Source organism: Nelusetta ayraudi, unplaced genomic scaffold (assembly GCF_046127955.1).
Source record: "Nelusetta ayraudi isolate G7.1 ecotype Tasmania unplaced genomic scaffold, CSIRO-AGI_Nayr_v1 ptg000024l, whole genome shotgun sequence".
Lineage (NCBI taxonomy): Eukaryota > Metazoa > Chordata > Actinopteri > Tetraodontiformes > Monacanthidae > Nelusetta > Nelusetta ayraudi.
The window spans coordinates 278,415-420,969 of record NW_027466074.1 but is presented as its reverse complement, the minus strand read 5'-3'; the positions used below and the strand labels follow the sequence as shown (position 1 = coordinate 420,969).

The 142,555-nt window shown below is 44.6% G+C and overlaps 5 protein-coding genes and 1 long non-coding RNA gene across 19 annotated transcripts; 3 read left to right on the top strand and 3 right to left on the bottom strand.

Annotated features, from left to right (window-relative positions):
* Nucleotides 1-17,246: 17,246 nt before the first annotated feature.
* aar2 (AAR2 splicing factor) lies at nt 17,247-20,033 on the bottom strand. The gene is made up of 3 exons (XM_076028526.1): nt 18,839-20,033; nt 18,508-18,737; nt 17,247-18,079 (listed from the first exon to the last, which is right to left on the bottom strand). The coding sequence occupies exons 1-3, from the start codon at nt 19,602-19,604 to the stop codon at nt 17,912-17,914; spliced, it is 1,164 nt and encodes a 387-aa protein (XP_075884641.1). The 5' UTR covers nt 19,605-20,033; the 3' UTR covers nt 17,247-17,911.
* A 1,064-nt stretch (nt 20,034-21,097) lies between these two features.
* Nucleotides 21,098-21,842, bottom strand: LOC142889851 (uncharacterized). Its single transcript, XR_012927010.1, has 3 exons — nt 21,685-21,842; nt 21,350-21,481; nt 21,098-21,229 (listed from the first exon to the last, which is right to left on the bottom strand). It is a non-coding gene; the product is annotated as an uncharacterized LOC142889851 (long non-coding RNA).
* Nucleotides 21,843-22,756: 914 nt separating this feature from the next.
* Nucleotides 22,757-35,541, bottom strand: prpf6 (PRP6 pre-mRNA processing factor 6 homolog (S. cerevisiae)). The gene is made up of 21 exons (XM_076028525.1): nt 35,311-35,541; nt 34,524-34,686; nt 34,237-34,355; nt 34,069-34,147; nt 33,666-33,842; nt 32,988-33,116; nt 32,789-32,883; nt 32,536-32,692; nt 31,943-32,105; nt 30,671-30,789; nt 30,367-30,585; nt 29,564-29,686; nt 29,085-29,206; nt 28,837-28,975; nt 28,613-28,732; nt 27,387-27,563; nt 27,164-27,297; nt 26,281-26,372; nt 26,048-26,162; nt 25,837-25,963; nt 22,757-23,493 (listed from the first exon to the last, which is right to left on the bottom strand). Exons 1-21 carry the CDS (start codon nt 35,496-35,498, stop codon nt 23,341-23,343), a joined length of 2,910 nt encoding a protein of 969 aa, XP_075884640.1. The 5' UTR covers nt 35,499-35,541; the 3' UTR covers nt 22,757-23,340.
* A 10,650-nt stretch (nt 35,542-46,191) lies between these two features.
* On the top strand, nt 46,192-88,796 carry LOC142889848 (sterile alpha motif domain-containing protein 10-like). 2 transcript variants are annotated; one of them, XR_012927009.1, is made up of 6 exons: nt 46,192-46,589; nt 67,048-67,232; nt 75,507-75,675; nt 81,151-81,291; nt 87,145-87,417; nt 88,282-88,796. XR_012927009.1 is itself a non-coding variant. In XM_076028524.1 (5 exons), the coding sequence occupies exons 1-5, from the start codon at nt 46,577-46,579 to the stop codon at nt 87,165-87,167; spliced, it is 531 nt and encodes a 176-aa protein (XP_075884639.1). In that variant the 5' UTR covers nt 46,192-46,576; the 3' UTR covers nt 87,168-88,796. The 2 variants fall into 2 exon arrangements, 1 of the variants encoding a protein (XP_075884639.1); XM_076028524.1 differs by having other exon boundaries at nt 87,145-88,796.
* A 2,817-nt stretch (nt 88,797-91,613) lies between these two features.
* On the top strand, nt 91,614-119,143 carry znf512b (zinc finger protein 512B). Of its 6 annotated transcripts, XM_076028511.1 has the most exons (18): nt 91,614-93,097; nt 94,829-94,962; nt 105,567-105,646; nt 105,825-105,953; nt 106,261-106,436; nt 106,554-106,792; nt 107,792-107,863; nt 109,053-109,193; nt 109,319-109,446; nt 110,179-110,271; nt 112,572-112,670; nt 113,204-113,464; nt 113,628-113,966; nt 114,245-114,346; nt 114,511-114,573; nt 115,151-115,249; nt 116,037-116,117; nt 117,162-119,143. In XM_076028511.1, the coding sequence occupies exons 2-18, from the start codon at nt 94,830-94,832 to the stop codon at nt 117,162-117,164; spliced, it is 2,238 nt and encodes a 745-aa protein (XP_075884626.1). In that variant the 5' UTR covers nt 91,614-93,097; nt 94,829; the 3' UTR covers nt 117,165-119,143. The 6 variants fall into 6 exon arrangements, with proteins under 6 accessions (XP_075884626.1, XP_075884623.1, XP_075884622.1 ...); XM_076028508.1 differs by having other exon boundaries at nt 91,614-92,912; nt 116,037-119,143; XM_076028507.1 differs by having other exon boundaries at nt 91,615-93,097; nt 116,037-119,143.
* A 2,399-nt stretch (nt 119,144-121,542) lies between these two features.
* Nucleotides 121,543-141,888, top strand: uckl1b (uridine-cytidine kinase 1-like 1b). 8 transcript variants are annotated; one of them, XM_076028522.1, is made up of 15 exons: nt 121,543-121,679; nt 127,521-127,714; nt 128,811-128,917; nt 130,232-130,402; nt 131,253-131,324; nt 133,118-133,307; nt 133,459-133,520; nt 135,810-135,829; nt 136,520-136,618; nt 137,207-137,300; nt 138,583-138,645; nt 138,816-138,938; nt 139,843-139,950; nt 140,036-140,192; nt 140,289-141,888. In XM_076028522.1, the coding sequence occupies exons 1-15, from the start codon at nt 121,606-121,608 to the stop codon at nt 140,366-140,368; spliced, it is 1,614 nt and encodes a 537-aa protein (XP_075884637.1). In that variant the 5' UTR covers nt 121,543-121,605; the 3' UTR covers nt 140,369-141,888. The 8 variants fall into 8 exon arrangements, with proteins under 8 accessions (XP_075884637.1, XP_075884633.1, XP_075884638.1 ...); XM_076028518.1 differs by having other exon boundaries at nt 136,490-136,618; XM_076028523.1 differs by lacking the exon at nt 135,810-135,829 and adding an exon at nt 134,534-134,550.
* Nucleotides 141,889-142,555: the final 667 nt, after the last annotated feature.

Here is a 142,555-nt window from a genome sequence, read left to right as displayed (position 1 = left end):
ACAAAAAAACAAAGAAAGGTTGGAAACTTAGAGACGGAGATAGAAAACATTTGAAGCGAATCAAGCGCATTCCGTTCCGGCACAGTTTTCGCCTGCAGAGGTGGACTGAGGGATGTTTCAGTTTGTTGGATGGTGCACAAGAGGTTTAGGTACAAACAAACCAAATTCTAACCAGAGGCTTTATTTTCACATACAGTTTATCGTGCATCAACTTGGCTCCGTTATTAAAACTGGAATCAACGTCACAACTATAAACACTGTGAGAGCTGCAGCCAATCAGCACTTGAAGCCGTAAACAGACCGAATTTCCACTCAAGGTGATTGCAAGTGCACGCGAAATGTGATCACCTCTACGGCAGTTGTGTCCAGGCCGCAATTGAAGAAAGACAAAAAGAAAGTTATGCCAAGGGAAGGCAACGGTGGTGTTTGGCAGCGAACCTCAAATTGTGCAGAACTGTATGACAGCAGCAAAGTGAAATGCGGTGCAGTTTATCTTGAAAATATGTCCAAAGGAGGATCCAGTGGGCTTTGGGGGGATGATCGACGGATGTTGGAGGAATACCTAAATGGTGTCCTGCAAACGCAGAGCCCATGGCAGTCTGCTTCATGTGTTAAATAGGTGGAATATTGCTGTTCCTGTTGGCTATGGACAAAGTAGCACAGCCCACAGTTTGAGGTCAAGCAGGGCTGCACAATTAATCGAATTTTAATCACGATCACGATATTGGCTGCCACGATTAAATTAAGCTGATCGTCGGCGATATTAACATTTGAAAAGCCGGCTACCGTACATGTCTAATCAAGCACTTTCAGTCATCCAACCACCAGGGGGCGAACACAAGGTTAAGACTTCATTAAGCTGCCGAAATAGCAAGCGAGCAAATTCTGCAGCAGCGGCAGGAAGTGCCGCAGCATAAGCGGCAGCCTCAAATGATTCAAGAGAGAGAGAGAGTGAGACGCGATGTCGGGAGCAGACAGTACACAGTACAGTAGCATCTGGAGGTGAGGACCGAGTGCAGACATGGGCAAACCACGGCCCGCGGGCCACATCCGGCCCGCTGCGTGCCTCTGTCCGGCCCGCGTGAACCCCCCACCCCCACCGCCCCCCAACGAAACTTTGTCGGCACGTGACTTTGCCGAGGTAGCATAGCGCGATAGCGAGCTGCCCCCCCCCGTCAACGAAAAAAATGCCGGGACGTTAGAGCAATTTCCACCCTGCATTAATCGTGATTTTAATATTGACTAAAATAATCGTGATTATCATTTTGGCCATAATCGTGAAGCCCTAAGGTCAGGGTGAGGGCAATGCCTCTGAGTTGTGGGTATAATAAACAACAGTTTACTTCACAGGTGTTAAGTGCGGTCGGATGGGACCATGGTCTTTTGTGTTTTCCCAGTGTGCGCTGATGGATGTCAGCAGTGCAAGCAAAAGGAAACAAAAGCCTCAAGTGCCACTGGTGCAGCCTCTTTCAAAGACTGCACCAGTGGGCAAATGCAAAAGACCAAATATCAACTTGACACACCTAAAAACAAAAGATGCTAATTTACTAATATATTCATGTATATTTTTAACTTTGTCCAGTTCAGTTTTCCCTGAAAGAAAATGATCCTCCTGTGTTTTCATTAGAGATTTGGCTTGTTTCAAACTATGAACATTCTTTGGTGCTCAGTTCATGATGAATCACTGAGGAAATGCCTGTGACTGACGCTTCTATCATGATGTTTGCCGGCTGTTTTGAAAGCTAAATCTTGGGAAGGGAGCACAGTGCCATCATATGCAGATCTAATTAGTTACATCTTGTAGAAATACAGAGTTTTTATTCTAGAAAGATCCTGTTGTTATTTTGTTGTTAACTTCAAGAGTGACTAAGACCAACCTCAGCCAATGCCTGACATAAACGTGAGAGTCACATGACTCATGCTCAGATTAGAGTAAAATCTGCTGCCCTCTGACCTAAAATCTACCAAAAAAGACCCACTGCTCACATGTGACTTTTGACATTAATGACTCACGACTTCCCTTGGACTTAAGCCCCTTGACCTGAAATAACCCGATTTCCCGCAAAAGCCAGAAGATTCACATTTCTGTTCAGAGAAAATGTGAGCAGACAAATCAACCTACTGGCCTCCTAACAGTCACATTGTCAGTTTGAGTACAGCGCTGGTGTGCAGTCGTTTGCACACGCAGAAGGGAGGGATGCCCGTGAGAGATGGCTCTTTAAAAATGCAGGAAAAAAACAACTGAAAACTTTAGAGCTACTTGTTTGTACTTGAAAACAGTTCAGGGGAGGATTTTGAGCAAATTCAAGACTTATTATCATGATGCATTGTTTAAAGTGCGACGTGAAAGAGCTGAAGAAATTGCAAACGCGAAGATGTAAATATAAAAAAACAAATGGGAAAATGCGATGAAGATTTGTCAGACTTGTCCTTTTGTGTTCCTAGAAGATCATTCCTTGTTGCTGCCTTGTTGCTGAGCCTGCATGCCATCGTTATCTTTGTTACCTACGGCCGTCAAACAGCCAGTGAGCTGAGAGGACAGAGATGCCTTTCATTAAAACATCAAAGCGTGCGTATCGCTCGCCAGCCTCAGCTCTGCGCTGTGCCACTTGGTGCATCGCATGCCTTATTAGATTGGTTCAAGCTAATCCAACTGTAACCAATTGTGCGTTATTGTTCACGCTAATTACTCCTTCAGAGAAGGTCGGCCTCTGCTGAGCTCGCCCCAGGTCCACGTCAGGAAGTCAGAGGTCACAGTCAAGTAGGGTTGCAACTTCTGGTGTAAATACCGACCTTCGCCTCGCCCCCTCGTTTTCTACTCACTCAGCAGCTCAGCTCAGACTCCATGCACCTTTTACAGAGAGATTAATGTGCAATAATGCGAAAAGTAGGGTTTTGCGGTTGGAGATTTGAGGTAATATGCATATCCGCTCCCCCGCTGCGGACCTGTGACCTGCGCACGTCCCCTTGTCAGTTTAGAGCGCAGGTATGCGGGGAATGCAATTGCCGCAGAGTCGGACAGATGTTGCACGGGGGGCGCGAGCGAGAGGAATCGCAGGTTAAGAGGTGAGGCGCGCTTCACGCCCAGATTAATGTTTGTTCAACCTGGGATCGTTTATGAAAGCGGAGCCACACTGGAGGAGATGGTTTATGCCTCCATGATCTCTATCTCTGGCCGGATAAGTCCCCCCTCCGGAGATTTTTTTTTTCTTTTTTTTTTAATGAAGAAGAATGCAGTGCAGTATGCGGTGTGCCCTAACCCCCTCCTCACCCACCGGCAAGCTATCTCTCATCACCATCTATCGTCGACCTCGCCTTGATTTGCCCAGCCTGCATCATGAGAGGGAGTCAGAGGTCTGCTCATTTCACACATAATAATCTCATTTCACAGCCTCTGGCACAGGGTCAGAACTGAGGACAGGCACGGAGCGCTCTGAAGTCTGGAGGCCCAATCACATGGTGGTGGGTGCACGCGTGTGTGTGCGTGCGTGAGGAGCCTTTCCTTTGCTGAAAACATTTCCGTTTCAATTCATTTCCAGCTGGCCAAGGTTCATCGTCGGAGCAGCAACGACCTTTATTTGTGGCAACAGTAGTGTGGAGGTGTTCAGTAGGCCAATAATGTCCCACCTGGAAACCAAAGTCAATTCAGTGGTAAGCAATACCATCTTGAGATTGATGGTGAGTCATTGTGCCTGTGAGCGCCAGTGCTGGAGGAATACGACTGTCACTCAGCTGGCAGGTTTGGATAGACAATGAAAACAAGTGTTGAGACACCACTTCCTGCAGTCGCAATGGAAGGAAAGGGTTCGCAAGCAACAGGAGCTGCTCTGGACTGAGGCTGGAGTCAGCGAGCAGGAAATGGGCTAAAAGTGTTGCATTTCGAGTGTCAAGCCCCTCCTGGACCGACTACAAGGTCAGAGACATCTTGGAAAAAGAAGGGGACTGCTGCTCAATCCCACGGTCTCCAGGACAAGTGCCGAGGCACAGGGGCCAAGAGGCGCTGAGTCCAGCACCACGTTTTCACGCCCAGTTATGATTTGGACTTCCATGCCATCTGTTGGTGGGTTTCACTGTCTTTTATCAGGCCCAAAGCTGGCGAAGCCTTATGGCAGTTGATTTTAGAACAAGCAAATAAATGTTTGGAAAGATGTTGGGCCAACTGTTGCCAACTGTTTGGTGCTTGTTTGGGGTCCATTGGACAGTGCAGATTAGCCTGTTGTGAGAATCCTCAGGGTACCGTCAAAAAGAAAATGAGAAATACCAGCCTCAACCTTAGCTTTAAGATTAAGAGGAAAGTTTGACTTTTTTTAAATGAATGGGGACGAGACCCACAGTCAAATGAATTGTCAAGATTCAATGATCCAACTGCATTCAAAAAGTACTTTGAAGGTGTGTTTGGTTTATTGCAGTTCTATAATGAGTCACACCACCCTTACAGTGTATAACTAGAAACTCAGGTGACAGATTTAGAAATCATAGTTATTTAATCATTATTATCTATCTAGATGGATAGATAAGATATATAGACAGATAGATAGAAGGCCAGTGTAGTAAGATGGAAGTTTGACAGAAGTCTGCTTTATTTATTCCCCTACATATGGAATAATACAAATGACCTTAACAGTGTTCTATACCTTCATGTCTGCTGCGGCGCTGTCATCCCCCGCAGAATGTCTCAGTGATACAAGAAAGGGGTTACACAAGTCGCAGTAAATCCTGGGCCAAGTATCAAACTACAGCCGCCGTCAGTGATTCTGCACTGCACATGCACTTTGACATACAACTAAAAAAAAACAAAAACATTCAGAGCATGCAAACGCGCACATACGTTACTTCTGAGGAGCTTCTGACAAAGTGCAAAGGGACTGTTTTCATACTTCAGTTTGGAATGTAATCACGCCTGATAGGTGTATCTGGGACAATAAATCAATAACGAAGAATTATGAGGGTCCAAGTTCGGGCGCTGGAGTTTGCTGGTTTAAATGATCGCTACAGCAGGCCCACAGAGGTTTTAAACAGACTTTTTGTTGTCTGGCAGGGTAATCCTTCACATGACACGGTGCTATCCAAACAAATCTCACGTTTTCAATAAAGACAGGAATTCCATCTGCGGAACGTGACAGTACCAAACGCAGATTGAGAGTGATGCTGGAGGGAACTGTGGAGCTCTGCAATATGAACGACTAATTTGTAGAATTTATGTCAATTGTGATACTCAACTACCGCCTTCCTGTTGTCATGATGCCTGATACTTTTAGGAAGAAAGATAATTAGAGGGATAAATACCTCACATACTGCAAAGTTAAAGAAGAATCTAATCCTAAAGGCAGGGCCATTTGTCCGATCTTCATTTCCAGCCCAGTCTTCAGTCGAGCAGACTGCCAGCATTTGTTAGTCATTCAACGCTATAGAACTCTAGAGCAGCCAGTTTTAGTTTCCTCCTAAATCTGTAAAGTGATTTAGTAAGTGTACAATTATATTTTTGTACTGAAATGACATATTACCAAATCACAATGGTCACAATCAGTGGACCCAGCTCTGTGAAATACCCAGATTGACTGCTGGTATTTCTAGTAAAGGACTGAAGTCATATCCATTAATATTTAGTGTATAAGAGGGTATCTGCAGTTTACCCGCTAGCCTTTGGCCTCATCAACATGGCTTGCTGTAAGACCTTGTCCTTCACCCAAAGAGAGGTCCCATGACCTTAAGCCTACCTCCTCCATCCATCATGCCATTTAATCACAGCAATACTTTCATGTCTATTAGGTGTCTATCCAGTTGGGCTCATGCTTTTCACATGACACCAGTCTTGTGTGTAGTGTATTGGAATGTGTCTGTCAGGTGTATCGTGGGACGAAGCTCTGTTCAGCTTCTGGCCAAGGGACGTGTGCTGTGATGCGACAGCGACAGAGTGTTTTACTTGTACCGGTGAGTCTTGGTGGCTTTGTGGCTCATTAGTTTGCCTTCCCATGAGATGACTTTGTTTTAAGAAGGGGAGAAAAAAAAAAAAACAGCAGCCTTGGCCTTGGCTTTTGCAGTATGGATTTAACCCCTTCTCTTGGAAGTTTCAAAGTCCAACAAATCTCCGCTCTTTGCTGGACAGGATATGAAGAATCGCCACAGACATGTGCCAGTCAAACACGTGTGTGTGTGTGTGTTTGCTGAGAGCATTGCATACATGCACATGAAAGTAAATTTGTGTATTTTGGATTAGGAAACTCTGGAGTGCTGCTCTACAGGCTGGCCTGTGTTTTCTCAGGCTATTGGTTATTAAGGTAAGAATCTGTGCATGGCTGACCCCAGATATCTAACTTAAGGCCAACTGTATCCACTTAGCACTGCAGCACTACTGCTGAAACTGAGGCACGGCTAAGGTCGGAGCTATTCCCTGCTGGATCAGTCAGGAATCCTGTTAGATTAGCCCCACTAAAGCAAGCAGGCGTCAGCGGCCTGTCCCGACGGGAGAGGAGGCTATATTACTTTCTATGGTATGTGTATATGTTGGATATAAGGCCTCACATTTCTTATGGCAGAGGAACCACTCAATCCCTGGACTCATGAGAAATTTGGAGATTTTTTTTCTGTCCTCATAATGTTTAAAGCCCAAACAAACACATTATAATGCGCTCCCATGTCCTTCCAGGAAGACCGGGGGTCTCTTGTGGCCGTGTGAAATAACTGTTGTGAAAAGCAGGACCCCCAAATCGATTGAGTGCAACGGTCTCCGGTTTGCCAATCACTCCACTGCTTTTGCGTTCGCGACAGTGCTGCCAAAGCTCCAACAACAGTAAACAGGACGTAACTTGTTTGTTGGGACACAAAGCTAATTCAGTGTGACTGTGCCCTGTTTTTTATGTGCTTTAATTAACCAAAGATGTTGAAATCTATGTGTTAAACATGAAAATTAACCTCAAGAAGAAATAAATCAACATTCATTCATTCTAAATCAGTTTTTTGGTGGACAACAATTCGGTTTGTTTGCTGCAAATTCTTTATTAAAGTCTTATAAAGTCTTTATTCTACTATAAATTGAGTGCTTTTATAGTGTAAAAAAAAAAGTGTTGCCATTCTTAGAGAAATTACACATGTTGTGTTTGAGCTGTAACTGAAAATAAGCGTAATATTTTTCAGGACTGTGCTATAAGAATGTTGAAAGCCAGGTTAGGTTAGTCTGCACATATTGTGAAGTGACAGCTATTACTAATCTTCTATGTAAAAGGAGCCCTTTTCCCCACACTGACCATTAAACACGACGGGATCGCCGCATGTGCTTCCTCCTCTGTGCGGGTCTCTGTTTTTCTACCATGAATCCAAGAAGCACGTTTAGCATTTGGGCTGCAGGAAGGCGTGCAGACCGGATGCCGTGAGAGCAGAATGCTATTAGCCACTGAGCAGATCTTCCCTGTGCATCTCCATTTATACTCAACATATGGTTGTGGCCATTTCTTTTTTCTTTTTTTTTCTTTTTTTTATGGAGCCAGCTGTATTCGCCTGATCCGGCTCCCAGATCTGATGTTTACTTTGGACAGGAACGAAGAAAAAAAAAAAAAATCTTGAAGAGCAAGAACACAGTGATGCTGAGCAGAAAAGGTGGAGGAGCCTGTCAGCTTCTGACAACCCACCTGGCAAAATAGAGGAAATGGTATTAGCGTGCGACCCGAGCACATGCGCGCACATTTGTAAAGGCAATAAAACATCAACTCCGGGGCCTGGTTTCCTAAATCTGGCCTTACTCCGTGCAGTGTGAGGCATCGGTGAATACTAATGCAAGACTAATATTTTACTTTAATACTCACACCGTCTGTGTCAATACGGTACGGTCAAAAGCAGATTTACTAATACAGCCTAACTGCTATTAATCCTGTCCTGATGTCCTGCACCCGCCTGGCCTGATGCAGATGTTTATGCTGTGATCTCTAAGATAGTTGGAATGTTCAAAGCAGTAGCCAGGACACTCCAAGCCGTCAGAGCCTGACACTCATTAGCCCGCTGTGGTCCGGTGCTAATGCAAAAACAGCGGAGGCCCTGAGCAAGAAGCGTGGAGCGGCTCCAGCACCCGGTACTGGGGATAATGTCTGTTTACTGGCGAGACACCACTGGTCAGAGTCGTAAACATCAGCCGCAGCTCCCGGCAAAAGCCACGGAACAAAGCCGGGCGAAACCTCTCAATGAAACTGAACCTCTGTTTATGGAAGGAGACAAAGATGTTTGTGTAGTGCTCCTAGCGTAGCGTGCATCGTGGCAGATAAGAGGCTCCTGCAAGTGGTTAGCAACTGGGATTCGACCCTGTAATTATCGTCGAGCTGACATGCCACAGTCGAACCACGCCGAGCACGTCCAAACCAGCAGCTTCTTCATTTGGGCCGAATGGATTTCAGCCATCCGCTGCGTCTGCGCTTGGTTTGGCAAGCAATGTGCTGCGTCACCGCGTCCTCGGAGCTCAAAGACCCAGCCCACTCTTCGGAGACCTGCCACATTCTCGAGCGCTTATCTGCGCTCAGGCCGCGTATCTGAGATGCAAGGCCATTATCTCTTCCTGAAGTCCCATTAACATCTTGGAACAGACTCAACGCATTTCGTATGTTGCCAGATTTTTAGCTGATATCTTGTGCCTTGCATCTGCTGCCAAGTCTTTAAGCATGAAAAACAAAGGGCGCCGCGTGCAACACACATACACACACACACTCATGCACGCACGGCTATGTTTAGGCCTGCTGTTTAACACGCAGAGAAAAGTGGCCTCCCGTGGACAAAACACGTGGCTCCAGGGAGCCTGGCTGCGGCGTATGTGCCGACACACATGCACTCAGAGACACTGACAGAAGCCCGTCCTATTAGACAGACCTAATGGCAGTGGTGACAGCAGCGGGACCGGCCCCGTAGACAGCCAGACCTGAGAGTAAGAGGACAGTTCCAGCCAAGCCTCCCCAGTGGGAGGAGACTTGGCTGGGAAAAAAAAATGGCTAAGAGTTACTAAGCCAACTTCCCCAATAAACACATTCTGATGAGAATTTATCCTTCTCTTCTGTGAACGATTAAGAGGGAATTCTGTAGAACTGAGAGGTGGGCGATGAGCCAGGGATGGAGAGGGACTCATTTTTCAGTCTCGGACCGGCCCACATCAGATCAGGAAGTATTGTAATATGTTAAAAAAAAAAAAAAAAAAAGTGTCGCTGCAACCCGAGTGTGTAAGTCTGCTATCGTTGTAATTAGGTGCATTCTCTGAAAATATTGCCATTGACAGTTCATGATGTTACATCCTATACCGTGACACCTTGTGATTACACCAGTGTTTCTCAAAGTGGGGGGCACAGAGTCACGTCTGGGGGGGGGGCGCGAAACACCGGGCAGGAGGGAGACGGGGCGCCTGGGGGAACTCATGTTTTCACGTCTGAACTTTTTCCACGGCCAGTGTTCTTTGTTGTTGGGCACTTTTGGCTGTAGAATCGTTCCGCGAGTAGCTGCGAAACGATGGTGTCGTTCACGCCAGACTTGAAGCGGGGTGCACCTCCACAGCTGGCTCTCGCCGCGCAGCGATCGTTTCGGCATCTGGCATGAAAGATTTTCTTCCTCCAAGGTGGGGCGTGACAGAGAAAGTTTGAGAACCACTGCCCTAATGCCATGCAAGTCTATGGGCTCAAAAGACAACTTTGTCCTAGAGACATGGGGCCACTTGCAGGTTCATCGGGATCCCTCAAGACACAGCCACGTCAAATTTGGGGCTTCTAGCCCATGAGGAACCCCAAAACACTAACCCTAATTCCAGCAGTAACCCTAACCCTAACCCTAATTCCAGCCTTATCGCTAACCCTAATGCCATGCAAGTCTATGGGGTCAAAAGTCAACTTTGTCCAAGAGACATGGGACCACTTGCGTAACAGAACTACAGCACCGCATCAACCAGGCTGCACTCAGTGAGTGGGGATCTGTGTAACGGCATCCATGAAAGATTTCAAGTCAGTGCCATGACCAGACTGGACCACCAGGAATTTCCACTGTGCTTCCGATCAGCCAACCCAAGCCCTGTGAAGGGGCCAGAGGGAGAGGAGGGTCAAACTAGAAAATGCTTCCACCAGATTAAACTGGACTCTTATGCGCTGCACTTCAGGATGACCGTGCCATAACTCAACCAAACAGGGAAGCAGGGAGTCGCAGAGGGATGAGGGAGATAGAGTACAGCAGGAAAAGACAGGGGATGGAGGGAGGGCCTACGCTGAGAGTAACAGGATGATTTAGTGTTGTATTAAAGAGATATGGGAATGAAAGAAGGGAAGCAGGGGATTTTTTCCCTCCGCTTTTTAAAAGCTCCCCGTGTCACAGGACAAATCCTGCGCCTTGCAGACTGAGCTATAGTACAGTTCCGTCCGCCAGGGAGGACGACAGACGCACTCGGGCCCAGTCGCTTTTTCCAGCAAAATGCCAAGACAAATAGGAAATTTAAAACAAACAAACAAACAAGTGGACGGTGACTCAAATGTTGTGCGTGAATGGACACAAACATGTTGATCAAACTGCCTGTTTACACCAGGAGTGCATTGCACACATAGCTCAGTCCACTCTGAGGGACCTTCCAGAGCTTTCACCTAATCTCAGAGTCTTTCTTGGCGGCTGAGTCTCTGAAATACTCAGCGAGCTGGGATCCAATAACCCCAACAGCAACAATCCAAAGCAGGTTGAATAAATACCATCTGTTGACTAAGGTGGTTCAACAAAAAGTTATTAATTTTTGACCCAAAGTCAAGAATAATAACCACCACAATAATCCTCTTGTATTCAGGTCTTCTCCGTTTCAACGGGAAAAGTCATTTATCCACCATTTAAAGGAAAACGTGTTGTTTTTCACCTCTTCCCCTCATAAGATAAATTGGTTTTTCCAATCCAAAATCTTGTTAATAAAGCGGCCTTTATGCTTTCCAGCCCCACAAGAAAAACACTGAAATATCCAAAACAAGCCACCAGAAGTACACGTCTAATAAACTGTCCAGCAGAAACTGAATATTTATGAAAGCAAAGTAAACTCAGCTTTATGGCTTTTCCCTCAAAGTTGATTCATATTTCCCTTCCATTTCTTCCGTCATCTTTATGCGCCATTTTTCATCATCCATGCCAAAGCTCTGACTTCATTTCCACACGCAATGAAGTTTTAAAACACAGACACTTGACACTTTTCGCAGATGCGTTGGAGTCCATTTGCTGCCGCTCTTGTTTCCTCTTATAAACATTGCTATTTTTTTTTTTTTTTTCCAAAACAGTCAAAATTGTCCAATGGATACATGCTGACTGACTGGCAAGCACTGACTTGTGCAGTTCCTGTTTGTCTTTAACATTGCTCTTTAACTATTGGTCTTCAAAAACACTCGTGATGGAGTCAAGACCACCTTAACTGAAACCAAGACACTACCAAAACCAGGAATGAGACGGAACCACACCATGTCAAGACCAAAATAGACAAAGACATACCATGTCAAGACCAAGGCCAAGACCAAGACAGACCATGTCCAGACCAAGATAGGCCCTGTTGAGAGCAAGGCCAAGACATACCATGTCAAGACCAAGGCCAAGACCAAGACAGACCATGTCAAGACCAAGATAGACCCTGTCTATCAGTGATGAGGCTGAAACAAGACCAAGACCGGTCTCAAGTACTACACCACTGCCAGACAGAGACGAACAGAGTGAAATTTCTAATGTAGAACCCCAATAGAAACTAAATAAAGAGTAGTCAGCCAGACTTGTTATCATGTTAAAATGAATGTGATTTTGCTGTCTGGTCCAGAGGTGTGACGTAAGCAACGACCAAATCATAATCTATTCTTATGACTTAAAGCACTGAATATCTTCAGGGTGTGATGTGGCTGCACACACACACCCATATATATATATATATATATATATATATATATATATATATATATATATATATATATATATATATATATATATATACATATAAACATACATACATACATACATACATACATACATACATACACATTTATATATGCACATATATATGCTTTAATATCTCAACACTGCAAACAAGAAATGAGATGAATGAAAGAATGTTGAATAATAGATTGGAAGTCTATGTATTATTCACGAGTTGTGGAGGAAGCCAAAAGTGCTGGAGCAGAAAGAGGACAAAGGGAAAACCAGGAATGACTTTAAATGCGGGAGCAACCAAAAAAAAGGAAAGAAAACACAGAGCGCCGAAAGCTTTCATCCTCTCAGAGTCTGAAGGAACCAGTCTGCGCAGGGTGTCCCTGCTGTCCTTCCTTTCCACCCTGCAACCATTCAGCAGGGTTCTCCCTTGGGTGTAAGGCGACCACGAGGGAGGTCCGCTTTCACTCCAAAACTTGCACACAGACACACACACAGGCACACGCAGACACACAAGTGCTCAGCAAAAACACAGAAAGTGAGCAAAAACAAGAGTCTTACTGTGTGTGTGCGAGTGTGTGTGTGTGTGCGTGCACGCATTTGAGGTGGTGAGGGTGGGGGGGTATTCAAACCCTTTCAGGGGCCTGCCAGAGTTCATGCTCTGAGTGCCACAGCCAAAGACAACACACACACGCGCACGCACACACTAAAAATGGAAGTCAGAGATCAGTCATCCGACGGCCAGGTGGGGGGGGGGGGACTGAAAGATATCTGTCGGTCTGGCAACGTGAACCAGGACCGGAGCTTTGCTGCGGTTTGTCCACTGTGTAGTTAATCCCTCAGGGTTGGCTCGCGGGGCCGGGGGCCACAACATTTCCATGAGCTCTGTGTCGAGGGGGCGAGACCCGACGGCGAGAGGTTGTCTGCCGCCGCCGCCGCGTGCGGTGCCTAATTACAGATATCCACTCGTTCCACCTCTGCGACTTGAGTTTGTTAGCCGGGCCGCGACGTTTATTGGCCAGCTGCTGCGTCCTTATGCCGCACCGCCATCACGCCACTGACAGACGAGCGCGCCTGCTGTCCAGACCTTCAAAGGTCCGCCGCCTTGTTTTTAGCTCCTGCCTTTAAGCGCTTCTGCAGATCACTATAACAGAACATATTGTTCGCACTCACACCACCCCACACTGCTCTCCCTGGCTCGGTGTGGATGAGATTTCCAGCAGGAGGGGTGTTTTAAGTCGGTCCATCTCGCCGTTGGTACTCAAACCACCAGCGCCCCCTCCCCCCCCCCCCCCGCCCCCCCCACTTCTTCCTCCCTGCCCATGTGTCTGGGCACCAGAGCTCACAGTGTGTCTGCGTTCAACGCCGCACATTCTCATGGAGTCGTCCTGGGAAAATGTACACGTGCCTGCTTCACATTGGGGTCATGCGAGTCAGACATGTGAAGCGGTTGCCGGTGCTGCAGCAGTGAGAAGAATACATGGGAGTCACACACGCACGCTGATCTAATTTTCTACTGTGATATTCTTCTGCATGCTCCATGCATTCAGGCATTACAGAAGCACACTTTAACTTTAACTAGAACCCTATGACTAATTTTCAAAAGCCAAAAACAAATTATGTCACATAAATGCACTTGCAAGGAGCGCATTAGCTAGTTAGCAGATAGTATTATTAGCAAGTGTGCTGAAGCCATCGTGCAAGTTCGGTGAGGGCATGAAGTGCCCACAGTCACTGCTCTGAGAGTGTGAATACTATACTACATTGTCACAAATCAGTTGGAAAGCACTTTGTGTGTAAGTGTTCAAGATTTGCAAACTGTTAATGTCTTCTTCCCCAAGTTTCCATTTTGACACCTAACAAAATGACAGGCTGAATGCTTTCTGTCACAAACGCAACACTTGCTGCCGAGTGTTTGCAATAGCATGTGTATAAAACAGGAAACACAACAGGCCCGGTAATTCCACCCTCTGTACCTACCGGTGGAACAACTCTGTTCCCACATGTAATCCAAGGACACGGGCAATTAGCAGAAAGCCCCCTTCATGACAAGCTATTTGTTATAATTATGCATCTTGTCATATATCAAGCTTTTGGAAAACAAAGGCGAAAGGCAGAGTGTAAACAGAAAAAGGCGGAACAAGGAACCAGAAATGGAAAGATTAAACAGAAATGTTTTGGGGAAAACGCAGCGACACAAAAACAGACACAGGGGCAGCACGTTGCACATTTTTTAAGAGACAATTACCAACCAGAGACATTTACCAACGCTTCACTGATCTAAATCCACCGGGTCTATTAATTATTGAGCAATTGTAGGCACACGTGATTAAGCAGCCGATTTGCTCACTCTCCAATCATTAATATTAAAACCAGAGTCAACGCTCGGTCAAGAGGCACTGACACACACACTCACGCGCATGCGCACACAAAGAAAAAAACGCTTTTCCTCCACGCCACAAAGGCTGTGGGGGTCACTGGTAGAAGAACAGAGACGGCCTGTGTTTACACTGGCAGCGCAGAGGAGCTTCCATGAGCCCCATGAAAATGGCCAGCTCACATGTAATAGAGTGAAAGCTCCACCATGACTGACGGCCCGTCTTTGATGCCCTTCACAATCATCGTGGTCGGTTTCCCAGCAGTGTGGTGTGCTTGGATTTATATAAAAAAAAAATTTAAAAAAAGGCGGGATGGGGCGGGGGAAAAAGAGAACAGCGGCCTCACCGCGCAAGAAGTGGTGCGAGAGTCAAAGCGAAGGTAAACTCTGGATGAGCTGTTCTCTGGCTTGCGCTAATTCCAGCGCTAATGAAGGAGATGAGGAAGCCAGGGAAGTCCCCGCAGTGTAATTTCTCAGACTGTCATCATTGATAATGTACAGTAATCCAACCCCCCCAGAGAGCGAAACAAATCGACAAATAATTGGCACACATTTCCTTCCATGTTGCGTGGACTCGTTTCCACCGGGCCTTCCAAGCCACCCTCTCCGTCTAATTGCATCCGAGCGGAGAGCTAACAACCGGTCCCACGGTGAACCGCGAGGCACTGATCCGACCCTCTTCTCAGATGCGTGCCAAATTTTCAAAAGGCGGGATTTCATCATAAAGCCTCGCGATCGGTTTCATCATACCATCTGCCGTCTGGGAAAGGGGAGCGTGTTTTCGTTTCTCGTAATGTTGGCACCTGGCTCTCCATCCACAGACTCAGACATCACTGAATCACATCATAACGTCGCACAGCTTTGCTCCCCTTTCGCAGCCGCTATGCAGCTTAATGAAGACAGGAAATGGAAGTGCAGAGACGACCAGCTGGAGAGAAGCAGAGAGGTCAGGAAGGGCAGCGGAGATATGACCGGCTGAGCGGACTGAGGGAGCGACAGCCAGGCAAACACAGGAGTTATACCTCATTCATCAGCGTCAAAGCAGGGACATTATGGAGTTGAACAACTTACTGTGTGAGTGTGTGGGTGCGTGCGACTCTCTCCCATCCCTTCAGCTGTCATGCCTCAGTTATCATCTTGGATAAGATCAGGAAAATCCTACAGTCTGGGCCACAAAACCTGACGTTAATTTTACACACATCGAGGATCATCTTTCGCAAAGTTCAACAGCAATCTGACCTTTTAGAATTGTTTTGTTTTGTTTTGTTTTGTTTTTTATTCGAAACGACTGGCAAAGCAGTAAATCCTCATGAAAGGCTCGTGATCGCCATCCAGTGGAGACCCGGAAGATGTATCCGGGTCGGGGAGAAGTAGTTGTCCAATGCAGGGGGGGGGGGGGTTTATTTCATGTCAACAGAGTAGTAAAGCTCCGGCTAGTCCTTCCTCTATTCCAAATTATCATTTCAACTGTCTGAGAATTATCTCTAAAACTGCTTCTGTGTGTCCAATCTGACAGATGCGGCGAATTATTCGAAGACGAAGAAGGGCGGGAAAGTCTTTTTGTTTGTTGGGTTGTTTGCGAGGAGAGCTTCGTACCTTGACTGAACTGGAAATAATAATGATTTTAATGTTACAATAGATTCATTTGCATAATTTAATTACCTGCGTCTATTTCCACTGGATGACGAGTTAAACGTAAACCAGTCAAACGCGTATACTGGGTGATTCACGCATGTTTTTTGTAGACAATGTCGTAAACATTTACATAAACAACATACCTTTGTTCCATCTGGATCCATTCTTTTCAAAGAAGGTGGTTCCGACTAGATTCCCGCCAATGTATGGATCTCTGCTGCTACGTTCCGCCCTTCTGGATTCCCTGTCGCCGACTCAGATGTATTTGATACGTATATATAATCAGATTCCTTGGTGGGTGACAACGTCAGTGTCGTTTGTTATTATCGTCTCACCAGCTTAAAGGGAGGCAATTATTAACTTGACAGATATATGATATAAGAATGTAAATGAATAATGTAGTATTTAACAAAGCGATTTGGCCACACGCTTTATTTGACTTGCATGCCATGTCTGTCTATCTGTCTATCTATCTATCTATCCATCTATCTATCTATCTGTCTGTCTATCTGTCTATATATCTATCTATCTGTCTATTCATGTATTTAGTTATTTTTCAACTCAAAGTGTTTTTCCGTACATGCAATCAGACACAAATGCAGTCTGGCCTCCACCTCGGAAATCAGAAATTTGTGGCTGATATAGCTGCGGACCTGCAGCAGAACGTATTTATTTTTTATTCATTTATTTTATTTTTTTGGCTCATTGTGGATAAGTTACCACAACTGTTCCCAATAAATCTAATCAAGGCGGTTTTCAAGATCAGGTCAAAAAGGCAGCAGATGTTGCTCTTGCACCTGATGGTTCACACAGTAAATGGAAATCATCCCGAATAAATGTTATGAATTGCGCCAGTATCAAAGGGCAATTACATGGCAGGGTGGCTGCCAGAGTTTCTGAGAACACATCACCATCAATTCATGCAACAGACTGAAACAACAAGGTGATTGTGACATTATTATGCTACAGGTGTGTTCAGCTGTTTATAGTGTGAAGTCAGTCTAATGCGTGAGGCTCTATTTAAAATCAAGCTTCGGGCAAGATGATAATTATGTCTTGATTTCACGGCCATAGTCCATCTATATTCTATTTTGTAGTATTTTTCATCCAGACAGACTTAAAAACCTGGTAAGTGCATCTGACTGCATCCAGTTGCCTCTGCAATATTTTCTCAGACCAGGCGAATAGAGAGATGATGCAACGGTCAAGTAACACCAGCAAATTATTCCTGCACAAACCCTTGAAGTTCAGCTGTATGTTTCTCAGCTGCAAGATGAACCTGCCAAAGAAAAAAAAAAAAAAACACTGAGCAGATGTCCATTACTGATGTAGGCAACACTTCACATTTGATGGTGGTCCTTTATTATTTTTATTGCCTTCAGCACAGCTTTGAAAAAGATATGATCAGTACCTTACATCAGTGTCTTGATATGTTGCACCTCTTAGGTGGACAATTATTTGTCCACAGGCTGCCAGCACACATAGAATACTTATTTGGGTGAAAGAAAAAGTTCTAATTTGTTAAATGAGGGAAACATTTTTCATTACATCAAATGTATTTTGCTGTGCAATATAACATCTGTAAACACACAGAGTTCAGTATTATTTTTTAAGTGACTGAAATGTGTTTGATTTGCACACAATTAGCAATCATGACAGGCAAACAGTCTTTTAACAAACAGTATTTATTTGTGCATAAACAGCAGCCTTTTCAGTCCCACAAGACTTTCATTTAAGCAACATTCCATGAATTCTCGATCTTTATTGGTAAAAAAAAAAATAATAAAAAAATGTTACACTTCTTAGACAAAGGTTTAAAGTACTAGAGGTTGCCGGAAACGTCTGTCAAACAGACAAATTATCAATCCCACCACCAGAGGGAACCAACGCACTAACAAGAGGGATGGATGGTTACAATTATTTCAGTCCCGAATGTGAGGGAGGAGCTCCACTTCTCTGTCAGATTGCTTCAACTCTGCTTCCTGCATTTTGAATCCATTTCAGCACATTTGAGACTCAGTCAACAGAGAAACCTTCAGGGAGCTCCACCACCACAGGCGCGCAGTCATCTAAGTCGGCATCAAAGTCCCAGCAGAACTTCTTGGTCAGGTGGGCTTTGAACTTCTCGGCCCTCTTACGCAGGCTACCGTCTACACCAGGTCCGCCGACATACTGGAAGAAGTCCTGTGGGGTGGGGGGGGGTGGGTAGTTACATTGTCACAACATCTAACCATAGAGATGAAGACACATCAGATACATGTGACATTGTTAATAATGTAGATAGAGAATGCTTCTTGCAGTTCGGTGGAAATATTCTATCTGTCCAGGGTAGAAAGGATAAATTGAAATAGACTGACTGTTCAAACATTCATTTTAGCATTTCATATTTAAAATGTATCAAAAATTGCGAAAGACTGACTTTACACATGGTCTCTTTTGATCACACTGACTTAAGATTAGAAATTAGTTAACTGAAGAAAAAAAAAACTTGTTTTGCTTGGAATATTAAAATCAAAGTCTTGTCTTGAGACTGAAGAGTTTAATTATCTGATTGTTTGTGTGGATTTTGAGACTGGGTTCAGAACTGATGCAGCCTAAAAGCGTTCTCCTACCTGCAGTGTGGAGGTGAGGAAATTGTTCTGCGACACAATGTCGACGAAGAAGTCGGGCGGGACTTCTCCCAGCTGGTGGTACAGCACAGCGATGAGTCCCAGGTAGAGCTCTTTTCGCTTCCGCATGGTCTCCTCGGACCGACACAGCAGTGTAAGGAGGCTCTTCCAGTGCTCGAAGCCTTCGTAGACATTGCCGAGGATGAAACAGACAAAGGCAAACTGCAGCTCTCCTGAAAGTTCAAACGAAAACAAGTTGCTTTAATAGTTTCCCAGGGAATGAAAATTCAAATATATGAATTCAGACGATTTAAGCGCAAGTTATCCAACAAACCGAGAAGGTCGAGAGGCCGCAGCTCATAGTTCTGCAGCACGGTATCCAGGGCGTAGCTCAGGTCCAGGCTGCACCTAGTGATCTCAGCAGGTGTCGCCCCAGGAGGGTACATCTTCTCTGGGATGGCTGAGAAGCGCAACTCTGTCCCCTCCCTCTGTTTCATCCTGGGGAGTTTGTCCAGTCCCTCCTTCATGCTCTGACAAGCCGTGTCGTTCCTCGGCTGCTCTGCCCTGTCTTCAGTGTGCCGGAACTGAATCTCGGGTACGACGTCGCTGAACGCACATATCCGGCCTGAGAGAGGCTGCAGGTTCATGGCCACCTCGTGACTCAGGCGGTCAGTGAGGGACACCCACTTCCTCATCACCTCGTACGGATAGGGCCCCAGGGAGGTATCCAGTTCTTTCAGGTTGTCCCTGATCCGGCTCACCTCTTCCTCGTTCTGGGAGGCGGAGAAATCCAGGTCCTCTTCTTTGGGATCCCAGTGGGCCAACAGGATCTCTCTGGGCTTGAGGGTGACGAAGAGGCCCGTCTTCGGGCCAATTTCCCCTCCGTGGCTTGGCCGGTTGACGGAGCAATAGTGGAGGAAGTGTAGGCCCGGGGGGATCATCTTCACACCCTTGAAGCGGGGACCAACCTGCCAGCTCTTGCAGTCGATCCCGAGCTCGGTGCCCTGAGGAACACCCAGGAGCACCAGGAAAGCCCCCTCCTCAAACAGCCGCCGTGCGACATCTGGGTCCATGTCTACAACACTCCTGTCGTCGGACATCGTCTGCTCCGTGGCTGACTACCTTACAGAACCTTTGAAAACGAGAACTATAGTGGCTTTAACGTGCCGGCTGACAGCTGGTCATGTTTTTGAACTTACGCAGGTTTTTATTTAAAATTAGTCAATTCAAAACAGCGACGCGGCTGTTTTGTTTTGTTTTGTTTTGTTTTTTCAAACGTGTTTCAAAATTCCGGTAAACAAGGTATTCTAAAACACTCACGCATTTAACTCAGACAATAGTATCTTACATGCAGTTCTTCAAAGGTGGTCAGATTTAACGTGGGGTCTCTGACGACGGATGCTTCCAAAATCGTTCGGCGAGCGTTGAGCAGATCGGTGCGTCTTATTTACTGCTCCTACTGGAAACTGCAGCAGCGTAGAATCGTTCCGCTCTGCATCGAACGCCAAACTACCACAAATAATAATAATAATAATAATAATAATAATAATAATAATAATAATAATAATAATAATAATAATAATTTCACTGTATTACACAATACACAAAAGATAAACTGTTTGCATGCAAGCATTTTTTTTTATTTGCCTCTCCACCAAATAAACCAATAATATACCAAGATGTATGAGATGTATGGGTAAAATATCAGATCATAAAGCGTTTATACATAATGTAATGTTATCTTATTACTGTTATTTGTGGATACTGGCATATCTCCAATACTCTCAACTGACAGAACAATACAAAAGCATTTAGAGGAAGAATTTATGACAGTACACGAATGAAATATCTGACATCCAGTGGACTCGAGAACTTTAGAACTGCTTATGAACTTCATTACAAACTGCAAAATACACCAAAACAATATAACTCCTACTTAGACAACACAACAGCCTGAAGCTTCTGCCAACAAGTAATCAACGCATGTGTGTCTTGAATGAGTCTGGCCCTCCTTTTCTTCTTCCGTCCTTTTTTCTGAACAGTTGGACAAGTTGAGTTGATATTCTAAAACAAAAAGACCCAGAGTTGAAGTTATCGGGGGAAAAAAGGATTGTTTCATCCAGTAACACTGTATTTTTTGCTCTTTTCCTCTCACCAGGAACTCTGGGCTGCAGTGGTAAAGGATAAGCTGCTCCATGCCCTCTATCGGCTTCACCAAGCCTGCCTGATATTCGCCCATCCTTTGGCAACGCATTTTCTTCGTCAAATTATAGATGGAGACCAAGATGCGACGTGCCTATTTAAAATAATCCAAATAGATTCTCTATCACTGATCCCCCAAATAGCAACCACGTTTTGTTTTCAATGTCAAACTGTTTTTTTTTTGTTTTTTGTTTTTTAAATCTTCATCTTTAATATTGATTTCAACTAATTGTTAAGCACTGATATGATGACAATCTAATTACTTTGAGTTATCTTAACCTTGTCCATGGTGCTGAAAATGCTCAGACTTCAAACATTTACCTTTCTGGAGGGGCATTGGTTTCCCACTTTGGACGTGTCAATTGAGTCAGTCAAATTCTGCAAAAGAGGGGTCCATAAAGGGAAATATCACGTCTGATTTTAATTAATTAATATATTTTTATTTATTTACTTATTCATATTGCAGTTCTACCCAAATTAAGTAAAATAACTCAGCTCTAACTTATTACTGCAGTCTGTGCACCTGCAGATTACAAGTCACGCATATAAGCACAGAAAAATACACATTAACAAAATAAATAAATTAATACATTTATATTACATTTATATAAACTCTACATAACTACTCCAGATTTGTGCATACCAGATTCCGAAGCTCGACGAAAACGACCTCTCGGAAGGTCACCAGGATTTCTTTATAGTTACATCCGCGTTTACAGAAAGAGTTTGCCAACAGAACCATCAGGATCGTACGAAGTAAAGCTCCGGATAGACACTGTGAGATACAAAGGCGTCATAGTTTGGACATGCTATTCTGTGATCAGGAGGAGGGGGAAATAATGGTCATTACAAGCAGCGTAAATGGAGCAAAACAAACAAACAAACAAACAAACAAACTTCTTCAAAACGCGCCTCGTCAGTGACTCTCTTCACCCTCCAGCTCCCTAAATATGCACCAGGTATGAAAACCACACGTACCATTTATCATGTTCTGCTGCGGGCACCTCAGACAAGCGAAGCCATCTCTATCAGACGCAGGGATCCAACAATTTGCCCTTCATCCCACACCGCGCTCATTGTCACCAAGCCTTTTTCCTACCTCCTTTAACCCCCTCTTGGATTTCGCTGTGGCGCAGCGCAGCGCAGCGCGGTGGGTGTCCCTCCAACACCTCCGACAGCCCTCGCTCAGATTTCCTCACTCCGTCACGGGCTGCTGACGCCGAGCGTAGGATTTCGCCCAGCCAGACCAAGTCAAGGTAAAGTGGCTGCAATCAATCACTTGCCACAATCCCTTTCGGTTTCGCTGGGAAGAAAAAAAAAATAAAAAAATTGGAAGGTGCGCAGCTGTGACTCGGGTGGAGATGCCTTCGGTTCGAGGTGCCGAGGTGCCGAGTTGCTATGCGTTGTCCTTTCAGCACGGCGAGTACGCAGGCAACCAATTGCTGAGCGTGGGAGACTTGATGTGAGTGCGTGCAAGAAATTCCCGGTGTGGGGGGGGGGGGTTCTAATAACATAGCAGACACAATGGAGCGTTTTATGGTGTGAATGAATGCATGAACAAAATATGGGAATTTGGCTTCAGCGCCGTTAGTTTATTGACTGCCTTGCCATGCGTCTCTCACTGACTTTTTTTGTTGTTGTAAATTTCAAGAAAAATAAGACGAGTTACAAAAAAAATATGTTCAGTTTTTGCTGAAGAGGAACACATCTCCACAGCTGAGGAGGTCTGGCTCACATTTTGACCTCTCACGGGAAATACAACAAAAGCTTTCTTTCATAGAGCTTTGCAAAGCCACTCTGAAAACAACCGCTGGAGAGACAGAATTTGAATGCCTCTAACCATGTAGGATCTTTTGATTTTCTCTCACTACTGTTCCCACAGCCAAAAGCATATTAACAGAGTCCTGGATGCATATTTGCAGATGTGCGATAACGTTGATGAAGAGATACATGTGAAAGCTCTTAATGATTGAAATAACAGCCTTAGGGCAACTATAATGTGCCACGTTATAGTTGCCCAATGCTTTTGAGTCGTGACATAATATTGGAGTAATTTCAGCAGTGGGTGTATTTCCGCCGTTAAATGCATCTGTGTTGCAACAAGATGAACCAAGCTGCAGTGGTAGCAAATTAAAATTAAAGTACATGTCAGTCGGTGTTCAAGTGAAAAAGAAGAGTGAAACTTCACAACAAAAAAAAACAATCACATTTGGACATCATTTTCCACTTTAAAGTAACAAACCAAAACTCAAAACATGTTTACAGAAATATCAGATGATGGACGCATTTGTATGAATGAAGGAATAATGAAGGAATAACATCAGAGCTTGCTGTGAGGGAATAATCAAATCATTTCCTGCTAATAACAATTTCAATGTTCCCCTCCTTAACTATAAAATCCCACTTTTCTGTTGTCGAGCACAAACTGCAGTTCAACTCTATGAAACCATGACGCGGTGCAGATGTGTGTGTGTGTGTGTGTGTGTGTGTGTGGGGGGGGGGCTGGTGACTGTTTGCTGACAATAAGACGCGGCGGAGAACAAGAGAGGAGCGTGTCCGTAGCCGTTTCCTGCATCGCTGCCACAGTCCTCCGGGTGTTTTCATCCCCTCCTCCCGTCTAAAGTTCCGCAGTCTTTAGAAGGTGTTCTTCAGCTTTTTGGCCACCTCCGCTAAGATTTCGCCCGTTTTCTTCTGCCAGTTCAGGACGTGTTTGGACTCGGCGCACCACAGCTCGCCGTGCCGGGGCTCAGCATTCTCGCAGCGCTTGCGCACCTCCGCCTGCTGCTCCTGGTGGGTGGACGCAAAGCGGTCGTGTTACACAGACACGCACATGTCTTGGTGCCGTATTGAAGTTTCAAGTTTTATTTTCCAGATATATCATACTTAGCAATGCAATGTACACTACCGGTCAAAAGTTTGGACACACCTCACCTACACCTACTCATGCAATTTCTTTATTTTTTATCTTTACAACTTTCTACGCTGCAGATAGATACTGAAGACATCAAACACATGAGCATGCAATTATGCGGTAAAGAGTAATCTGTGTATCTTTCGTTCAATCGTTTTTCAAAATAAAACAGAAAATGAAAAAAACGAAATAATGCCTTGTTTTCTCAATATTCATTCCCAAAACCAAAATGGAAAAACGAATAACGAGTGTTTTCCCGTTTTTTACAATTCTGTGCACAAATGTAAAATGAAAAGAATCGGAAAACAGCCGATAGTTCGATTTGAAGCAAGGTGTGTTGACCCGGAAGGTGAAATGTAGAAAAGAAACAAAACGTCGTCCGTCACGTCAGTGTAAACTTGGGTGGGCACAAGATGCAGTTTACGCATTTCCTGACGTACCTAGAGCTTTTTTATACCAGACCAGCGGACGACGTTGCATGTTGTGATTTTCTGCGACGCAACAAAAATGTATTTATTTGTTTGTGCGCTTCCGTAGTTTGTTAATCAAAATGTAAATATATACAATTACCATTGCATGTTGCACCAATATGTATTTCCGTGAAAAATCTGTTTCAATCAAATCATGCCTTGCACTAACCGAACTTAACTGTGTTGTACAAATATTAGATGACTGTTGAATACGAAGCAGGCAATGTTTTGTTATCAGCGATTTCTCCTTGTGGATACAGTGCATACAGTGAACACATTCCATGTTGTTTGAACGTTTCCTTGTCTGTCTGAACGAACGGAGTTGGGAGGAGTTGTAATGAGTGTTTTTCATGTATGTGGCGATATTGGTAGGTGCCAGATATGTGACTGACAGGTGCGCATGGGCATGGCTCGCCTGCTGCCAGCGGTGCGAAGCAGCCTCTCCATATAGCAATGGGAATATGTGCTTAAAAGTGAACTTGGGCGAGTCACACAAAGTGTTTTATGGGGATTTGGGGTCGGTGAGCTGCCTGAGAGTCACTTCTCTGTTCAGAAGGTCAAATGGGCGATGTCGAGTTGTGAATTACCCCATAAAACAACATAACACAGGGTAGCAAGTTCATCTAGACGACTGCTGCCTGCTGTAGTGACGTAGTCCTGGACTCTTCTTAATCACTGCTGCTGCGTTGCAGTTTGAACACATATATATATATAGATATAGATATATATCTATATCTATATATATACATACATATATATATCTATATATATACATACATATATTATATATATATATATATATATATATATATATATATATATATATATATATATATATATATATATATATATATATATGTATATATATATATATATCTATATCTATATCTATATATATACATACATATATATACATATACATATATATACATATACATATATATATACATACATATATATATACATACATACATATATACATACATACATATATACATACATATATATATATACATACATACATACATACATACATACATATATATGTATATATATATACATATATATATATATATATATATTACTAATAGGCAGCGGCGAAGGGCAACAAGCAAAATCACTTCCTGCTTTTAACATCTGCTGTAGCTCGGACAACTGCAGATGCGAATAAACAAAAGTGGCCAGTTAACGTAGTAGCGGGTTGAACCGAAACACCGGCCATATCGTTCGTCTACTTGTTTATAGTTTTCCTTCCTTGTTCCACATTTCACCTTCCGGGTCAACACACCTTGCTTCAAATCGAAACTATCCAAATTAGGCAATCGGCTGTTTTCCGATTTTTTTATTTTCCATTTGTGCACAGAATCGGAAAGGGGAAAAAACAAAAACACTCGTTATTTGTTTTTCCATTTTGGTTTTGGGAATGAATATTGAGAAAACAAGGCATTATTTAATTTTTTCATTTTCTGTTTTATTTTGAAAAACGATTGAACGAAAGATACACGGATTAAGAATAACTCTAGATTGCTTTATATGAAAGGTGGCTATTTTGAATAATTTAACATGTTTAAGTTATTTTACACTTTTGTTTCCTACATAATTGCATTTGTTTTTTAGTTCATACATTTTACACATCCATTTAGGTTTAATGTGAGTTAGGAAAAAAAATCTATTTCATTGATATAGTAGGTAAATTTAAGACGCAGCTAGGGACATCTATTGCACAGATTTCTTGTTTTTATTTTTTACCTCAGTGCCGTGCTGCAGCTCAAACTTGTAGAAGAAAGCCCAGGCGTCCCCCAGGTCTGGTTCGATCTTCACGGTCCTCAGGAACCACTCTCTGGCCTTGGTGATTTTGCGCTCGCTCCAGAACAACCTACAGGTGCACATGGGATAATCAGGAGCAATGACTTAACAAGGTCGGGACGAGCGGGAGAAGGTGTAAGCAGTGACGTCGTACTTTGCCACGGCGAGCAACACGTGGGGATCGTGCTCGCACTTCTTTAGGGCGTCGACGCTCTTCGTCTTCCTCTGTGGCCTGGCCTCCAGGAACACCGCCTCAGCCCACAGGATGCCTGGGCGAGCAAAACGGCAAGTCAGAGAGGCAATTATGTGAGCTGACGATGACAAGAACGGTTGTGGTTAAATGTTTGATAGAACTATAAAGTCTGCTGTAAAGCTTTGTGTTGACACCTGAGTTGGGACACTCCTGGAGGGCTTTGGCCATCAGCGTGTTTGAGATGTTCTTCAGTCCGGCCCTGAACTCCAGCCTGACCGACTCCAACCTAGTCATCACGAAAACAAACCTTTTAGAAGCACTCTCTGCGTCTCTCGCACCGTAGTGGAAAACACCATCATTTTGAAACAAGAAATTCCTTTGTGGCTTCACATTCTAGAACAACAGTGAAGTGATTTGTCATTCTCCTCAATCTGTAGCCTGCAGCAAATTTTTGGACTCTGCGTCCCTCCCGCTTACTGTGTTCCTGGTGAGAGAGCAGGATGTAGTGGGGTGGGGTCGAAGATAACTAAAATGTGCTGCAGAGCAGAGAGTTTCTCAAGAGTTTTTTTAGTTCTCGAGATTGGTCTTGCTCAAGAGCGGTCTAGAGACCACTTTATAAGGGTCTGGGTCTCGTCTTGGAGGCATTTTTACTCGGCCTTGTCTCGGTCTGGGTGGACTCGGGGGGGGGGGGGGGGGGGGGGGCATTTGATCAAGACCAGTCGAGGCTCAGCCGACACTACAATGACAAATAACAGAAAAGAATCCAGCTGCTGCCGTTTTACGCTCTGTTTGTAACATCCAGAGTGACACACCCCCTTGTTCCTAGTGAATGTGTTCTTCATTTTATACAGCAAAGTTTTTCTTTTTGAAAATGGTTTAAAATAGTTGGAAATCAGCAAAATGTTAAAGAAAATTATTAAGATACCTTGCTGAAAAGAGATGTTGCTGTTCGATTGAGAAACAAACTTGAATTCAAAAAAAAGATACTGGTCATTTTTGTTTGGTCTTGTTGGCGATTTCTACAGTCAGCCAGTTGGGAACATGTTTGACACCTTACACAGCAGAGCGTTTTCTCACCATAGCTCGGGACTCTGGGGATTCTTGAGACGGGCCTTCTCCAGGATGGCTCTGGCTCTGGTCAGCTGTCCCACTCGCTCTTCAAGGCGAGACAGCAGCAACCATAAAGCTCCCGAGTGAGGGCACTTTTTCAACTACAAGCACAAAAAATATTATTAAAAACAACAACAAAAACCAAAAACATTTCAATATATATTTCAAATCCGTATTGATCTCAACCAACCCCTTGGTTGTAGGCCTCTCTGGCCTTGTCCATGTTCTCGCACTGCTCCTCGATCTGGCCTCTCATCATCCAAAGTTTGGGGAAATCCTCGTAATGTTTCAGTGCCTCTGTGCACAAATCCTGGGCGGCCTCGATGTTTCCCAGCACCCACTCCAACTTGACCGACTTCATGAACACCTGTGCAGAGAATAAACACAATCTTTTTGAGACGATTATAACTAAAAATGCAAATTGTATTGACTTTCAGATATGCGGGCTGGATGTTATCCCTTACTTCATTTCATATATGTGATAAACAAGGGACAGGCAGGGTGGCTTGTGTACGCCTGAGCTACAGTTGGGTATCAGCATAGCAATCAAAGCTTTGATGAAGATAGATACTACCAGACCTTTGCACTCTTTGTACCTCTCCTTTATAATCTCAAGGGCAGGTGATCGTTGTTATACATTAACATTGTGGAAAACAAAAAAACAGAAACACCTCTGTCTGTAAAACAGATTTGTCCAACGCTTGGTTTAAAGCATTATGGATAAAATTTTCTGGTTCGTCCTGTGAGAATCTAAAGCAGTGCAGCCAACACAACAGCACGTTATCGTTGCCCAATCTGTCAGCACATACAATCTAGATAGGTTGAGGAAGTGGAACTGGGTAAACATGCTGTAAGAAAGTGAGAGTGTTTTTCAGTGTACAACCATGCCAGGCCTGGACTTGATATTGGCAGCCTGTTTACAGAAGATACTCAGAGCGCAATCAACCGCATGTCTGGACAGAGTGCATATTTAAACCAAAAGTGCATAACTTGAAACAAACCCCAGAGTGATCATATGGCTTCAAAGAGAGGCTGATAAAAAACAAAAATAAACTCCTTTGTAAGTAATGTGTGTATGTGTGTGTGTGTATATATAGAGTACTACCCAGAAAATTTGAATATCCAGAAAAGGTTGTAGTATTTCTGCAATTCAACTTAAAAGGTGAATTTGACATATTATATAAATTAATAATATGCAAATCAATATTTTTCAAGTTTTTATTTGTTTGGATTTTGCTGATCAGCAGCTTCAAAAAACATTTCTGACAGGACTCGCATGATGGCAGTATTTTGCTTTTAGTTTAGAGAGGCGAGTCGTACAAGCGTAGTGAGATTAGATTAACCCATGTTTTTACCCATTCTGGGCCTCAGGAGTTTCGTGTTTGAACAGTTCCGTTTCGCTTCGGATCGACTTACTCTGGCGGTCGGGGCGCTGCTGCGGGCCTTCGCCAGCAGTCGCCGGGCTCTTTCATACTCGTTGTTCTCAGACTCCAGTTTCACAGCAGCGAGCCAAATCTCTTCACTGTTTGGATTGGCCTAAAAGGGGGGAAGTAGACACAGGAGCCGAAGGGATCGTCAGACACGAGCCTGGATGGTTTTAGGAAAAGAAGGTCAAAAGGAGTGATCTATCCCGTCGTGACCTGGAAAGCGAGAGCAAGGATGCTTCTGGCTGCTGGCACGTCCTCAGCCAGCCATTTGGACTTGGCCCCCATCAGCCACAGGACCTCTGCTTTGGGACAGTGAGCCACGGCCCTCTGCAACAGGGCCTCCAAGGACTCCCTGAGAGGCGGATGGAGACGATGAGCACGGCGGAGAACAACCAAAGGCGGACATTGACTGAGAAACGACGTCGGCTTCTTCGTCTGCTTCGGAGGCGGTACGCGGTTACCTGGTGCCGTGATTTTTCTCGAAGTAGGCGGCGCTGAGCCAGACGCTCTTTTTGCTGGGGAATACCTGAAGAGCGTGGGCGTAGATGGCCCTGGCACACTCCAGGGCGCCGTGGGCAACACACTGAAACACAGGCAGTGACCGTTGCATAGATTTTAATATGGGGTCCAGCACACGCGCTACCAGTCAAAGCTTTGGACACGCCCTATGAATTCAATGTTTTTTCTTGGACAATACAGTTTCTCACTGAAGGCATCAAAACGACATCAAATCTAAGCCCACCCACCCTGTGACAGAACTATAGAGCTGGTCTAACAACATACTGAAACATTAAAGATTCCATCTTCCGAAAGTCTTTTGAGGATCTGGTTTGTGAGTTTCAGCTTGAATTTAAAACACACCTTCTTTGGGAAAGATATACTGTGCTACAATGAATAGACTGTGATACAATCAATCTGAAAAAGAGAAACAGGGACTTACGCTGTCTGCATCCTCCATCCAGGTGCGCTTTCGATCCTCTTCGTCGATGCCAATACCAATGACAGCCCTGATCACAGCCTGGCAGGTAGCCACACTGCCTGCCTTGTCGCACTCCTCAGCATCCTGCAAGAGCAATTAGAGGGAAAGAGGGTTATTACTGCAGAGAGCACAAGAAAGCAAAGGCACGCACAGTTGGCCAAACTCACCCAGCAGTAAATGAATGCCAATCTGGACACAAACATCAGAAAGAAAAACACTGAAGAGCTGACTAATCTGTACTCGTGTTAATGTTCTTCTGCTGTTGGCGCTATGAGTGCGCCTCCTCAACAAACAAACATAGTCAGAGGAAGTGTCAGGACCCAGTGAACCAGAGAGCTCAGGAAGAAGTGGGTACTGAAAATGGATGGATGAGTGGAGTTTCAGGCCTGGATTGAATAAAAACAAACATGTCCTAACCATTGCTTTGAAGGATTGATTGCAACACCGCTGTACGGCACTGAGAAAGATGTGAGTCACCACAATAAAACATTGTGTGGCCTTGAGGAAGCGTGCTGGCAAACTATCAAATGTGGAAAATCAGTGATGCAGTCTAGTCTCAAATCATAGGCGGAAGGACAAAATTATTATTTTTTTTTTACACTTTTATAACAAGCATCAAGTGTAATTGAGGTAGTTTTAATGTAATGAATGCATGTGATTTAGCTCACCGCTGTATTGATGGCAATAACGTTCCTGTTTATTAGGATTTCCTGAGCCTCTCTCTCTCTCTCTCTGCGTGATGTCACAGAAACACCGGCGCTCACCTGTATCCACTGCTCCCTGTTTATCTCCACACCGTTGGCACGCAGAGAGGTGATGGCTCTGTCGATGATCTTCTCCACCATCTGGGTGTTGCCGTTGGCTTCCTCCAGCTTGGCGGCGGTGATCCAGATGTGGCGATCCGTGGGGATGTTCTCGCGGGCTTTGTTCAGAACGCGCCGGGCGTTCTCGTACGTCTCCAAGCGGGCCAGCGCCAGCCACAGCTGGAGGAGGGGAAGGCATGCGGGCTTAGAGGTGCATTATGCACAGTGCGCTGAAGAGGGAAGCGCGACAGGAACAGAAGCGTACCTCGACGCTGGTGGGGCAACACTCCACGGCTCTGCTAAGCATGATCCTGGCGTCCTCGTGCTCTTCCAGCTCAACAGCCGTCTTCCACAATCGGACTGACTTGGAAACATTCTCCAGGGCTGTAGAGGTGAGCCGAAGACATAATGTAGTTCAATCAATATGTCAGCTGCGTTTGCATTACCCCTCGAATTGCGCGATACCTCGTCATGTGGTGGTTTATCAAATGTATTGATATAGAGGTATACTGCAAAAGTGGCATGGAAACACTTTTTTTTTTTTCGCATTTTCACGTCACCAGTTCGTGACGTACATGGTCACATGACCAGTTCACTTCAAGTAAAAATCGTGCGTTATGTTTGGACGGAGGAGGAGACAGAATATTTTTTACAAGTAATCAAAGAGAAAAATATAACAACCATTCTGGACAGCACAGAGCATCCAAATGCAGATTTAAATAAGGAATCAGAAAGGGAAATAAGGGAGAAGGGCTTTTAAAAGCGGCTTAAGCGATTCACACCATTCAGTTGAAACACCTGCAAACCGTAACTGTACTTTGTTGAAATTTTAGAAATATCGCTTTTTATTTGTGTAAAACCTTAAACGAAATGCAGCTTGAGACGTTTGTGCTGGTGCATGTAACAACAACAGTAAAAAAATAATGATATATGGGCCTGGTGAAATTAAATTGAAACCGGAGCACTGGAGATTCCAGTGAACGCAAAAGAAGTCAAACGGCAAGGAGCGATTCCTCAAACAGCAGCAGAGCACAGAGATCATAAAACCGGAAAGTAAAGCCGATAGAAAAAGAGACATGATGAGGGCAGGAGAGTGTTTCCAAAGAGGAAGTTGTCAATTCTTCCCTGTCAGTGGGGTATGCTGCCGGGAAGTCGGGACACCCAAGCGAGGGTTCAAAAGAGATGACCTAACTTGCTGCGGAGCCAGATATCCCAGCTGCCAAATGTAACACTCACAAATTCTTTCATGTAGTGTGCGACTGAAACGACAGTGCTGGTGTGGTTATTTTGCGAGACGATGAACAGATGAAGGCTGGGTTTGATTTCTTTCCTTGACGAGCAAATATTTTGTGCCTTCTCTCCGGCAGGGGAACCGTGGCACGTTATGCACCGTGGGGGGGTGTGGGGGGACGCGGAGCCCTTTCCTCTTGACGAGCTTGCAGCGATCTGCCTCGTCGAAGCATCGACTTGGGTGTCTGCGTGCCATTGTTTTGTTTAGGCCGCTGCGGTTCCACTCCAACTTGTCGAGAAGCCTCACCCTTCCTGAGAACTCGCTTCTTGGCCCTGACGTCAGTCTCCAGCTCAGCGGCTCTGATGTAGATGCGGACGGACTGCGGCAGGTGGCGGACGGCCTGCGCCACCACGGCTTTGGCTGTGTCGCCGGGCTGCAGGCGCGCCGCCTCCAGCCATACGTCTTCACTCTGGTGAGCAGAGATGAGATGCTTTTTCAAACAAAAGTCTGAGGGGCCATTGTAAACATGTTTTTTTTTCTACAGTTGGGAACATTAAGTGAGTTATGTAATAACTAGCATAACTATAAAACATATTTTTTTCTCTTTCCTTTTTCACTCCAGTTTTTTTTGGGGGGAGGGAACTCCTCAAAACATCCTTTACCAATGAAATAAAACAAAATGTTTTGGTCAACGTTCCCACGTTAGAGTCAACTATTAGCTCTGTATTTTTGATCCTCACACACTGTGAGCCTCAAATAATTATTTAAACAATTACTCAGAAATATTTACTAACAAACAGTACAAACAAATCCCCCAAAAAACAACAACATATTTGTCATGAATTTTGCTAACCCCACTACTTGGAGTAAACAAAGTGACATCTGCAGCCCTTGTGTACCTTGGGACACATCTCAGTGCCTTTCATGATGAGGTTTCTGGCCACCTGCAGTTTCCCCGTTACCTCCTCCAGCCTGGCAGAGGCAATCCAGGCGGGGGGGTGATGCGGATTGGTCTCCCGCACCGATTTCAGGAGGAGCCGAGCCTTCTTGATGTCGCTGGATGTGCAGAGGGGGCGAGAGGTTTGTCAGAAACGCTCAAGCAACTACGGGATTAACAGGACAAATAATTTGCCTTCAAGCCAGTGTGCGTACCTGATGTCGCCTCCATGTGTGGGGATCATAGAGTTGAGATCTGTCAGGTAACCTTTGGGATCCACCACTGTCTGTCCACTCACCGAGTCGGACACCTAAACGTCGAACGATATATACATCTGAACAAAATGACTCAATTCTGAGAGGGAATAATGACAATTTGTTGTACGAGACGAGCTAAAGAAGTGGAAATAGTGACCTGGCTGAGCCTCATGTCCATCAGAGTGTTTCTGGCCTGGCCAATTTTCCTCATGTCCAGCTCTCCAGTGCCTGGTGTCATCAGGCCTGGTGTCATGCTTCCCGGGTAAGGCGTGTTCAGGCCACCCAGCTACCAGACGCAAGACAAAGAAAAAAAAAAAATGAAAACAAAGAAAACAGTGGAATTGTGCACAGCGGTGAGAACTTGGTTACAGGCCGGTTAAAAGAATGTGAAACATAGCTTGCATATGATTTACACCCATTTGTGTGGTTAGGTGCATGTACAAATCATGTGCTACGAAAGAACAATATGTAAATGAGCAGTGTGTATGATTATTATTGCCGATTGTCTTAAAAAAAAAATTAAATCTGAGGCTTCTTTGAAAATAGACGAATTTAAGTTGCCTTAATTGGTAAATTAAGTAGCAAACAGTCACTCAAATATATATTCACTTAACGTGACAGCATTTATTTTGCTTTGTTCAGCATGTTTTAGGTTTCACTCTATAAAAATGATTTGCAGTGCAAGTGCATTACTTGAAAAGTTCAACTGATTTTCATTTTTCACAAGGAACTATCCTGACTCCTAGTGGTGAGGACTACAACTACGTTCTGAAGTTTCGAGATCCGGGGGGAAATGAACATGTATGAATATATGTCATTTTTTAATAATACAGACCCCTTGCAGTGGGTCCACAGTGGTGTTCTTCTCGCCACTCTGAAGGTGTTTGGAGAAGAAGCTGTCGGGGACGGGGGTGAGTTTCTCATAGCGGGGATTTCTCTGGCGTTTATTCCTGGCATCGCCAACCTCGGGGATGCTGAGCCACTCCTCCTCCGACACCTCCGACAACTTCCTCTGCACAGAGATGAAAGAAAGACGAACATACAATGAAGGACGAAAGAGAAGTGGACATGAGCTTGACATGCGATTCATTCATTTGCTCATTAATCATTTGTTCAAACTACGACAGAGCACCGGCTGTTTTAAAGCAATGAGAACCAACCATTTTTCAAGAGACAAAATCAGTTCGGTTCGTTCATTAAAATGACATTTAAAAGACTTGAATAATTTGTGTGCTGACCTTCAAATCAGAGAACTGCTGCTGGATTTTGGGACGCTCCATACGATATTTCTCAATTTCTTCTTTTTCTCTCAGCTCTCTGAAAAAACGCACAATTACCAGAAAACGTCAATATAATGTCAAGCAATACTTCATTCTGTGACTGTTCAAAATGTTGTGCCTCCGAACCTCCTTTCTTTGCGTCTTTCATCCATCCTCTTGTCCAATGCTGCATAGATGGCATCCGCTTCTTCATCATCCTTCTCATAGGGGCCACTTGAAAACAGGCTACCAGCATATCCATTAAACTGTGAAAAGAAAATACACCGTCCACGTAAAATATTATGCAGCTTGCAATCACCTTTCAAGTTAAAAATATCATTAGCTCAAGCATAAAACGGTGAGAGACAAAATCTGCTCAGTCTTTCAGACACAGGCATACAAATCAGTTATCCCATAAAAGTAAGATCTGGTACCTCATCATAGTTTGTGTCGTTCAGATCTTCATCATCGTCATCTTGGTTCTTTTTCATCTGATCCCCAACGGTCCTCTTTCCAGGCGGTGCATGCCGGTCGTCCACTGGGTCGTTGGCATCTCGAGCAGGACCGATATCAGATCGCGTGGTGAAACCAGTGGCACTGAAGAAGACAAAAGTCACACATGTAAAAGGAGCACACATGGCACAATCACTACTACTACTACTACTACTACTACTACTACTGAGTCATTACAATTTGCAAAGACTGGGCCAAAATGGTACAAGAATAGCCATTATCAAAAGCCAATCATTACTGATGCATCGCCACAAAACTGGCAGGATAAATAAATATATGTATTCAATATATGTTGGCCAGGTGAATTTAACAATTAAGTGGTCACGTCTACAAAAGGAACTTTGGGTTTCCCACTCTATGGATTGGATTCAATAATTTCGTTTATTTATTTGTTCCGATCACAATATTTCCCAACACGAATAAGATTACGATTCACAACTCTTCAACTCCATGGTCGGAAGGGAGCACGAAGAAGACACACTTATTTTACCTGCGCCTTAAAACGTGTACTCGGATGTCAAGCGTGACCCTTCTTTCCAGCCTACATTACACCTCATACATTCGTTTGCAAAATATTTCCTTCCAGGGGTTTGGTAAATGCAACACAAATGCAATCAAAAACTACAACAACAACAACAAGCTATTTAATAATATGTAAACGCAGCTGCGCTCACTAGCTAGCATTAGCATATGAGCTAGCGAGCTTACCCTCTTCCCAGACCGGGCACGTAGCCGAGGGGAGCGGGCATCCCCAGAAACGGCTTCTTCTTTTTCCCCATCAGTGGAGAAGCCAGGGGCATTGCCGGGGGTCCACCGCCACCTCCCGCAGCCCCGGAGCCACCCCCAGCATTTTTTGATACGATTTTGGTCGATTGTTTCCCTCCACCGCTGGCCATCGTTACGGCGTCACTCGGATACTCACTGGCGGATGAATAACAGTCGTACTTCCGGTGTTACGCGGGATTCGCATGGCTGTGGTACTTTATGGCAGCGCGTAAAGCTCGTTGCCAGAAAGTGGAACGTCTGTCAGCTGCTGTAAAACTGTAAATGTCCATTTTTAATATCAGCTGTCAACGTTTATTCAGATTAATGTGACATTTGATTAAAAAGTTGGGTGCATTCTTTGGCAGGGCGATGTCAATTGGACATTTCAGGCCAGTAAACTTGCTGAATCACTACAAGCCATTTCATTACCAATGCAATGAAATGACAATGTATTTCTTTCAATAAACTCCTCATTCCTATAGTGAGAAATATAACTCTGAACACACAAGTGTCGAGAGTAAAAATATCGTTACTATAATTTTGGCGTCTTCTCATTCCAATCGTCTTACATTTTTTGTTTATCGTGAGGCGAGCCACTTAATTCCTGAACAACCTGAACTCAGCATATCAACATGAACCGCTATCAGTGACTATGTCCGCTCACAAATAGTCGTTTGAGTTCGAAACAGCGCCTCTAGAGGAAAGGCGGGTTGCTGTTTCACCTTACTTGGCTAAAGATATGCCGTACCTCTCACTTCTTGAAAACGTAAGTGTTAATCAAACCACGTCTATGTTTTCATTTACCAACCGCGCGGGTTATCTGTTTTATTACTGTTTAAAATGTTTATTACAGGTAACAATTTTACTTAAAAGCCACAAGAGGGTGCCACATCCTGAATAATTATTAGGCCTGTTGTGAGATCACTGTAAATCAGGCTTTAAACGTCATTATCATTCCTCGCGCCAGTCATCTGCTTTCTGGTGAAAAAGGGATCCAACTTCATACTGTTTTCATTATGAGGGAGTGTTCAACTTCAGTTAGTCATCGTACGATGCCATTTTATAACCTTCATAGTAACTAACATAGTTCATGTTCTATCCACTCTTCAGCATTCATGGTTATGGCGGTTGCTTGAGCCTACAGAGGATGTTTGGATATGATCTTCTTAAACAATCTGATTTTAGATATTCAACAGAATATATACTTCCGTTGATCTCACGTCATTAAATCATTATGTGTGGTGATAGAATTCAGTAGAGTAGTGAATATAATATTGAATACTGCTGGTAGAGGCTTGAATTTAGAAAGATTTATTAAGAGAAACATGCATTAAAGTGCCAGAGTAATAGCCTTTCTTCCAATGTGAGTGCAATATGTTCGTGTTTGACAGTCTCTATTCAAACATGAGACTGTCTGAGCTAGGTCGGGTTGAGCCCTTGTATTTTTCCTCATTTTCATTGTCCGAAGGCAGACATTATTTCACCTCTGGACATATCAGAAGATATATAGCTCACACCGCCAAGGAACTATTTAAACATGAGGTGCACCTAAAGCTTCAGCTTCTTTTACTGTCTTCTGGTTATTTCCATTTGTTCTGCGACAAAGACTAAAAACAAATGTTGTTCAAATAAATCTACATGATGAAAAAAAAAACAGCACTTCAGTTCATTGATGGCTGTAAAATGATCATAATATGTGTGTTTGGTGCCATCAATGAACTGGAATGTTCTGGAAAGGAGGGAAAACAGCACGGCCCAGTCTGTGATGGTGTTGTGATGGGATGTGCATGCTTCTGCCTGCTTATCCGCTCATGTGTGCTAGTTTGCATGATTGCAAAACTCACTTTAATCTGCTTATTCACTTCACATGATGTGCGTGCACTGTGCAATCGAATCCTGTGCGAGCGTGCGGGAAGGAGGAGCCTACAGGAAGGAGCTCAAATTTTGCCACAGATCTTTTTATTCTCCTTATTGAACAGGCGACCGATGTGTATCAGGATAATGGGTTTATCGGCGTACCTCCGTGCGCCACCTGCAGACAAACAATCACACACACACACAAGGAAGTCAAGATGAATCACTGGCACAGCCCGAGCCGTGTTAGGAGTTAATTTTAGCTAATTGCATTCAACAATGCAGAATGGCTGAGGAGAGTGGAAAAAAATAGGACAAGGACATCATTTTTCACCATTACGCCGAGCTTGATGTCTCCCGCTTGAAAGCAGATTGCACGCACGGAATGTGCACTATACACGAGGCCGTTGAGAAGTAATTTGGTTTATTTAGCGATGATTACTCGCCACACTCTAAAACAAAGGGACGTGTCCTTGCGAAAGGACAACAGTAAATTGCTACGAGGGGCCTTCCCTAAGAAGCAGCCAGCGGATCCTCAAATGGAATTGCATTGATCCGCTAAGCTCAGTCCGACGGAGCTTTGAAGGAGGACGCTGCGGTAATTAGTCTGGGGCAGGATCTGAGACTCTGGACAAAGGGGAGAAAGATGATTGCTTTTTGTGTTGTGAATCTTAATGTATTGACGAATGTTGTGGGTCAGCCATTGTGGGTCAAGCAGGACGCGATTCATCAATTACTCACCACGGTCTAAAGCCAGGGGACGCCTTTCTCATCCTATTAACCAGACGAGCCTCAGCGTGAGCCTGACGTAGCCGGAGACCAACCGGCAGCGTTGGATTTTGTGTGTGTTTCACAATATTCTCCACTCTTGCATTGAATGGTGTTGCTTTGAAGGGCCCCTGTTCTCACTTTCACGGATGCTCTGCTGTAGCTTAAAGGTTATGACATGGAAGTAACAGACAGCGTCACAGGCCGGTGCTTGTACCTCGCTGGGGGGTTTTGTCAGTAACCTGGAAGAGCTACCAGTGAAGAATCATTGCCCTTTATGATGTCACAAAGAGGTGATTTTCACAGCTGCATGTTTTAGCACCCACTTTTGAAACGTGGCCAAAGCAGGAGAAGTAAAGGGTGGGCTGTTTTTTTTAATTTATTTTTTATTGTTGTGCGCTGACAGACAAGAGAGACAAATTAGTGTTGGGACTCAGAGATAATATGGCTACTTTAATTTTTTAACTCTGTTCCGCTGCGTGCGGTGCAAGCAACAAAATCAAATCCAATAGAAGCAGTTATCGTCCTGAGACCGAGTCGAGCTACTTCAAAATTTGATCACACGCCTGCCGCTCGGCTATGCCATCGAAGAAGAATCACTGAAGATCTGTTGCGCATACTCATTTTTCACCTGATGTTACGGCGCACACCTGCTGCCCTGCCAAATACATCATTCCAAGCTTTTCGTTTGGAGCAAAGAAACTAATGAGAAACTGAATGACTTATCAAAAGGTTTTTCATATGTTTCACATTAAAAAAGTCTGACAGGTGCCTCGCACCGAAGAGGCATTTTGTTTTCCTGCTGGCTGAGCGTGGAATTGATTCCGGACCGCTCTCGCTGCGGTTTGTTATTGAGAGTGAGACTGGCACTTATTTGGGTTAGTAGATCAGACTATAATGCACTGCTTCTTTTTTTTTTTTTTCTTTTTCAGTGGAAAGCGTGGCAGGAGGACAATATGGTGCCCTGGCACGTCATCCCTCTGCCCCTCTATTACCACCCTTGCGCTTTAATTACCGCCATACAGCCTGTTCCACATCCTCCAGCTATCCGAACAAAAGTATCCGAGTGCGGTCTCTCGCTCAGTGAAGTGTTCAATAGTCTCCGTGGCCACATACCTGCGACAAACGCGGGCCAGCGGGAGCGAGACGCAGCACCCAGAGGAATAAACAGCGGCGCAGGAGCCAAAACACAGATGCACAAGATGGAGAGATTAGAAAGAGGCAGGGAGGGAGGCAGGAGACAGAAGGGGAAGAGAATGAGAGCATATCGCCGTCCGCAGAGGTATGAAGCCTGAACGAACCTGGATTCTCTCCCATCAGATGCCTCCCAGGAGACCCGATGCAGAGAAGACTTTTCAGAGAGAGACAAGCACGGCGTGAATCTCCTCTTGTCTGCCAGAAAAAGCTGTTGTTGTGCTTTCTTAGTTCTGCCAAGGTGAACTGAGTATTTTGTGCGTGCGTGTACGCGCGCGCGCGCTTGTGCACGCATCCTTAGTGCTCAGCATTCAGGGAATTGCGAGAAAAAAACCAACCCAGAGCTAACGAGAAATGAAAGAACAGACTGTACCTGCTGTACTGGGATTAGCGATCACTGGTGGCTCTGCAATGTTCATGTACTTTTCCTCTGCATTCTCATGCTCTTATTAGGTTTTTATTTATTAAAACCGAAATATAACAACACTTGAAATAACTGCGTTGAATTGTGAATGTGTGCTCAGAGAGCCATTCAGAGAGACTTTAAGTTAAGGGGTGGTGGGGGAAGGGACCGGGGAGGGGAAAAAAAAACCAAACATAAATCACTCATCCCCAGAGAAGGACCAGTGAGCGAGATTGAGATGAGAGTGGATGATGATCGATGTTGCAAATCTTGCCTCTCGTTTCCTTTCACTGTGCAGGTTTTGCATTTTTTATGAGCCGTGGGCAAACGGCAGTTCCTTAATTCAAGTTTGGGCCGGTGTTTGCGCGGAGCAGGCAATGAGCAAGTACGGAAGATGGCGATCATGATTCAAATCAATGCGCAACCGTGATCGTGTCTCGGCCAAGTCATCAGATGGAAGTTATTGCAAAAACTTTCATTGGAAAAGCCGGGTTGAAATAACTAATAGCGTCAGTTAAAGAAACAAGAATAGAAAGCGCTTCGTTTTGTGTTTTAATGGGGAGCGATGGTCGAAAACACAAACGAAAATTTTTATTGACATTCTTGCAATTCAAATCATTTTTTTTTCTCATCGGTGAATTCATTACCAGTCAGCCAATGACCTTTCGCCGCAACGAAAGAAATGTCCAATATCCACACTAATGTATTTCTTAATGTAATGGATCAGGAAGGGATTTGTGATCATTTCAAGTGACATTTTAACTGTGGGGACAAGCAACATGTAAAAGACGCTCCTCCTTTGCATTCCAAACTGTCTTTTGAATCTCAGGTTGCCAAAGTGATCCAGCCATGCTTAGCACAACTGAGACAGCTGTCCAGGATTCAATCCTTTCTTTCCCCCCATTGATCCAGAGGAAATCATCCCCGCTTTCATTTCCTCAAGGCTGGATTATATTCTGGCATCAGCAAGCGTAATGTACAGAGGCTCCAATTGATTCAAAATGCTGCTGCCAGGCTTTCAACAGGCTCTGAAGATATGAGCACATCACACCGGTCCTTGCAGCCCCTTCACTGGCTACCTGTGAGTTTTAGAACAGATTTCAAGATCTTACTGCTTGTTCTCAAAGCTTTAAATGGTCAGGCTCCAGCTTATAGTTCAGAACTTGGTTGGAGTATTTATCAAAAGATTTGATTGATCCACTTCAATTTTCACTTTCACAACCATCTCTTGGGCTTACAGAAAATGGTCCCAGAAAGAGGAAACAATCAGCGAGCTGCAGTTGTGTGGAAGGAAATGACTTGTTGGTTTCAGTGGTCAGAGGTCACAATGGCCTGAGCGGCTGCAGACCACAGAGAACAGCAGGACTGGCTCACCAGCTGCCACCGAGCATTCAAGAACAAAACCTCAGAACTCACAACACCTGCAACCTTGAAGCCGTGCACATATATATATATATGCACTGACTGGCTACATCATTAGGTACCCTGTGCAAGCAGTGTGCGCCTTACAGAGCGCCTGTAGAGAGTCTCACCACACAATAGAGGCACTCAGTGGCATTCAAACATTCACATTCCATTGTCAGGCCTCCGGTTCCGAGAGAAGAGGCGACGGGCAGGGAAATTTGATGGAAAGACACGCCGGCGCAGTGTGTGCGACGGGGCACGCGTGAGGGAGGCTGCAAGGCGGCGAGCGCGAGAGAGGGGGAGAAAAAAAAAAGAAGCGTTCTTTGCTTTCGCACCACAGCTCAGCTTCAGACGCCGTCTGTTACACTGGCCATTTGCATAGCGGAGAGGTCACCACGAGCGAGTGAGTGGAATGAGAATCACATTGCCGTCCCAGCACATATGTGCGCGCGCACACGCTCCCTCGCACTCTCTCTCTCTCTCTCTCTCTTACAGACACACACAGACACACACACAGACACACACACACACACACACACACACACACACACACACACACACACACACACACACACACACACAAACGAGCAGTTCAGAGCTGGAGACGAAAGGTGACGATCAGGGACTGGCAGCGGGAATATTTCTCTCAAATAGATTCTGTCATCATTTTCACCACATCCCGAGTAACCCGCCCACCCCCAATCCCCAAACAACACACATACACACACACACACACACAGACACACACACACACACACCCCAGAGGAGACACAGCTTTTTCAAGTTTGCACACAGAATCACAGCAAAACTCCCCCCGGTCGCCTGATTATGGAAACAGCTCAGGGCCGCAACTTAACACTATAAAGTGGATCCCTCTTTATCAGCGGCGCTCATCACAGCGGAGCTAGCCGCTTCCTGTGGGAATTCATTAGATTGCGTTTCGCTTCCACCTTAAAAGAGAGGTCCCTTTCACATCCGATTAGGAACAAGCGGGAGACAACGCTGTGCGTTCCGCACAGCCCTCCTTTCAATCTCATTGTTCCCGCGCGCCTCCAAGAATTCCGATGCACCCAAGTCCGGTCGGGTCTCTCCTCCATTGCCCTCCGTCTCTCCGTCCCATTTGGCACCATTAGAGCTAAACCCTCCAAACCGGGGACAGCCATTCACCGTGACACCAGCTTTTGGCTGTGCTGATGCCACACTTACATATCAATGGCGTCGCTGTCTCTCCTGTGAGGGCCGAGGAGCGGGAGAGAGAAGGGCCCCGGTTCTCACAGCAGCTTTCCAATCTGGCTGTTTGTGGTGCAAACATACCTTCTTTTTTTGTTGTTGCATATTTATAGCTGTTTTCCCGAATTTTGAATAAGTGGGAAAAAACAGCGTTCAACGTTTTGGAAAAGGTGCAACAGGGCAGCAGACGTCTCGGGGGGGGCACTGCAGGTCGTACGTGACGGCACGACGCTGACAATGAAAGTTTAATGGCGTCATCTGTTAGCTGCAGGATGTAACGTATAGGCCCGCGCGGAACACACACAAACACACACGCATCTCCGACGTACGCACACAGCTGCTTATCGGCAAGATGCAAGAAGCGCACTCTCAGCGGAAGTGCGGAGTGACAAAAAAAACAACTTAAAAAATTAATCTCAACCGAGTGGATGAAATAAATAAAAAAAACACGTTTCAATCCCTTGAAGCTCCCGCCTTCTCTCGTGTGTGCGGCTCCGCCCTTCACCCAGTTGTTTCAGCTGCCGGGATCTCCGCCGGCTGAAACCCCGGAGGGGCAATACCCAGCGAGTCTTGCCCCTTGATCTCTGCAGGCCCAGGCCCATTCATTATTCAGGGCCATGAAAGATACAAGCGTCGTCAGCTCAATTTTTACAGGTTAAAAAAAAAAAGAAAAAAAAAAAGTCCTCACCGGCAGACAGTGAGTCAGTTGTGCACACATTGGACATAAGCCCAGCAGAATTTGTGCCTGCATGTAAAAAAAAATGTCACTGGTGGTGCGACTCTGGGCCACATAAACATCAGGCACAAATCTGCTGCGTGAGTGCAAAACATTTTTGTTCTCTTCTTCTCTCTTTTGCGCCTCCCTTTGACGATCCAGCGCCCTCGTGTTTTTCAGACTGACAGACTGTCGCGTCTAGAGAAAACAAAAAAAAGAGTAATCTGATCGCCGGTGGAATCAATTAGCCGGTTGGATGTGAAAATTTCATTAACAGAGACGTGCTCGCCGCTCAGCAACCCCCATCCCCACCAAAAAAAAAAACCCCTCAAGGCTTTGAAGTGGAACTCGGCTGTTCGACGGGCAAATAGTGACGGACGTGGGTGGCGGGAAGTTGTTTTTAGGCTCTGCTGGCTCTCTCTCTCGCTCTCTCTCTCTCTCTCTCTCTCACTTTCTCCTTCCTGATGCTGCCTCTTGGTCGGTGTGATTCCACGTGTGTGCGTGGCTCGGAGCCCACACATGTTCCCGACTCCGGTTCTCAAGCAGCGTCTCGGTTTGTTCATCTTGGCAGAGTACATAAATATGTAACAGCGCTTCAAAGTCTTCTGCGAGGAATTCTGGAGGTATTAGGTCTGTAAAGTCAAAACTCAGATAACCTTGATTGCATCATCGGGTTTTTTTTCTTTTCATCGTGGGCTGTTTTGAACTACCTTTTTTTTTTTTTTTTTTTTTTTTTTCAAATAACCCTTCACAGGACTGAGCCCTTTTAAATTCTAATTCTACTGATGGTCAGGTTATCCAACCTTCTCACCGGACCATCAAAATAACTGTGGTGTCATGTGGAATTCCAGCCGAAAGGGTGAACTTCAGGGTCGGACGAGGTTTCACACAGGGCTGAGAGCAGAAATGTCTGCTCTTCTTTTGATATAAATGTCACCTCATCTTGCATGAAAGAGGGATTGCTGAGATTTTCATGTCGAAACCTTGCTTCATCCTTTTCTTTTTTCACAAACCCCTTACGAGAAAGCATTTTCAAGCAGCCTCTGGGTTTGCTTGACAATCAGCTTCCCCTCAGTTTTAAACCGCTGCAAGATGCCGTTGAAAATCAGGAGAGGACGATGAAGAAGAAGTCTTAATGAAGCAACCGCAAGCCGAGCTGGGATTCGTGTGGATGATGCAGTAGCGTCGGTTTTTATCACTCCTGTGCGGCATTTGCACACAGAAAACAACAAAAACGGCCTCAGCAGACTCCTGACCGACTTCACCGACTGTTTAACCCCTTTAAACTTTTTAATCAGGCCCGCCGATACTTAAAGAAATTATATTAATACTCAGTAAGTCATAAAATAGCTATATTTCATTCATTTCTTCAGTGTTTTAGGAGTCATTTCAATAAAGAGCTAGATACCGTGAGGCCAATAATAGGAGCCAATAGGAAACCTTGAGCTGTGAGTACACGGAGTTAGACAGCAGCAACAAATCTGGTGGATTCGTCGTTACAAAGACTCTTTAAGGGCTCTTTAACAGATGGACACGTGAGATCCAACAGATGTAGGGGGCCTGTCATGTGTCATTCTTAGTTTATTGCTGTATTTTAAACAGTTACCCTGAAGAGGATCATTGCTGTTTGTCTTTGCTGACATCAGCGCTGTGTTTTTTTCTTCACTGGCTCCTTGCAGTGGGAGGAACCTCACTCAAACACAAGACATAATAACAATAGTGATTTTCTCAGGTTTTAGGAGCCATAATTTTGATAATACACATTTTGCTTATGCATGCATGTTGCGGTACTGTGCATCTAAGCTCAAAGTAAAAAGTTATATTACCGTTTACATTATACTGAGAGCAGGTGCTTCTTTCTGCCATACCAGCATTTCTCCATCAGGTACAATCAGTCCCAGCACAACATTTATTTCCCTGTTTAACTAAACCAAATTCTGAAGCACAGCAGATCCATATTTTGGGACTGGCGTAGTGCTGAGGCGCGTGTGGCTTGTATATGTTAATCAGAGACAGAGGCTTACTTTTGATTTAGCTTGTTTGCATAGAGTAGAGCCAGTGGAGGCAAGATAATGGTACCTGTCTGCAAACTTTCAGCTTGGAAAAAACAAAACAATACAAAAAAAACCCACGAACAAACAAACAGAAGCGCACACAGTGTGCAGACATAATTGTTGCTGCTGGGACCCAGGGGGAATTTAGGTGGCGCATTTTCTGTCTCTCAGCAAAAGCAAAGATTTCCATTAACTTTGGGATGTGGTGAAACACAGAGGCTTGCACTTCCAACTCTGCCTGCTGTGTTTCCTGATGTTATTAAAAAACAAACAAGATTAAAGTGAGATTTCTGCAGGTGAAAGGAAGATTAAGACTAGTCTAGGTTGACAGGCAGTAAACATGTTTTGTTTTACACTGCGTTTAAAAGTGAACTTTCAAGAGGATGTAATCTTAAAAACAAACAACTGAATGAACTGGATTAACAACAAATTCTGGCTTTGCAGTTACAAATTACTATTTCCTGGAATGTATATATATACATATTATTATTATGTTGTTGTTTTTTTAAATGCTCATACAAAACAAAAAAAAAGTGTGACATCCACTTGTAGTGCATTATTTTCGCCAGCAAGCTTCTCTTGTTACGACTGACCACATTGACCTATGTTTTCCATATACTCACCTGAATCAGATACCCTGCAAGGGCAACGATCTTGTCTCAGACCTATATATACATATATTTTTTTTAAAAATCAGTTGCGTGCCTCTTGGCTCTCAGGGACTTTGGATGTTCTTGACAAACTGTGCAGAGTCATTTGATGTGCGTGCATTTCTTGTTCTGGCCTTCATTATTTGTGACCAGTTGTTTCAGACAATCACTTCACTACAGCATTATTGACAGGGTAGTGTCAGAATCATAATGTGTTCTGTTCTGACATGTTTCTAATATATAAATGGATGCATTTAATATGTGATTGCATAAATAATTATTCTTACTACGTACATTACTACCATAATAACTACTACTACTACTACTACTACTACTACTACTAATAATAATAATAATAAATTGACTTTTGACTGATAAATTTCGTGAGGAATTTTCAGGGAACACGATGAAAAGGGGCGTGTCTGTGTGTCTAAATCCCCGTACGTGTACGTGTGTGTGTGCGACAGAGAGGGGGAGACAGCCAGAGAGAGAGAGGGAGAGAGAGAGAGAGAGAGAGAGAGAGAGAGAGAGAGAGAGAGAGAGCGCTACGGCGTGCGTCTCCAGCAGCTGTCGGGGCGTTCTGACCTTTTGTCTCCCGGCGGTCAGGTAGCGGAGCAGCGGGGGGGCGGAGACTCGGGAGGAGCCGCTCCACATCACCGCCGCTCGTCCCGGCGTCCCAGACAACAAATGGCTGTGAGGCGACAAAGAGGGAGAGTGTGATCCAGCCGTCCTTCCTTCCTTCCTTCCATCCTTCCTTCCTCCTTCCATCCCGTCCGCTGCCGTGGCCGTCGCCTCCATGCTCACGTGAAGTGGCCGCGGAGAGGAGAGGAGAGGAGAGGAGAGGAGAGGAGCGCTTCTTCATCGCATTCGTCCGTCCCGGCTGAGGTGATGGCAGCGCCCCGCTGACACCACGGAGAGATACCCGCTGAGACCGAGCATGGCTGTGGACGGTAAGAGCGCTTCCAGCCCCTCAGCATCAGTGCAGGGGGGGACTTCTGGAGGCGGCGGGCACTTCGCATGCACTTTACACTACTTTCACATTGCAGCGTGCACAATGGGGCTCAAGGCTGCAGCAGCCCTAAACACTTTGCACAGCCTTAGTGTGACAGACTAATCCTGCCGCTGCTCTTTACATTTTTTTTGGGGGGGGGGGAATGTCAAGATGCTGCATTTGAAACTGAAAAATAGTTGTCCCTGAATCCTCTGGGTATTTCTCTCTCCCTCCCTCTCTCTTTTTTGCCACAGCAGTGTTTTAAATATTTCAACATTGACTGCAGTTATTTAACCCAGAAAGAGAACTGACAAGAGGTCTGTGCTCATTTCTCTGTGTATGCACTCGCAAGTCTACAGTAATGGGCCAGCAGCAGCTACTGCCTCACCTGGATCAATTACAGCCCAGGAGCACAACAGTGAAGCGGCACTCTTTGTTCTTTCACTGTTTGGATTGCTAATTATGGAGGGGGGGGGAAAAAACACTGTCAGCCGACACATTAAAAAAAAAAAAAAAAAAAAAAAAATCCATCCCCAAAGCAATGCATATTCAAGGGATGCTTTCCTAAGGGTAATGTGCGTGAACTGTCTCAAGTGTGCAATTTAAACACACGGCAGACGTCCCTCTGCCTGCAGAGACCACAGTTTCAGACCCTGACTGCAACTGAATTCCGATCAGTCAACTAAATGTCATAACACATTGAACAACACCCGTCAAAGTAAAGGTCACGGCTATAAAATTTTGCTGTCCAAAGCCCCAAAAATATCCAACAGGAATCCTTGACATGGAGCCTTGCGCATCATATTACATTACTGACATGATTAACTTGTTCAATCTTATTCAGCAAAATAAAAGTCTGACAAATGTTACCCAGTCTGAAAGCAGAGTCACAGCAAATCTGGGCAGTGATTTAGGAATTAGAGGTGCAAAGTGGCTGTTTTTATCAGGTTTGTATAGGACCACTGCTGTTGTGTGTTGTTGTTACCCCTGTCTTCCCTCTTTTTTTGTAGTATTTTTTTTTTTTTTAACTTCAGCTAACCAACGCAGATGAAACCTTATCAGAGCTGTTGCATTATTTTAGCACCAAGAGCGTTTTTCTACTCTCTTCTGCCTACTGCGCTTCAGGTAGCACACATGGTCCGACACTCATTCAGTATGTGCCCAGCGACACATTGGGCAATGTATAATTAATCGAAGTTTACTTGGGCATTATTAATTTACTCAGTGCCTTTGGTGTTGATGCCAGATTGCGAGTGTGCCGTGCCACGGAAACTTTCAAGAGTCTTGGTCCGAAAAACATAATGCCGGACCAGAAGCGTTATTTCGGACTGTGAAATGGAATTGATTTCAATTTTAAAACGTTTCATTTGACATTTTCGAACTGTCAAGTATTTTTTCCCAGCACATGCGACTGCTATGCTACAATTACAAAAGTCCAAAAAACACAAATTATCTCTCTGAAAGTGGAGAAAACGTGGCAAAATAAAACGACTCCAAATTTTTACTTTTCAATCCCTGTTAATTAGTTGTGCTGGCTCCGACTTGTGTTTGCCAGGGGGTTGCGGTTTTCTCATTAGGTGGGCTGCCAGCTACAGACACTCTACACTATCAATTACAAGTCTTTTTTCCCCCTGCATTCTAAATGGCGTTATAGACATTTTTTTTTTGGGGGGGGGGGCATCTTCATGTAAATTGGTGAGGAAATTACATTTTCCTTCACGCCGCCTGCAGCACGGCGAGCCACGTCCTGCAATTACGCTCCGTCCGCGTTTGGCTATTCAGTAGTTGGATGAAATGCGTCGGACGCTCGCTCAAAATCAGGCCAGGACATCTGGCTGTATTGTCAATGTGTGAGATAAGCAGCCATACAAAACGATGCTGCTGGGCCCGCTCCATTGTCCGGCGTGCAGCGTCCAGGAGGATCGTTTCCCCGCAGAAGAGGAGGAGCGAGTGAGCAGAACGGTCTGTCCTCCATTCTCGTCAAGAATGGCCATGAGAGCGACCCTGTGTGTGTGTGTGTGTGTGTGTGTGTGTGTGTGTGTGGTAGGTCAGGCTGAGTCCGTCCAGCATTTCGATCCTCGAAGCAGGGAATTCCAGGGTGGCCTCCGTCTAGCTGCCAGACCGACACGTTCACCATCAGCCTGACAGGCCCACAGGGAGAGAGGAACAAAGCCAGATCGCAAACAAACCTTTCGAAAAACAAAGCTTTTCCTTTTTTTTTTATTTTTTATAAGAAAAAAGAAATCCCAACTGTGTTCCACGTGAGCGTGCGGCTGGTTGTTTATCTCAGTGTTTTACCGGACGGCGACGGGTTGCTTTTGTTCCTGGCCTGCATGATGGAAGGAGCAGCATGGGACAGATTTCAGTCGGAGATCAGACTTTTGTCTCGTCAACGACAGTAACACAAAACAAGTGGGAGAATCTCATTAGAGAACAACGTTGTTCTTTCCCCCTCGTCTCTCCTCGTCTCGGGAAAAGTTGCTTCGCATCAACAACCGGTGGTTTTCCTCTCTCTTCCCCCTGGCATGTTTTTATGCACATTCCTGAAAAGGGTGACTGAAATGGCAAAATCTGGAAATGTAATTATTTAATTTGCAAAGCGGTTCCTGTGCCCACTTTTTTGGGGGGCTAGGGGCGGGGGGGGAGGGGACTCGATGCGCAAATTGGCACAACACATTTTGCAGTTGCGACGACGCAGCAAGCGCTGAATTCTGCTGAGGGCGCTGCTTGCAAATCGTCGTCATGCTTTGTATTAATCACAGCAAATACAAGCTGATCGGCAAGGGGCTATTACGACTTGTCCGACTGGACTTTCCTCCTTCTTCACAACCTCATGTTTGGATTCTGTACTTCCACAAGTATACTTACTTACTTCCTTATGCATACTTACATACATTTTATCATAAGAGTAATCATACATTGCCAGTACCGCCTTCTTAAGAATCAACGTCATTATTGTCATTATGTGAATATGACAACATTTTGCAGAGGCTCCCGGCTGAAAGGCACACACACACAAGGAGCATAAAGAGCATTGGTAAAAATGTAAAGTCTCCCAACCATGTTATCCCCAGTTTGCCCACTTGAAGCACTTTTTGTCTTTTAATTGCGAACTTTTGAAACATTCACCTCCACATTGGTGTGGAAATGAGGCAGATGTTTTCCATTTGCTGGCTTGAGCCAAGAAGCCATCCAACCTCCGCCGTCCCTTTTATCGTAAACCCCACAGCACGCCGAACGCACATGCTCCCATGGAGCCCTTTACCCCCCCATCAGGCCCCACTGCCATGAGCTCAGTCAGCTGTGAAATAGCCGGCCCTCTCTGGCGGCTCCTGCCACAGGATTTCAATCTAGACATGTTGTGTGCATGTTTCGCCCAAAAGTCGCTGGTTGTTTATGTGTGTATGTGTGTGTGTGTGTGTGCGTGCGCGTGAACATGCAAATGACGAGGGAGGGGAGCCAGTGCCGCGCTGGGTGGGACTAGGGAGGTGGGGGTGGGGGTGGGGCCGAGGACACAAATACACCCTTTGTCGTTTTTCTTGGCACGGATTACGTCGCCCTGCTGGAGACGTCATCCATTTGGTGCACTTTGGTGTCAGAGCCAAATGTGTTTCTGGCCCCTGGAGTTAAGTAATATGGAAATTGTGTGTGTGTGTGTGTGTGTGTGTGTGTGTGTGTGTGTGTGCGCGTGTGTGAATAGACTGCGGTTACCGTGGTACATTAGATCATATTATCCTGCTGTGTGTGTGTGTGTGTGTGTGTGTGTGTGTGTGTGTGTGTGTGTGGCAGAGCTTGCAAGCTGTTTACCTCCTTTCCTTTCCCATCATGATCTCTTGCCTCGTGTCACTGCAACGCATGACGAAGCCTCTTGAACATGCACACACACTGACACACACACACACACACACACACACACACACCTCCTACTGTTATCCATCATCGGCTCTCTGATCCAACCGTGTCCCTGCAGCCGCACCTGGTCTGAGCCCTGTGGTTGTCGGACCTGCACGGAGCGGAAAATGGACAGAACCAAAGAGGAAACGCGATAGAAGTGATTGTGGAAACTTCTCTGGAGCTCTTTGTCATGAACACCATGACCGGTGTGTGTGTGAGAGTATGTGCACTTGTGTGTAAAACCTTTCTCCAGTTAAGTGGAGACTTTTTTTTTGATTTGTCTAACAACTTCAAAAGAAGACTTTAGAACTCTGCAGTGACAGAACTTTGGTTCCCCTGCTTTGGATGTGGCGAGTAATTACACAAACATTATCGACATGCTAATGAAGCCACAGGCTTTATCGTACCTCATAGTTATTGTAGCCTGTAACCTTCCACTATGGCCCACACTTGCCTCCCCGTTCCGCACTGGGAAGCCAATCTGTGCCACAGCCAGTTTTATTGTCCCTGCAGACACAAGTTTAAATAATAAACGTCCTTACAAGTTAGCTGGAAATTCACCTCGAAAGTCAATGGCGGATTTTGACCTTGTTTGTCAAAGACTTGCATTAAATACAAGCTGTTATTAAGTTCCAGTACCTTAGTTTCATGTTGTTGTTTTTTATGATAAGCCAACCATGCAAAATCATTCTGTTAAATGTTCATAATACTTTAAAATCAGGGTTTGAGTTGTTGACTAAATTTTGACTAAAAATAATACTGGTAATGATTGAATCTCAGTCCTCGTCAAGGGAGCAGCTAATTAAAATGTTTTTTATCCTCAGTTTACTTTTGACTTTTGGGACAGTCTGAAAAAACAAAAAAAAACAATCCTGTCACCACAAGATATTTTTTAAGTGCTCTACTCTTCTTTTTGATTTGGTAAGGAAGCAAAATGAAAGCAGACCTTAAAAAATAGCCTCAGAAATTAGGATCAACTTGTCTTTAAGTCAATTTCGAAGTCTCGTTTGAAGACACTTTCAGACATCAATGTGTGAGAGCTGTCAAATGAGGAAAAACCCTTCAAGGTCTTTGAAAAACAAGCTCCAGTGCAAGCAAACTCTTCTGGGTGGAAGCACGCCCCATGTATAAAACATGGCTAAAGTCCAGCATCAACACAGAGGGTAGCAGCAACCAGCCTCTTTTCAGATTCTGAAGGAAGGTACGGTTTGATTCTGAAATGAATCCTAGTCTCAGTTTTAATCTTATCACCAGCTGCTGAATATGAGTTATAAAAGAGGGAGATTCACCAGTGAAGATATCAAAATGTGTGCAGTTGGAAAAACACTCATCCTTGGGGAGAGGAAATTGGAGGGCTGGCTTTGTGGTTTTCATTTTGGATTTGATTTGATGGCATTCTGTCATGACTCTTTTTCGTTCATGCTTTTAAGAAAGTTTTGAATCTCTAACAACTGGAAAAGGGCTTCATTTGGGGAGGTTCATTAAAACAGTAGAGTACAATGTTGTCAACATACACATGGGATTGGTGGGGGTAAAACTTAGAAATGTAATAGTTTGACATCACCTGTGGACCACATCTTTAGTTACTTTAACAGGCTCTCTTGGCAGTTACCGTGTAACAGGCAGTTTACCTGGAGGCTTTGGTGACTCAGGTTATTCTGTTTGTCATGCTAGTGGCCTGAGAGCAGGGTTTCTCAAAGTGGGGTGGCGCAGAGTCACGTCTGGAGGGGGCGCAAAACACCGGGCGGGAGGGACATGGGGCGCCCGGGGGAACTAATGTTTAATGTAATGTAATGTTTTCACGTCGGAACCTTTTCCACGGCGGAACAATTAACAAAAAGTGTTCAGTAGTTTGTAGCTAAGAAAAACACTGCTCAGGGACACAGGATGGACAAATATTTGACAGGGATGAAAAGAAGAATTCAGGAGTCCAGCGGTGGCCAGTGTTCTTTGTTGTTGGGCCCTTTTGGCTGTAGAATGGTTCTGCGAGTAGCTGCGGAACGATGGTGACGTTCACGCCAGACTTGAAGCGGGGTGCACCTCCGCGGCCGGCTCGCGCCGCACAGCGATCGTTTCGGCGTCTATTCTCCTATGCTCTATTTTCTTTCTAATGCGCGAGCCGCGAGCGAAAAAGCCAGAGGACAATGAACAGTTTTCGAGCGTTGATAGAACGTAATCAAACACCTTTGCATCAGTGCGTGATCTACGCCGCGACTGGCGCGATATTATGACTTAGCGCACGCGACCCTAACCCTAATTCCAGCCTTGTCGCTAACCCTAATGCCATGCAAGTCTATGGGGTCAAAAGTCAACTTTGTCCTTGAGACATGGGACCACTTGCAGGTTCATTGGGATCCCTCAAGACACAGCCACGTCAAATTTGGGGCTTCTAGCACGAAAAATTTTCTTCCTCCAAGGTGTGGCGCGACAGAGAATGTTTGAGAACCACTGCCTTAGAGTAAGAAACAGACGTATTACTTGTTACTGATCAAATACCTTGGAGATCCTTTTGATATACTGTGAGTGGAAACAGTTTCTCTTTATCAGGCAAGAAACCCTTTTACGACGATTTTCATAGGCGTGTTCTGACACACAATAATATTATGATAGGTCTAACTGGCTGGAGTTTTAAATGACCCTGTTTCTTGGTTTCATGTGGTGACTCGCCAAAGTCAATCAGCCAAGAGAATCGAATATCGTACGTGTATGATTCAAGAGTCATTTATTTACACTCAAACTCAAACATCCAAGAGAGTCGGTCTGAGTGGAGGACACTCGCGCCGAGCTATCGATTTAATTGATCTGTCAAGCGATCCTCGACTAATTCTTTTGCCGCCTGACCCTCTTGCGACTGGGGTTAATTCACAAGATAAAGAGGTGCCACTGGGATGCTGATGAAGTGGTGAAAGAAATCACTCCGGTGGAAGTCAGCAGTGGGTGAGCAGGAGCCGAACCTCCTCCACCGGCCCTGTCCCAGGTCTGACTTCAACCCCCTCCCCCCCCTCTGAATTAGAGTGTGCACGGGTCCATATCCAATTTCTCTTTTAATTAGCCTTCTGGGCATGGAGGGGTGGGGGGTGGGCGGGCTGATTCCAACAAAAAGGGTGCAGGGACGGGTGAAATAGAGAGATGTAATTTTTCTGCAGGGTCGCACTAATGAGGTGTGATTTTATTCAGGGGCTGTATCCCACATGTACCACGATGTTGTTACGCACTTACTTATTGCTTCTAGACCGTTCCTCTCCATTCCGGGCCTCTCATCAATCAAAACAATTTGTTTAGGCCTTTTAGATTAAGCGCTAAGCTTGGTTTTTATTTTACGGCGTAATTGTTTCCGTGCAATGGTAATGACTCAGATTGACTTTTTTTTATTTTTTTTTATGAATATTGTCCCCTCCGTCTCGCTCTCTGTCTTTCTCTCTCTCTCTCGCCGTCATTACCATCTGTGCATGGAAAACGAGATGCTCCATCCATGATAATGCTGATGTTGTGCGCGTCCTTGGCCAAATGTCGCTCAGCCTGCAGTTTCAAGGGGGAGCGGTCAACCTTTCAACCCTCCGCCCCTCCTCACCCTCCCCCGCCCCCTCACCCACCCAACAGCCGGCCCTCCATTTAGACGCCGCAAAAGCAAACAGCCTAATTAAGCTCTGCCCCGTGTGATAGGCCAAGCTCGCAGCTTTTCACTCTTCATTTATAGGTTGGCCTCCATGCTCCTACTGCCTAAAGCTGGCGTGTGTGTGCGTGTGTGTGTGTGTGTGTGTGTGTGTGTGTGTGTGTGTGTGTGTGTGTGTGTGTGTGTGTGTGTGTGTCAGGGGGTGGTGGGGGGGGTAGCGGTTGAGTGGAGCCTGTGGTTTAGATTGCCCATTAAACCAAATGGCTAATGGCGCCAGGTCCAGCATAACAAGACAGACCCCCCCCCCCCAACCCCCCTCCCTCCCCCATCACCACCCAACCGGAGTCACGTCCATGCTGGGCCGTGTGCACAAAGAACTTGGAAATTGAACATGTTTCCTGAAGTCGTCCCGGCCGTCGGCCACGCCACGTCCTGAAATAGAAATCAATTTTGCTCCCTCTATTTCCCCTCTTATCGGCCTTTCTTCCCTCCCCGCCGCTCCCTCTCCCTCCGCCCCGCCTTCTCGCAAACAACTTCCTTCGCTTCATACTTAGAAAAAAAAAAAAATGAAATTCCCACCTCCACACAGTTTGCCACTTTGCCGTACACCTCTCTCTCTCTCTCTCTCTCTCTCTCTCTCTCTCTTCGCCCGATGCGTTTTGGAGAGGGAAAAAAAATAATAAAGTGTCCTGTGGATGTAGAGCTCCGACAGAGTGAGTGGAGGCTGGCTGTCACAGCGCTGCCTGAATGGGCCCTCAATTTACCATGTCAATAGGCAGCCAAGTGTCAGCGTGTCGCTCCGCAGCCGAGTCGGGGTGCGAGGGTTGTTTAAATGCATCGCGACTCCCTGTGACTCTCTTTAACCTGTGGAACTAACATCTGCCCCCCACACCTCCGCCCGCCGCCCCATTCCTGCCTTTGCTCTGGGTTTTCGCTGCATTTGTTCTCTGTTTTTTTTCTCCCTCTCTTTCTTTCTCAGCTTCTGCTCAGCTGCACTTCCTCCTCACGTCAATCCGGTCTACTCCCCCCCCGCTCGCCACCATTCTCCTCTCATCCTCTCAGCCTGTCCTCCCCGCTGTGTAGCTCCCCCCAGTCTCGCAATCCTTTGCGTGCTCATTAAAAACGCCACACTTTTCACTTTCCATTTTTTTTGTGTGTGCCAAACAGAGCCCAGGGGAGCCACTGGCTGAGCTGTATAACAGCCATATGGTGGCCATCAAGAAAAGCGCCTCACGCCACGGAGAAAATGTGCTGCGCACGTTTCCACTACGCGGTCGCGTGCTATTGCGTCTGAGCCGATGTTTCGCAAACCCCAGCGACAAACGGGCCGTGACTCCGACTCAGATTCTCTAGATGTCACAGGGCCAGAACATGTCCTCAAGGCTGAGCATAAGAGGCTCCTTTTAGCCTTAAAAGTAACCCGCAACCTTCCAGACAGGCGCTCGACTTCCTGTTAAATGATTCATCTGCCGAAAGAGATTGAGGCTACGATGTCACTGCCAGTCTCTCACATTTGGTTTGCTTTTGATTTGGTTTTATAAAAAGAAATAATATTTCTTGCCTGCGACCCATCAGTTAATATTGTTTTGATATTATACATGCAATTACAATTACATGGCATTCTTTTGCAATCCTTATGTATTTACTGCACAGCGCTCCAAAAACAATATAGCCACCATTCATAATAAATAAATAAAGGTTAGTCTAAATTCCTTTTTTCAAATCCCTCCAGCATTGCAAAATAAAACATTCTAGATTAAGCGCGAAGAAATATCCATAATATATATTCACAACCACATGTGCTTGTACAAAATTCTAGTGGCACTGATTGCCAAAAAGAATAAAAAGACCGTGATTGCAATTATCACATAAGCATAAAACGAAGCGGCAATCCCCCCGTAGCGCAAGGCACTCCTAAAGGGTATCTGATACTGCCTTTTGTGTGTAAAAATGCTCTTTTGGAGTCTTTGCACTACTTTGACCCGATTTTCTCCAAATCCAACGAGGCATGTGGCTGTTGTACCTTATCCGTAGATTAGGAGGGATTTACCCGGCAAATGTGGGAGAAAGAGGCTGTGGGATGCGATCGCCTAAGTGCTGCGCTGGTCACAAAAGCTGCAGAGCTGAGAGAGGGAATTTGAAAAAAATAAAATAAAATAGTCCCCCGTGGTGCATGCGGCACATCAAGGATATTTTGACTCTGCATGCACCTGGAGCTATGTAAGACTTCTGCAGATCTTGACAGTCGCTTTAAGGAGCAAAAAGCCATCCTCCACATCACGCTAAAAGCCATTATTTTGTTTCCCCGTTCCACGCCGTCTGGTTTTGTCTCGTCCCGCAGTCCTGTTGCGATGCTTTTATGGAAGTTTGCCCCTGAAATAGTTGTTACATTGAGCTTGGAATGACAGATGTTAAAGCGGGCTCAAACCATTGTTGCGGGAGGCAGCCAGGGTTGCAGGGCTGTCACTCAGAGTTAGCGAGGGCGGGCTTAAAGCTGTCATCTCACAGTTTCAGTCTCGCCCTACATGTCAGGTCACTGGTGCCATGCAGGATCTGCGTCTTGGCAGCAGCGTCGAGAGGGAGACGCACATACTTCTTTTTTTTTTCTTTTTTTTCTTACACACACAGAAACCTCGAGTCACGCGCACTCATGACCGTCTTTGCACGTGCACCACACACACGCGCAGAGTACGCTCTTGCTGGCTGAGTCACCCGCTGTGGGCGCCGAGAACGATCTTCAGCTGGGAATAAAAACCGACACGAGTCACAATATTAAGTTTGCTAGAATCTCGGCGTCTCTGGCGGAACGGGAAAGCAATGAAAGCCATGCAAAAAAAAAAAAAAATGGACGGCTGGAGATAAGGCAGTCCTCTGAGCCTGTCCTTAAACTCATTGAGAGGCTCCAATCAATGGCGACAGTAGAGGAAGCTGCATGACTGAGGAGTATCAGGAGGGATGAGCTTGAGGTTTTACCTAATCTGGCGGAAAGTGAAGTAATTAATGGCTGGATAATAACTCTCTCTTATTTTCCTGTAGTCTTTTACTGAAAGGGAGTAAAAAAAAAAAAACGTCCTAACAATCAGCCTTTGTATTATTATGAGTGGGTGTAATGGCACACGCAGGCGTGTGTGTGTGTGTGTGGGTGTGTGTGTGTGTGTGTGTGTGTGCGTGTGAGACATGAAAGAGGCAAAAGCGTGTTAACGTGATCGCCCACGTATGTGCTATTAATGTCTCATTGTTAACATGATGTGTCTGAGGCATAATTGGAGTGTGTTTAAGTTTGTGCGTGTGTGTGCGTGTGCATGTGTCTGTCCCTACATGTGTGCGATTGTCCGTGACGTCTGAGTAGCTGACAGATAATAAGGAAAGCGGCGCCACGAAGCAGAAAGCGGTGCAGAAGTGAGAGCTGGTTTTGCCATTTTAGTACAGAGCTGCTGAGAATCGCTGTGACTTCCACCACAGGAAGCGGCAGCGGTGACAAACAAGTAGACCCACGCGCCCAAACACACACGCACGCGTTTGTGGGGACACTTAGGTTGATTTATTGGTGGGTTCGCTGAAGCATCTGCTGCTTTAAGGACCTGCAAATTTCCTGCAAATCATTTGCGCGGAAACAATATTTATGAGCCGCTGATTGGGCCGAGGAGATTAGAGTATTTTTCATACATTAAGAGTGAAAGTCAAGCTGCCAAAAAAAAGCGCTAATTTTTCACGTCAGTTTGACTAAAAGGTCTAGTGTGTAAAATTTGGCCTGATTTATGATTTTTATAGAAGAATTTGGATATTTCCATATTTGTGTGTGCAGGCCACTGTAGTTCACTGGCAAGCTTGGGAGGGGGAGGGGGAGCGAATGAGTGCTGCAATATAAAATCTGACCACTGGATGGCAGAATTTTACACACTGTACCTGTAAGTACTGCAAATAAATGTATCGAGCTATTGTAGTACCGGTGGCGTTTCCAGAGAGTGCAAGCATCTCTGAAGGAACCCGAACTGGGTGTGCGATGGGTTCGACTCTTCTATCGCGGGGCGAAACTCTCCGTTTGAACTTTGCAGGAGGTGAATTAATCAATTCCTCTCCTGTTAAAACTTGTCACACATTTCTCTCTGTCTCATATTCCTGTCTCGACCAGCGTGAACAGTCTTGCCAAAACTACACAGCGTCTCACAGTATTTTAGTTTTTCTTGTACTGTTCGTTATTCCACATCCAGTGTATGAAGGCCTTGAATGTCTTTTTCGACATGTTGCATCCTCAGAAGTCAATCTCAAGCGATGACACTCAATGGAACGCTCATGTTGGAATGTCTTGCGTCGATGTCCAAAGATATTCAGACATTCAGACATTACTTTCAAGTTGGCGGTGCATCCAACGTTGTCGCCGCCTTGTGAACGACTTGTGAATCGACCTAGCAACCACGAGAAAGAACCAATGGGCCCGTTTCAAAAATAAGTCATTAATTGTGTCTTTAAGGCAAAAAAAAAAAGCATGGTGGAGAAAAAAAAAAAAAAGTGTAAACAGTGGAACAAGAGTAAGAAAAGGCGACGTGAGCGGATTACGATGGCGAAGCGGGAGAATTAAGGTTCCCGAGGGATCACTCGGCCTGGACAAGAAGCTCCTGCTGGGACTTTATGTGTACTGATGCGTGTGTACTTTCCCCGTGCGTGTACACAAGAAGCTGTGCCGGGGGAAAAAAAACAAAAACAAAAGAAAGCTTTAATTTGCTTCCAGGTTTCATCTCCGACTGCCCACTTTGTACCCTGTCGCTGTCTGCCGGCGCTACCTGTCGCCAAGTGGGGGTGGGGGAGGTGAACAAATGGGCGCCGGAGGAGGAGTAATTGGCGTTGCCCGTTTGACTGAAAGGGTCCGGGTGTGGGGGGGGGGAGAGGGGCAGCGCAGGAGAGGAGCTGATAACACGGCAATTAGACTGAGAGAGACAGACCCCAGAATCAGCGCAGCGTGTTATAAGAGACCCAGAAGAAGAAGAAGGAGAAGAAGAAGAAGACGAAGACAGGTAGGACAGCAGGGAGACTGGCTGAGCGCCCCGGGCTGGCGGGAGCTAATTTGCCTGTCTTGTCGAAGCTCCTGGGGCTCTTGTCGCAAAACATGTCTCACAGCGTTGCGCACACAAAGCGCTCGCTATCTAGAGACACAAAGGAAATCTTTGCCTGGTGCACACTGGAGTGTACACTTTGAACAAAAGCAAAAGAGTTTTTGAGCTCACGATTTATGTTTGGCTCCTCCTCGGGAACGGCGCAGGGAGGAGCCGCGTCGGCTCTTCTTCTTCTTCTTCTTTTCTTTTCTTGTCAGCGACGCGGCTGAGGTCTTCGATTCAAACGCCTCTGGCTCCTCCCCACCACCACCGCCGCTGCCGCCGCAACCTTTGCATCTTCCCAGCCACCTTTCTTCTCCCTGTGTCTCCCCTCCAGCCCCTCCAGGTGAGATTAGAGGCGGCTTCCTGGATCGCGGCACGGAAAGGAGCGCGACAAACTTTTTGAAAAAAAAAAACAAAACTTCAAAGCTCCGGGAAAGGTTTCAGCTGGCTCGCAGGATCGACCGCAACAGTCCCTGTCTGCGACTTTAGTACCCGCCTCCTTTTCTGCTTCTGCGGAGCATGAACTTTTTTGCTAGATCAAAATGGCTCTTTGATCATTTTTGCACCTTTTTTGTAGTCCTTGTGTTCTTTGAACCTTTGATAGCCTTTTTTGTGCCCTGTGGAACAATGGCTGCGACATATGAATTTCCCCACTTGATCTCATCTTACATCATTTCATCTAGTTTACAAAAAATGCGACAGCATGACGCAAAGCACACGATCAGTGAACCCTGACAATGGCCGTGCACTCGCCTCATTGTTTCGCAAACCCCCCCGCCCCCTGTGCTAATGCAACTGTGGGTGGACGCCGCCGCGCATCGCGATATCGACCGGTCGTTGTTGTTGTTTTATTTATTTTTTATTTTTTTGCCACGCACCAAAAAGTAGGCTACTCGCATGACAGTCACGGTTTAAGAACGCTCAATGAAGCATCGATCGCCCACCGCTTCCACATCCTGCCCTCTTTTCCGGGACTCGCAGTGTGAGCTCGCCGCATTGATCCACAGGCCGCGCAGTGGCGACCGGACCGAACTGTTAGCCACACACTCGTTGCGGGAGGGCGGGGGTGTGCCAGCGCCACACCGCGCGCAGTCCACTCGGGCGGGCGCGACCTTCGCAGATGGCAGCGGGCATGACCGTGTGAGAGTTTTTAATTTGGCGGGTGCGATTTTTCGATGTTGAGCCGACAGAGAGCGCCGGGTCCCTGCTGGACGGCAGTGCATTAGCCATTGTATTAGCTTACTCGCATGAGTTTTTTTGGGGGGAGTGTGGTGGGTGCAGGGGGCTCATATAATGGCACACCCCGTTTGTCTGATTGCTCGAATCACTCCCGAGTTCATTAGCAGACCACCCGTTTTATGGCGCTTTATGGAAAACGATCGGCTCAAACACCAACTTGGAATCAAAGAGGCCGGATCTTTTTGATGCCGCTAACCTGCGAAACGACTTGCTTCCTGCTGTTAATTAGCCTCGTCTCTTCCCACAGCACTTGGAGAAAATGAGCTATTCCGGCGCTTTTAATATTTTGTACCCAAACATCGGTTAATCCGCTCCGACTCGTCTGATGCCACCCAAGGGAACAGCTGTAAACAAGCCCTAAATATTTAAAAAGGCGCCCCATTGAAGCGAAGAAGTTATGCTCTTCCGCTTTCAATCCCTCCCAAAATACAGAGGAAGACACTCTCTTTTTCAGGAAAGACCCACTGTGGGTAAGATGCTTTAGATCACAGCGTGAAGCGAGATTTGGAAGCCGGGAGATAATGTGTTATTTTTATGTGACAGCGGAAGAGAATCGTTTCCCAACATCCACACAGTAGTGTGTCACGCCTGCACTCTCCTGCTGGATCCATTTTGGAAAAAAAGAAAGAAAGTAAATGTCTGGTAGCAGAGTTTTTGATAGACTTCTACCTGCTAACTTTTCTTATTTGAACATCAGCTAGTTACAATTTAGCCTAACCTTTATACTGTGGCTGATAGTGTGCTTATTAAAAAGCAGTCTGAGCTCTGTTGTGCGTGACCTTTTCATGTAATTTTTCCTTTGCCCCTCTGATGCCACAGCTCTATTTGAAAATCCCCAATAAGCAAACGCAGATGAGCCCGTCGGCGCATTTGGAAAAAGTGCAAATGAAGCTTTAAATGAAACCTACACCTGCTCTGTCATTTAGGCTGGCGAGATAAACAACCGTTTAAAGGGCCCCACAATGTTGGAAGTTCCCTTCACAAGTGCTTTCTAACAATACACGTCTCCAGCCTGCCAGTGAACTGAACTGAATGTGCTTTTGCTTGCCCCATTTTTCGGAAGGCGTGTGCTAAAACTGGAAACCAGTTTTTTGTGATGTAAAAAAAGACTTTGAACTCCCTTGTTATCACAAGGCCACCATCCAGGTGTTCTGCTCCATGACACGGCTTACTTTTGTAAACGTCTACAAAGCATCAAGTGGCTGTAAACAAGAGACTGTTTTCTATAGAATCTATAGTTTGCATTATTAATCATTTGATGCTACTTCAATGAAGTCTGGAATAAACCATGTTGTTTTTTAAAAACTGGGACCTTTGATTCCCTGTAAATGTATATAACGTGCACAACATCTTCAGAACTCAATCTTTTGGCTCTTCAGAAGGTTGGGTTCTTGTACTGCCCTCGATGATTAGATCTGATGTGGGAAGTTATATGTCTTTGTCTCTTCTCACCGACTTGGACACTTTGTCCACCTCTCCTTCTGAACACCCTCTTAAATTCTGACGTACTCTTCGAGGGCCACAAACACGCCTGACCCTCGTGTTCGGTCACGTCTGAAGTGCCACTCTTCTTTTTTCGTCTCTTCGGTTGAAACGTGCGAGCGAGAACAGACTCAAAGTGAGGCGGACCGCGTTTTTGTTTGCTCCCGTCTGCCTGTCTTTTCTGAAGCAATCTGCAGTGGTATGTTCTCTGACACAGTGATGGGTAATCAATAGTTCTGTCTGTCTCGGTGGAAGTTGGGCGGGAGCTTAAAAGGCACCCTGCCTTCAATGCCAGGTCTTTTGGAGTTTTTCTCCAGTTTTTCTTCAGACAGTCGAGCCCAAGGACGGACAGCCTGGCGTTTCTCAGGCCAACTTTGTTCCAGGAACGACCTGTCCTCTCGGGGCACAGTCGGACCTCGACAGCTGCTCGCCGAGTCGTATCAGCGGGAAAAACCTGCAGAGTTCTGGGTTCTTCAACCTGCACTTTGAGCCACAAGTGCCCTGAATTCCTAATGTGGAATTGAATCCCCCGTCGATGCAGCTGCATTTCCAGGCTGTCTGCCGCTTTATTGGTCTGCCTGGCATAAACGTAAAGTGACGGGGATTATATAGATGTGCAAATATTCTCAAGAACGCCAGCCCCAAACAACGGCACACACCAATTTATGCGGCGGCTCCACCACTTGTTTACGCCCTGATGAGAAATGGTGTGCTGCTCCTACTCCTCGCCATGGTGGGTGTCCAACACTGATTCCCTAATCGGAATCTTGTTGTGACGCTGATAGCCTGTGAGAGGTAAACCTCATCCGCTGCCACCGTATGTCTCACCGGGTAATTGAATGCAATGCATCATGGGGGGGACAGCCACTAAGGTTCTGGGTTGATTAATTATTTTTTTTAAAGCCTTGGCCATAATTCCCCTTTTCAAGCCCAAAAATGGAGTAATTTCATGGCTGATTCCTGGGGTTAACAGTGGTCCTGCTGGAGTCCGGTATGGAATAGTGGCAAACAAATCTGGATCAGTGGTAGATGCGCCTGACATAGTGGGACTTGGCAGCGCTGGTCTGTTTGATGCTATATTTAGAAGCTCAGGTTTAATATGCCACACAGGCTTGAAATCACTACATGATGAAGTTTTCACCCCCTCTTGCAGATTACAGAGGAGTGAGGATGAGAGTGGTTCTTCTTCCCACTCTTTTCCTCCCTCGTTTAAAACTTGGGCCGTAAATAGATTTTTTTTTTCTTTTTATCTTCGAGTTGAATAAGAGGTCCTCAGCAGGGAGGCAGCTGATGCCAATATCATGTTGTTAAAAATGCACCGGGGCGCGCTCCCTCCGTGATGTTTGGAACGAGGTGAATTAGCCTGAATAGCTAGCGCTCCCTCATCCCTCATGCAAGAGGCAAACACACAGATGCACAGCCTGAAGTTAATGCCAAGGTTATGCAAAAAAAAAAAAGTGAAATCAAACTTGTGCAAAAAGCCTACAAAGCCAAAAAAAAAAAAAAAAGCCGGGCTAATTTAGCTCCTCACTTTTGGAGTCCAATAATGTCCAGCGATGCTGTGTTAATCTACTGTGTGATGTGACTTGGAACGACCTTCCGGGAAGCCGCACCTGAAGCTTAATTACCTTTTCAAAGGGGAATACCTCTGAGATTTAGCAGCCACTCCACGCGGCTGATATGCTCAGTCGAGAGGCGGCGATACGAGGTCACACTTGACTGAGTCGTACTGACCTCCCTCTTTCTCCGCGCGCGCTGACAGACAAACACCTGGCTGACACTTTACCCTTGAGTTTGGCTTCTGGGGCCAGCAGCTCCTCCCGTCTTTCCTCTCTTTTATCAGGACGCCCGGCCAACTGAGACTGCAGTCTGAGCCTTCAAGACCACTTTCCATCGTATTTCTCCTGGGTACGTGTCATGCACAACTCGCTAGTGTTTTTGAACTTGCCGTGTCCTCGAGAAATGAAGTAATTAAAAGTCAGTTTTTCACTTCTTTTGATGGGAAACAAAGCAGTCATTAAAAATCGTCCATGTCTGATGTCAGAAGACCACAACTGTTTGGTCAGTCTCTGCCTCCTAAAACCCTCTTTATTGTGTCCCCTTCAAAATATGTGAACAGTCCAACGTTTTAGCAGGAAGCTAACGCAATTATTTTTGTAAGCGGCTTTTGTGTGAGGACTAAATAAGCTGTGTCGACAAGATCGATAGAGTTTTTTGTGTTTTCTGTGTAGCGATGCTCCAATTGCAGTCTGGGAGGAGAATATAAAGATACAAAAATGGCCAAAGAATGGGCGATTTAATCTAAATCCATATTTCCCCCCCCTTTTATCTCCATCTTTATGTCCCTTAATCTTCCCGCTTCTTCCAGCAGTCACCGTCAATGGAGCCAAGTGATTATACCCTTCCAGTTAGGGACAAATAGGATAAGGGAGATTCGGCGGCGATCCAGTCAGATCAAATAGACACCGAGGCAGACGAGAAGCCAAATATCCTCTCCTCGCCGAACCGTGCCGAGCAACAGGGACGCTAATCATTTCATTACACCACAGATTGGTCTCGAGAGCTGGAGCTTAAATGCAGATATATAACTTAATTCGCTCTTGTTTGAAAGGGGCCGCCTCTTCCCTCAGAGCTCGACACCTCTGAAAGCAACACGCGGGTGCGCACGTTTCAAAGGAGTTGTCACTCGGATGGTACTTAATGGCTTTTGGCTGATTCTGGATTCTCAGTCATATCCTGTGCCAGGATGTTAAGCCAAGCGAGTCCATTGAAGCTCGCAAAAAACGGAGCACTCTGTCTTGGTTCGATGACTGCCGGGGGCGGCCAGGTCTGGCGACTTCATCGCCAGTGGGAAGTCGTGACGCTGCGTTTCTTCGTCCTCGCTATTGATCTCCATTAAGGGCGCTCCCTGTCTGATAATTGAAAAGGCCGACCATTAACCGCTTGTATAATTAAGTTGCTTTGAGGTCGATTAACACGTCTCCCTCGCCCGCTTCGCGGGCACTTTTGACTCACGAAAAATCGTATCACTTTGTCGCCACTTTGCGCCGGTTTAGCGCTCAACTGCAGCTCGGCAGCTCCCGCTCTTTCTCCTTTCTTCCCGCCTGTCTGACCCGCTCTTGCCTTCTGAACGTCTCTTCTCGCCTCCCTCGGAGATTGGCAGGTCTTTAGGGTTGCGAGGCGCCTGGCTTCCCGTGTTCCTTCCTCGCTGTCTCCTCCCCCTCAGTCTGACTGGCAGTAATTACATCGGGACTGAGCTCGGTCTGTCCTGACGACCCCTGAAGACCTGACAGCCAGAAAAGGGAGGCAGATAAAAGTGGTGGGGCGGGAAGGAAGGATGCTGCATAGGAAAATCAGGATTGAAGGAGAGCCGGGAGGGCGGAGAGGAAGACAAAGCTGCAGACGCTTAGAGAGGCGTAAAAGGTTACACAGCTGTGATTTCTGACAGGCCTTTGTTGTTTTCCCACCTTCGCTTCATCTCTCCCCCCGCCCCCATTTCCCTGTACATCCATGGACCTTCTCCCTTCGCTCGGATGGGACCAGGTGTTTTTCCCACCTGCCGGCTCGGGCGATCCATCATGCAGTTCTGAAATGCCAGCAGTCACTGCAAGCTTGTTTCCTCTCTGCAGGTGGAGTTTTTGACAGCGATTGTCTTGCACCGCTCAGTCAAAAGGATTAAAACCACTTTCGGATAAAGTGAATGACACCGATCGTGGCCACAGGACTCCGAACCATTTGTCAATTCCAATAAAGTTAAGCCCATCAGACCAAAAACTTCATGAATCTAATTTCAGGGATGCGATTTTAATCTTGGCTGATGTTACACCCTAGACTCCCCAAGAGCACCGGGGGAGGTGCGTTTCATCTGCAGGGGTGTGTTATATTATTATTGTGGAGCCGCATCTACACAAACTCCAAGATCCAGGGCTGCCCTGGTACTAGATGGAAACTATCATGAATTCACCTTCCAAGGGATTGAAACAAGAGGCGCCTAAAGAAAGAAAATGATTGAGACAAAAGTGTTGATTTCCTTAAATAAATATAGCTTTCACATACATCATCTGCAGTCTGCCCTTCATAAAATCAGCCCCCCTGCTGAGCAAATGAAAATTAAGAAGGCTGGATATCAAGCAAGGCTTTTTCCTCTCAAAAATACTTCGGATATTTGTCTCTTGAAGCACTGAATGAAGCATTTATCGCAACATGTTCCATTTTCAGCTCTTTGTCATCAGCGATTCTGTCCTCAGACTGATTGCGCTGCCACTTGAGACTGGGGATTTGAGAGAGGAATCCAGTTCACAGGGACGACAGCCAAATGCGCGCTGCCACTCTGACGCTCGTTAATAACAGTAATAATTCAATGGACACAGTGAGTGTTTTTCTCAAGCCCTCCGCTCAATACCTAACTTATGTTTTCTTTTGTGCGGCACGCAAATGTTTTTTCCACCCTTCTTTCTTGTGCCAAAACTTATTCTGAAAAGATGCGGCGAGGCAGACAGGCTGCATAAAAAACAAAAATAAAGCATGCACACGGTAGCCTCGTGGACTCGGCACGAATCGCGGAAAAACGCCCTGCGACCCCGACGCAGCTGCACTCTCATCCCACATCTGCTGCCTCACAGTTAAGAATATGAAAATGGGCCAGACAGAAAAGGATGGAGAGGGAAAAAAAACACAGCAACTCTCCAATATTCATGATGTGGGATTTCAAATAATCAAACGCTAATCTAGCAAGAGGGAGAATGCATTCCAAAGAAAAGAAATAAATAAAAAGAATCATGCACAGCTTTTATGGATGTGCACTCAGTATAATTGGAGATCAGAGTGGACTGGCATGGCTGCCCACCGCCGTCACCCACACAACCCCAGCAGCCATCTGTTTGTGGCTGCATGCGAGTCGGTACTCAGAGAGCTTGTGATCTGGAGCTTTTAGAGGATTATCAATTGTTTATTTAGTCGTTTTGGTGCTCTTGTGGCCGCTCTTCGTGGAAAATGTGTTTCCAAAGCCCTCCGATAAAGACGGAACAAAGTGAGGACCGTTACCTCCGCCTGCCTAATTCTAACCCTCGCCTCCTCTCTCACTCTTCTTCCTTCAGCGGCGTCGAGCTTCAGTTTCTGCCGTGCCTCCCTGGAGCACACGCTGTCCGCCGAGGAGCTGAGCTACCAGCTGCCGCGTCGGGCCGGAGGCAGCAACCTGACCTGGCACGACGGCCGCGGCCAGAAGACAGCGCACACACGCACCGTCAAACTGCTGCAGCAGCCCGGCACCGAGGGCATCCAGGTACGAGGCACCTCAAGCGCACGTGAACCCAAAAGCGGCGCGGAGGAATGTTTCGGTGGTGGCTCTGGATTAAAGCCACCAGCATTCCTGGTGGGTTCGCATCATAGCGAGAGCTAAAGAGAGAGCGCCTCTAAAACTCAGGCCATCGTTGGTATTACAACTCTGAGATGATTTTCTTTTAAGTGTAACCCTAACCCTAATGCCATGCAAGTCCATGAGGCTCAAAAGTCAACTTTGTCCTAGAGACATGGGGCCACTTGCTTTTTCATCAGGAACCTCTGAGAGACACCCACGTCAAATTTGGAGCTTCTAGCGTATGAGGAACCTCAAAACCCTAACCCTAATTTCCTCCTTAATGTCAGTGATGAAATTCCAACCATTGCACATACCATGCATAGGCGGAAGGTAATAAATTAATATGTTGTCACATTTTTATCATCCATTATTTTTTTCTGTTTGCTGTCACTTTAAAAAATAATCAATTTTTGAGCATTTCTAAAGGGATAGTTCACACAAATTTGTATTTCAATTGTTTACAACTCTCCCTGGTTTTGGTGACATTCTGTTCCTTTGTTGCCGTCCAAGTGTCCTGAAGAGACTCAAGTCTCTCAAGTATGTCAAGTTTAGTTTCCGTGTTGTTTGCCATGTACTTGAGAGCTCAAATTACCTCAAGCACTGCCTTCCTGCAACACTTGGATCAGTGGTAGAAGAGTCTTGAGTGAACTCTCCCTTGAAAAAATTCTATTCCAATAAATATTTTTTCATGATTTATTCAGCCTCTCCGTTTAGTGTTTTTTTTTCCTTCTGTAACTTTGATCAACCCTGCAGAACTGAAAGAAAAAACTAAACTTGGAAAGTGAGATAAAATGCTCTCCGACTCTCAAGTGCCTTTGTCAAGAAAGCGCCGTTTCCTTCAAGGAGAGCTTTGCGTCAAGTTGTTATCTAGTGCGAATTGTTGCAGCATTCCAATGAAAGTCCCCTCTTCAGAAAGAGAACTGGAAAAAAAACAAAGTGTCCCCACTCGAAAGCTAAACTCACCGTGTCCGACAGACCGATTGAACATTCCGCTACCATGAGAGACGAGAGGAAACTTTCAGTTTGTGCATGGGCAAAGCTTCCCGCCCCATCCGCGTGTCCACTCTCGGCGGTGACATGAGCTCTAATTGTTTTATCGTGTTCCTGAGGTTGACTGCTCTCACCTGAGCCTGTGGCGGGGCGGCTACCACTAGAGACATCTGCTTATGTAATGAACGAGCGGCGGAAGGACTGTTATCTCACTCCTTGTGATGTAATGTCGCCCGCATAAAGGAGCACATGCTGCATAGAAAATCGACTCTGAGGAATAATATATATTTAATGCTTTCGGTCCCGGATCTCATTTGTTCCGCGGGCGTGTTGTTTCCCCTTCAGAGCTCGCCAGCAGATTTCAAAGCGGAGTGACTGGTATAAACGCCGGTTATTGGCTGGCGACTTCAATATCTCCGCGGCATAATGTCCACCAAACAACAAGGCGACCACGCGCTCCGACACTTTCCCACCGGTGCAAATGGAATCCCCCCGTTTGCGCAGCAGCAGCAGCAGAAGGGCAAAACAAAGAGGAAAGCGCTCTATTTTAAGGCACTCTGCCCGCGTTTGACCTCAAACGGCTCGTGACACAACGGCCTTCTTTGTGGTCCGGACCTCTCGCCACATAAAAGGGAGCGCATTGCCTCAGCGGAGGTCGCGTGTTCAGTTCCCTCAACCCGCTTGCCCGGGAGAAAGTTGGCTGCTTGCGGCTCCTGAGATGTACACGCGCGCTGCAAGATTGTTCAATAATTCATAAAAGAGCGCCCCCACAGCTATAAGGGCTATAAAAGGCTTAATAAAAGAAGAGTGGGAAGCTGTTTCCATGTGATTACACATAGACTGGATAATTAAACCTCCTCTATATCATGAGAAGTAAGGCTTTTCATTTCCTTGTGGCAACAAGCCTCTTAATGCATTATTCAACAACTGGGAGAGCAGGCCAGCTTTTTGTGTGTGTGTGTGTGTGTGTGTGTGTGTGTGTGTGTGTGTGTGTGTTGGTGTGTGTGTGTGTGCGCACGCACGTCGGCCTGTGTGTTTGCGCATCTGTTTTCGCTCTTTCTCCGAGTCCATTGGCGAGTCTGTTTTCCGAGGATCTTTTTCAAAAACGTTTGTGCGCGCGTGCGTGTGTGTACGTGCCGCTTGCGTGCACGCGCCGCCAGTGATTGTGTGTCCACTTCTCTCAGGAGTGATGATTAGATTACTCCCTAATAGACCCGGCCCCTCATTATGGCTGCTGATGTGTGCTCAGCCGCCGAAAGCTCGGCTCAGCTGCCGCGTGCGAGGTGGGACCTGGGGAATCTTCCTTATCTGTTTAGCAAAGCTGATTCAGCGCCGCGCCATTGAATGAAGGCAAATAGGTTTTTGCAGCTGCCACTCAGACGTGCGATACGGAGGACGGCGGACAACAAAACCTCAAATGAACCTTTCGTGAATTACACAGAAATTGATTTTCTTTTTTTCTGGAATGAGGTGAGCTGCCGAGTTAAAGCAGGAAACATCGACGCAGCAGCAAACCGAATGGTTTAGCTTGAGAGACAAAATAGGATTTTTATTTTCTCTTTCTCAGTAATGACTACACGTGAAGCCCCGCCCTCTCTGCCATGCCTGACTTGGCGGCTGCTTGGGTTGCCAGATGGGGAGAGGGTGCATTGCATTCGTGTGTGTGTGTGTCCCATTTTAAGATCTCATACACAGCTTGCTGTGGTCCTATAGTTGGGAATGAGGAATAGGTGGAATAACAGAAACACAGTGTCTGTTCCCAATTACAGGGTATAGCCTGCTGCAGCAAGCCCAATTTAACTCTCATTCAGACAGACACCATTCATTTTTTGGCAGGTTATCACCTGTGCAACACATTGCCACACAATAATTGGAATAGTGTAATGCACTATAATAATTAAAATGTCTAGACAGCATTATGAAGTAGTGATTCCAGTGGTTTCCAGCAAGCCTCCAGCAACAGGTCATGCATTGGCTCTTGGTTGACCTCGGCCCTTTCTTGTGGCCAACTCAGATATTGCGCTCCTGTCATAACTATGGTGGCCACCCAGAGATGCTAGCAGCCCTCAGTGGTGCCCTGCGGAACGGATGCGAGACTTTTGCCAGCCTGCATTGGAGGGAAACGGTGAATAATAAACGGTTGTAAATGATTAAAATGTCTCCCCTAACCGTCAACCATCAGTATTTATGCTCATGTGTGGACGCTAGCCAAAGTTTTGGAAGGTAGACATACATAACTTTTTGAAAGCATTACCCCGGTGGCTGACAGCTTTGCCAATGCGGCAGTGACACGGTGAAAAGCCGAGGCCTGAAAGACTGAACCAATGAGGTGAAAAAGTAACAGAGACCCGCCAGGCAGCCAGGCAGAAATGTTTTAGCCTTTATTGTTCCCGTCCCGCAACTCAGTCATGTGTCTCTCGCTCCGTCCACGATGCACGTTTGACTCGGCCTGAGAGCTTTTGCGAAACTCCCATCTGTCCCTTTTTTGTCCTTCCCAATGAAAACACGCGCACGTTCCCATGAATAACGAGACTTTTACAGACCTGAACTCAAAGGCGAAGCTGAGCCGCACAAAAGGAGGCTGACAGTTCACACGCTTGCGCGGGAAATGTCAAAGTTGACCCCCCCGCACGAGAAAACTCGCCGATTCGTGGCAACAAAGACACGTAAAGCCGAGACCGGGGCCAGGGGAGATGTGAGTGAGGGTGGTGGGTGGGTGGGGGTTTCCACCAAAAAAGGAGGGGGTTTAGCCACGCTGAGAAGAGGGGAGTGAAGGGAAAGATGGAAAAGAGGCGAATGGAGGAGGACAAACTGCGGATCTGATTCGACAATGACATCAGAGGCCCTGACGGATCTGATTGTTGGGCGGTGAGATAGAGGAGGACGGCTCTTATGTTGGACAGCAGATGCAGAGGAGACGGAGGTGGTGGTGGGGGGTGGGGGGTTAGGGTTCTGAGGAGACGCAAAGTGACAGGGAAGGCAGGTGTTCGCCACGCTGTGGCAGATTACAAGACGCGGGGCGGCTCGAACAGCGGGCCCGCTCCTTTCGCCCTTGCGCCTCTGCCTCTAATTGGTTGAACATCATTGATCAAGCCCGGTGCGTGGTGCGCGGGGCGCGGTGCGCGGTGGAAGCACGCAGACCGGAGGGAGGGAGGCGCTATCGGTCACACAGAGCAAATTTCAAGGATTCCCCACGCTCCGCTGGCTCTCTGCTAATCCCCGATTTCAGATACACCACCCAGATGCGGAGCGCACGCACACAGAGGACAGAGAAAACAGACACGCACGTGCGAGTGCACGCACGCACGCACACACACACACACACACACACACACACACACACACACACACACACACACACACACACGCACACACACAGAAAGAGCAAGAGAGAGAGAGACACTGGTACTGAAACGGACAATAACAAGCTCGGTGCACAGAAGTCAAGGCTAAAGAAAGATCGAAGGGAGGCGGCAAGAGAAAGGAGGGCAGAGAGTGGAGGAGGGGAGGCTGGGGAGGAGGGGGAGACGAGGGAGGAGGGGGAGGGCGTCAGGCAGCCAGAGGATAAAATTTATGAGGAGCAAGTGGGGAAGGGGTAGGAGACATGATGGAACAAAGTAAGCACACCGGGACAAATAAGCCGTTCGGGCTTTCTTGCAAACAGAAAGATCGATAGAGAGGCGCAGTGGAGGAAGTCGGAGCCTGTGAGACGGGAGGGCGGGCGGCAAAAAGGATGTGCGGGAGCAGGAAGTGGAGGCGTGCGACACCTAGGGACTCGTCGACACAGAGAGGAAAGTCGGGCGGGAGGGCTCATTACCATCTTGCACACATGAGCTAAATGTGAAGCCGCACACAGTCGACGTTAGATGGATTGAACATCACAGATGTTGAAAGGTTCATTTTTGGCATTTTTCTTCAGTAGCAGCGGCAACAAAACAAATCTGATGATTAATAAATTGAATCCCGACTGGTGCAACACACGGGGAACAACTTGGCCTCGTGTACGGCTGACTGCAACACATCACTGTATGTTCATGGTCACCCCGCACCCCTACCCCCAACGCCCAACCCCCCACCCCCCAGGCCCTGTTGCACTTTGCGTTCCATATGCAGCATTCACGTTGGCCGCGCACTCCTTCGCCTGCAGCCTCCTCCCTCCACTCCGCTGCACGTAATGAACGGCGGGGACCCTTTCGCCGGACAGAAGTAGGTCTCGAGAGGAGCCGGGAGTTTGGAGGGGGAGGTGCAGGGGTGAGAGGGGAAGGCAGCGATCTGGCCAGAGGAGATACAGGCTGATGGATGGCCGGGAGAACGGAGTAGAGGGAAGAGAATAGAAGGAGGGATGATGGCGAGCTATCATTCCATTTCCCTTCTGTCTCGCTCTTTTGATGATGAAGGCCATTACTCACTCACGTCTAAGCCTCTCCTCCTGCTTCCCCTTTGGTCGTTCGTTGTCTGTCATAGCGGTTCGGTCGGTATTTTCTCTCTTCTCTCTCCGAGACGGCTAAATAACTCTCACCGAATGCAAAAATAACCACCATTCATTTATTAATCAGTGTTACGTTTTGGCAAATATCTGCAAAACATTTTTCCAGTTGCCTTGTGGGGAGTAAATGAGGCCTGAATGGAGCCAAAGTGGCTCGTTTTTGCTTCCTTCTATGATAATGATGACAATGATGATTGAACGTCATGCTGGTGTAGTTCCCCTTTTTAAAAAATGGGTCATCGGGGATTGTTGTCTGATCCCCCGGCGACATGGACAAAATGGATTTTGCCAAAACAAATATGATTACTCTCATATCCTAAAACATCTGTAAGGGCTTTTGTGGTTGATGTTGTTATGCTGTTTTCTTTGCTGGGATTGCTCTCTTTTTTTTTGTCCTCAGTTCAATGGGATGTACACCAGCGGCATCCCAAAGCCTCCTCAGCAACACGCCTAGCCAATTGTGCCCATCAGGTATAAAAGCCAGAGTTGTTAGAAGAGATCTGGGTGTGATTTTTATCTTTATTGCATGGCATCGCATCAGCTTCTTCCAGTTGCCCTGTAAGATCTTAGGCATTTTCAAGTCAGAAGAATGAAGAAAATTCACTGGCGGCACTAAAATAACAATAAGAAAGTAAACAAAGTCTGCACAATAAACTCCAACCATTTTAAATTTCTATGTGGTCCTGATAGCAAACGGCGGGCCCATGACCTTAATAGATTTGCTTCCCTTAATGATCTCACTCCACTCTCTTAATAAATGTTCAGCCAAGACAGTGGGAGGACTGTAGAGACACCGGGGGTCTCTTAATGGCTATTCAAAGACGAGGGGGGAAGCACATCCATCCCCCGCTCTCAATCTCGGACCAGGCGTAATTCCACGCCCATCTCATTTCAATCACAATAAGAGCGAGGGGACGGCCCATATATTTTGGTTATTAAAACGGCTCTGTTGCCCCGTTGAGTCACATTAGAAGTATGCACACAATTTGGGAGGGAACGAGCAGCGTGCATGGGGGAGCGGAGGAATGGCGTTTCCAATTAAGATCTACAAAGCAGAACCCGGAGAGCGTTGGTAGGCCGGCCTGGATTCGACGGGGGCTGATTGGTGTTTAAATTGGCGGGGATCTCATTAGTGCAGCAGACGACCAGGTAAACAACTGCAGTGCGTGTTGAAATGGAGACGTTGCTCTGGGTGCCATTGACAGTGGGGTCTTTGGGGAGAACGCAGGACATGATACACGCTACATGACTGCACGTGCAAGTTGCACCAGCAGTTTTGCGACGTTTTAGCACACATAATCCCATTAAATGCAGCCGGTTATGGAGCAGAGCGTTCGGCAGTGGGTTTCTGTGGAGTTTTTTTTTTTTGTTTTTTTTTGCTGAGAAATCGGCCAAAAGCTTTTGTTGTGGCACCGGCTCAGCCGGAGCATGAACAAAGGGATTAGATCTGATGTGACTCCCACATGACAGAGGGAGCGCAGAGTTCATCTCATACGAAGCCGTTTTAACTTCATTAACGTCCGCATTAATTCCGCACATGGCTGTGACACTGGGAGGGAGGCAGGGGGAGGGAGGCAGGGGGAGGAAGCCGCACTTGTCCGACAACGTTTGGGGTCAGAGGGAGAGTGAAGAGAGACACAAAGTAAAGAAGACATCTGCCCACTGGGATGCACTGATATGACTTTTGTCAATTTTATTCCCTGGCAAAGTATTAAAACTTACAATGGGGTGCGTGCTGATGCCAAGTACCAATTAAAGTACTTGTTTGAGATTCCTACAATCACATGTAAAATGTGTTTTTGTTTTCACGCGCCGTGTAAAAAGCTCTGTCATTTTGTCCGTGTACACAGCTAGCTAGCTTTCAGTTAGCATTAGCAGACTCTTTGAACTCTTTGAGTGTCTTGTTTTGCATTGGACCCATATCTATTGGTTGCAGTGGTACATCAAGAGTTTCCCCACTGAAAAAAACGAGTTCATGAATAGATACATGTACACAGCTAGCTAGCTCTCTGTAGGCATTCGGAGACCCTTTGAAGTCTTGTTTTGGACTGATATCCTTTGCTTGTACTGGCACATAAAGACTGCTCCCAAAGAATAAAGGTTTTTGAGGTTATGAATTGAGAGAATATGATCGGTGGAGCTTCACTGATGCATTGTTGATTTTACGTCCATTCAGCCAGTTCTTGTACAGAATAAAATGGGAATGTCCTTAAACATCAAGGTATGATTTAACGGCAAGTTGGGACTGTCAAAAAGAAAAAATCATGACTACTTAAAAACATAAAACATCAATAAATAAATAAATAAATAAAGCGTGAGTGTTCCTAATGTCTTCTTAATCAAGAGATCAACATCTGTTCCCTTCCATGCCCACAAGCTTTTTAGCCTTATGTTGGCTGTTAATTAGAGCTTATTCTGCCAAAGTATCCTTTTTTGGATTGTGGAAGAAACCTTTTTTTTACTCACATATAAAATTTGCTGTTTTCATTACTTATCTTTTATCTTATCTGACTAATTTCACATCAAGGAAAACCCGAACAGGAAATAAACATTTCTCATTAGCATAGAACATTCCGACTGGTGATTGAAATGAACAATATAAAAGCAATGTTCCAACCTGCGTGGTTTAATAACTCTGGGGATTTTCACAGAAAAACACAGCCGCCACTTGTTGGCAAGCTGTTGTTCACACTGGAAGTGTTTGTGCGTCTCTTGTGTTCCAGCTGCGTCCAGGAGAAGCCTTCACTGTTTACCACACCAGTCCCACTCTGTCCAGTCTGTCCAAACCTGTGGTGCTGTGGACTCAGCAGGACGTGTGCAAGTGGCTTAAAAAACACTGTCCTCACAACTACCTGACCTACGTTGAGGCCTTCTCCCATCACGCTATCACAGGTACTGCACACGTGAGCACGCACGCTAAAAAAAAAAGAGGGGTTGTGTAATGAAAATCTTGGCCCAGCAACACTGATCTGACATTACCTTGCAGCAGCAGGGTAATGTTAATGTCATGACTGTGATTCAAGTCGCTTTTAGCAGCAAAGTTGATTATATAGCTCAGTAGCATGCCACAAGCTGTTTTCACGGGTGTAAGAAAAAGCTGATGTTTTCCTGCTGGGGGTCTGAGTCACATTAAGGCTGGTAAAACAAAGGATTAGTCATGTGACTAATGTCAGCGTTAAGCAGAAGCCTTTACACATGACATCATCTGCTAATCCTGAAGCACATTCCTTATTGGCCTTGACATTAGCTCTTTCTGGAGAAACACTACTTGGAGTCAAAAGTCTCTTACTCTACACTATCGTAGTGTGCTAACTAAGTCTCAAAGTTAGCCTGATTAGTTAGCCTGACTGAAGCCATTTCTTATGACAAGGATAAATTGCGTTATTTTCCTCGTAGCTTGCCCAATACGGGTTGTGTTTACAGCTCATTTTCTATCTCTGCGGCCACCAATGGTATGGAAAATGTTTTTTGTTCCTATTAACTCAGTGTCTGCATGCTTTGACAGCATTCCATAACCTTTGCCCCTTTTAATAGGCAACACAGCAGCCGCAGCACCAGCGAGGCTCATATAGACTAATACATGGCGGACCAATGGCGTATACGGCTTACCAAATGTGGCGCGGGTTTTATTTTAAGGTTCGTGGTTCCAGAGCTTAGCTTTCTCAAGTGGAAACAGGTTTACGCCCAAATCTCTCCAAAGGAGATTTGAAAGGCATTCATGTGAGGTAACGAAAGGAGTGCAGCCTATTTTTGGAGAATAAAGGGAAAGCTGCTCAGGGGGAAAAAGAAAATGGAAATGGCAGGTTTCGAGTTCAAACAACACTTGCGCCCACACGCTGGCACGCACACACCCCTTTATTTGTCCGCACTGGCCCACTCAGATGCGCGCAAGTTGCAATTTACTCCTATGGATGCAGGTGCACTCAAATGGCCATTCGCACACGAGCGCTCACCTACGTACACATTCTCCGGGCCTTGACGTACCAGACGGTGGAAGGCGTTGCTGTTTTTCTATGAACAGATTGCAGTTCTTTGCTGAAGGGTCAGGCTCCACTTACACATAGGCACGCACGCACGTGCGCGCGAGCACACATGCACATGGGGTTAATGCGCGCAGGCGCAGCCTCTGGGTTAACGTTTCTGCTGCCATCCCCGCTGTGGCAGCTCTGATCATTTTTATTTATGCATTCTCAAACACAGAGGGGGAGGGAGAGAGGGAGAGATGAGAGAGGCTTGGATCCAATTATTGTTATGTATTCACTCGCCGACATCCAGCTGGATTCCACTCGCCGGGGTTAGTGACGCCGCGTTTTCTTGTGCAAATTCCGAGTCGACTATGTCTTTTTTGTTGTCGACGCATATGCTCATCAAAGAATCACATCAATCAAGTCATCTGCATACGTTCTTTTTGTTTGCCCGTGTATTTTGTTTGTTTTTGTTTTTTTTTTGCTCCTTGCTGCTTAAAAGACAGGAGGATATTGGATTGTGTCTGCGGCTGAGGAATGGAGTCTGTGTTTGCATTATCTCAGCTCAGTGACCCGAAAATAATGATCGTATCTGAGTCTCCGAGTAAGGGCACGATACAGTGGAGCAGGCTGCCACAGGAGATCAAGGCACCTTCTCTGCTGCCTTGTGCCTTTACACCAAATTCCCTCCATCACCGTCTCCTTTTATTCATTTCTTCATGACGTTGGGAATATTAAAAACCGAATGGAATGAATTGTATTCTGTTCAACATTGTTTAGAAAAGAACCAGTCTTGAATGTATTCTTAAATAAAACAATCGTTTTTGGTGGTCAGTTAATCACTGTGCATGTAGTTGTTTAGTTGACGGCATGTGTGAATTATGCCGGGTTCAAAGAAATCCAGAATGTGTCCTCTCTCGAGTGATTATGGAAATTAAGAGCTTATTACTGTGACTGCTGTCAGATACTAATAATATTAGCAACTTAATGATCTGAGAAGGTACGAGCACAGTAAGTTTAACAGCAAAGGACTTCTTAATCAATGAATTACTGCTGTAATAAAACACACGTGTGCCAGCATGGTTACTAAAAGGTTTTATAGTTTCTTGGCTTTTTCTTCCCTCTAGTGTTAGTTCTAATTTGAGCTTTTCTGTTTTTATTTGACCTTTACTGGAGATGAGTTCTTTTCGAACAACTTCTCCTTGACAACAATGACTCTCTGGTCTAGAGGCGTAACATTAAAATAAGAATATAACACCCACAGGCATTTCGGTGCAATAGCCTCATATATGATGGCAAGAACCTACCACAGTGTACACATACCAGTGAATCTACAGCAATGGCATGGTTTTAGGTTGGTTTTACTTGGCATCACTTTTAGTCAGGACTGGTCGTACAAAGTCATGGTCACTGGATTCACGCAGGGAGTTTCATTGCTTGTCCTCTATTAAACCTCGAGATTAGAGACTTGGCAGGCGTCTTGACTGGGTGGTTTCAGCGCGGCCCGTCAGACGATCGATAAAGTGTTACCTGATGTTTTTTCACTCTTGTATAAATAGCTTCTAATGACTGGAAACTGGGGGGGCGACCTTTTTCAAACTGAGATCAGGTTAAAAAGCAGCTGCAGGTGTGCTCTTCTGACTCCATCTTACTTTTATTTCCATCGCGGAATGAGGTGAGGCAGATGGATTGGTGGAGCATAAAGAATATAAGATTATTTTTTTTCTTATCAATGCCGACATTGCTGACATTGGTCAGCAAATCAAAAGTCTCATCTGATGCTTGTTCCTTCGTGTGCTTTCATCAAGGAAGTTGTGGGCATCCTCTCCCCTTGGATGGCTTTCCAGTCTGCTCTAAGTGTCATTGTTGTCCTCGCCATGGCGGGGCTCTCTCCCATTTGTCCACAGACATTGTTAATAAGCTATTTATTATGAAGCCAAATGGAGAGAAGCGATCCCCGTTGAAACAGCTTTTGTTTTTGCGTCTCTTTTTCTCTCTCTGACAGCTCTGCTTTCTCTATCGGCAGGCAATTATGAGGAACTGTATTAAGTCTGTCTGGCGGGAATTGATTTGAGCTCCATTCATCTGCTTTTTTCCACCCTCTTTTTTGTCCAGAAACATGCACACAGGCGTGCACGCTTGCAGACACGCGCACACACACACACACACACACACACACACACACACACACAAAACCAAGGGCAGTAGATTTTCTAGGACGTACTGGGGCTGGCAAGCATGCACAAGAGGGCCGGAGAGGAGACAAGAGTGCAGAGGTTGATGAATCGCGCGCGCACACAAAATAAATGGAATGTTATTGTTGTTGTATCCCCAAGATAGCCACGCTCACAAACTGGTTTGTTTACACTCCACGCTCTACAAACAGAGCGCCGGACTCACAGGGAAAGTCAATAATGTGCCATTTGCGCACGTACACAAATCCATTAACCCATGATGAAAGCTAACTGCAGCAGTGTTCTTCCCCACCGAGTGGGAGCTGAGTTGTCAACTATCTTGTGCATAGATAGACAGAGAAAGCGTTTACATAGAGGAGGCAAAACCTTCGCACGCAAGGAGACAAATCAGATTTGGTATTGCCAGTTTAACTGGCAGTAACAAAGCTTCCTATTGGTGGGAGGGACGACATTAGCTGCACACTAAAGCTCGCTAAAGCCAAAGCTATTATGATATAAGCAAAAACCGCCACCAAAGTTTTTTTGGTTTTTTTTGTTTTTTTTACTGGAGCTGCCGTTCTAGTTCTGATCTGAAAGAAATGCTGCTTGCTAATGCATGCTAGTATCTTTAGCAGCGGACAAAATGTTATCGCTTCCTCTTCCTTGTTGTCGTCTGTGTTTTTTCCAGATTTGGAATAGTTGTTTCCTTCTTTCAAAGCTATCTATCTATCTATCTATCTATCTATCTAAAATAATAACAATTTTCCTCAGTAAACAGCGTTCACTTTACTATGTTGCATTCATATGGCATGGCATACAAATGGCATTCCCAAGTAAATCCCAGACATGCATGGGCACATGCACACACAGTTAACTGCTGGTACTATGTCCTTCGAGGACGTCGCCAGAAGGGGAATCAATCGTACCTGTTGTAGCGCTGAACGATGCCCCTATCATAATTACACTCATTACTCATGCAGCTCACTCTCCATTTCCTTCCTGCTTCCTCCCACTTTGTATCGGTGTTTCCTCTGTATCTGTGTTGTTCACTGTGTTTCTGTACAGCTTATTGTGTATTGTGAAACTACTGCAGAGGAAAACCCATTCTGATTATGCACGGAGACTTGACTGCATATAAATACCAAACAGAGCCTTTCGCTCAGTGTCTCTCCTACCACTCTTTCTCATTGTGTTTTGCAGTCACAAGCACACACACACACACACACACACACACACACACACACACCAACCAGACAAGAGAAGATGAGAAAATTTTCAATCAAAAGGAAAGTCATCCATCCTGAGTCCCTTTTCTTCTTATGAAATATAAATATCCTTTAAACAATCTCAGCAGTCGTCGTATGTAGATGCATCGTAGGAAAGGTTTGAATTTGATTTGACCGTGCAGCAGCGTTGTGATGGACTGAGGTAAGTCTGCTGTAATCCTCAGTGGACTCAGATCTGAACTGCACGCCTTTATTAATTAATGCACGCAGCCCCTGTGAATAAATGTGTTAGTTTGAAGATATCATCATGCAGGCATCGCTGTCACCAGATCAATAATGTGATAGCTGTCAGAACTGGTCTGTCGTGACACCTTGTCCTGAAGGAATAGCACTGTAAATTAGGACAATGTGAGACTAATGTCTTTTGACAGCACTGGCAGACCAAACAGCCACTATAAAAGTCGAGGTCAACACCAAGCATCATCTGGAATCATCACGTAGCAGCTGACTTCTGGCTTCACACAAGCCATTTTTTTGTCCGTTTTGTGTGCGCGCGCGCGTGTGTATGTAATGACTTAGCACAAGATTATATTTTTCAACTTGATGATTGGACATGAGTACTTTCCCAAAGAATGGTTGTCATGATGGTCGCGCTGCAACAAAATGACCCGTATATTTTCAAATACAGGTCAATTCTCGAACAAACACGTCCACATGATGACAGTTGTGCCGAACAGCCGTCATGTCCATCCCCCGCAACAAAAACTGACAACTTCGAAACTTATTATCGGCGTCTCACAGCAACAAGTGTTCTTTGTCCAAACCCCACGTTCTGGGATACTGGAGATTCCCCCCACCTCTATATAAATACAAATGAATCTTATCAGGCAATAAAATGTTTTGGATTTATTCTCGCAATATAAATTCAAACATTCTATTTTGTTCTAACATATGCCCTTTATAAATGCTAAAAAAAAAAAATGTCCATCCTCCTCCCATCAGGACGGGCGTTGCTGCGGTTGAACGGCGAGAAACTGGAGAGGATGGGAATCGTCCAGGAGACGCTGAGGCAGGAGGTCCTTCAGCAAGTCCTCCAGCTGCAAGTCCGGGAAGAGGTGCGCAACCTGCAGCTACTCAGCAGAAGTAAGTCCGAGCGTGTGAGCGAACCCTGGCAGTTTGTTTCTGTCGGTAATTGTGTTGTTTTGGGAGACGGAGGGAAGAAGTGTCTGTGCGAGGACTGCAGAAGATTTGGGACTCTGCTAAATTAGAGGACGGCAGTCTGTAAGCATGAACGCCCACTATGACACGTGCAAATGGACGTCAACGTGCAATTGCTGGTTGCTGCATGTGGCTTCATTGATGGCCTGCGCTTGATTTGCCGGCCTGCCTCTGAGTGATGGCTTCGGTAAACACCTTTATTATCCAGCCATCAATAGACTGCCTCATTCGCCGCTGACCTGGATTCAGCACTTTGATGTGGATTTGTTGTTGTGGGCAACTTTGTCGCTGTTTGTTTTCCACCATGTCACCATGACTACAGCTTGAAAGCTTGAAAGCTGTGAATGTTTGCATTCTACTTTCTTTGTCCAGACATTGATTTTGAAAGCTTGCTGCTAACAACCTCCAGTCATTCATGGAAAGGTTCTTTCATGACCACTTGTACCAACATCTTTATTGATCTCAAGGAAAATCATATTTGGCACTGCCTTGTGGCCCTGTTTCAACGTCATGATGTACATTTTTAAGGTTAAAGTTAAAACTTTTCCCACTGCGTGTGTGGCCAAGACGTCCTCCAAATCTGGTTGGATCCTCAAACAAAAGCATCTTAAATGCATCTTGGGTGTCTTGGGATTTGATCATTCAGGATTTTAAAATAAGCTTTGAATGGGGCCTCATCTTCTTGCTGCAACTAATGCTCTTGCCACTTGAGTAGGGTCTGCAAGGATTGGCTATGTTGATATTTTTTTCACGACATCGGAGCCTTTACCGAAGGAATGAAAAATGTACATGGAAAAAACTTGCCCCACATTCACAGAGACCACTGGAGAGAGCAATTCCATCACAACTCATTGCCAAGCTCAATCCACCTCACACACACTGATGTTCTACATGCAAGTCAACCATGTTTAATCCAAGTAGGCTAAATTAAATTGAACGGCGCAACGCGAGCAGCCGATAAGGAGTGGAAAAAATGAAACTGCTGTCCAACACTTTTATTAACTGAGTGGTTATTTGCCACTTCAGCAGGCTCCGACTCGAGGCTATGATGCCAAGCTAATTCGGTGGCCTCGTAAGAAACCCAAGGTTCACAGGGTTGGAGGGTATTCAGAGGTGATAAGAGAGGGAGACAGGATGGGGAGCATCAGAAAGGGTGGTAACGGCTTGTTTCAGTGATGGGAATTAAATGAGAGGTGCGAGGCTGTGGTGATGAGGTGGTAGATGGCGACAGAGGTGATGGGAGTCTGAATGGTTGACAATAAAATGCCATTCTAGTCATTATCTGTGGCAGAGTTCACGCAAATGGCAAGCAGTGTATTTACACATGCTCTAAGCAGTTAATATCTAATCTCAGCCCTTCTGAAGCTTCAACAATTGCATATATGTGCAGTTTAAGTTATATGCAATGAAAATTTGTACAACCAGCCAACACTTCCCAAGTTAAGACACAATCGAAAAGACAATGACCATGGAATATTGGAGGAACTACAAAAATGCCAGTGCAGAATAACCATAATGCGGCAACATGATTTTATTTGACTTTTGTGAACCTGTAGAGGCGAAAGGCTGTCCAAATGGGGCAGAACGAATCCCCCCCAACTGGGACCCAGTTGATCGCCTCCTAAATCCCCCTTTGGGGGAGACAGCAGGTGGCCACAGAAGGCAACCGTGACCCCCAGCCAGGAACAGGACCCCAGGGAGGAAAAAGAAACGCAGACACCAAATCAGCCAGAGACCCAACTCCCACTTGTGCAGATGGAGCCCGGAGCATAACGGAATTACGCTGATCACCAGCAGAGGGAGTGTCACAAAACAGCAAATGCCAACTGCATGAAAAATAGAAGTCCCAGCGCTGTTTATTCTGTACCTGCACTTGATGAGGACCTCTTATTAGTTCAAAATAGTTTGGCAGAAGTAACTGATGCATAACAATATTTTGATATCAGGACTCATGCACTCATGTCTTAGGTACTATGTAAATGACTGGGAATGCAGATAGAAGTTAACACATTTCTATACACTATTAATGGTCATTGTCCTTGTCATCACTTTCCCACAGTAAGATGAACTGCAAAAGAGAAGTCATACAATACTGTAGTTTTTTTAACATAATTCTAGTTACAACAGTGAAGCAAGACCACTTTAGATGAACGTCATTTATCCTGTCTACCACTGAAAAGACAACAGTCCTTTCTCATGCACAAGCATCTAAACTCAAGAATAGATTTTTTTTTTTCAGTCTCTGCTCTAAAATCCAGAATAATTCATCATCTGACTATTGGCCAAAATCAACACTGAGCATCCATCTACTGTCTTCCATTTATCTAGGGTGAGGTCATGGTAGCTGCAGGCTCTGTAATGTTTTCCAGCTCCTTGTGGGCGATCCCAAGGCTTTCCCAGGCAGAGCCTGGCCAGATCTGGGTCAGCTCAGTTAGACGTAACACAAGACCAAATTTAACTAAGAATGCTTGAACAGAGAAAGGTTACAGCTGCACCGCAGCCAAACCACATCAAAAAGAATTGTGTGCAATAATTTGCTGTATTAATGAGAGAGGTTTGCACTGCAAGTTTGGAAAAGAAAAAAAACAGTTTCAAAAAAATGAATTAACCCCGAGGCCTATTGTCTTCCCCAGCCTATGTTTTGTTTTACGAGTATGCAATAACAAGAGGTCGTGATAGGAGTGTCAAAGAAATAATATCTGCAACATGGTGGCGGTTAACATTGTTAAATATGATGTTTGTGAGCAGATGTTCACACTTAATTTAAAATACTGCCATGCCCCAGAGGAAACCTCAGCGGAGCGTGGCTGGAGAATCTCTTGCATGCTGATAGCGAAAAGGGAATGGATGCTTAAGCTTCAACCAGCAAATGGTGTTTTATGCGGAGGAGAATAGTAATGAAAGAACCATGAGTGCTGGGGGTGAGAAACAAAGGACCCGATTTATCACAGGGCAAGTGGTACATTGGCAGGATTTGCTCTCAAGTTCCCCTTTTAGAGCAAACCGTTCTATTTATGCTCCTCTCCCTGAGTGATTTACAATTTACGGATGTGATTTAGTCAGGCTGCGTGCTCCACCGCTTGTCAGGTCTGGCTCATCTCCACTGCGTTCACCAAAAATTAAATATTGATTTTACGATAACTGCTGATGATATATGTATATATATATATGTGTATATATATATGTATATATATATATATATATATATATATATATATATATACATATATATATATATATATATATATATATATATATATATATATATATATATATATATATGTACGCGATCTGAGTTTATCATCATCTTTGGTCATGATAGCGTAACCTTATCCCATCTTCAGTTAATTGTAACTGATGACCTGGGAACTGTTTTGGCCTCTCTTTTAAATCTTCTTGATATACAGGAATGTTTTGCATTGTCATTTAAGAATATATTTCATCCACCCATCCATCCAGAAACAGCCCATAGAAAACCTTTGGAAATGTGTTGGCATAAGATCATTAATGTGTAAGTAGTTGAGTTGTAGTAGTCCAACCTGCCAGAAACCTGCCAAAGCCATTTTTTTTGTTTGTCTGTTAGAGCCAACAGCCTTGTTAAATCACCATATCTTCCTCTATAGTGTGGTTAATGTTAAAATATTCTCAAAATAACCAGAAACATTAGACTTAGCTTTTCTCATCCTGAGGGTTGCTCCCTGCAAATCTGTCTCTCTTGTTGATTGAATTATTGCATTATTACACCAAAGGTATAATTAAATCTGCGTTTGAAAGAGAATGAGACAATCTTTGACTGATAACCAGACAAAAGTATAATTTTACACATATCAAACTTGTACCCCTGAAAACCATTGTGGATGCTAAAACATATCCAAATTTTTATTTTCCTCTCTTTTAAAGTGGCAGTAAATTAATGCCACTGAATGACACTGAAAAAAGAGAAAAACAACTCGATTCTGATAATAAAACCATGGTTTTAGTCATGAGTACATGCAGTACTGAATAATCATATCTGTGGTGCTCTTGTTTTTCTCTTTCTTTTCTGAAGTCAACTTGGATAAACATTGCGAAAGCCAGAATTCCATATTTACAGGCAAACTTCTGAAATGTCAGGGAAGTTATAAACTTTTACTGACAACTTTTCAATCCAAGGGTTGTGAACCCTAAACACAGATAGAAACTTTTGTTTGCTCCGTTTTAGGCTCAGGGTTTCAGACCACGGTTAAATATCAAATCTTATGTAAATGCTTTTCCTTTTTTTTTTTTTTCTTTCTAAAGTCGCTGACAGTTGAAAAGTGATGCAGAGAGAACAAAATTTCAAAGCAAGACCATGAAGGCTGAATGCAAATGCATACAGATACAGGCCCATCCACTACCTTCACAGCTCGGGCTTGATTTGCATCACTTCACAGTGTGTTTTCTCTTGCGCATAACCGTTTTTAAAGGCGAAGGAATAACAATTCCCTCTAGTGCATCAGTCTTTTTTTTCCACATTTCCCCTTACAGTGTTTTAATGTATTTCTGGTTTGTCTTCAATGGCTTGTCAGGGAAACGTAAGGACCAAGTCTTGCGCAGCCGTGAGCCGCAGCGCTTTTCAGGATGGAGTGGATCATTGTAAGGGGCTGTCAAACATCTGGCAAGCGCCTCTTTTTCTTTTCATCTTCTGGTTGTTTATGATGACTCGCTGGTCCTTCCTTCTTTGTCAGCACATCAAATTTTCATCAAAAGTCCCTTCAGGCTGTCACACACGGCCCTCCGCCGTGCTTCAAGCGGTAACTAGCTGCAACAAGGCGCCATTGTGAAAAATCTCAATGTATCCTTTGACGCTCTGCCTCCCTTCCCCATCCTAGTTCGAAAAAGACATGTTGTGGACAACTTCTTGGATCGTATGCGAACGTCACTCCTCTGATACACGGCCGCTGTGTTATGAGAGAGGAAGATTCCTCTTTATCTCCGCAGGCCTCCAGTCTTCAACAGTCAATAGCTCACGATCCTCTACCACTCTTCTCTCATGGCCCTTCCTGTCATGATATATACATATCTGGCCTCCTCTTCGGGCTCACTCCAGTATCATGTTGCATCTGGAGAGAGGTCGCCTGTCTTCTGAAGGGAGGCTGCTTCCAGCTGAAAATGCCAACAGTCTGTCAGAGTCATTTCAGGATGAAAAAAGGCAGGTTGCTTATCAGGAGAAACAGCCTTGAAGTCATTGGTTGTTTGTTTAGGAGAAAGACAATAGTAATAGTTCTGCGCATTACTCCGACCGCTTTAGCCTCGCCAACCAGTGTTTATCAGTTGCTGCTCTATGACTGAGTGCTGTGTGTTAAATCACAAGAGGCCAGCCACACAGGTTAGGTAATAATCTGTCTGAGCCGCTGGGACACACAGTGATTCAGAGTGGCTGAGATTGAAGATTCAGTACTTTATTGCCTTGACAACAAGCCCAACACTGAAACAGACAAAGGAGCATTCCAAAATCAATATCCTACAACATGATATCAGAATAGAATCGTGTCTCTAGTGGAGACGATACACGCCCCGGTGGGACACCAGTGCAAATAGTAACCTGTTTGGTTTGTTCTATCAAGTGACTTCCATTCTTAGGCCTTCCAAGGTCAAGGAATGTCAACTTTGACTTTGGAAATAACAGATAAAGATTTTCAGAAGCACATGATTTCTCTGTATGCTATTTCTCCTCCTTCGCCTTTATTTTTTTCAAGAAATGTCAATCCTAATGACATACCCCATTTCCACCCCCTCCTCTTCTCTCTCTCTGTGCAGCCTCCTTTGGAAACTTCTCTTAGCTCTTCTTTGGATGGAAATGGCAGCCCTTTCCCTCCTCCCCTGTCACAACCCATCTCCAGGAGCTGTGGAGGAGCTGCTGTCTGCAGATATATGTGAGCGGAGAGTGAAAGGGAAGAGGACGGCCCTTTGGACTACATGCCAACCAGTCTGGGGGACTTCCATTCAACATGACCATTCTGGTTTAGAGACTGAAAACAGACACAAAGCCCCACTCAAGAACTGGGGTACCCACTGGAACACAGTGATAAGGTGAAAGATTCACAGCACTGGTGAGGATGCGGGCCTGCCACTGGTGCGCACTACATCACAGCTACTTTAACAGAATCTTAATGTAACGTCACCTTTCTTGGTTTTATTTTTGCCTCTTGCGTGCGCAAAATTTTCACGTCTTCATCCAGTGAAGGTCATGGCATGAATAAACTGGCTGGTTTCACATCACCGTTGCCACTGGGGTCTAAGAGTGATGGGAGCTGGGCCTTGCCTCTTTACAAAGCTTAAGGTCGGTTTGAGAAAATCACAGCTGTTTCGAAGCGTAGCTGATCACTACCTACAATTGTATAATCAATCCCACCCAACACTGCATTTTCTTCTCAGGACTTTACTTTTGAATTTGTAGTTTTGGAACATCAGCACAACACATGGAGCCTAATATCAGTCTGATCATCAGTCTTTTTCTATTAAAACTGACCTGCAGTATGTCAGCAATAGATCTGTAAACAGTATCTACTGCAAATACATGTACTGTACGTACACACACACACACACACACACACACACACACACACACACACACACACACACATTTTAAGCATTATAGAATTACTATAAATCTGCCTCTTCTGTAAAATACCTTAGTCTTTAACTAATACAGTGGATCCTGAGGACAGAGCATTAATGTGATAATCACTACCTGTTTTTGCTTTGTGAAGCAATAACTGAATCATAAAAAGTGGTCAAAGAAGTATTAAATACTTAGAAATCATTTTGTTGATGCAGGAGTCCAAGTGCAAGTGTCTACTGAGGGAGTATTATTGACTTTTCCTGCTGGCGAAGCAGTGTCTGCTCATCTTTATGTCTTATCCTCTGTGTGTGCCATCTCGTCTTGCATAACAGAAATATCAAGAAAAAAGGACAAGTCTGTCTGGCCACCCACTTCTTGCTCCTGTTGTGACAATGTGGTATCAAATATTGCAAATGTTCCGGAAACAATTAACTGTGACAGTTGTCCGCTCGCCAGACACGAGCGTCCCTTGAGATGTCTCAAAAGAAAGCCGCAGACATCAGTGTACAACTTTTACAGTAAGTCCCATGAACAAGTCAATTACATGAATAAATAATCATGGAGCTGGCAACAACGTCCACCCCTCTGTCTTTTTACAAGAATTGTTGAACATTGTAATTGATTGACTGTTAAAAGAAAGGAAAAGCTCACAGTTTTTTTTTTTTTTAAAGTCTGATGTACTGTAGATATTTCCACTTATGTTTTACTGTGTCTGATGATTGCAAAACTGTGACAAGTGCATATTGGGAAAATGAAACGTATTTATCTGCTCTACAGATATAAGGATGTCTGGTATGGAAAGTGGTGAAAGTTGTGTTTTTAGAATAAACTAATCAACAATTTTGGATCTGATTTTCCCTTTGTTTTAATTGCTTGAATGAGTTGAACTGTACAAATACATTTGGAAATAAGCCACCTTAGATATTTATCACGACAGATCAAAAACATAGGAAAATGTGGACATATATACAGTATGTGGAAGAGAAATATAAAGAAGAAGAAAAGAAGACAAAGAGGAGGAGAATAAGAAGAAGAAAATGAGGAGGAGGAGATCCTGACTCATCTAAGTATCATAATCATGAATGATGTGTCGAGTTTTAAATAATTAGGAAGGTCGATTTATTGGTGTCATTGAAATCCACCAATTATCATCTTTAGAAAAAAACTTATTCAGTAGATGAATAGAGTGATGCACCTTTCAGTTGGGTTCTCCTACGATCAAAGATTACTGTTGTTGTTTGAAAGAATCATGAAAACATTCTTTGGAATTGTCTCAGTGGAGTGGTTAGCAAACATTTTGGTGGGAATTCTGAAACATTAAACAAAAATAAATAATTTAATGGACAGTCTATAAATAAATGCCAGATGACTCTTTATGTCCTATACTGAGAGTTAAGAAGGTCACAATGAACCTGTGTAAAGTGTTTAAGTTGATGCAGACTTGCAGAAACTTTCTGCAGACAATCGCATCAGATCCTTGCTCCAATTTTCTTACCACAACTGTGATAGGCCTTGTTGTTTCTCATCCTAAACATTGTTTGAACATGCGCCATCTGCTATTCCGTGTGTATTTCTGTTTCGCGCACAGTCATTTCTTTCATTTCTTCACCAATTAAAGACATAAATAGGGCACATGAAAGAGCTAATTGGAAGGTAGGATGTAAATAATTAATACAAATGATGAAGCTTGCAGAAGCATTGTGCTTAGGAGTGGAACTCATATTTCAACCTATAGTTTGACTTGTCACTCACTGACCACAAGTTAACGGGGAAAAATGGTGCACCCCGACTTTAGTGCATTTTATAGGGCACACACGCACGCACACACACACACACACACACACACACACACACACACACACACTACGATCCAATTACTGAGAGATATGAAGCATCTCAACTGTTGATAACAAGGCACATGTATGATAACCAGATTCAGTGAGCAGTGGCCTTCCTTCCCAGCCCTGCATAAATCTGTAGTGCAGAGGCTGCATGGTGCAGTTAATTGGCTATTGTTTATTGTTGAGAGCCATTTCTGTCTCCTCGAAAGCTGTTTTATCGTTTTTATTCTCCAAGTGCTGATTGACACTCGCCATTCGTCTTGTTTATTGTTATCTGCTCGTGGCTTTGATCAGCTGGATCTCATATCTCTAACAGTGCTGAAACCGAATGAGAAACATTGCCCATCAGACCCTGTTAAGAAGCCTTTAAACAGACTTTCCGCTCTAGCTGCTCTGCGGCACAAACAGCCGAAGACTGTCATTTTTCAGTCCAGAGCCCAAGTGTTAATATTCAGCGTGGAACATAGTCGGTTTTAACTGAAAAGGTCAAGAGATAAATAAAACAATCAGCTGTCGGATGGCCTTGTCAAGAGCCCTTTAGGCCACAGACCACTCCACACCTGGTCAGTTTTAAAAACCATTAAGTAGCCTTTTGCTCACTCGGTAGAGGAGGAGTGGGAGCATAAATCACCACCGAAGTGAGAAAGGATTAATCACAGGTCAAACGGGCCCCTGTGTGAACAATTCATCAGCAGCAGCTAAAAGGAACCACGGGAAGAGGTTGGCGTATCACGCTGTGCATAAAGAATGGCAGTTGTGCTGAAAGTGTGACGGCCCTCGGGCCAAAAGTGTCAGGTCAGGGATAAAGACAGGATCTCTTAACGTTTATTGGAATACAAATAAACTGAAGTTGCATCCATATAACACATATCACAGAGACATGAAAATCAAATGCATTTTTAATCACTTACAGGCACGACCAAGCTATTACAAGTGCCCCATTTGTTACGCCATAAAGCTGCGACTATTTACATTGCAGTACTGCCCTCTAGTGGATGATAGTGACTTTTATTTGAATCGTCAATTTAAAAAAAAAAAAGAAGAAGATATTCTGATGTAACTGAGAGATAAATGAAAAACGATTAGGGATTGCTGATCGTTGTAAATTGCAGACTTTATTTGTCTTTGACAATAGACACAACACTGCAGGACGTTTCATAATTTAAATGAATACCGTTTCCTCCTATTTATTTTGGGGGCTTTGGAGATGGCAAACTCCGATACAAAAATGATATGACAAATATACGTTAATAAACTTAAGAAAACCAAAACACAACACTGAAAACCACGTGCATCACAGTCCGTAGGAGGTACAAAAATAAAGTTCTACTGCCATCAACTGGCCAAACCGAGAAGAGTTTTTAACACACACATTACATCATAGTTTCAGATGATGTCCACTGATGGGAATTATATTAGGTCACGATTACCGGCACCGATCAAACACTGAGAAAGAGACGCTCTCTACTCTTCTACTGGAAACGAGCGAGGTGTTAATGATATTTCAGGAGGTCTTTCTCTCCATTTCCACACAGCCAAACTTTACTTGAAAAACAAGTATTTTGGCTCCGGGCCAGTCAGTGACTAAACTGTTATTAACGTTCATAACATACACTCATATTTATTAAATGTTGGCCCTGATTTAAAAAAGAAAAAAGAAAAAAGAAAAAAAAAGATTGCAGGACATGGTTGAATGTAATAAACAAGTGTGGGTGGGTGTATGTACGATAATTTGTTCAAATCTGTCAAAGACGAAGCGCATTTGAGTCTTGTGTCTCGAATGTTCTGGTGAGTTGTGGAATGTGGATGACAGCTACTTTGGAGTGACTGACTACAGAAGTGGCCTTAGCTAAAGTTAGAAGAAAGAACCTCTGGCTGGACTATTTAATCTTTCTCCCTCCTCTACCCCCTCTCGTTTGACCTGGTATAAAGCCGCCACGGGGAGATCATTTAGCAGCGACTAGATTAAAACACTTGGCGAGGAGGGGGGGGGGCGGTTGATTTAAGGAATTTAAGCCGTGAGACCCCCCCGTCCCCCCGCCCCCCGTCAGTTGGGGCGGCGGGGAAGAGGGGTGCACGAGCGCCGTTACGTCGGCGCGGAGCAGCGCGAGCCGGGGTGTCGCGGCGGCGACGACTTTTTTTTTTATTGGCGAGAAACCGCCGCCGATATTAATCCGCTCGACGGGGAGGAAACAAATAATAACGCGAGAGTTGGCAAGTTGCTTCACGACTGTTTGTTGCAACTGTCAAAAAGGTGGAGTGGAGGATACGCGCGTGACCCAATACACATTGACTGTAATACTGCCGCTGCCGCCGAGATAATATCCGTATAAAAATAAGCCCGAGGAGAGGAACCGAAGAGTGGAAGGAACCAAAAGCTTTTTGGCGTTTCCTGCAAATTTTCGCTTTGCCTCTTTTTTCTCTTTTCCCCTTTTTTTTTTTTTTACTCCGACCAAGTGTCTCGCTGTCGTCGAAAAATACCGCACTAAAATATTTTTGTGCCTCCCTTCAGCTCCAGCCTGCGCGAGGATTTTTTTTTTTTTTTTTTTTTTTTTTTTTTACTCCTCCTTCGTAATAAAGTCGCCATTTTGCTTCACTGCCTATATAAACCATCCCGTATTCTAATATTTTTTTTTTCCCCCTCCAAGGAGTCGCGGACCTACCTAGCTTCCCTGGCTATATATATTTTTTTTCATTTTGGAATCGTTGGGAGTTGCTCGCCGAAGAAGGAGGAGGAGGGTTGAAGAAGTGCCTCGTGGTATACATATTAATGCAAGGACCGGAGGTGGAGGTGGAGAGGGGGGTACCACTGCCACTGCCATCGGAAACTGGGAATAAGATGAAAGTACCCGGGAATTGTTGTTAATGTACGGACGACATTGCCGTTCCTGCCCTGCTGGGTTTTTCTCCTCCTCCTCCTCCTCCTCCTCTTCTTCTTCCTCTTCCTCCTCCTCCGCCTCGTCGTCGTCGTCGTCGCCAGCAAGAGCAGCGGTGGTGTTGGTGGTGGGTACCGGACGACGGTGACGACTGTCCGCTTTCCTCCAGCGGAACCCCCTCCACCCACCACCCTCCCAGCACCTCTCCAGAAGAGCCGTGGCCGACCGCTGCTTGACGCACAGCAGGTGTGATTGCCATGTAACTCAACATCGGTGGGGGTTAAAAACGCCCACCTAGGTGCTCGTCTCCTGACCCCCCCACCACCTCTCCCTCCATCCCCCGCTCCCTACATCCCTCCATCCCTTCACCCTCACGTGGGTGACCCGGGGCCACTTGGCCCCTGGCGCTAGGTGACGGCTCGACACTTCAGGTAGGTGTGGCAGCAACATAGAAAGTATTGCACTTTAAAAAAAAAAAAAAAAAGCATTATTACTATGGTTTTTTTTGTTTTGTTTTTTTTGTTTTTTTTCCTTAATGTACCACAACAGGCAACTCTCTAACCTTGACACACACTCGCACGCACACACATACAGCATGGCAGTGTGCCACGTGCAACGCTAAAATACTTGGTGGTGGTGGTGGTGGATGGATGGATTGTCAGCAGATTGTGTGACGAGGTGCGAGTGGGTGCCCACCAGGTTTTGTTGTGTCTAGCTGGATGTATGGTGTGCTGAATTAGTCTTTTTTGTGTGTGTGAAAACACAAGCTGCGATGTTGTCTGTGATCAACACCGAAAACGTGTTACATCCTAACTAAGATGTATACGGGGCCTGTTGTTGGCATGCGCGATTAACTGCACTCGAAAATGAATACGAGGTCAGTTCAAAAGCCACATGTCTCCACATTAGTCATAAGAGGTTTTAGAGTATTTTTTAAAAAGACAATGCTAGTTGCAATTTCTCACTCCATATCTCTTATTGTATCTCTCTACATTTAGCAAAATTCACTAAACCAATAATGACACCTGTCTGTAGCCTGTCAGCGAACTCTCCAGTCATGTGAAGTCCGTCTTTACTCCAACCCTTTGTGATGTCACAGAGGATGTCGATACCTCTTGCAGGATAGTGAAAACAAACATCCCTGTTCATTTGTCCATTCCTTGCTGTGATAGTTGTGACAGTATGTTGAAAAATATGTGGATGGTATAGAAACGCATATGTTTTAACTGGAAGCAAAAACAGAACATTTTGCACAATGTTGTAAACAGGAATGAATGTTGTATCTTAGTTCACTGCTAGTCTGTCGCAACAATCCTACATCATATACAGAATATAAAGGAATATATATATATATGTATATATATATATGTATATATATATGTATATATATATATATATATATATATATATATATATATAAAGGAAGGTGTCTCATGCTAGTGTGTGCAATATTTCAGAATTTTACATTTTGCAACAAGGTCTCTGTGCCACTTGATGCCAGATTTAATGACAATTAACGCCATGTGATAAACTGAGAGCATGCCATCACAAAAATACCATAGCGTGGTTTGTCACGGGACAGAGTGAGTAGCTAATGAGTGGCGCTTGTGTGATGCTGCTGTGCATTTGAAGAATGATGTATACCTGTGCTAAATGGAAGAATCCAAAACTGCCATTTGTTTTTACACATTGACATTGACACATGCTAGTGCTAGTCCTTCAAAATGAGAATTAGCCTAGATTTGAATTAAAGAGAACTTTTTTTGCTTTTGACTTGTCCGTGATGAAATGATGCATCACATGTTCTCCGGACCTCCCCCCCACCACCACCCTCACCACCACCACATCTCTCCGACTTACCTTTTGTTTAATGAGAAGAGCATGGACTTGGTGTGCAAGTGAGGCTATTGATTTTAGAAATGAAACATAGAAGGTCACACCCTCATTACCACCAGCGATGATGTGTGTGCCTCAGACGAGATAACCTTCAGTGCAACAGTGCCAATGGCCCACGAGATGAAAGTGCATTATAGAACAAGGAGACGCTATCATCATAGCTAATAACAATGTTTTGACAGGGCGGGGGAGACGATTAATGAGGCTCAGCAAACATCCCAGCACTGCCCTCAGCTAACTACGTATCTTACATGTGATCAATGCAGGATGGAGAGCCCAAGTGGCCCAAGGCTTGGGAAACTGTCCTCGTCAGCGCTGCCAAGAAGCCGGATCCCAAAGCATGGACTTCCTCAGGAGCATGTCAGAACCACAGTGGGCCCTGACAACAACAACAAACACAGTGAGAAAAGTGCTTCTTACATCTGCGGCATTAAAATTCATTGGTTGCTTGTAAGATGAGATGTTTTCATTTTGCGCTACGGGTTAACTATGGCATGGTTTCATTATACGTTTCAGGGTGTAATCTGATAGAGGACATTGTTTGTGTTTCGAATATTTTCTGTGCATACTGCGTGATGATTGGAATTGCCTTTTGGCACATTTTTTATCATTATACAACTCCTTTAGCCCGACTATTCTACTTCTTGGCGAGCTGTTGTTTTTCAAGAATTAAATCAGAGCACAACATTTCCTGCAGCTTTTTGAATGGTTATATTTAACTAAGAATTAATGGTCCCCCAGCAACAATGTAATCCTGCCCCTCTCACCACAGAAGGGCCTGGAAAGTACAACATTTTTCCTTCAGCTGCCTTACAGTGAGAAAACTAAACAAACAAGGAGTGCCAAGCATTGACATGAGTGATACCCAAAGCCATCTGGAGAGAGACAGAAGATTTTGGGAAAGGAGAACGGGTCGAGAGAATTAGGTTTCAATCCAATAACCAGCAGATCATTATGACTTTGTTAATGGAGTCAGACGGACTTGGATGACTGGGGCGCCTCTAATATGACCCAGTTGTTTGGGTTTCGACAACATAGCCTCCCCTGCTTAGACATGCACAACACCCACACTAGACAAGGTGCTTCAATTTGTTTTCTCCCTATGTTGATTCAGCCCCACATGCTTGATTTACATGGTTGTGATGTTGTGGGTATGTGTACATGTGTGTACACTCCAATTCAGATATTAATGAAACGTCCTCCATACATGGCAGAACCTCTAATATGCAAATACATAAGAAAGCATGTTCTGCCATGTTCTGTCGTATATTATATACATGACATAATATATTTCATTTTTTCAAAGATCCCTTCCAAACTCGTGGAAGATGCAGCAATGCACTTTTAGCAGGAAGCTACAACTGTGGCAGCACTGGCCTCGAAATCCTTTTTGCTGGTGATATTTATTGGTTTTTTTGATGTCCCATCAACCAAATCTGCTGCACCAGAGTCTGGAAAAAAACACCTTAAATGTGTTTAATATACAATTTATGTCCTCTCATACTCAGCATGAGTGTATCAACTCTCTGATACCGAGCATTAAGGCCTCATCGTAAACATGCTGCACACTGTAATGCTTTTGCTTTCAGAGTAAGTAAGCAGAGTTCAGTTTTTACCCACTCACAGTTCTTCTACTGGTTCCCGTAGCTTTCAATAGGGTTCTCATTCTTTATTACTTTCCATTAATAACACGAGTAACATAAGTGTTCACTCACTACACTGTTGAGAAAGTGAAAGCTAAAAATGACAGTAGTGGTTCAGCTATTGCTATCACAACTGTTCACTGGTCTTCAGGGTACTTTTCAGCTCATTTTAGATATGAGTGTTGCTTTTTTGTTTATAGTTTCCAACATTAATTTGCTTGTGACTCTAAAAGTATTACTGTAGTTATAGTATAAATATCACAGGATATTTGATTTAATTTGCTCAACCTGTTTGAATAGAGAATTGTTCATTTTGCATGGTACAGGATCTAATGTAAAGCCAAGGAAACCAGATCGAAGGAAAAACAGTCCTCAGTAAATGATTAAAAAAAAAAAAAAAAAACTAGATAATAAGACCAGCAGCCAGACACGTGGGAATATCGGATAATACTATGCCTAAACACCTGAAGAACAGTTTTAGATTAATACATATTAAAAGGTGTTTTCTGTAATGATGTAATTCCCCTGTATGGTATTTGTCTGCTCATGTCACCGTCACACTAAAAGCAACAGAGCAGCAAAAAGCGTACATTTACATTTCCTCTCTCAAAGGCCACTGGATTACTGAGACATTTGTATTCCTACCCGCTACTACCTGTTCTCACTGGTGTACCAGACCAGACATATTTCTCTTAGTTCTTCATCAAAACATCTCATCTTTTTGATGGCCAGCCTGGGTACCCCGTAGCTACTGATGAGTGCAGAAATGCTGCATTGCTAATGGTAATGAGCCCAGTGCTAGCATGTCTGTCTCAGGAGGGCTGTGAGTTTCAGTCTGGGCAAACAAAGGCGTCCATAACTGAGACTCCCCGTGGAGACTTTCAGAGCTCTTTCTGTGCCCTTTTGCAACACAGTGTGTGTCCTTCCTGTAACTTGACAGGTCCCACGTTTTCTGCTCTCTTTAAACTGCTCACTCTTTATTTTTTCATCCCATATTCATGGAAACGCTGCCTGTTATACCTTATATCATCAGCACCAGTGCAGGGCCAGTAACATCCTTGTCACAATGCGGGCATGATGTAACAGTCAAGAAATCCTGTCTGCCTACCCCCCCACCCCCCACGCCTTTTTTTTTCTTACTTGTGGTTTCCTGAAACCCCTTGATGCTTTTATGGTCGGAAACAAAGACAAATTGGGTTTGTGTGTTATTCCTGGGGTGTTGTTGAGCTGTCACCTTGCCACAACCAGACAACTTGCAGCAAGGGATGTTGCCCTTCAGGCGAGCTCTCTTTTTCTTTCAACCTTCTTCTGGTGCTGTCACATTTTGTGTCAGTGACGAGTGTTGTGCCGGCCCCTTGCATGTGCACGCATGCAGGGACACATAACACCTCTTTGACAGCAGGACCTTCATTACAGGCCCTCGGATGCCTTTTGCTGACATTGCATATTTGCCTCAGCAGCAGTCTGCCCCTCTCCCTTCCTCTTTCTCTTTTGCTTTTTTAATTTTTCTCTCACTCGCTCCTCTCAATGCCCACTCCTTTGTATTTCCTGTACTCCTCGCCTCCAAATCGTCTTGCTTATTGGCCAGCAGTATTAGCAGTAGTCGGGCAAAAGTCAGTTTAACAAGTCTGTCGGGTTTGTTTGCTTCAGTTTTGCATGCTAGATTTGTGTCAAGGGTGCAGGGCATGCAATTGGACAGAGAGCTTTTGATCGTAAGAAAACGGTCACATTTGTCTGTGTCAGTTACATGTTTGTTAATGGAAGTAATTTGATAACCGCCACCCACATTAGTATGGACGTTATTCTGTTTCATATGGTCAACGTAAGAGAATTAGGGCAAGACTGCTCATGTTTGTTTCTTGACTGTCTTCTCTTAGTGGCATTTGCACGTCCTCCTCCTGCTTGCATGACTTCCTTTTCATGCAGGTAAAGCTAACTGTTGAGATCGATTTTGTCTTCTTCTTCAATGACCCTGTGTTGGGCCCAGTGACCTCTGCAATCACGCAGTTATGGAATTGACAAATCCACACACCATCTGTTTTTAAACCAAGGAATGTAATGTTCTTGTCCATTATTTTACCTCAGTTTTGTTGTTGGGAGAAAGGAATGTCTAGCTGGGGAGATCATTCACAGGGCATGGCTACACCTGTGCCTGCCTCTTTTGTTTTATGGTGATCTTTGTACTTAATATACACGTCTCAGTAATCCAACACTAACCAACCCTTAATCATTTCCGAACAAGATCTCCCATAAACCCTTAAATTACTGTTTAATTACTGGCAGTGTTCATAATTCATTAACCTGTTTCTTCATGATCCCATTGTGATACTTTACAATAAAGACTTGCAACTACAAATTAGAAGCATGAACTGTTTAACATACTGTGTCAGTCACTGAGATGACTATCACCAAATTGTTGTTTTAGTGTTAGTTTGTGATATTATCCCTCTGGATTTCCTTGTAGAAATAATGTGTTCTACAAGCAGACGTATGTTTTTGCCCTGACGAAATTAAACCTCTTCCCGTCTCTTCCATTTGGACTAGCCTCTGTCCCTCCATATTTCCTGCATTTGAAAGTTCTCCCCAGTGGAGGCCATGCTCCTTCCAACACTAAAGGATGAAATCAATAACGAGTCGTAGCCATCAAGGAGTGTTTGTCTTGGGATAAAATTGAATTCCAGTGCTTTTCATAGCCCGGTGCTGCATCCCCTTTTGCGGAGAGTCATCTTTGTCACATCTTAATTTGTCAGGCCACAGGATAACGGATGAGAAGGAGCAGGGGGAAATGGGAGAGGAGAGAGATTGAGTCGGTGAGTCACTGTCCATAAGGAGGCCACAGCAAACAGTCTACAGCAGGCATTGTCTGTCTGGCTTGCATATGTGGTGCCGCATCAACATGTACTGTTTTTACACCAGCTGATCCTTGTGTCGCTGTTTGTGTTCACAGTGCATAAGTCATGAGTATGCATTGGCAAATTCATTTGCTTTCCATTGACATTCGTCTCTGAGCAGAATTTCCCAGCCACATATGTAGTGATTCATTTTCTTCGCTGCTGAGCTGTAAAAAGTAAGCCACTCCAGAGGAGAATTTTACCAATCAGACCTTCAGAGAAAAAAATAGTACCATGAAGATGTTGAATGTAGAGATTTTCAAAGGTATGAAATAAAGTGATGTCAGTCACAAAGGAGAGGTACAACAATTCAACTATTGTAATAATAATAATATTACAAATACTACTACTGCTATGACGACTACTACTACCAATACTACTATTACTACTACTAACAATATAATTATTATTATATAATAGTAATAATAATTAAAAATCCATATGTCAGTGCGTCGTAGCATGACATAGAAGATAGTTTACACATGATTGCTGCACAGTGAAAAGTATCGCTTTTCCATCTTAGCGGCTTTTGAGTCATTTCTAAAAGGCAGCTGTCATTGTTGTTAAATGGTTGAGAAAAGGGAACAGTCGCACTTATGATTGTGCATGAGCGACTGCACAACTGTACGAAGTACACCTCTTCCTGGGACAAGTGTTCAGTGCGTGAGGATTGTACAAATCGCTCATGCTAATCAAACTGCAGTCGAAAGTGCTTGGATACTGTGCAGATCGCTTAGTCTGAGTACACCCCTTTGTAACTTTGGTTGCCTGCCAACACTCAGTGCACTAACCTAACCTCCTGCCTGGCTATAAGACATTAGCTCACTATTCTCAGTTTGTTCATGATGGCAGAGATGCCAAAAAGACCAGAGAAGACAGTACTAGTTTCGCTTTAGAGAAGTACACAGGTTCTCCCTTATGAGAGAAGGGACTGAGGACAAATCTTGGTTGAAAGACAAAACATGAAAATACACATTTTTTTATTTCTATCAAGTGAATTAGAAATTCACAACAGTGGGTCATGAACCTAATTTTGGCAATAGGCCAGTAGGCTTCAGACAACAGATTAGGTTTCCAATAATGTGAAGCCTGCAGCTGATGCTGGAATACTATAAAATAAATGCAGCCGTGAAAAGGCAGCAAGGTACTGAGGTTTCACTGAATATTTAGTCCCAATCTTTAACTGGAGGGTTTTGGGGGTTGTTTTTCTTGTGCAATTGTCCAATTTTACTGTTTTAACTTCTAAAATTAAAATGTCAAGTACCCGGAGGCTGTAGTCTAAACGGTCAATGTAACCTTCATTATCCAGATAGAGAAATTAATCTTTGTACTCTTTGTACCTTGTACTTGGCACATCTTATACTTTCTCTTAAACAAAAATTGATTTGCGTTTTTTTTTTGGGAGGTAAAACATGAAACAAAGTTGCCTTTGTTTTAATGGAGCGAGGTAGTGGCATGTTTCACTGGAGGATTCCATATAGTAATAACGAGGCCCTGTTATAATCATCAGTAGAAAAATAGATGGAATGAAAAAAAGTTACCACTTGTGTATACTAAGACCCTCTTGTCTCTGAGTCCAAGAAGCCACGTGCCTTTTAGAAAAGCCTTTAAAGACTGTCTGCGTCTCTGAAGTCTTTAAGATGTAGAGGAAGTATTTTTCACCCAGAAGTTTTCCAACCTGAGGACACAGAACGCTGACCGTGACCTTCAGACAACTCAGATTCAAAACGGCTCTTCTAGTGCTCACGGGCGTTCTGTGAACTAAAACAAAAATCAGAATCAATGCTATACGCCAAACTTTTTACAGTGCATGACGGTAAAAGCAGATGGTGAAATGGCTTTTCAAATGGACTAAAAACAATGAAAGACATCTGGGAAATATATTTAAACATCATTTATGTTCATCACTTTTCGAGCATTTACCCAACCAAAGTTCAGCTCGTTGAACTGTATGATTTTAGGTCACATTTAATATCCAAGAAAGTAGTATTTTACATGCGCATTCCACTGTCAGGTCCCAGCACATTTTGGTTCATGGCCAAAGCAAACAGAGCACTTGATGATGTCCCATTTAAATTGTTTTTGGCAAAAAATAAAAAATAAAAAAAATAACATGATTTTATAAAGCATTTGCTTTTCACAAACACTGAAAAAATATACCAAGTGGTTTTGAGGCATTGGTGTGCGTTGCAAAGGTGTATCTGTGTGAGAGGTTACAGAAAGACAGTAAAGGAGAAGGAGGGAGAGAGGGCAGGGAGACAGAGCCAGGAAAGGGGGAAACAAACAGAGTGCGAGTCAACGTGTCCGAGAGTCTCCTGGTTTTCTCTCAGTCAGTGTCTGGGTAGCAGGACTGTTCTGGTGCCGGTCCACCGTCTCTTCTGACTCACTGTCTGGAAACGGGCCCGGCTGAGAGGGGAAGCTTGAAGCCGTCTCCATAGAGAGGTGCGTTGTGTCGCTGCTAGTTGCTTGTGTGCGCATGCGAGTAAGAGTGAGAGAGTGGAAGAGAGAGAGAGAGAGAGAGACAGAGAGAGAGCAGAAGGATGCAGAATAGTAAATCAGGCGGAGGGTGTGCAGAGCGGTGGGGTTAATAAAAACTGTGCGGTTGCGAAGAAGTGTAAACACAATCGAGAAGCTTTAAAGCAAAACAAGTCGAAAGGGGAGTGCAGTCCAAAGGTTGCCGCCATTGGAAACCGCAACGGCTCAAACAAAAAGTGGATGACCGCACTGAAACTGAGGCGTTAGTGATACCATTTGTGCCCCTGGTGAAGCGTGGCTTGTGTATGTGTTTGTCTTTGCAAATCTCCGAGTATTCCCAAACCCCACCGCGCCCGCAGACAAAGGCTCCTGTGTGCGTGTTTGTGGAAGAAAACAAATGGCTGTTGTGTGCGTGCGCCCATGTCCCAGCGTGTTGGCGTGTAACGCGCGCACCCTTGCACTCAGGAGTGAGCGGTTCGCAGGCGTAGCTAGGAGAGCTCAGAGGTTATTTGAGATCATTAGGCAGCTGCCTGCACTCCCGGGGTTCCGGAGTTCACTCTCCTTCTCTTTCTCATCGTCTTCTGCTCTCCTCTGTCAGGATTAGAGGGATTTTTGGAGCAACAGTTGCTGACAGCTGGGAGCGACTCGTACTCTGACATTAGTCGAACAGCTGTTTTATCCACAAGGCCTGCGTCTGAGAAGCGCGGGCTCTGATTTCCCCACAATGGGTCTGCTTTGTTTCATTCAAAGACAACGGCTGCTGCGGAAAGAACCCGAAGCCGGCGTACCAACATTCTCAACCCTGGGTGCAATTTGATTACCTGCGCAAACACAAGTTAACCTGGCCTTTGTCTCATGTTTCTATTTGGAAGTAGCCCATACAAATTGTCTGAAAGAGGAGTCGAACTTTGTGAGTTGACTGGAACCTTTTGGGACTTTCAGGTAGTTTCCAGATTTTGTCTGACCAACTTCAGGGTTACTATTGGTCAGAGTGGCAGTAGCAGCACATCAGTGTTCTCGGGTTTGACACTCTGCCCGGAATCCTTGTCAAGCCATTTGAGAGTATAGCAAAAACCATTTAAGGAGCCCATAGAGACATTTTTTTTTTTTAAATTCTGTCACCCATTCCTATTATTATTTTATTGCTTTTTATGACATACAAATGGCATCCAGTTTGGATAAAATTGCCACTGTACAGGAAATCACGCTAATCTTTTTTAGCAGCTTCTTCCTGGTCTTCTGTGCTTCTGCGGCTTTTCAGTAAAGCTAGGGGGAGTCGCTTCTTGCTCACAACTTAATACCTTTTACACCTCCTACGTCTTTTTCCCCAAAGGCAGCTGATTCATTGACATCAACAAAAATTTGGAGAGTGAATCAAAATGTTTCCTATTTGAGGTTGGCTCGATGAGTGAGTGCGTTTTGTCTTGAAACTTCCTGCTGCAATAAAAGGGTTACAAGTTTGTGTCTCACTTTTATTGTTTTGTTTTATGTTTTGCTGCCTTTACTTATGTTTGCCCAGGCGTATTTGCACTGGAGTCTCTGAGCACATCCCAATTGTTCTGCTTGTTGGAATAAGGCCCCTGATAGAGGTAACTAAGGCAAGTGGGTCTTATTCCCATAGCAACAAGGACATATCTTTCCCATGAGCGGGATTCATTAATTATGCCTTTCTTTTACAAGACCTTTATTTTAGGGTAGGAATTAGAATGCATGCTCAATTTCTCCCTCAGTGAAAGGGCTGCTGACCGCCAGCTACATCACCTCTCCAGCTGCCGCCCAGACAGCTTATAGAGCAGCGCTCTGTCGCATGGAGAATATTAATACCGCCCTATCTGTGCATACACATCAGCGAGATGCGCACGTATACTGCACACTGTTGATGGTGTTGTGTACCTGTTTGTCTCTCTGGGTGTGCAATTTTTTTTTTTATGTGCACTGCACACTCCTACCTCATGTCATTAAGTATTTCCAAACATAAGCTGCTGTGCCGCTTCTCATTTATTTCGTCTTATTCCTCCCCTCTGCTTTTTTTAATTCTATGCCCTATTACCAGGTGACTGAACTAGTGGATCACACAAAATAACTCTTTTTTTTGTGTGTTGTTGAAGCCAAAACAAGGCTGAGGGAAGAAAGATGTTCTGAAAGGCAATTGCATTTCCTGCACAGAGAGAGGCGCTTTTGGGGCGTCGAAGCCTGTAGTTTTTTTGGGTTTTTTTTCATACGTGTGCGACCTGCTTTTTGTCTGGCAGGTAGTCCCTTCATTTATTTGATGGCAAAATCCCGCAACCGCCTCTGTAATCCTCGCGGGCACACCGGGTGCTCTGATCCAGTTTGGGATGGAGCGCGGAGGGGCCTGCACCAGGGCACGTGCACGTCCTGTCGCTGCCTGTCAATAAGTTCGCTGGGAGAAGAAAGCAGCTGGCAGACATGATGTCGAGCTCGTCGGCGCGAGGAAGCCAAACAGATTCAAAGGGGGGCCTGCACGAGGCTGCGGCTGTGGTCTTTTTCACAACAAAGGAGCATCACCTCCGGTTTAATTAGCTTACGTTTGACATTTTCCAGATCTGATATGGCTAAATAGACCCTGCCTTTTCCCAGCTCCTGCTGCCTCTCCTGGTCTCGCCAGATTAATGCAGGGGAGTTGAAAGCGCATGTAAAGCTATATCGCTCTGAAGTGAGGAGTTTAGCCTCAGCTCCTATCTGCAGCACTGTCATTCAACATTTTTGCCTGGTAGGAGGAGGAAGTCGTCCCTCTCTGCAGTTCTCTCTCCTCCCTCTCTCCTCCTCTTGTCCTCTACCACATCCTCATCCACCCCCCACCCCCCCCCTCCATCCTCTCTCCAGAAGCACGGTACTATAGGAGAAATGGAGTGCAGAGCTGATAGTGCAGAGGTCTAATTGTGGCGGAGCATGGAATGGTAATGAGCTCGTGCGCTGCCTGAAGTTTCCATGGAGAAAGACGGGGAGGGTACTGGGGGAGAGAGAAAAGGGAGGAAGTGAGCAAACTGCACATGGGAGGAGAAAAGGAGGCGAGCATCCGTGAGCGAGACGGAGGGCGGGAGCATCGGGGAGCAGAAAGAGAGAGCTGAGGCAGTTGGTCTGCTGCGTGCTGCTGTGTCAGAGGTTCACACAGGCGCCAGCAATTTATAGCTGATCTGTTTGGATTAACAGAGGGCTTTATTCTGCCCTTATCTCTCTGTCTCCCCCTGTCTCTGTCTCTCTCTCTCTCACCTGTCTCACTCTCAAAAAATGCGAATGCCCCTCTGGAATAACCAGTAGCTGAGTTTACTCAAAGGCCCGCTGCATAACACCATGTTGTGTTTGTGTGAAACAGCAGAAGAAACATCCATCTTCTATCTTAAAGGAAATAACCTGTGTGTCTCTTTTGGTGATAAGTGTTTGTGTTGACATAAGGAGTGTGCACTGCAAAAATCTGCTGCAGGGCTTCATGATTTTAGTACGTCAACAAAGATGTAAGATCCAGTGTGCCAGAAGAAAACAGTGTTCAGCTTAGACATTGCTTGCAGTGTTTCTTTCCATTAGATGTCACTAAATTTTACACTCTGTTCTTGAAAGTTGTTCCTGTCTTAAAATGACAGACGGCGTGAAGACCCAGACTTTGAAATCCCCACATTAAGTGTCATTCATTTTCTTCCCATTGTCTGCTTTTCTGACACTCTTACATCTGAACACTTCCCACTTAGTTTTTCACAGTGTGTGCCCCTGGCTGACTTGGAAATCTGAGCGAGTTTATTGCTCCTTTTTGAAAATGTGCATATTCCAAAGCAAAAATTTATGTCATTTCAATAAATCATCAAAGACACACCCACGCGGCGGCACAATCAAAAGCCCATCCTCCTTCTAGTTCCAGAACGTTGCATGTTTCAACGTTATTCCTCTTTATTTAAAAGTTGCTGCTCTAGTGCTCCCTGAGTGTGAAGTGCTGCCAGTGCTCCACACACACTCAGAAATGGTTTTCTCTCTCATTTTATCAGGTTCAATGTGTGATGAGACAGCAGAGGGGAAGAGGAAAGGTCGCCCTAAAGCAGAAGTGCAGGAGCTGAGGAGCATCCCAGTGAGTGAATCTCTTTAAACTGAAGCCGGCTATTTGACGCGGGCTTCTTCTTCTTTTTCTTCTTCTTTCCTTTCTTTTTTTTAATGAACTGAAGGCAGCTCTTAGTGAATATGGAAGATCTAAAATAGAGCGTAGCAGTAATCTTGCATTCAACTCTCTCTTCCTCGCCCCCGAGCAGGCCCATATGATAGTACAATGGAAGGAAGAGTTTAAGCGCCGCTCCAGGGTTAAGTGTCCGTGTTCAGGCTGCTGGTTAGAGTTTCCCAGCATCTATGGCGTCAAGTACCACTATCAACGCTGCCAGGGGGTGAGTCAGTAACCTCTCTGTTCTTTCCTGCTATGCTAATGTTCCCCCTCTCCGAAGAGCGAGTAGACGCTTAGCTCCGAGTCTCAGAAACACTCATCCAGAGAACGACGTGAGCAGGATTTTGTAACTGAAGTTTAAGCAAATCTTAGCGTGGAATTGTGAGCCGTCACTTCTTTCGTGGCAGTCTATTGTTTTGTGCGCTTGTGATCGGTGGACATAATGGGAAACAGCCGCCCACTGTCTTTTTTTGTGTTCCTGGCGGAAGCTCACGCTTAACACCCTCCACTGATGTCTCTGTTCCTACCAGGCCACCGTAGCTGAGAAGCTGAGTCACGGCTGTCCCTACTGCGAGGCGGCGTTCTCCACAAAGGTGCGCCTGCAGAAGCACAAGCAGTGGAGCCACTCAGACAGGCTCAGTATGGAGCCCAGGGACGAGCAGGCGCGGCTACAAAAGACGCCCGTCAAGTTCAACGCCAAGAAAAGGTGACTGGGATTTAACGCTACCCACCCACACCGAGCGACATGATAATGGATTTGAGCAACATCCTCACGCTGACGTTCCCTCCGAAAAAAATGTTCTGCCACGCTCGGTGATTCCAGGCCCATGGAGAACCGCCCGCCCTCTCCGATGTTCTTCAAAGTGAAAAAGACCCACGAGGTGTCGGCGCCCTCTCAGAACGGGGAGCTGTCCCACCAGAAGAACGAGAGGAAGCATCTCAGCCACAGCCAGCAGCGTCACCAGTCGCAAAGCACGTCGTCGGACGCGGGGGGCAGCGAGAGCGAGGGGGGCAGCCTTCCGCCTCCTTTCCCCGACGAAGACCCGGAGCGGATGAGGCACAGTAAGATCACAGTGTGTCTGTCTGAATGTCATGGGCTGAACTGCTCTCTGTGAAGGGGCCTCTAAAGGGCCCCAAATTGAAATTTCACCACTATGGTAATGGAGATGGAGTAACCACAGTGGAAAGGAATTTTCGCCAAATGCCAATAAAGCGGTATGTCCATGGTGGCCAACAGCAGAAGGAAAACTTGTTTTCGTACTGCCTGCGTTGCCCTCTGCCGAGTACCTCAAATCTAAAAGTTCTTGCCAGGGGCTGAATTTATGTGAGTTCATGCGAGTATGGCAAGACTCAGACGCATGGAAACTTCATACTTGCAAGAGCTCATATAAAACATGAGAGCAGCTCGTGGCTGCGTGCCAACAGTAGATTACAGTACAGTAGATTCAAAAAAATGGGGTTAACGTAACCAATTGGAATGTGCCTCTCTGCTTACATATTTATATGTTTATATGCAGTGTTTACTTCCATTGCATTGCATTGATTGATTTTATTTTTGGATCAAGACACTAAAAAAACAATAATCCAAAGGATGACATGCAAAAGTACTATACTTATTTCCAGCATGGTAAGGTTCCCTTACTCAACAGCAAGACAAGACTTAATGGAGAAGACATAACAAAACAATATACAAAAAAAAAAAAAAAAGTGAGGAAAAAAAAACTATCCAATTAAACGATTCACATCTACCTTGTTCTATAAAATCTGCTTGACCTATCTTTTAAAAATCCCTCAGGATGATTGGAGTTGAGTAGCACTCGGCAAACTATTCCATGCTATTCAGTTCGAGTGTAAAAAAAGATGTACTAACCGCACTATTACCGCCGGAAACTACGGATGAGCGGATGCCGGCCCTCGTGTTATGACTATCCTGTGTATGGACCATAGCTACATTAGTGCATAAATATTTAGGGACATGACCATTAATAATGTTAAACATGTGATTAATAATGCTAAACATGTGTTGACCGTTTAATGTTCCTTGTTTTTCTCCTGAGCCAGGACGGAAGCAGAAAACGCCCAAGAAATTCACTGGAGAGCAGCCGTCAATATCTGGGACGTTTGGACTGAAAGGTGCGTGAGATTGAAAGGCACGCTGTCGTCATCCCGCAGTAAAATGTAAACCACTCGCATCCACAACTATCAAACAACCACAGGGAGTAAATCTCCTGTGGTGACTTTAATAATAACTGAATAAATTAAGCTTTGTAAGAAGACTGTCGTTTCGATTGATTCATCATAGAGTACTTACAGCGCAGCCGGCCGTAGGTTCTCGGCGATCACACTCTGAATAACAGAAACCGTACGATAGAAAACATTGTCGGTTGCGAGCACATCTGAAAGAGCATTGGCTGCGTGAGTAATTGCGAACGTTCCCCACTGCTGCAGATCAATGATATCGGTATTGCAACAGCGCTAACGTGGGAATTGTGGAGGCATTTCATATTCGGCTAACTCAATCAGTGTCTCACAATCCCAAGTAGGTGTCACATACAGACGAGCGGCTCCAGTCTCTCGCTGTTCATTCATATGCTGAAAATTGCTGAGTGACTCATACACCATCATACACATGGCTGCTATCAAACAGTATAGAAAGCGACTGCACTCGACATCTTGTTCTCTTCGCTTTGCCTGTTCTATTTGATATTAGTAGGTATATAAATACCTACATCTCATGGTACAGTGACACTTTTGTAACAAATTGACAGCAAAGTATTTATTTCATACAACAGTGAAATTTTGAGTCTTACGTTATGTGCAAAAACTGTTGTAGTTTATTAGTCACAGTTTGGAAGCGTCTGCATATTCGTTTTTCTTTGTTGTCAGTGTCACCTTTATTTTCCTTTCCCATTTCTTGACACGGGGAAACCAAAAACTGACCGGAGCATCCACAGTCTTACAAACCGTCACTCGGTTACACCTCGCGGTGTTTGCCTTTTTAAAAAAAGATTTCTAACTGAGCCGAGCACAAAGGAGGATGGACACATGTCCATAGATGGTTACAGTTCCTGATAGCTTGGCCCTGCTTTATCACAGCTGGAAAAAAAAGTAACTGCAGTTTTTGTCAGGGAGACATATTGTTGTGACACTTTTTTTCTGTGATACTGCAAAACCTGCACGTCTCTTTCCACATTCATTATCATTGCCCCTGCACCTGCACTTATTCTGACTGTGTGTGTGTGTGTGTGTGTGTGTGTGTGTGTGTGTGTGTGTGTGTGTGTGTGTGTGTGTATATGTCTGTGTGTCTCTGTGTATAATGTAGGTATGACAAAGGTGGAGGAGAAGCTGAAAGCGGGCCGTGCGAAGAGGCCAGAGGGAAGCGGGTTCAGTGAGGAGTCCCAGAGAAGACCTGCCGCGACTTCAAACCACCCTTCAAAGAAAGACCCAGCCACGACCAGCTCTGGTGAATGCATGGAAAATAACAAGATTAAAACAAAAGCGTCTTTACAAGTTATGACTGCACTATTACGGCACTGCTGTTTAGAGATCTGTCAGGCTAACCACTGTTTTCCCATGTTCCTAACTAAGGTGCTGTTCCCGACACCCAGTGGCAGCGAGCCATCTCGGAGCGCGGTGAAGTGGTTTGTCCCACCTGTTCTATTGTCACGAGGAAAACAGTCCACGGCTTGAAGAAACACATGGAGATTTGCCAGAAGGTCGGAACCTGCAGCGTTTCCAGTGTTTTAACTTTAATTGCAGGGCTATTAGCTACGTCTTCTCAAAACAAGCACCTGTGTCAGAGTCCTGGGAGCCTTTCCAGTAATTACACAGATTTGAAAGCTGAAGACATAATCGGGCAGCACCTGGCTAGAAACTGTCAACCGCTTTTCTTACTGTAATACCTCTCACTAATAAAAAATGATAACGTGAGCTGAACATTGCGCACATATTTAATTGGTTTAGATCTCCTAAACCAGTCAGCCGAGGATTTGATCCACTGACATACATTATATTTAGTACTTCATACCTGAGAACAGCAGCTGGAGCGGCGCAGTAGCCTCCAGGCCTTCCAAGATGTGTTCCTCTTTGGCCCAGTGGCCCGTGTGACTCTATTAAAGTGACAGTCAACCATTCAGCAATGATGGAATCACTGCATTACCCGCGGGTCACTCACCACTTCCAGCAAATCAATACTGAGGCGAGGAGACAAATCTGCAAAAAAAAGAGAAAAGGGGAGGAACCTCGTGTGTTAATTGGATTTTCCTGTTCCTTTACCCTGTGTGTTGACCAAAATTGCGCAGTAATAGCGCATTCTATTGCGTTATGTGCAAAGCGTTGTTTTATTGACAGACACAATAGGGAAGCTTGCTGGCGAGAATGGGTTGTGTGTGACTTTTCCTTTCCCAAAAGTGTTATCTGATCCCTCGTTTGGCCTGCTACCCCTGCAGCTCCAGGACGCCCTGAAGTGCCAGCAGTGCCACAAACAGTTCAGGTCCAAAGCGGGGCTCAACTACCACACAATGGCCGAACACGCCACCAAGGTACATCACATGCAAACATGGGCTTATCTGCCGTCGTGTTTGTTTTTAACCGCGATCCCTGCTGACTTTTGTCTTTTAACCGGCCTTTGCCCTCTAATCTATCACTCAGTCGTCTAGACCAGCATGTGCTCGCTGAGTTGTGTTTCACCTCCTGTCACACTGACCCAGTGACCGGGTTCGTTAAGCCAAAGGGCACCACGCTACAGCACTCCAGACCTCTAGGAGGTCAGATGACTTGTGTTTCTGAGTCTATCTATAAACATCTGCCATATGTTACAAACAAGGTCAGCTGTCACTGAACCCCTTGAAGTTTTTAACCCATAAAGATCCATCATGTGCCCAGAGGCAGGAGATGCATCAGCTCGCCATTAAAGTATACAGCATCTTAGTTTCCCGCATCAACTGAGAGCCGCGCTTCCTGTGTCTAAAAATGTGATACGAGTGTTTGTACAGTGTAGCGTGCAACAAATTTGAACTGCCAATTTTGGTATTTTCTCCCCTTAAAGCTCCGGCATTTGTCTCTGCAGCTGTCTTTACGCTGACAGCGCAGAGCTTCATTAGGATATTATCTTGACACTCCTGCATTAGTGCCATGGTACTGCTATGAAGTATGATGAATAATTCAACGCTGCTTGTTTCAAGAAGTATCATGAAAGATTAATGAAGCTACATGTATCAAACCTTGCAGGATGCAGCATCCTCCGCCTCTGTGCTCCTTTTCTTTTTTCCGTGAGCTTACTTTTAATATGATCTGAGCGCAGTGCACACACGTGTGTTAGTGTTGTGGCGCTTTTTTTGTGTGTGTGTGTGTGCGTGTGTGTGTGTGTGTGTGTGTGTGTGTGTGTGTTCAGTTCATGATGATATGTGGCTCAAGCTTGTGTCATCCAAGTTGACTGTATAATACTGGCCCATGTCCTAGGTTGATCCCGTTTTGTCTCAACTCTATTGTGTTCTGGGCCAGCCGAGCAAGAGGCACCAAGCATCTGTGTGTGTGTGTGCAGGTGTGTGAGTGTGTGTACTCGTTTGCTGCAAGGTGTAGGTGTGTAAATGTTGAAGTAGACAGAGGCTGCCAAGCAGGGGACAGTGTTTAATGCGTGAATCTATTTGATCTTATGGTATAACTTGGATTAATACATGCAATTTCAGTTAAGTATAGTCTCTAAAAATAAATAATCAGTGTGTTTGTATACAGTAATCATTTTTATTTAATTGAATAGTGCACTACCTTATTGCACCAGCAAGCCCAAAACCCTGATGTCACAGCTGACATAAGTCATTAACATTGACTTTGCTTTTATATTTTTTACCATTACTTACTAGCAGTTTCTTCCATACAAGGCTTTCAAGTCTTTTTTGATGTACTGTCAGGATTCTCGCTCAGATGAACACAAAGGAACTTGAGATTCTTACTCAAGGAATAATTTATTTCCTGGACTTTAGGCAGTTGAATGTATTCTGCACACCTCCAACTATCTTCCGCCATTCACTCACCCCTATTGCTAATGCCTCTCTGATGCCACGGCTGTTTGTGATTTGTTTCCAATTTGTTTAATAGATATGAGGCGTCAGCGAGTGCAAAGCTCTTTCTTTCCGGTCAACAAATAGGACAATTTTCACTGTCTAGACTTTTCATAGTATGTTTGACATTTCGTTTCAGATCTAAATGTTTATTTTGGCTTGTAATGATTTCAAGCAGATGTCCAGTTTAACAGTCCCCCTGGATCTGATGAAGTGATATTGCCTGAGTCCCATGGCTGAGTTGCTCTTTTGCTCTGTCTGTGCCTATGCCTGCCAGTGTTATTCCACAACTCTCTTCCCGCCCCGGTCTGCAGCATTAGTCAGTGATTGGACCAGTGTCTCTCGTCTTGTCTGCTGGCCCCAGCACCTCACTCAAGTCGCATAGCAATACTGCAGCTCATTTTCATCTCCTTGACAGAAAAGGAGAGAAAAAGTCTTGGTCTCTTTTCAGTGACTGTGTTAACACAGAAAAACATATTAAGTTTGATCCATAGGGGGATTCCTCAGTGACTCCCTCCGTCGCGCTGCCAGTCTTTCCTTCCTTGGCAGTGCGGCCATCTGTTGTACTGGTCCTGGCTGGGGTTTGGCACTAGCTCCGCACTCAAGGGAAAACACAAGTTTGACAGTTGTCACAAACACGCCTTGAGTTACGTTCTTGAAAAAACATTTTTATGGTCTTTTGTCAGCGCAGACGTAGCCGTGATGGAAAACACATTTCAAGTCAGGAGGGGAAAAGAAAGGAGGTGTTGTGCTCGTGTGACGTTGTGTTTGTTCCCACTCAGCCCTCGGGGAGCGAAGGCCAGACGGGCGACATTCACGAAGAGAGGGAGAGGCTGCGCCTGGTGCTGAAACAGATGGGAAGAATCAAGTGTCCCACCGAGGTATGCAATCCCTCCTTCCTCGCTGTCACTTTCCCTTTTCCACTCTTGCATTCCTCCGTGGCTTCACCCTGTCCTTCCTTTTCGTTTATTTTGACTTTCACGGCACATTTTTTTCCCCCTCCGCGCTCACAGGCCGAGTTTTAGTTTTGTTTCTCCGTTTTCCCCAGTTCCTCCCTCCGTTTGTGCCTCGTCCCACCTCTCTTGCTCCTTTTTCCTGGATGCGTAGCTCTTGACACGGTGCCCAGATCCACATCAACACTCTGCTTCCTATTACTCACACCACAGTGCAGAAAGCAGATGAGAGGGAGCTGCAAAATCTAAACTTATGTCATGACATGTCCTCACACTGAGTGAGGGAAGAGCTGATTTATTGGAACCTCAAAATATGGACCCGTTCCAGTGATACTGTCCTATTAAATGTACACCCGCCGTGTTGGTCTTATTCAGTTTTGTGCTTAACGTGCGTTTTCGCTCTCTATTTTCTTTCTCCTCCAAACACACACACGCACACAACAACAACTCTACATGTACAGGGTTGTTCAGCCCACTTTTCCAGTCTGATGGGCTACCAGTACCACCAGAAACGCTGCGGAGGGGAGCTCTCAGACGACGAGAAGCCTGTGTTTTTATGCCACCACTGCGGAAAGTCCTACCGCTCCAAAGCAGGCCGTGACTACCACGTGCGTACCGAACATTCCCCGACCATCACCACCACCACCACCACCACCACCACGATATCCTCCACCAACAGCAAGGATGCCACGGATAGCAACAATAACACCGGCAAAGAGAGGGTAAGATCATCAAAGGGGGGGAGAAGTTCATTTCACATCTGTTTATCCTTTCCTCTTTTCAGTTCTTTTTTTTTTTTTTTGCTGGATATTTTTGTCCTTAGAACCCTGGTCAACATGTAGCTATGCATATTCCCACTCTTCTACTCTTCTCCTCTGTCCCCAGGTGGTGGTCACGGAGGATTTTCCCTCGGTAGGCAAGAAAGAGCAGAGTCAGCCTGAGAGGAAGGAGTGGCAAGACAAATCACCGTCCAGCCATCCTAAGGAGAAGCAAAGAGCACCCCGGGGTGAGGACAGGCAGGAAGAAAGGCACAGGGCGCAAGACAAGGAGAAAGCAACACACAACGAAAGCGACGACTTGGAGCGGACCCCCAGTGGCAGAGTGAGGCGCAGGTCGGCTCAGGTGGCCGTGTTCCACCTGCAAGAGATAGCGGAGGACGAGCTTGCCAAAGACTGGGGCACGAAACGCCGCATCAAAGACGACCTGGTGCCCGACAGCAAGAGGGTGAGTTGAGTTTGGCATGTGTGATTAACACAAACACACCAGATTACGTCAATCACACTCCAGGATGCATATAAATAGGCATTTTGACCCGAGGCACTCACTCACAGAGTGGCTGCCCTCTCAGACACATTAAATCTGGTATTTAGGTTCAAAGAAAAATGCCCATGACACTTTAGATGAAGTCAAATCATTCGATATCCCCTCCTGCCTTTATACAAAGACGTTATAGCTGTGACCGCTGACCATTTTTACTAATTCAAAACATTATTTTTGCACAGTTAAACTACACTCGTCCCGGCCTCCCAAACTTCAGCCCAGAGCTCCTGGAGTCCTGGAAGAACCAAGTCAAGGAGAAAGGATTCATCTGCTGTACCAATGAAGTAAAGAACATCGAGTGTGGCTGTGCATTCAAATTTACTTTCAGTGTTGAATAGAACAGATTTCTGGCTGAAGCATCTGCTTCAAAAGATTTTTTTTTTTTCACAGATGCAGCTGTTGGTTACACTGAATTTGGACTGTGTGTCTTTTTCTCTTTTTAACCCAGAATTGTGAAGCTGTATATTCCAGTGTGTCAGGACTGAAAGCTCACCTTGCCAACTGCAGCCAGGTACCATCACTGCAAGCCAAACCATGCCAAGCCACCATACTGCTTCCAATTGGCTCTATATACGCTATAATATCACACAGAGACAGATTTTCCTCACAGTTTTAACTTAGATTGGTTCTCATTGCCGCTTGCATTAATTAAGCAGGTTTTTGTGAATCAGTTTCTTTTCCCAGTCATGTTGGTAACTGAAATATTCAACACTGTGATTGAAAAAAAAATGAAGAAATATATGTTATATAGGACATATATTATTTTTAATTAATATTTACTCAGGATACATAATTTCATCAATAAAGCAATGCATTTCTATTATATCTATACGGATTGTCTATTTTATCTACTATGTCTATTTATTACAGACTTGATTTTAAAACAATTAAACTGAAAAATTCAGATTCAGATTACTTTTTATTGTGCAAAAGAACACATAGGAATTTGTTTTGGAAGTCCCTGTGTGCAAAAATATACACCAAAAGCAACATAAGTATGTATCTTGAATCTGTATGAATCTTATTTTTTCTATATGCATTTTTACAACTTGTCTTGCGCTATTTTTCTACCCATGTTTTTGCTTCAGGGGGGAGGAGAGCTGGGCAAGTACACTTGTTTGATCTGTCAGAAGGAGTTTAGCTCAGAAAGCGGTGTGAAGTACCACATCAGTAAGACACACTCGCAGGTAGGTCAGCCTCAGAGCGAAGCCACGCTCGCCTCCATATTGTTAGCACACAGCACTTTTGAATCCACCTTCACTGTTAATCCCTTTTGCGTAAACACACAGTGAAAACTGTTACGTACTCGAAGACGACGTGTTGATGTAGTGACAACAAGCTGTCAACTTGCCGAGAAACAATTCCGGGAGCAAATTTGCAAATAAAAGCCCAGTGAGTAAGAATTAAGGTTCACCAGCGTTAAGAGCTGAGAAACACAGCTGGAATAAGAAGATCAAGTTGGACATCAGAAAAGATTTTCCTGAGCTACAATTATCAGCAATCAAAATGCTTGATATTTAACAGACACTGATGATGTTGTGACCAGGACAGAATGTTTCCCCTAAAAGAGTCCTACCTAACTGAGTGCATACCTCAGTGTCTCTTCCACTGCTGTGCTCATTCGTAATTTGACAGTTCTTTGTTGCCGTACGTGTTTGACCTCTTATACTGCACTAGTTCATGATGTTCATTTGGGTGTTGAGGCATTGAGTTTTACAAAATAATAGATGATTTGTAAAGTCTTTTAATTATTCTGTAACGGCAATTGTGTTTCGGAGCTGGCTAATTACCGTTGTTTACAGTGTGCTTTCTTAACTTTAGGTGCCGCGCAATACTATACACTAGACTCTGAAATATACATTATATTTGTACACTCAGACCATCTAGATTACCTTGCATTTGCAGAGTTCTATCTTTACATGCAGCATACATACTGCCCTGGCTGACCCTTAACGAACCCTTTCCCTGTCTCAGAACTGGTTTCGGGCAGCAGCGACTCAAGTGGCCCCCAGTACCAAGCCTAAGGTGGTGGAGAACAATGGGATCAAGGCTGAGGTGAGGAACGGCGCCACGCCTGGTAAAAAGAGGGGCCGCAAGCCCAAAGAGCGTCCGCCTGCTGACATGCCCCTCCAAACAAAAACTGAAGTATCCACGCCGACGCAAAATTTTGCCCCAGCCATAAGCCCCTCCCCCGCCCTGACACAACCACGCTCTCTGCACCCTGACCCTACAGACAGTGCCAGCACGGGCCAAAACAGACAAGCAGCGTTCTACGCCGCCAGGGGCAGCAAACCCAAGAGGCTGCCGCTGTTAGAGTAGCCCTGTGCGACCCGTCCACGTCACACAGGAGCCACCAGAGGATTCTTGCTGTAAATGTTACACAAAAGAAGCTAAAAGGAACTTTGTTACCCCACGCAAGGACTTGGCACTAGGAAGAACGTTAGATCAACCATGAGCAAGTTAAACACTCAGCCAGTAATCTTGGTTTTTCTCTCAAACCCAGGACTTCACGTGTCTGTTGTTGGAAACGATACTCGTGTCAGCAGCAGAGTGTTTTGTTTCTCCATTCCACCTCTGTCTCCATTTAAGGCACACATTTCAGTTTTTCTACCCACAGCAGAAACCTGTTTTCTAAACAGGGTTGATTTTCCAAATAGTCTCAGAGTCATTTTCTCTACAATTTTCATGTTGTGTTTGAGAGGTTATAAAAAGGATATTCTATTAGCATGGTAGAGTCATTTATTGATAGCTAGTGTTTTCACATTTTTTTTTTGTTGTTTTTTTTAAACAAATATACTGTACTGTGTACATAAACAATACCTATATCTATATACCTATATACTCCTGCAATGATGCCATCAGTCATCTGCAAGCCTGACATGTCCAATTGAATCAAGAATTTTTCGGGGTGTGTGCTGTGCTGCAATGTTGTTTTATTTGTCTGTTTTGTTTTATGTTAAATTCATTTCAGTGTTCTTTTAACTCCTCGTGTTTTAGGTTAGCAGGTATGTGATAAGCTAAATGTGTTCGGTGGTTCATCACGCTTCACTGTTTTTTTTTTTTGTTTGTTTATTTGTTTTCCTGCGCCAATCAATGCAGTGACATCGGATTCATTTTTATCTGAATGGCGTGAGGATGAGAGGTATGTACTTTGACAACCACAATGAGGTATCAAAGAAAAAAGAAATTTCCACAGTTATTTTACACTGAATCTATCAAGCAGAATACCCCCAAAAGAGGTATGAGTTCATTTTAACACTTGACATTGTTTTGTTGACTTAAAGGAAAAAAACTTGAAGAATTCTGTCTTAAATAGGACTGAAAGCTAAATGTGGGACAGAAGGATGAATTTTTTGCGTGAAGCTTGTTGCACCATTGCTGCACAATCAAATGATGTGATTCATTTTAAAGTTGGCCATGTTTTGGCAACTGCTTTAGCTTAAATCAAAGCGCTGAGTAGAGAACATAAAAAAACTATCTTTTATAGAGAGGTTAAGAAAAATAACCTTTTATTAAACAGTGAAATTGAAAATGAAGATTTGCATAGAATGATGTATATGAATTTAATTCCTGGATGCTCAAAGTTATAGCCTTGCACTTTAACCCCTAACCCTTCCTGCCTCTCTCTTGTATTTTTGCACTCCTGCAGTTTTTAATCTTAGCAAGTCACCACCACGAAACCGAACCAGAATTATTTTGCCAGACTAAATTCTTGGTATTTCACCCAAATTACCATGTCTTTTCTGAACTCTGTTCCCAAGCCGTGCACTCTCCTTGCCAACTCTGCCACAGCCTCGACCCCGACATGTTTTGACAAAATGTGGGTATTTTGATTAATCGATAAAATTATTTAAAACCAGTTTGCCCTCCTTCCCCAATGTTTTTCCTATATAACTAACCACAATGCAAAGGTAGAGTTGTATTTGAAGGCATCTAAAGAAGTCTGGAATTGTGGTACGTTTGGATTTAGGCTACAGAACTAAACCACTGGTTAAAACCTGGGTAAAACGTGTACAAGAACATTAACAGTCGTTTATATCCAACATAGTTTGAGTAATGCAGTACAGGAGGTGTAGCCCTGGGTGAAATACCGTGTTGCTGGATCTGATCTTAATGAAAACTCAGGCCACCTAAATTGATCATTTGAGCAGCATGATTAATTTCAAATATCTTTTGAATGTTTGAAATCCAACGAGGCTGTACAATTCCGATGCATAAGCCATAACTGGCCTGGTTAAGTTTTATGGCTGCTCTATTTTTAGTTTTTGTCTTACATTATTAATAATCCAGTATTGATAAATCACTATTCAAATATAATATGATCAATCAAAAATAGAATTGAAAAATATTTTCACTTTGATATATTTAAAGTCTGACAGATGGATCCAAAATTATGTAAACAGTTTGAGCAAATTGAAACTCCTGAAATATTTATTAGATGTAAATTTCCATGTGCGTCTGTCCAAAAACGAGTAACTCGCTTTAGAAATGAAAAAACCCTTAATAAGCTTTTGTGTGTATTACCTAGTTAGCTATTGATAGCTTTGAGGGGAGGGGGGGGAGGGGGGGAGGTGTTGTGGATACTCTGCGGAGGGAACAGGGGTGCTTTACTTGCCACTCTACCTTAAGGACTTGATGCATCATTAAGTCCACAGATCCATCCTTCCATTTTCTCCCTACCGCTCCCTGTTTTGCTTTTCTTCTTCAGAACTTTTCCAACAAACGTAAAAAATTATCGTCGACAAAAAGGAACACTGATGTCAGTGAAGCACTAAAAACAAGTTTTTCAAGAAAGAAAAAAACATATTATAAATGAACATGTCCTAGGTGGGCTCATCCGTCCAATGTAAAGTTTTACATTTGAGAGCGAGAAGTTGGAACTGAATTCATTGTCCATCGTCAGTCAATTGAGTTTTCACAGCTTTGGGGATAATTATGCATGTGTCCGTCCCTGTTAGCGGGATGGACCTTTATCTTTTATCCAGGTAACAATGATGGAGGGGATAAATTAGACAAGCACTGACTGGTCCGAGGACCCTCTCATACACAAAGTGCTCCGGACCTTGTGTGTGTGTGTGTGTGTGTGTGTGTGTGTGGGTGTGGGTGTGTGTGTGTGTGTGTGTGTGTGTGTGTGTGCGTGTGTGTATAAAACAGTAAGCACCTTTGTAATGACAGGATGTCAAAAAAAAAAAAAATTGTCAACACTTTGTGTTGAGTGTTCAGCTGTCGCACAGATTCAGCTCGTTTCATGAAAAATGTCACATTGTCCATTTAACTGACAAGCTTTGGTGTTGCAATATGATAGTTAAGCACTGCTTTTAAAAGTGGGTATTTTATATTTTACCACACCCTTTATTATATGTCTTCCTATGATGTAGAAAACACATATCTCTCCCGCAGTGTGAGCTAACTGCAACATGTCTTAGAGAGTACAGCAATACACCATATTGATTTGGTTTCTTTGGCTTGCCGATATTTTGAAATGGATGTGTCTTCTCAAATCTGTACGGCTTTTTTTTTTTCTTCTCTCCACCCTGCTTTTATTTGTTTGCTTTAAAAGAAAAAAAGCTTTTTACACATGAAATCTAAAAAGTGTTGGAAACCTTTAGACCACATTTAAAAACGCAGGCCTATTTGTCAGCGCACACTGTTATTTTATCCATTTTAATGATGCACATGAATTGAGCTTTTTCAGTACACAATGACAAACACATTGATAGAGTCCTTTATTATTACCTGTTCAATATTGGACAATGAGACTTGTATGTGTGTTTGTTTTTGTATTTAGTGCACTTACTATACCATGAAGTAGGCTTGAAATATGAGTGTTGTTGGAGCTTTCTAGTTACCCTGACTGTGTGTGGTGTGACTTTTTACCTGGGAAAACAGCAGGCCCAAGTGTCTTCCCTTTGTCAGAGACGTTATTTCCCAAAAACAGAGATTAACCCTTAGAGATCCCCTTAGACAGCCCGACAATTTAATCTTTTTTTATTTGGACAACAGTGGTTGGTTTTTTTGTATGCTACCTATTTCAACAGCAAGAAATGGCATCTGCCCGTGGTGCCATTTTGATTAAACTTTTTGAGAGTTTTATGAAATTATGCCGTAGCTCATAAGTGGTCATAATATATAAGTAACAGGTGAAATGAGACTAATGATGTATTAAAGATTTCTATAACTGAAATTAAGCCGTGTAGAATCTAAAATATGAGACATCAAGGACTCCTTTAAGTCTGAAATATTACAAATTTTCTCTCAGAACTTGTTGTATTACCTGTGCATTGGTATCCCTTAACTAAGTAATAAAGGTTTGTTGACTAAAAATGTGTTTTTGCCTCTGTCACCTGTAACATATAGGAATTGAGTTCATTTTTTCATTGTAAAATCTTTTGAAGGGAGTCAAATCATGACATATTACCTGTATCACTCTCTCTCTCTTTTCTCTCTCTCACACACACACACACACACACACACACACACACACACACACACACACACACACACACACACACACACACACACAGACACACAGACACACACAATCAGGGTTCAGAACAGATAAAGCAATCAAGACCAGGTGCTGCATAATTAGCAGGTGTTGTCAATCAGGGACTAATCAGCCAATCCCACCTGACTCAAATCAAAAGAGTCAATGCCAGTTGGAAAGTTTGCTTCGGTCGATGTTTCCATGACATTCAAAGTGGTGAATCTGCCAACCTTCAAGCACACTGATGACCCAGTGAGACAGCCCGTGCATAGTCTGTTGCCTGAGTTTGGTTGTACTAATGTGTGTACCTGTCTCTCTGATTGCTGCAGCCAGCTGGATTTGGAGCACCTGCTTGAGCTATAGGATCCATAGGATAAAAGGCCTCCACTTGCAGTGCCTCCCTCTCTTCCCTGCCAGCACCACCCCCACATTTGTCTGTTTAATGTCCACATAACAACACTCCACCCACATCTACACCACTGATGTTGCTCACCTCTGTGCCCCATGCTTGTTTCATTTAATGTAATTAGTTATGTTACAATAAGCACCTGTTATTTATTAATTTTTTGTCATGGAGAGAGCCGTACATGGCCACCGACATAAAAGTATGAAGTATTTCATGCTGCCTTTAATCACTATGGTCTGGAAATGTATTACACATGAACACACACGGAGATAAAAGGAAGCATATGGTCAACTTTATTAACAAATTAGCTTAATAATTATAATTATACATAACTATATTACACCAGAATGCGATAAGATTATGTTATAAGTAATACATTTTCACTTAAATAACTTGAACTACCACACTCGGAACCCTCACACGTGGCTGGCGGAACATTTTCCTCACCCAGTGTAAGGCCCCGTATCGCATATGCAGTTCATGCTGCGACTGGACGTCTGGTGAACAGGTGCATCCTGGGTCTTGGAGTTTGTGTGGGGCTGATTCGCTCGCAGCCTCACTTCGGCGAAGCACAAAAACGCCTACAAGCCCCGTCGTGCCGCAGAGCTGACGAGCGCTGTCGAATACAGTAGATTGTCAACAGACTAGCAATGTCTGCCGTTAGCTGTGAAACGAGTCTCGCAAAGATGGAGAACGAAGAAAAAACTTCCTCTTTGGCAAACAGGTAACAAATGGCTGCTATTCTCAAAACCTTAGAACGACTTTTGGCGGCCGGGGGGGTTGTTACAAGTTTTTAGCCGACATTAGTGCTGAGCATCTTTATAAAATCATGACCTGTCAGTGCAGTGTGCTCAGTTAATGGGTCGGTACCGTTTATTCCATCGTAATGGAAAGTAGCTTCAAAGACAGCCCATAATAAGTATATTTTAAAGTGGTAGTTTTCTATACATTTCATACAACCTCGGCCCTATTCAGGAAGTAGTCGCTCAGACAAATTTCACTTATTTATGAGAGTTCTCCATTTTACACGAGGTTCCCTCACCCAACATCAGCCCATATTCATAATTCCACGTCAGGGAGGCACACAAGCATACGTTATCTAACGTACTTACAACACGTAGTCTGGCAATAGCTGGTGTTAATTGTTAACCACAATAAAGCAGAAAGGGAAAGCTTCCACACGTGATAAGATTAAAAGATTTCGTGGCCCTATCTTTTGGTGTTCTGCCTCGGCGCCAGTGTTTAACGCTAATCTCTGACATCTATTAGGAGGGAAATGGCTGTCAAACATTTACCTTTGGCGGAGCCTGAACACACACACACACACACGTAATACGCTATGATATTGACCCAGTAAATCGTGCATCCGCCCACATTTTGAGTAGCCATGTGTGTAGTACCCTTTGTAGCCTCTAGAGGGTGCTGCGGCATCGGGCTCCTGTCTGGTTGACTGGAAGGCGCAAGCGTTTGAATCACGCTGACGTCATAGTGTAGGAAGTTGATCACGACAGGAGTTTAGTAGTTTTCATAAAAATCCAAGAAAATGCACAATTATACTTGATAATAGTTTAGTGTTTTCTTGTACACAAAAACTTGCATATTTAATGAGCAGTAAACCAAAATGTATGCTTATAGAAATAAATATTATAAATAGCTTCTTAACTCTGCCCTCGTTTCTAAGATCTGGATAAATGGAATTTTGCTTGGTTGATGCTTAGAATAAGTCTTTAATCTTTTTTAAAAGCTCCACTGGGTTTGTATTATGCAGTGCAGTGTAACTGTAGGTGCCATATGTTCTTCAACGGAGACCTGTGGTCCTTCTATGCACGTCTGTAGCCGTCGTAAGATCGCTGAATGTTTGGCATAGCAAAACACTTCAGGCTTCTTGTTTCCTGCTTTGCAGCTGTCCCTTGACTGCAGTTTAAAGCAACACTTACAGTCCCGGAATACACTCGGGACTAGAAATAAAGCACAGAATTCCCTCAAACACATTGGTGTGACACGGACAAGGAAGTTAACAAGCATGCTGTCGCCTTGGTTCCAAACGCAAAAGTATTCAAAAAGTAGCTTGAAATGTTGGTTTAAAGTTAACCAGTTGCAGTAAAAATTCCTTGATCTGAGCGAATAGTGATTTTTATTTTGTCTGGACGAGACGGGAGTGTCACAGTGCGTGCGTGCGTGCGTGCGTACGTGTGCACTGCTGGGGGCTGTTCCTCAGAAAGTCAGCTGACGGCAGCAGAGGCAGTGTTTGGTTTCATCATGCTGTTTTTCTCCCCGCGCTCTTTACTCTAAAGTGTTTGTGGTGGGTGTGCGTGTGTGTTCCGTTGCGCTGACGTCTCCAAACTCTGGTTCACAGAGACCCAACAAGTCCCTGCAGGGTACAACCCACATTGTCTCCTCTGTGTCCTTCCCTTCTGTTAGTCTGTTTTTCACCTCTTCAACTCACCCTGAAGGATCTCAGTGGCAAATTCAGTCAAACGCATCGAGCAGAAGGCGACAGGAATATCACTCTTTTTGTCCCTGTCTGCTGTATCCTCCTTCCTTCCTTTAACTGTTGCCCCCCTGCCCCCCCCACCACCACCCTCTCTCTTGGGTTTTCTGAGTCGATGCCTCGGGAGCTCCCTCCTGCTCCGCCGTGCTCCTGCTGTCACATATTGCACACTGTCAAAGACAGATGACCGCAGCCTGGCGTGTGTGTGTGTGTGTGTGCGAGAGAGAGAGAGCAGAGTGGGAAGGTCGGGGTTCCAACCTGATGCTATTAATATCAGCTAATGAACATAATCTGAGTGTAGGCTATCCTCTTACATTTGTTGGCTAGCCGACAGAGGGGAGGAGTGCAGAGCGAAGGAAGGAAAGAGGAGGGAAAAGCTGTTGCTGTAGTTTTTAGTGCGCGCGCTCGCTCCGGACTAAGCGGCGGTGCCTTCTCTCTCTCTCTCCCTCTCTCCTGCTCTCTTTACCTCTTACTCAGCTCAATCGCAGAAACAGAAAGCTAAAGCCATGTTCAAAGTTTCGTTTCTCAGCTGAGCCCGAACCCCTCAAATGTTGCCCAACAGCTGAGTCACTCACTCTGTGGATGGTACAAGAGGGCAGTGCAGTAAATTGCTTTATTGTGCTCAGGTCTCCCTGTACATGTACATGTGAATATAAACCGCGAGTCCCTGCACAATACGGAGTATTCTCAAGTGGAAACCTCCCATATATTTTCTTCAGAGTTATGAATTATCTACCGCCGTTCTCAGGAGCCAGAATATCTGGCTGTTGGACTCTCAGATCGGATGGCAGGTAAGTGCACTGTATTTTGAGACGCACTAACAATCATCCGTTTTTTTTGTTAAATCTTTGCTTGATGTTGATATTTTCAAGTTGTGGTTGTCAAGTGTATTTACAGTTTTGTATAATTTACCATCTGGGAATTTATGAACTATATTTTCCTCAAGTAATGCAGCTCACAGCGGTTTGGACGCACTTGTAGTTTCCTTTTAATTTTCTGCAACTTGTCTTTCCTTGTAACTTCATTGTGAGGGCAGATATATACCAGTAGTGCTTTTTTGGCTACACTGTAGTCACATTAGTAACTGTTCAGATGCGAGGCAGTAGATGTATAAAGTTGGTGCGCTTTGATTGTGAAATATCTTTTAACTGCTTTCTTTAACTTTGTACTAATTAGCCTATTAATTATTAATTAATAAAATATTTTTTAATTACCTACAAATACTAATTTCCTTATCTGATTGGCACTCCAGCAGACTTGGCCATACTTCTATTTTGTTTTGTTTTTCTTCTGTTTCAATCACGTGTCGTGTAATTATTAGTTTTTGTACCAGTTACAAAGTTCTGCGTTACTTAACAGTAACCAATGGCTGCACAGCAACATGGCAACGCCTCGCACACACATCTCCCTTCAATCCAGTGTGTGTGTGTGATTCTCACCTGAGTGACACCTGACAGTTTCATCTGCGGTGTCACCACAGCATTAGCCGTTTCTGCTTGTACACCTTTTATGGTGTCATCCTCTGCGTGTGGACAAACAGGACTGACTGCAAGTTTGTTGGTCTATGACAGTCGCTGTAATCCGTATTCCTTTTTAATTGCCAAGCCCATCCACACATGTTGAGCTTTACATATTCAAAGGATTGTTGCAAGAACAAGGCAGATGTCCGAGGTTAAGGTCACTTTGTATAACGCTGACATTTTCCCACAGGGTTGTGTCCGTTACTAAGTTACACTGTGAAACTTTTACCTTCCAACCACCCACCGAACGTGCTTTTGGTCTCGTTTCGCAAACTTTCTTTTGCACAAGAGCGCACGTAAGCACGTTAGCTGGTGAACAAAGGTGCAATTCAGCACAAGCCACTGGGCTAATCTTTTATAGCACCCTGTTAAGGTTTGACCAGATAACCTCGCTGCAGCGCTGCTGTGCCTCCTCTACAGTTGCCGTGTGTCTTCTCTGTCCTCCTGGTCTCCCCTCCCTCATTCTATATGAGCTCAGATGACCCTGATGCGATAAGATAAATCCTTGTTCTCTCTTGCTTCACCTCTGAACTGTTGATCATCCACTTGGAGGGGCATGGGGGGGAGCCTATATAAAGGTGGCAAAACCCACGAGTTGAATGGAGTTGAATGGAGAAACAGAGATACAGGCAGTTGTTGTCTGACGCGCCCTCCTGGAGATATGGCTCGTGGATTTTTACAGTCCTCACTAGGTGAAGTGTGGATGGCCCGAATACTGCAGTAAGTGTTACCAGCGGCTTCACCTCGGTTAGGTGTGCACCTCCGAGAAAATACTGTTCGCATGATAAACAACAATTGCTGCCGTTGTCAAGATGGTGTTTTCTCTGTTGTTTATCTTCCAAAAATAAAATCACATGTCAGGTTTTGTTTTCCCTAGAAACACTTTGCATAGAAAATACTACACAAGCCGCTGCCTCACAACTTGCAAGGAGAAACTTGTACTGTAGGGAAAGCCAGTTTTTCAGGGTTAGTTTAACTGGATCCTCCACAATGGATTAGAGCAGACCTTTGTGCTCAAGTTCCCTGCTCTGAATCTTGATTAACGGCAGACGTTCACTGAATGTCAAAACTCACAAGAAATGTTGTCTGGTTCCTGGAACCTGAACGACCGAATTGCAAAATTGTGCGAGGTGTTGCAAGTTTGTGAAACATAGAACTCACACGCCAGCTGTTAACATACTTTTCTGTTCCAGGAAATTTGGTTATCAGCTTTGTTTTTCGCGTCCTGCAGAAGTCAGTGGCAAACATGTCGCTCATGTGCGAAGAGTTCATGCAAATGATTCTCGTCCCTCCTCCTGGAGGAATCTCACATCCGTTTTGAATGACGCTCTTGTCATTTGTTTATGAAAAACTTTTTTCATAAACAAAAGAGACCCCTCCAACGCTGCACATGCGCAACAGCGAAAGCTAGAATTCGCGTCTGATTATTATGTGTCTCGTAGTTCACAGAGTCCATCTTACTCCTTTCCACGCGCAGCAGCGGTTCTGTCAGTGGGACAAAGCGTCGGAACCAACCACTAACTTGCGTGCGGAGGGAACACAGCCCTCGCCCGGCCTTGTTTACTATCCATAAAGTAGGCCACTGTTCTCTGGACTGCTCCCTTAGCAGTGCAGCCCACTGCGTTCATGGCAAAGCTGATGTCTGTCCCTTTGTGTCCTTTGAGCAAACACGGCTCACAGACGAGGAGACAACAAAGGAGCTCTCAGAATTTAAAGGGGCTGTTCAACAGCACCCGGTCCTCCTCTGTCTTCTGGCACAAGAGCAGCAGTGCGGCGCAACCGAGGTCACGTGACCACGTCTTTATTCAGCATTTTTGGGTTAAGTGAAAACATGTGAGTGGATGCTCCCTAGTTTTTTATATTCTGATTATTCCGTTGGTGCAGTGTGTCAACGGCAAGATTATTCACTTTATTTTTTAGGTTTTTAGTTTCAAAAGTTCCCACTTTCGACCCATTCCAAGGGCTTTACTATTCGTCTTGGACTCAAGAGGGGACAACCAGGAACCTCTCGAGTGCCAGGTTTTACCTTCCTGCAGAGACTGATGCTTCGTTTTACTTTCCGCAGAAAAATAAATCTTGCTTAATGCTACCACCCGAGTCTCATTTAGGGCTGTGCGATTAATCAATTTTAAATCAAAGTCGGATTTATTAGTCAGGCCGATGTTTAAAGCAAAATCCTAAAATTGGTTTTCCTCTTACATGCTTCAGGTTACAAAATGTGAAAGTTTTGCACTTTATTCATTCATCGCTGTTCAAGATGATTTTGGTGTAAGATAGTTGAGGTTGTCACTTTACGGTTCTGAAGTTTTCACTTTATTCCCAAAGAAGGGAACTTCGTCTTTGTTTATAAAGAACCTGCTCATTTTCTTGAGAAGTGTGGTGAAAGTGAGGTTCTCACTTCAAGGATTCAATGATGTCACTTGACTAAACCCATGGAGGACTTACTGTATCTTTCAGTTGCACTTCATTCCCAATTGGGAAATTTGTTGGCTATTTTTCTTACAAAAAAAAAGAGATAAAAAAAAATAATCTGTATTTTATTTTTTCTTTGCAGTGGAGCCGGCGAGGGATCATTGGACCGGCTCCTGCCACCAGTGAGTACCAGCCTTTCGCCCAGGAAAAGGACCACCAGCCAGTGCAAGTCAGAGCCCCCTCTCCTGCGCACCTCCAAACGGACCATCTACACAGCTGGCCGCCCGCCCTGGTACAATGAGCACGGGACACAGTCCAAGGAAGCCTTTGTCATTGGTAAGACTTGAACAAAATGTATGCGTATTAAAGTGTCAGAACAATCCTTTTTTTTCTTTTTTTTTTTTTTACCTGTGTATAGCTATGAAGAGCGCATTTCACCATATGTCTGAGTTGAGATATATCAGAATAAATTAGTGCTGCCAGCCTGTAATTTCATTTTCATAAATTGACTTGAGATTTTCCCTGTATCTACATTTTCTTTCTTCTAAAATCCAAGACAGTAATTATTGAGAGAAACTACCAGTCAAAAGATTAGGCACACCTTCTCATGCAATTTTTTTTTTTTATCTTTGCAACTTTCTACACTGCAGACTGAAGACAAGTCAAATATATGAGCAACATATGTGTAATTATGCATCAAATAAAACCACGTTAAATAACTAAATGTGTTTTTTATGATAGGTGGCTATTGTGAAGAGTTTCAATATAAAAAATGAGTTATTTGACACTTTTGTTGTTTTCTCCATAATTCCATGTGTGTTCATACACAGTTGTGATGCCCTCAGTGAGAAACTGCAATGTCAATAGTCATGAGAATGAAATTATATACGTTAAATTCATAGGGTGTGTCCAAACTTTTGACCGGTAGTGTATACATACATTTTTTTTTTTTTAGGACATCGCAAATAGAAACAAATTTGTGCGTGATACACGGCCACAGTTGCCACAGGTGTTCATTGTGACTTGGCGCCAGCATAAATGTCTCGCAGGATCGAGCCATCGTCGCACTCCTCGCTAATGGCTATTGACGAGGCCATTTAGTGTTGTTAGCGACATTCCAGCTGAGTTAGAGATCGCGCTGCTTTTGCAGGCCTCCCGAGAATTATTCATTATCGCAGGGCCGTTTGTCACAAGGACACAGGAATATGTGAAAACAGCAAATGCACAGAGTCCAAGTGTCTGTTTCCGCACGCCTCAGTATCCGCTAATGATAGCCTGAAGCAACGTGCAGAGCATTCCAGTTAAGATTCAACAGGTTTTCTTTCCCAAGCGCAAGAGGAATTCTAAATGTACTGCACGTGCGTGCAGTCAGACGCATGTGTGTGTGTGTGTGTGTGTGTGTGCAAACATTCTATTATGTCTCATGTCACAGGCCTGTGCGGTGGCAGCGCATCCGGAAAGACCACGGTGGCCCGGAAAATAATTGAAGCCCTGGACGTTCCCTGGGTCGTCCTCCTCTCAATGGACTCGTTTTACAAGGTCTGCACGTCACGAGCTGCGTTCCCATTACCCCTAGAATTGCGCAAAACCTAATGAGTGCAATAGAAAACTGGTAATGAAGGCGCCTAAACCTTGAAAAACTTCTCAAATGCGGCTAAAAGGTTTTGACGCTCTCATGAGGTGGTTTTTCAGACGTATCAATACAGCGGTATATCGCAAAAGCGTTGTGGAAACCACTTGTCAGCATTGACACGTGACCAGTTCACTTCAAGTGAAAATGTCGCATTACATTTTGACGGAGGAGCCACAGAGAGCGTGCGTGCGGTTCGGCTTTGACATTTATTTGCATCTAACCAGACAACCATCCAGAAAGGAGTAAGGTGAGCTGCTGCCGCCCGGGTCACTGGATCGTCAACAAGTTTGTTCACGTCTCAGAATGAAAATGAACATTTTGTAATGAGGGAGCGGAAGGTACCGAACCGGACGGAGCGGGAAAGAGTTGATTTTGGCCTCGGGGGGCCTGGAGCGGAACATTTTTAAAAGGAAGACCTGGTGTCGTAGAAAAGGCAGAGTGGACGAGAGAGAGAGAGTGTCGCTGGGCCATGATTCTTACCCCACTACGCCTCCGCCCACTCTGCGGTTATGCAACGCCGTCGCCGTCTGACAGCAGCGCTTCAGACTCGCCAGCAGAGGAGGAATTTATCACCGGCCGGAGGACGACTGCAGTTCCTCAACCCCGCCGCCGCCGCAGCAGCAGCTTTCCGTCATGGTTAATGAGCAGCTCCTCCTGCTCTTGTCTTTATACCTTCTTTTGTTTTTTTTGGACTTGCTCTCGGCTCGCGCCAGAGAGAACCTGGAACACTGGTTCAGCTTATTTACCACAAGTGTGTTACGATATCATTTGAGGACAGCGAGCCGCTGCTCCGGAGGTGCCAAACATCAGAGCTTGGGCACCACCAGGCATGCACGCACACACATACACACACACACACACACACACAAACAGAAAGAGAGCTAGAGAGAAATGTGGATACTCATGACCTGGTACAAACGTCACAGTGGCGCATGACGCTGCCCTAAATTTAGATTCTCTCGCTTAACTGCTCTTAAACAGCTCCCTGTGCCCAAGTGACTTTTCAGGCAGACACAAATAGTGTTTTACAAAATCAATATTTAAGCTTAAAATGGCCCTGCTGTGGGAATTTGTTGACACAAAGTAGCTGTATTGGTTTGATCTGTTTAAATTTTCCCATTTTGATGCATTTTTCCATGTGAAAAATTAAGTGCGTCAATTGTTTCCCCCCGAGTCAAGTTTTAACCAACTGAGCTCCTCCCTTTTCGTCTCACCCTCAGGTCCTGTCTGCGGAGCAGCAGGTTCTGGCCGCCAGTAACGACTACAACTTTGACCACCCGGACGCCTTCGACTTCGATCTGCTGACCGACACCCTGCGCAAGCTCAAGCAGGGCAAGAGCGTCAAAATCCCCGTGTACGACTTCACCACGCACGGGAGGCAGAAGGACTGGGTGAGCGCTGGCGCCCAGTTCAATAACTATTTTTTGTCGTAGTTATTGTCAAAGACCTTTTTTTTCTGGCTAAAGTGAGACGATAACTAAAAAAAAAAAAAAAATTAATTCAGAAGGACTAAGACGATGACGAGGTGCGTTGACGTTTTCGTCAACGAATGAAAACGAGACGGCCAGAGGCGAGATCCAATCAGAGCTCATTTCGTTTGTGGAAGGAAACGACTATTTAGAAAGTGGACGCACAGCACGCAGATTATCTGATACAGACTAGGCTGAGAGCAAATGTCAACACCAAGGGAGGAAGAGGCGACGAGACATTTGGACACACTTCACATTTGCTATGAAAGAAAATAAAACACTGTAAAAACTGTGCATCAAGAATCGACTAAATCGACTGTAATTTTTAGTCGACTACAATGATTATGATATTTCCTCAACTAAAACTGGACTAAAACTAAAACTACTTAGATGACTGAATCAAATTTTGCTGTCAAAATGAACACTGGCGCACGCGCACGCCGCAGCTTAGCGAGTAGAACGTCGCAGTGACTCGATAAGACTGTTAGAATGTCAGTTTCTCGACTACCTAAAAGGGGTTTCAGTCTCCCTGGAAAGAGGTTTAGAGCGACGGCACGAAGCTGCTGCACCAGATGGTCCCTGACAAAGCCACTCTGCCGTCTCCGTCCGTTTCTGCTTCTTCACGCCGCTAACCGCAGCTGTGGCAAAATATACCTAGCGTCGCGTTATGCAACGTGCACGTGCCTCGCAGCGTCCATGTGTGTTTTGTTCTGCAGTAACCGGTGCGCACGTGTGTGTGTGTGTGTGTGTCCCCTCCCCCCCCCACACACAGAAAACCGTGTACGGTGCCAGCGTTATCATCTTTGAGGGGATCATGGCCTTCGCAGATAAAAAGCTGCTGCAGGTCAGTGGAGGTTATCGTCTGTGAAGATGCCCCGAATGCTCAAAGTGAATGCCAGTCATTTATCATTCGCTGTTTGAAGCTTGCAAGGACCAATCCAATTCCTGCTTTGTCTGATATTACAGCTGCTTAAATATCTTTGCCATACATATTAATTATGGCGATCACATTGAACCAGTGAGTCGACTGAGAGAAGCAAAGAAATACTCAAATATTTAATGTCTGATTTAATTACATTGACTCGTTGTTGACGTCTATTTTCACCGTTTCAGACCAGCGTTTTTGATTTCGTTTTTAAGACCATTCAAACTTGTTATCTTAAACAAACGTGATTAAATTATGTATTGAACCATTGAACAATCCTTGCAGTAATTATAAGCTCAATGCTTATTTCTCTCCAACCAGCAGACAAAGACCTATCATACTCTTATTATGATAAGAAACGTAGTTGGTAGTTGTTAATTCCAGTCGGCTGGGACACGTAACTCAAAGATGTGCAGTTTGTAAGCACCTAAGCAGCCTCGGTTTAATTGTAATGGTCCATGTTGCCCTCTGAAGGGGGATATTTTTTATCAAGAAAATGCAGCCATTCTAAATTTCTGCTAATTATTTTGGGACAGAATAACATGTTAATATTCCATTTTGGCCTGTTTTATCAACCGAAACCCATTACTGACGGGCTGGCTAACTAAGCATAATAATAATAATAAAAAAAAAAAGAGGATTAATTAAGAGTCACCTCTCATTTTGCAGCTCCAATACAGTCATTAATTGTATAAGAAAACCCATTAACAGACTAATCATCCTTGTCCGGATTAAATTTGCCATGATGCGTGTTAAACTTCTTTGACAATGATTTTTGTGAAAGTATGTGACATTGTTGGTCTAGAAATATACATACATATATATATATATACATATATATATATATATATATTATATATATATATATATATATATATATATATATATATATATATATATATATATATATATACATATATATATTTATATATTTATTTATTTATTTATTTTTTAAGGACAATTAACTGTACCGACAACCTTCATGAGTCCTCTTCATATCGTAGATGACACAGCAAGATAGACCTCAGAACTCCTTTTCATTCATTCATTCACTTATTTAAAAAGGACAGTGCATATTAATGAACATCTCAATGTAAATATGCCAGAGTTACCCAAAGGCTGCTTTCCATCCACAGTGCCTGGCAGGTCAGCAGAAATAACATTACAATGACAACAAATATAACAATTGAAAAATGCAAAAAAAAAAATGAGCAATACGATAGAAGAATTGGACAGTTCCCACTAACAAAGTAACAAAGAACACTGAGAAGATACACAAAAGCTTAAATTTTGAAAGTGTTCAGTGTGTTGCAGTCTCGTATTGCAGCTGGAATCCCATTCCAGACCTCAGTGCCTTTGACTGATAACACCTGATTACTGAAGGTTGTTTGTCTATGTGGAACTGCACAGTCACCTCTAGTGGAGGCTCTGGTTGTTCTCCCTCTGGTGCTGGATCTTCACATAATGAACTCCCCTAAAGGTGTTGGAGCAAGTCCATGCAGGATCTTATATATGGAGCAAGCAAGTTTCAACTTTTTAAAAATGATCAAAACTATGTGCGGGAAAAAAAAATCACACAGTGAAGAAACCTTTTTGCAGCCCTCTCTAGGAGTAACGGCCTGATATGCCTTGAATGAAGACGCCGCTTTGTGTTAGAAGGGCTCAGACTCCCTGTTAAACGTTCTCTTCTGTTGGCTCCCCCCTGCCATCAGCTGCTGGACATGAAGATTTTTGTGGACACGGACTCCGACATCCGCCTGGTGCGTCGGCTCCGGAGGGATATAACGGAGAGGGGCCGAGACATCGAAGGTGTCATCAAGCAGTACAACAAGTTTGTCAAGCCGGCCTTCGAGCAGTACATCGAGCCCACCATGCGCCTGGCCGACATCGTGGTGCCACGTGGTGCGTTGAAAAAAAAAAACAACAACAAGTTTTTGTAATTGACTCATTTATCGTTGTTAATATTGCACTGCTTAATAAGCTGTTTGTTAATCTCATCTTAAGACTCCTGATGCTCATCTTGCCTCTCGCTTTCTGTCTTTCTCCCATTCAGGCGGCGGCAATATGGTGGCCATTGATCTGATTGTGCAGCATGTCCACAGTCAGCTGGAGGAGGTACAGACCTGCTTACCTGAACACACACACACACACACACGCACGCATGCACACACATAAATACACCCTCGCTCGTATTCAACTGCATGTAGTCATAATGGCATTATATCAACAGCCTGCTTTTAAAGCTTTTCCTGAGGACATGTTCACTGTTGTTCAGTGCGGCTCAGAGGAAGCGCAGCACCCCGCCCTTTATCAAGATAATAATTACAAACTCCATAGCACCCTCTAGTGTGTAGAAAGTGGTAGAGACTCTCGGGGAGGATAAATGTTCATTAATGTTCAGTCGGAACGAAATGTACGCAGAAATATTTTTTTGCGCTTTCAACGGACTGACTGTCAAAATATTAATGAAGCAGTTGACGTTAAAGAAAAATGGTCATTTGAGTAAAGGCCAATTGTTCAGGCGAAGAGATTGGAGAATGGTTAACCGTGAATCACACGCACCAAATAAGCAAGTGGTTTTATTACACGTTCATACAAACATAATTACAAAGAGTTTGGAGAAACTGTAAATCATACATTGAATAAACTTCTTTTTTTTATATACACATGTATACAAACATAATTACAAAGTCATACTAAAATCACTCGCCTGGTTTCTGGCCCCTTTCACTGTTAGTTTTAGCAAGAAGCTGGAAATCTGTATATTCCTTTTTTTTAATTGGCAAATTATTTTTACAAGGCCGTTCCACAAAAACTGAAGAAAAAGCCTCTAACAGGAGACCTTTAAGTGGTAACAGTCCCGTTTTCGTGGTTTGTGACACAAAGGTGTATTTTTTTGCCTCGTTAGAAGCACTTTGGGCCACGGGGCAGTTTGCTTTTTACCTTCCCCACACACACACACACACACACACACACACACACACACACACACACACACACACACACACACACACAGAGTGAGTAACACACATGCTGCTGATGGACTGCTCTGTCCCTGTCTGTCTCTCTCCCCTCCTCCACCACCACCACCTCCACCCCACCACTCCAAATTCCCCCGTGGCTCACAGCGCGAGCTCAGCGTCAGGTAGAGTGGCCTTTATCCTGTTTATCCTTCTCTCTCCTCACCATCTGTCCAGTTCCTCCCGCCCCTCCCCCCTACCCTCCCACCTTCCACCTCCACCACTGCTATCTGGGAGAGAGACAAAAGGAGACAGAGAGAGAGAGAGACAGAGAGAGTGAGGCCAGCAAAACCAACCGTCGGCTCCCAACCGGTGCTGCTTGCTGGCTGCCGTAGCGCCGGGCGATCGCCAGGTGGCGTTGTTGCACCTGCTGTCGAAACACGCGAGCTCGGCGAGGCTGCCAGCTTCACTGCAAAGACTCAAACAAGAAAAATCCGCTGTCTGCCGACCTTTTACGAAAGCAGAGCCACGTTGGGGTTTGCCAGCACCGAATGCAAACACGTTGGTTTTCCTTCCCTCTCGTCTTCTAGTTTAAAACACACGCACGCACACACGCACCACACACAGAAACAGACAATTTACACTTCTGCGTCTAAAAATAGAGTCGTTGACCCCCGCCGCTTTTCAGAATGGAGCGCGACCCTCCACCAAGAAGAAAGCGAGAGAGGGAGAGCGAGAGGAAACAGCAGCGGGCGCCTCGTCGTCGCCGTCTACGGTGCCCAAAAGCCGCAGAGAAAGTTTCCAATACTCTTTACTACAAAGCGCTGAGTGTTTTGTTTTTTTTTCTTTCTTTCCTTTTGTTTTTTTCCATCGAATCTTGGCCGCGGCGTGTCAGACGCCGCGAGAGCGAAGAGGAAGTGAGCTCGGCGTCTCTCTTTAGACACAGGATGCGCCGAGGCCCGCGAGCCGACAAATACCAACCCCTCTCGCTGTTTCGACACAAAAGTCAAAGAGCTGCGAGGAGGGAGGCAGCCGAGGAGGAGGGAGGCAGCCGAGGAGGAGGGAGGCGGCCGCGCCGGCGCTCGCCTCCCACGCACGGCAGCCAAAACGCACACGCAAGCACGCACGTTCAGCTCGTTTGAACAAATCCGAAGCCATCGCAGTGGCGACGGCCTTCGAGCCATCGGTGGCGAAAACCTCCACCCCCGCCACCCCTCCCTTCCCCCGAGCCGCGCACACATCTCGGCCGTCCACACTGTTGCTCAGATCGTGACCTCTTCATCCCTCATCCACCTGATGTTGTGTCTTTTCTTCTTTTTCCTCCTCTTCCTCTTCCTTTCATTTTGTCCCTCTCTGTTGTGATTGTTTGTTTGTGTTTCATCGACGCGTGTAAAAAAAAAAAAAAATAATAAAACAACCCCAAATCAAAAACACTACCCCATAGAGGAAACTTCGCTGGGATATGTGAGCAGATTTGCTATGATTTTTCTCTTTTCTTTTGCATCTGGCTTATTTTGTCTCAGTGACACGGCGGATGCGTGTGTTGTTTGGTTGTTTGTTTGTTCGTTTTTTTTGCAAACATGACTGCATCACTGAGGGTTTGTAACAGTGTGCCTCGCTCTCAGCTGCAGAGGCCTGGGTGGGGCCTCGGCTCATGGCGTATTCAAGCCTAATATCTGGAGCCGTCTGGAGCTATTGCAAATCATAGCGGCCGTGTCATGGAAAACAAATCCTCCTCCACTCAAACGCCTTCGCTCCAATTCTGACTTTTCCAAGGAGCTCTCTGCTTTGTTTTCCATCATCACGCCGTTTTTTTGTTTTGTTTTTTTTTTTCTGCTGGCGTAATTTTTCCACAACAACAATACTCAACTCTGGCACTGTGCGTCTGCAGACTGCTTCCCTTTCTTGAAATTAATCTTAAAACCAGTGGCTTTTCCACATGCGAGCACCGTCGCCTTTTTCCACTAATCCCCCAGATTGTTATTACTGTTGGTTGAAGTTGTTCTTGTTTGCATGGACTTACAAAGAGTGTGCGTGTGTTTGTGTGTGTATGTTGCTGTGTTGTTGTTTTTTTTTGTTTGTTTGTGTTTTTCTGTCTCTCAAGCGTTCATTTGCTCCCGTCAGCCTCTCACTCTGCTTCGTGTGTGGCCGCAGGGCGGCCCTGGCGTCAGCGCACCAGGCCCAGCCGCTGCCTCAGACGCTCAGCGTCCTGGAGAGCACGCCGCAGGTCAAGGGCATGCACACCATCATCAGGTAAAACAACAGAAAACAGATTGACACACAGCCCCATTACCGGACTACGCAAGAGGATTAGGGCCACAAGAAGAGAAAAAAAATGTGTTTGCAAAATTTAGACTGTATTCACACAAAAAAAAGTTTTGACTATTTTCTATCAACTTTTTTCACAAATTTTTTACTTAATTCACAAAATTTCAACTTGAAATGAAAACTAAAAATCTCCTAATATTTTTTCTCTTCTTGTGGCCCTAATCCTCTTTTGTGTGATACATATTGTACACTGTGTGCTAGAAGAGCAGGATGTCCTTGCTACTAAACCAAATTTTGAAGCACACTTTCACAAGTTGTTCCACAGAAGACATGTCGTTAAGTGTCGAAGGTGCGCAAATGCCATAAATTGATTTATCATCAAATTTCCACTTTATTTACAAAATGTAATCTTTTTTACGTTGACTTTATTCACAGAATTTTGACGTAAAACTCGAAATGAAAACTTAAAACAAAACTCTCCTCCCTGTAATATTTTCTTCTCTTCTTGTGGCTCTAATCCTCGTTCATAGCCGGACTCATGCTTTTCTTTGTTCTTTTTTTCCCCCACTTCAGAAACAAGGAGACCAGCCGTGACGAGTTCATCTTCTACTCCAAGAGGTTGATGCGTCTCCTGATCGAGAGAGCGCTCTCCTTCCTCCCCTCGCAGGTGCCCAACGCTAAAAGTTGTTTTGTTTTTAAACATTTTTTATTGAAGTTTCGAGTGCGTCTTTGTCATTTGTACAAACATTTTCATTTATATATACATATATATATATATATATGTATATATATATATATATATATATATATATATATATATATATATATATATATATATATATATATAAATATACATATATATATATATATATATATATATATATATATATATATATATATATATATATATATATATACATATATATATATATATATATGTATATATACATATATATATATATATATATGTATATATACATATATATATATATATGTATATATACATATATATATATATATATGTATATATACATATATATATATATATATGTATATATATATATATATATATATATATATACATATATATATATATATATTTATACATATATATATATATATATATGTATATATATATATATATATATATATATATATATATATATACATATATACATATATTATCTCCCCCCCCAAACAGTCACTCATTCTCACAGATAAGAATAAAAAAAAAACAAATAAATTGATGACCGGCATCAAACTAATAAAGCAAAAATGAGATAAATAATATCAATAAAACAGAACAAAATAAAATAAAAGGCAGGATCATTACTTTTTTTTCTGTTTTGTTGATCAAGAAGGACACAAATGAGTCCTAGATAGGAGCAAACTCCCGTCTGTTTACCTTTCACAATGTCTGTCAATCTCTCCAGTCCAAGACAAAGTCATCAGCTCCCTCTTCCATATCGCCACTGATGGCGGTTCTACAGTTCCCCAATATAGTGCAATCACTCTTCTTGCATGGAGAACTCCAAAATCAATCATTTTCTGTGTTCTGATAAAGTATTGTGAGTGTGTATTCCAATACAGAGTGTTGACGTCAAACCCGACGCCGACAGTTAGTTGTATCTAATCTTAGCGTGTAGTGTTTTGGTTCGTTCTGTAAATTGGATTCACTTTCAGTGGATAGATTTGTGGCCATTTGTCGTCTCTGACTCGCGTCAGAGGAAGAAACGCTCGAAAAACAAAATCCGGCGGGGCCACGGTGAGCGAGAGAGCATGGAAACTTTATTGAGACAGAGCTGAGAAAAGTTTCCGTACCTCAACCATAAGTTGCAGGTTTCTCACTTCACAGCCGTACATCAGAGTTTGAAGGCGACAGGAGCTGGTCTGTCTCAAACCTGCAAACCAGCAGCTTTATTTTTTTTACTTTTTTTTTTTTATCTCAGGTCCACGTAGTGCAGACCCCCCAGGGAGAGGATTATGAAGGCAGGACCTTCCACGGGAAGAGGGTGAGTGAACTTCATTTGCAACCGGCCGTCGCCCTCTTCTTCTGGCTTTTTTCCCCCCCGTGTTTTTAATTTCAAAGACCATTAGGAAGAGTTTTGTCTCGGTGAAAAAAAGAGAATGCAATTAACCTTTGATTAATTATGCTTTTCCCTCTCTTTTTGTTTCTTCTCAGATCACGGGGGTGTCCATCCTGCGGGCCGGCGAGACCATGGAGCCGGCGCTGAGGGCCGTGTGCAAAGACGTCCGCATCGGCAAGATCCTCATCCAGACCAACCAGGACACGGGAGAGCCGGAAGTACGGCTGCACTCTCCACTTTCACTCCGCGTATTGATTTATCCATCAATTCTAGTTTATACACATGAAAGACAAGGGGACCCGAGTGGCGGCTCTGTGATCACGTGCACATCAGCCACAACCTATTCCAAACTCAGGGCCTTGAAACAGCCAGGGTACAGTCACCCCACACTTTATACTCTGACCTGTGATAACCGCGCCGGCCTGCTGTGATTGCAGGCAGATAAAACCTCCGCTAGATGAAAAAAGGGGCAAGGCCATTGGCAGTTTAAAGAAAAACACCCAAAACAAAAACATGAGAAGCTTAAAAATAGATTGCGACACGCTGAGGAAGCCAGTCTGAGTGAACGCAGCTCAGGGTTAATGCCCTCGTGTCTGGGAGTGTTTGTTCAAAGCAGCAGCAGCTGCAGCAGCAGCAGCGTTCTGCTCGAGATGGAGTCAAGCAGCGGAAAAAGTGGTCGGCAGTGCACCAACTCACCGGTCTAATGGCGGGCGCGGCATGAATAGACTTTGCAGGATCCCATCCATTTTGAGAAAGCTGACTGATATCAAACCCAGATTTTGAACGGTTTCCAAAAATTTCAATGAAGCAATGAAGCACAATGGGCGACACAAAAACCTTATTTATTTAGCTGCAGTGTGGTGAGCCTGCTGCACAGAAAGCATGATGGCATGATACAAGAGAAGCCGTTTGAAAAGAACACTTATTAATATATAATTACCAGTAGTTGTATCAAATACAACGGCTCCACTATACTCACATATTCGGTCCTGTTTACAATAACCCGAAGAAAAGCACAGGTTAATGGCCTAAACTGGTGGAGTCTCAACTGGTGGAGTCTCAGGAAGAGTTTTTCCATGTGTGTGTGACGCTAACCACCGTCGTGTCTCTGGCCCGTTGCAGCTGCACTACCTGCGCCTCCCCAAAGACATCAGCGAAGACCACGTGATCCTCATGGACTGCACCGTGTCCACCGGCGCCGCCGCCATGATGGCCGTCCGTGTCCTGCTGGTCAGCGAGCCGCAGTCGATTGTTCTGCGGCTGCGTCTGCCGTTTCACCGGCGCGGCCTTTAAAAGTGCGCGTTTTCCTCTGCAGGACCACGACGTCCAGGAGGACAAGATCCTGCTGGTGTCGCTGCTGATGGCCGAGATGGGCGTCCACTCGGTGGCCTACGCTTTCCCGCAGGTCAAAATCATCACCACGGCGGTGGACAAGAAGGTCAACGACCTCTTCCACATCATACCCGGCATCGGTGAGTGGAGGCGGCGTGCAGGAGCGCGTGGCGACGCCGCGGTCGGCCTTGTTTTCGCGGGGGTTTGCCAACCGGCCGTCTCTCCTGTCGTTGCAGGCAACTTTGGGGATCGATACTTTGGGACGGACGCTCCGCCCGACTGGAGCGACGACGAGATGGACGAGCCCAGTTGCTGATTGACTTTTCTATTCGTTTTTATTGTATTTTTAAGCAGACTGCACTGACTTATTGGAGCGATTCGGGGCTTCGGCCCCCGACGAGGAGACGATGGTGTGGCAACGTGCATTATTAGAGGGCCAAACAAAAGTGCTCGAAAACCCGGAAACCAAAAATAATTAAATAATTATAATCAAATGATATAATCAACAAATTAGAATTTTAAATGATCTTCCACCGTCTTTGAGAAATGTTGTTGTCAAAAGTATTTTTATATGTACAGTATGCTGCTACTGTAAAGTCCAAAGGTTTTTATTTGAGTGTTTCAAATGGTGACAAATCGCTGTAGGCAGGCGTGCCGTCGCGAAAGGAGTCACTGTACCTTTGCCTTAAGCGATAAAACTGTGGAAGCCGCAGCTGAATGTGAATTTACGTGTGTGATAAAAAAAAAAAAAAAAAAAAAAAAGCAGGGGGGGGGGGGTTAACGTTTCAAGCGTTGTTTTTTTTTCCCCTCCAACCCGTCACCCTGTTGGCAACTTTCACAAAAAAGTTTAATCGGAACGTGAACTCTCAAGGCCGCGAGCGCCTGCTGAAGGACCATCGAGTTGGGAAATGTGTAGGTGTCTCTTTTTGTTCTTCTCTTTTTCAGCCGCTCTCGTTCAGCCTTTCCCTTCTCCATAGATGTTGACCCAACCGGTTTAAATGGGCGGTAAAAAAACTTTTTTTCTCTTTTTTTTTTCATCGTAATGCTCAAAGTGTGAACTCGGACTGTATTATTTATTCAGCGCGTCCTTCATTTGCATAATTGTACGTGCACGTGCCGGACTAGTCACCAGTCGGTCCCCGTTTTTTCTCTGCTGTGAAACGGGTCGTATTTCGCCAACACAAACCTTTTATTTATACCTGTTGTGTTATTTGATGTTTTTTGATTTTTTTGGGGGTCAGAATGTATTTTTTTTAGGCTTTTAACACAAGTGAGGAAATTTGTCAGTGCCTGATTTTTAAAAAAAAAAAAATTTGCAGGAAAAAAGAAAAAGAACAGTCTGTCCTTGGACGTCGCTGCCTCGTTGCATGTCAAACGTTCACCAGATTTGCAGGTAGCAGCTCCGGCCCGTCGTCATTGTGAGGGTTGTTATGTACCAAGTGCTGCGTGAAAAAGATCATTGCAGTTGTCATCGTGCCACCCCAGAGGCCGCGTGAGTTGTCAGTTTCACATGCAAAAAAAAAAGAAATAAGTGAAAACATGACATTAAAGGGAAAACAAAAACATGAACTGAGTCATGCTTCAAAGAAATGAAATCAGCTTTATTGCAAACTGTGTTCATGTTCTGCTGAGCGTGCGGTTGATATCATTGGCCTTGGTTCGGCAGCAGCGCTGAATAACAACTGTGTGTCTCTTCAGATCGGTCGCCATTGTGTTTTTCAGCCTCGGCGTCTCGTGATGGGGCTGTTTTGTGTTTACCGCGTCAGCTGCATGTTTGTTTCTTTTTTGGTCTGTTATTTCCAACCTGTATTTAATAAAAGTGCAATAGAGCTCTTCGTCTGCCGTCTTTTGTCTTCAGTCAATGATGGTGCGCGAGGCCGGCGAGTCCTTAATGGAGTTAAAACATTTTCAGCCAGGACTGGAATATTTTTTAAAAGCGTTTGCTCTTGATAATCTTTCTGTATTCAATGAAAAAAGAGGAGGGGGGGGGGACAAAAAAAAAAAGAACTGACGACAGCGCGACAGCGCTTTGAAATGGGGAACAGGAAGGATATTGTGGTTGTCCTCATCTCATTGGAAAGGAACCTCAATATCTTCCATCGCCTTCCATAATTAAAGCGGTGACAGCTGTCGAGAAGCCGGCCCCGGCGCTAAAGCATGATTGACACTCATTTGATGAGGCTGATGGACAATTACAAGGCAGCAGACTATTAGGCAGACACTGACCCGAGAGAGAGTGACTGGAGGGGGGGGGGGGTGGGGGGGGGGGGGGGGGGGGGGTTGTGAGAAGGACGGGCAAGAGACGCGTCAGAGCTGCTAAGAATATCGGGAGGCTGACGAGCTGCTGCATCTTGATGCCTTTTACTCCTCTGGCTCACTTTCAGCGAAGCACTCAGTCATTACTGCCGCCTCTGTTTCTGAGTTTGTTTTTTTCTGGGGTTTTTTTGAGTGCATGTTTGTTAAAAAAAAAAAAAAGAAGCAAAAAAGTTGTATTTTGAAAGAG

Excerpts from the sequence above, each read along its gene's own strand:
- uckl1b (XM_076028513.1), top strand. The coding sequence starts at position 124,029 with ATGGTACAAGAGGGCAGTGCAGTAAATTGCTTTATTGTGCTCAGGTCT. Across the intron at positions 130,403-131,252 it reads ACGGGAGGCAGAAGGACTGG|AAAACCGTGTACGGTGCCAG; the intron begins GTGAGCGCTGGC and ends CCCCACACACAG. Across the intron at positions 135,830-136,489 it reads AGGAAACTTCGCTGGGATAT|CCTCTCACTCTGCTTCGTGT; the intron begins GTGAGCAGATTT and ends TGCTCCCGTCAG.
- znf512b (XM_076028508.1), top strand. The coding sequence starts at position 94,830 with ATGGAGAGCCCAAGTGGCCCAAGGCTTGGGAAACTGTCCTCGTCAGCG. Across the intron at positions 107,864-109,052 it reads TGGGACGTTTGGACTGAAAG|GTATGACAAAGGTGGAGGAG; the intron begins GTGCGTGAGATT and ends TGTATAATGTAG. Across the intron at positions 112,671-113,203 it reads GAATCAAGTGTCCCACCGAG|GGTTGTTCAGCCCACTTTTC; the intron begins GTATGCAATCCC and ends CTACATGTACAG.
- LOC142889848 (XM_076028524.1), top strand. Across the intron at positions 67,233-75,506 it reads CCGGCACCGAGGGCATCCAG|CTGCGTCCAGGAGAAGCCTT; the intron begins GTACGAGGCACC and ends CTTGTGTTCCAG. Across the intron at positions 75,676-81,150 it reads CTCCCATCACGCTATCACAG|GACGGGCGTTGCTGCGGTTG; the intron begins GTACTGCACACG and ends TCCTCCCATCAG.
- aar2 (XM_076028526.1), bottom strand. The coding sequence starts at position 19,604 with ATGTCCGACGACAGGAGTGTTGTAGACATGGACCCAGATGTCGCACGG. Across the intron at positions 18,738-18,838 it reads GCGGCCTCTCGACCTTCTCG|GAGAGCTGCAGTTTGCCTTT; the intron begins GTTTGTTGGATA and ends TTGAACTTTCAG. Across the intron at positions 18,080-18,507 it reads TCCTCACCTCCACACTGCAG|GACTTCTTCCAGTATGTCGG; the intron begins GTAGGAGAACGC and ends CCCACCCCACAG.
- prpf6 (XM_076028525.1), bottom strand. The coding sequence starts at position 35,498 with ATGGCCAGCGGTGGAGGGAAACAATCGACCAAAATCGTATCAAAAAAT. Across the intron at positions 33,117-33,665 it reads CTGTGGACCCACTGCAAGGG|CTGGGTGGCCTGAACACGCC; the intron begins GTCTGTATTATT and ends TGCGTCTGGTAG. Across the intron at positions 23,494-25,836 it reads AGCTGCAGCACGGCACTGAG|GAGCAGCAGGCGGAGGTGCG; the intron begins GTAAAAAATAAA and ends TCCACCCACCAG.